General features: G+C 42.7%; 3 protein-coding genes across 7 annotated transcripts; 1 reads left to right on the forward strand and 2 right to left on the reverse strand.

Moving 5' to 3' along the window:
* Nucleotides 1–3,241: 3,241 nt before the first annotated feature.
* LOC142015568 (caspase-7-like) lies at nt 3,242–15,262 on the reverse strand. Its single transcript, XM_074999129.1, is given in 6 exon segments — nt 3,242–3,465; nt 5,050–5,185; nt 7,981–8,156; nt 8,497–8,625; nt 9,858–10,006; nt 15,216–15,262. Coding segments are annotated over 5 exon segments (729 nt in total). The 5' UTR covers nt 9,922–10,006; nt 15,216–15,262.
* Nucleotides 15,263–20,890: 5,628 nt separating this feature from the next.
* NRAP (nebulin related anchoring protein) lies at nt 20,891–94,082 on the forward strand. 5 transcript variants are annotated; one of them, XM_074999131.1, is made up of 42 exons: nt 20,892–21,171; nt 21,535–21,629; nt 22,321–22,408; nt 28,063–28,167; nt 29,896–30,000; nt 31,270–31,377; nt 32,482–32,586; nt 33,397–33,504; nt 35,365–35,469; nt 37,535–37,639; nt 40,795–40,911; nt 42,992–43,096; nt 44,966–45,073; nt 46,052–46,156; nt 48,311–48,409; nt 48,901–49,005; nt 49,988–50,095; nt 51,281–51,382; nt 52,199–52,396; nt 52,613–52,717; nt 57,363–57,461; nt 59,469–59,573; nt 61,448–61,555; nt 62,574–62,885; nt 64,573–64,677; nt 67,618–67,716; nt 69,677–69,781; nt 70,274–70,381; nt 71,259–71,372; nt 75,767–75,964; nt 78,169–78,273; nt 79,248–79,346; nt 80,079–80,183; nt 80,563–80,670; nt 82,074–82,385; nt 85,428–85,532; nt 86,155–86,253; nt 86,375–86,479; nt 89,973–90,080; nt 90,805–91,116; nt 91,726–91,878; nt 93,604–94,082. In XM_074999131.1, exons 1-42 carry the CDS (start codon nt 21,100–21,102, stop codon nt 93,703–93,705), a joined length of 5,214 nt encoding a protein of 1,737 aa, XP_074855232.1. In that variant the 5' UTR covers nt 20,892–21,099; the 3' UTR covers nt 93,706–94,082. The 5 variants fall into 5 exon arrangements, with proteins under 5 accessions (XP_074855235.1, XP_074855232.1, XP_074855233.1 ...); XM_074999134.1 differs by lacking the exon at nt 78,169–78,273 and having other exon boundaries at nt 20,891–21,171; XM_074999132.1 differs by lacking the exon at nt 64,573–64,677.
* A 502-nt stretch (nt 94,083–94,584) lies between these two features.
* HABP2 (hyaluronan binding protein 2) lies at nt 94,585–106,716 on the reverse strand. Its single transcript, XM_074999680.1, has 8 exons — nt 106,419–106,716; nt 104,138–104,245; nt 103,768–103,914; nt 101,313–101,568; nt 99,359–99,501; nt 98,838–98,972; nt 96,523–96,668; nt 94,585–95,675 (listed from the first exon to the last, which is right to left on the reverse strand). The coding sequence occupies exons 1-8, from the start codon at nt 106,714–106,716 to the stop codon at nt 95,502–95,504; spliced, it is 1,407 nt and encodes a 468-aa protein (XP_074855781.1). The 3' UTR covers nt 94,585–95,501.
* Nucleotides 106,717–144,179: the final 37,463 nt, after the last annotated feature.

Consider the following 144,179-nt stretch of genomic DNA (forward strand, 5'->3'; position numbering starts at 1 on the left):
GCTTACAAATGGCCAGCTTTCTGGGAACGAGCAGTGCAGGCGTAACCATCAGCAGGCAGACTCAAACCTCGGTCCTCTAGGGCGGAGCGTGGGGGGGCACCTGCCCTTTGCACGAAAAGACAACTCTCCTAAGGCTATTGAGGAGATTCGTTATTTCTCTCTGTAAGTGGTGTGGGCAGCGCTCCATAGGACAAGAAGGCAGCCTGGGGCACCTTATAGACTAACAGCTATTTTGGCGCACAAGGTATTGTGGGCAAATGTATCTAAGGAAGCGGGTCTTTGCGCAGGAAAGCTTATGCTCCGAAGTAGCTGTTAGTCTATAAGATGCCCTGGGCCTTGTTTTTGAGGATACAGACTAACTCAGCTACCCCGCTGATTCATAAAACGGTGGACCCACTCCATAGGTAGCCCTTTGAAAACTAAGAAAATCATTTTGTTAGTCTTAAAAGTGCTATGCTTCTGCTGCCTTGTTTTGTTGAAGTACAGACTAACACAGCTACCTTTCTGTTACACCACCCCAAAGGTGTGTGGTTTTCAAAGGGAACAGGGGAAAAATCTCCTGGGCAGAATTTGCTGCAAAGCATGCCAGTGGATCCATCTGAACCTGAGAGTTTGCAACCCTGAAAAAGGAAAACATGGGCAGCTAACCTGCAACCTCAAGGAGGCACAGGTGGTGTGAGTATAGGTCAGAGCAATAGAGGGCAGCTGCTGCACTGTCAGCCAGAGAGACGTGGTGCTTTGAAGGAGAAACATTATGTCAGTGACAATCTCTGACACTTGTAAGACCCCCAATATAATCAGTACTGCATTTAGGTCAGGTTTTTAAGGTTTTCTCCACAACTCCAAAGGCTGCTTATAAAGAAATATCTGTATATAAAATTTAGAATGTCTGTAAGTCTACCCATCTGTGCATCTGCTTATTCAAGAACTGCTCCTAAATGATAAGAGCTAGGGCCACCAAAGTTGGTAGCCAACTTCCTCTTTTCCTAACAAGGTGAGGTCAGGGTTTTGTTGTGCCAGGAAAATGGGATGTGCTTGGAATGCAAAAGTCTTCCATAACAGGGAAAAGGAGGGGATAGATAGGGGGCACAGTTATACCGCAGAGACCACTAGGGGCAGCAAGTGCTGAGGACAGCTAAGCTGCAGTGACCACACCAGGATGGTCGCACCACGAGCTAGCCAGGGTAGGTCTTTCCATATTGCTGGCCACTGGATTGGATAAGTGGCCCTCCTTCCTCAAATCCTTTCCCCCAGGCCCTGGGCCTGCCAGCCACTGGTTCCCCTTCTCCAGAGATTCTGGAGGGGAGATGCCACAGCCAGGAACTGGGGCCACTCCCCTCATTGCTGAGGAGACCCTGGATCTGGCCAACACAGCCCACCCACTCCTCCCAGACCAGCACCTCCTTCACCACCGCAGATGACACAGCTATGGCCCCATGAGCTCCTAGCCCCCTGTCCTGAGTCCCCTTCACTTACCCCTATGTACCCTGCCCTGAGCACTCCAAATCCTGCCCTGACTCCTCCAGCCCCTGTCCTGAGTCCTCTTACGTACCAAACTCCTTAGCCTGAGCTCTTCACTCCCTGCTGTCACTCCAGCACCCTCCATCTCCCAATCCTTTCAACCCCTGCACTCACTCCTGTACCCTCACGTCCTGGCCAGAGGCTGCCCCCCACATCCAAACCTGTGCCCTGACTCCTGCTACCGGGCCCTGAACTCCCCCACTTCACCTCCAGCCCCTTGTCCTGACATCTGTAATCTCCATCCCTGCCCTGAGCACTCACCAAGATACTCGTGTGTGTGTGTGTGTGTGTGTGTAAAAATACTCAGATAACATAAGACTTGAGATTTAAAAAAAAAACAAAACACAACAACAACAAACCACAATAGTTAGTAACAACTTTTAAAAACAATGCCATTGTTCCTAGGAAACAGGTTTTACTCAAAAAGAGCACAATTTTTGTTTCTAATAAGCATGGTTTTTGGTCCAAAAATTTTTTTTCATTTGACAAAATTCACATAACTAAGCAATTTTTTCCCACCCTTAAGGACCCATTTCAAGATGATTACAAAGTAAAATGCACACCTTGCAGAATGATTCACAGTGGTAAAATAATTTCAGAGCCTTGTGACATGCATAGATCTGCAAGTGCACACCAAATTACAACATCAAACCATAAATGGTTAAAAATTGATTATCTAAGTCAAAAGTCCAGATGTACAGCATAATCTGTCACCTGATTTTAATGTGCAGGTGTGGAAAAATGGTGGCTTTGCACCAAAAATGCAGGGCAATGAAGCCAACAGAGAGAGCAGGCACAATGCACTCCAACAAGAACTGGAAACAGAAATGGATGCAGTCCTGTTAAACTGACTCTGTCAGTTCTAGGCCACAGTTTAAAAGTAGTTAAAACATTGTTTTTAGTTATTCTTATAATTTTTTACTTAAGCCACATCCATGGGTCTGATTCCTTTCATAGTCATTAAAAATCTATAATATGAATATCATCATCACCACCACTGCTGCAATGGCTACTGTCTCGTGCTCTCCTGAGCAGAACCTCAAGTGAGTTACTTAATATAATATCAGACTTGCTAGCTGTGATGTAACTAGCATCATTATTTTGGTTCTAGTGGCATTTCCTCACCATTCCACCCTACCATATGCAGCAACATAGGTGGTTATGGCCTTTTACTGTGCTACTGCATTATAACCCAACAGAGCCAATGCAAAATCCTTAGCTTTTTGTGTACTTGGTATACTCTGCATCAGTCCTTGATGTGAGTGGGAGCAGTATTGAGATGTAAAGGCTCAATCCTGTTAATATTTAGTGCCAGACATAGGCCCCTAATCCTGAAAAGATTTATGCAGCCTCAGGAACACCAGCCATGGGGTTGGGGGACCCCACAGCTGGGAGCCGGCTGGGGCACAGAGCCCTGCCGACAGCCTCTGCCAGGGGATCCCCAGTTGGGAGTAAAAAAGGTGCCAGAACTCTGCTCAGGTGTGCTCTGCCAGAAAAAAAGCCCTGCACATAGTAAACAGGACTACTCACAGTGCTTAAAATTACCCAATAAACCTTGATTAGGACTCAGAAATCATATACATCAGCTTTTGCAATTATAAGAAAATAGGAAATATCTGTATGTGCTTTGCATGAGATATGCAAGGAATGTACAATCAAAACTCCCAGGGCAGGGTAAGGGGCAGAAATATGCCTTGCCATCACTCCTTTGAATATGCTTTCAGAAACAAAGCTCTTTAGTGAGCATGGAGACCACACAGGGTATCTGTTTCATCCCGCTGTAGCATCGGTTGTTTGACTGTGATTCAAAGTATGTGGCAATCCTGTAGTTAACCATGGTGAGGATCTGCATTATCTCAAGTTGTTTCCCATACCTATTTAGTACATGGCACAGAGACTGCATAAACCATTAGCCTCTCTCTTAGTTCCTCCAGGAATAATAATCTAAAGGAGAAAGAGATAAGAAAGCACATAGATTATCTTTCCTCCCTTATTGGTATAGAGGGCACAAGCGGACTCTGGGTTAAAAAAAAGAATTAAATAAATTCATGGAGAATAGCTCCAACAATGATTATTAGCCCAGATGATTAGGGATGAAACCTAATGCTCTGACTGTACCTAAACATTTGACTATCAGGAGCTGGCACTGCACGACAGAGGATGCATCACTCGATAAATTACTCTGTTCTGCTCATTCCCTCTGAAGAACTTGGCACCAGCCACTGTTGGAAGACAGGATGCTGAGCTAGATGGATGACTGATCTGACCTACAGGCACTTCTATGTTCTTATGTTATTATCCATTTTTAAGCAATTTCTAAATAAACTGATAATTTTTAGCTCTTATACAGCACATTCTACATCATGAGAGTAGTGTAAGTCTAACAATACCCAGATGAGGTATCACTATTACCATTTCACCAATAAGGAAACTGACATAAGAGTTTAAATTCTGTGCTGTGCATCTCAGCATATGCTACATACTGCAGCCTTACCAGTGCATGACCACTATGCCAGGACATGCAGTGTCCTTAGAACATAGCCTTTCAGTTGTCTTCCAGGCTACGGATGCCAGAGAATTTTCTTGGATGAACCTTGAGCTTTCAAGGCCCCGTTTGTGATATGCCAGCCCTTTTATCCCATGTAAATGGGGCAGTTTATAACACGAGAAGCTTACCATTTGCTCAGTGTTCCACAGTACATCATCAACAAAGCTTAGTTTAGAATTCAGGAGTTACTGACTGCTGTGCATGTTCAGTGCATTAGACTACTCTGTATTTAAGACCATTCTGATCAGCTGCTTGGTCTCAGGCTCATCCACCTCATTAAAAATGTTGAAAAGTTACTGTATTTATGTATGAGTATTCCGATTTTTGTAACAATTCATGAAGTTTTTATATTCTAACATACTTATTTTCATACACGTGCTGATAGGTTTTTTTAAAATATGCAAGTAACCAAAATTTCCATCAGTTTGGATTATCAGTTGAGGGGCCCTGCTAATTGCAGCGAGGAAAAGTGGGGCCCGAAGTAAAAAGTTTGTCACTTCTGATTTAAGGCACCTTATTTCTGTTCCTTAAAAGAAATTTTCACAGCCAGAACTTCATTTCTACCTTCGTATTATTTATTCTTTGTATTTTATATTAAACTCCCACGTCCAGGAAACATCACACTTTGTATTCCCAGATCACTAGGATTGTACAGAATATTTTTTTCTTTAGTAACAGTTACTTTTTGTTAAAAATGAAGATTAGGACAGCAGAGATATGTGAAATACTAAATGACAAAGGAAAGCTAGGCTGGCATTTCTGTTTATTATCCTTTCCACAACAGGATGTATAAAATGTCACTCAGTAAAATTCCAAGAAAATACACTTAAAACAGGCAAATAATTTTGTCCCCAGATGTTCAATTTATTTTATATTACGCATATTTAGGGACTGAATTTCTAGCGCTCAGGTGCAATAATGCATACGTAACTGCCAACGCAATTGCATATTGAAGTCAGCCTGTCTTTCTCATTACTTACGTGGCACTGTGGAATATGCAAACAGAAAATCTGGTTCTTGTATCTCGTAACTGGGATTGGCATCTGTTACCAAGGTGTCCTCCTCAGGTCCAGAATCTGTCATTATCCCATCATCAAATTCAGTTCCTCTGCATGCCTGAAAATACGGCAAAGAGAAGAAGAGCTTTTCTACAATGGAAAAATAGGTCAAGTTTTAAAAACTGTTGGTTAGTGTAATTTCACAATGTTTCAAACAGGACTTTACATCCAGTGGGCAGGGAGAATACTGTTGGAAAATGTTTTAGCTGATAATACTGACCCTTTATGGGGGCCTTGGGTTAACTAAAACTAATGATGCATTTTTAAATACGATCTATTGCTACCTAGACAAAGGGAAAAATTCTGTTTACAAATGTGTTAAAATGTGTTTACTAACATTTTTAACCGTGATCAGTTTTGCTAGTCTACCAGTTTGAGTGAATGATCAATTATGTCCATAAATTACACTGCACAAGAACACTTAAATTTCTTTTAACAAAGTCAGTCATTGCCATGCCACAGTAGTAAGGTACTTTACATGGTTAGCATTTTACAGTTTCACCCCAATCTTTTCTTTTTAAATATTGTTCTCCATTCATCATCATCATCATCATCATCATCATCAAGTGCAGAGTGACTTATTTTCTGTAGATTAGCTCCACACCCATCTACTATATCATCTACCCATTCTCTGTGGGGTCTGTCTCTCCTATTTGAACCATCCATTATGCTGAATACCAGGGTCATCATTTTTTGATCATTGTTCATTCTGCAAATATGCCCAAATAACTGTAACTTCCATTGCATAACCTTCTGCAGTAGGTTTTCTTTCGGCTGTGTCTTCCTATATAATTCCTTGTTGGTGACCTTCTGCATCCATCCTATTCTCAGGATCTTTCTATAACAACTCCTCAAGAATGCCAATATTCTCTTCAAATCTTTCGTTACCACTCATCTCGCATCCGTACTACATGCTGCTGAATACACGTTTTCAAGATGCTCAGCTTCATTCTTAAGCTAATCACTTTGCGTTTCCAGATCTTATCCGTTGCCTTCAAACTTGCTCTTGCTTTCCTTATTCTAGTTGCTGTTTCCTTCTTACAATCTAGATCATATGTATTGTTGCTCCACAGATATGTGAACTTCTCTACATTCTCTAGTTCAATCCCATCTACACTGATCTTCCTTCCTATTTCCTTATCTCCAAATACCATTATTTCTGCCGTAACTCTGCCATGAAGCCTCTAGGGGTTCCATGCCAGTTTCAAGCCTGGATAAAAGAGAAGCATTGGTCAGATGAGTGGTGATATTCTGACCATGAGACAACAATACGAATGAAATCTGATGCCAGTATGACTAAATGATAAAAGATGCTGGCTTGGATGTCACCCGGGTAAACAAGGTCCGCGACACCAACCGAGCGATCAGGGATGAGTTGATAAGCTGGCTACTGAAAGAAAATTACAGCTAACACATATGCTATCAATTGGAACATGCAACATGCAAATACTGTGGGTGACTGGAAAATTAGAGCTGCTTCGAAAGGAGATGGAGAGATACCAATGTGATATACATGGACTGTTGGAGCTGCATTGGGTGGCATTGGGAGAGATGTGCAGTTGCGAAGTAATTTGGTCAGGGAACGAAACAAAGCATGATAGAACATGATAGATATGATTTTGGTAAGAAGAAGATGGGTAATATCACTACAGCACTGCCAAACTTTCCAAGGAGTGGATATAGACTCGGACCACAGTCTTGTGATCGTAAACATCAAGATAAAACTCCAGAGAAAGTGTAAGACACAGTTTAAGAAGAGAAGAGACGTAGCTAGGAAGAAATAGGAAATGCGTACACAGCAGTGCTCAAAGAGAAGATAACGAATGGGGCTACAGAGAAAGACCTAGATAAGAGAATTGAAGGGATGGCCACTGCAATAGAAGAGGTAATTTAGCATACTGTTCCGGAAGAAGAGAAGATCAATAAAAAGTGGATTACTCAGCAGACATTGAAGTTGGTCCAAGAGAAGAGCATGTAATTAAGGAATTCATCTGCAAACACCTGGAGGAAAATAAGGTGATAGGTAACGGCCAGGAGGGATTTATAAAGAACAAATCATGCCAAATTAATCTGATAGCTTTCTTTGGCAGGATAAGCCTTGTGGATAAGGGAGAAGAAGTGGATGTGATATAGCTAGACTTTAGTAAGGCATTTGAATAGTCTCATATGATACAGGTTTAGACGTATCTGATGAAGCAGGTCTTTGCCCACAAAATCTGATGCTCCAAAATATCTGTTAGTCTATATGGTACTACAGGACTTCTTGTTCTCAAATGATTTCATGGTCACTTTCTCCCAAGCTGCCTTCCCCTTTCAAAATTCTCAACCAACTCCTTCCTATTTGTAAAAATCAAATATAGAACAGCTTCTCCCCAATATCTTTTCCTACCTTCTGAAATAAAAAAAAAATTGTTTTCAGTGTGGTCCAAGAACTTACTGGATACATTATAATAATTTCATGCACATACGTCTCCTTACAGAATGCAACAGATTAGAAAGATTGCTCACGGTAATTTGGACAATAACTTTGGTATTTGGGTACCATCCACAATGTGCTCAGTTCTGCCTACAAGATTATCCTTCCACTGGAAGAGTGTGTGTTATTATCCAGGAAGAAAAGCAGCATACAAGAGTGGGAGGAAAGAGTTACAATGAAAATATGTAATTTTTACAAATTTGTGTTATATACATTGGACTCAATGTCAAATACTCAATATCTATAGACCACTACTCTCTAATTGAAAATTGGCATCTTTGTAAAAATCAGTAAGTTAAACTACGGCGTCACCATATAACAGGAAGCCACTGGTAACATTTTTCCCCTAAGGAGAATCTACATTGCAAGATTGTTACCTGGATGAAAAATAATTTGGGTTTTCCTACCAGAGTCTTACACTTGTCTCTTCTGAAAAGTGCAGTCAGGTCATTGATCTCCAAAACTCCATCACTGCCATAAATTTTGCCCTCTTTCCCGTGGCTTAAAAAGGTACAGGCAAAGCAAGTAGCATCACTGCGGTTCTCATCTGCAGCTGCAAATAAAACATTTTCTTAAATCAAAGGAAACCCTATTAAACTTCATATAAATGAAAGAACTATAAAGAGTACTAGATATATAGTGGGACCCAGTATGTGCTCCAACAGGAGAAGCAGAACTTACTCAGAAAAGTGGGGATTTTTTCAGTGCAACAGGTTGCAGGTAAGCACAGACATCAACCACTTTCTGTTTACTGGGAGAGTATCCAGTGATAGGAACTGAGCTCTGTATAAGACCCAAGATCCAGGAAGGCAGAGCAATTGGATAATTCTGAGCAATTGGATAATTCTTCCGTTATGCGGAAAAGTACATCAATGAGAAACATGATCTGTTACCTTGTCTGAGTAATTTCTGCATATCCACACACCATTGATCATTGTATACACTGACGTCAAATCCTAAGCTTTTAAAACATTTATGAAGCTCTTCAGCATCTCTTTCAGTGCCAACGCGTGTACCCATATCTGGCAGAAAATGAGGAACAATACTGTTGGCTACACACAAAGTAATGCAAGTAACCCGAATGTTCACAGATGACGTTTTAGGTTTGCAATTTACTGGTTAGCTTAGAAAATAATACGGTTATATGACTGGAAAACAAACAGCACAAGTAGCCCCATTACCTTCAAATCAAGTTGTAAACTTTTTGGCTCTCATTTAAAATAATGCAAGATTTAATTTTAAAATGGGTCTGACGCTGCAAAGTGCTTAATACCCTCAGCATCTTGCAGAGTATGGTCCTGTGGCCTCATCAACTCTTTTGTGGGTAGGCAGTAGAACTCATGTGTACAGGTTTCCAAAATAAGAACAATGAATGTGTGCTGAGAATCTATAAATATAACAAGGTGTTTTTTTAAATCACAAAGAAAACCACAAACTGCAAAATTATTTAACATCAGACAAAATTGTTGTTAAGGTTTCAATCTTAATTCAGGCCTGTCTCCTCAACTTCCCTCCTTTACACGCACAAAATTCCCCAACAATTCCCACACAAAGGAAATGGATATGTGTTCTCTGAAGCAGGCATTTTTTATTTACTATGTTTGCAAAGTGCTCGGGGAAAAGTTTTTTTGGAGGAAGTTACTAATCACTAGCCCAATACAAAGGTTATATAATATCACTGATTCACTTGTGTACATGATTAAGGGAATTTGGCTTTGTTCGTCAAGATATAGCACCCGCTCTGCAGCATAAACCAGGTAAGGGGAGCAGAAATGTCCAGATTGCATTGGAATGTTCGTACTGCTCAGTCTGGATTTGTATCCTATGATAGCCCAGGCCCATGGATCAGCTTGGGAAAGTTATAATTCAGTTATAATTTGGAGGTCATGAGGAAATTTCAAATTTTAGCATCATAACATGGAAGTCAGTTGCATAAGATAACTTGGTAAAGCTGAACAACTGTCCCCAGCAAAATTGGCCCTCTGGGTACTGCTGTAATGCATAAATGTTAAAATGGCAATGAAGTTAGGCAGAGAAATGGTTAGAGCAATTTTCCAAGCAAGAAAATAATATTTATCACATTTTGTGTCTGAAAAAAAAGCACGTGTGTGTGTGTGTGTGAGAGAGAGAGACAGAGAGAGAGAGAGAAAAAGAGAAGCAGGTTTTATGATTAACTGACATTAAAGCCATTGTAAGGAATATTAACAAAGAGCACAGGGAACAAATTAAACTATGAGACAAGCACAAGAAATACCTCTTGAGACCTCGAAATGTTTGTTGTTTATAATAATACATTTGCCAACATTCTTGTAGTTCATATTATATTTGAATGTTGGGTCAACAAGTCTGTCCTGGCTACTGAGGGAGGGCTCTGGCTGCTGTTCCTGTCCATTCTTCTCTTTTCTGTCAAAACAAAATCAGAGGAGATGTTGAATGACAGTGATCACAGGTTCTGTAGCTACTCATATTATTTCGCAATCACTGCCACTTTTCCTTTTTTCTCCTTCTTTACCTACAGAGTCCTCTATCTTCTAGCTACACCTGTAAAGATCATCTCATATTTCTCAATATAAATACTCTGACTCTTTGCATCGTGATCATAGTTCTTTACTTTGGATGGACCTACAACTCTACAGTCCAAGGTTCCAGTCACAACCCACCAGCCTTCTTCAGTGCAAACAATTCAAGGAAGAATGGATGAACATTTCTTTGGAACTATCCAGGGCTGTTCCCAAAATCCACCTGGGGGTTTTGAGATGACTTCATGACCTCGCAGGAGCCAGTGTATTCACCTAACATGATGAAAACACTGCCACTCCTAAAAGTAACATATGACCCAGTGATGACAGCGCTCTTTCTACAACTTTCTTATAATACAAAATTTTGCACAGAAATACGGTACACTTCTTTCACGTAATTTCATACTATGCTTCCTCCTGCATAATTTACTGTAAGTCAAATTTTAAACAAAACTGCTGCAGTAATGTTGTACCTCTAGGTAACTTTAGGTGACGGAAGCCTATGGGAAGTTAACTGCTATTTCAGTCCCTGGTTTTGCCGCAGGTAGGGCCTGATCAGTCTGCTGACAAGTTCCTGGCAGGGAGCATCTGGCGCTGGCAAGGCCTACACAGAAACTGCAGCAATGCAAACCAGCTATAGCCTCTGCGCTACTTACACACTGAAAGTCAGACAGTAAGAATCTGAGGGCCTGGTTTAAATCCCTTTGAGGTCCACTGGAGTCTCTTCAGTGACATCTGTGGGCTTTGGATAACATTTGACATCAACATTGATGGTCAGGGATGGGGTAGAGGACCTGACTCAGCAGATCTCTTGGGTTGATAAGTCTGGTCTCCAACAGTGTCTGTTGTTGCAGGCCCCAGAGGAAGGCATAACTCCTGTATGCCATTACTTGTGGTGGGGATGACTATATTATAGGGGGAAATTTACTTTTAATACAAGTGGATGATGGGCCCATAACCTTGCAATTTTAACGTAATAAACCCGTCTACTATTGCTACTCTTATTACTCTATCTAAGCCTTTGTAGAAAATTACCACACTATTTGCTTCAACCATCCTCTGCAGCAGTAAGAACTCAAATTAACTGTGGTCTTTAAAAATGGATTTGCCCTCAATTTAAAAATTGTTGCTTTTTAACTTTTATCTTTCCCCTCAGTAAGCTGGTCTTCCAGCAGTAGATAAGATTTGGCAATGATGCAAGGAAAGATCATTTCAAAATAATAATAGCACTTACCAACTACTATCTGGGTAAAGGCATGGTATGCAGTTTCCCCAACTTATGATGGTTTCAGGTGTGTGTACAACTTGTGGTTTTAGCAGAAAAATATTTTCCTCTGGTTTCTCAAGCAAACAAAAATGGTTACTGCACACAGCATAATGTCCTGAAGTCACACACAATTATTATTCATTTACAAGATGCACCCATCCCATGAACGTTGCCTGACACACTTTCCCAGAGCATCCAGCAACCAGTTTTCCCAACTGTATATATAAAAACCTGTAATCTTTCTGAAACCCCTGGTAAATATCTTCCATGATCATTATCCCAGTGCAAGATCTTCTCCAGGAATGCAAAGATCCATTTAATTTCTCTGTACTTCCTATGTGACATGTAAGGCACAATTCTGAAAAGAGCAGAGGACGTGAAAATCCTGCAGGCTTCAATGGAAGCTGCAGATACAAGACAGCCACCCAGTACCTCTCAGGAGCAGGACCACAGTATACTTACTGGCAGTCAACAGAGGAATTTTGGGAAATTTCTCCTGGTGATTATCCAACCCAATGCCTGACAAATCACTGAGGAAGCAAATTTGTGGTGCATGTACATACTGGATCTTCAATCATATAGCATGCAATCTGTTATTTGACTCTAACTTTTGGATTGGGCTATGTCTCCAAATTTGCAAAGATAGGAACATACAAACGGCCATACTGGACTGGATATGGCCTTTCTAGTTGCAGAAGATAAAAATCTACTGTCTGAGGCTACTTCTCCACTACAGCGATTTTTGGAAAGAAGTCCTTCCTGAAGATCTCTTCTGAAAAACTTCTTTCAAAAGAGTGCGTCCACACACAAAAAAGTGGATCAAAAGAGTGCTCTGCTCCTTCGAAAGAAAGCATCTACACAGCCTCTGCTCTTTCGAAAGAATGGGCCAGGGATCAAAAAATTGGGCAACAAGAGGATTGCTCTTTCAAAAACGGCCCGTGGAGCATCTACACGTGTTTTTTTTTTATTAAAGAAGCTTTTGAAAGAAGGTGCTCTTCCTGAAACCAGAGTGGAAGAGCACTTTTGAAAGGAGCACTGCGTTCTTTCAATTTAATTTCGAAAGAATGCTTTTTGTGTGTAAACACTCCGCTGGATATTGCAAAAGACACCCTTCTTACGAAAAAATTTTTAAAAGAACTTGCCAGCATAAATGTGGCCTGAGAATGCCTAGTACCAGATATACAGATGAAAAGGGGGAAGAAAACGCATAATGGACAATTATGCAATAATTTGCCCAAAGGGGAATTTCCTTTCTAACACTAGTGAGAAGTTGGCTTAGGACTGGAAGTATGAAGTTTTATATCCATTGTGTATTTTTATCATTCTCATTAGCCAAATAAATATCCTTTTTGTTGTTTGTTTTATTAGCTTCCCTGGTCACAATAATTTATTGTGTCAGGAGTTCAGAAGGTTAATTATGTGTTGAGTAAATACATATTTCCTTTTACTACTTTTATATTATTTGTCTGTCAATTTCAATGCTGCTGCCTCATTTTCCTATGAGAAGAAAGACTGAATAGCAACACTCAGTTTCAGTTTCTATTTTCCTATTGGATTACTGACATCCAAAGGCTGCAATTTCCCCATTTTTTTATTCCACTTTGCCTCAGTTGAAAGCTAGCTGGTATTTTATGGTTATGGCCTCTCAGCTTTTACATCTAAATTATGCCATAATTCTTTTGTGGCATGCCACCATCGACCATTCTCCACTGGTAAGTCAGCCTAGCCCCTCTCTATCCTCTAGGGCACTGCACTTCTGCTTTTGGTCAGATACAAGAGAGCAGCAAAACTTAATTCCCCTTTGCCAACATCAAAGGCAGAATGAAAACCAGAATGTGTTCATTAAGTCCTGGTTTAGGCTTGACAGTAGTATTGGGTCTGAAAGACCTACCTTACAAAGGCTGGACTTCCTCTATATCTCTTCTGAGATAATACCTACTCCTGTATATTTAAAACTTGTGGTCCACATTTACAAAAAAAAAAAAAGCACCCCTTCCCTCAAAATTCCTACCTATGGGCATGGCAAGTCATTTATGTCCTACAATCTATATTGTAGGCTTGATTCTACAAGCCCCCTATGTACTGAACTGGGGACTGGAGCTGGCTCTGGAATTCCATGCTCAGAAGGTGTTAGATTTCACTCTGAAGCTTCCAGCAATATTGAACGCTGCCTGATATAAGGCCAGAGCCTTCCATAACACTTTACTCAGAGAAAATTGTCATACTCCTATTCAATTGCTCACCCTGGACGATCTTTATAAGGGAGACGTGAGACTGCATCAACAGTATGGAAAGATTTGCTCTGGGAAAGCCAAAATTACTTCTGCCTAGATTGGAAACAAATTATGCTGTGGTCTACATCATATGTTTTACTGCACTTAGTACAATACAGTAGACCCCCAACTTACATGATTTCAACCTGCGTGATTCTTGGAATAAGGCAAGTCAAAATCAACAAGCCCTGCTGTGCTGGTCAGCTTCCTGGTTCCCCTGAGCAGTGGGCAGATGGGAGACAAGTACAGCATCGCTGGTCAGTTTCCTGGCTCCCCACCACACATGGGAGCCACGAAACTGACCACTGCTGCTGGACCTGGCTTTGGGCTCCCCACCACTCACGGGAGCATGGAGCCAGGCACAGCCTGGACCACTGGATCCAAAGGGGGCAGGGCTCCTTCCCTGACCCAGTCCCAATTTAGGTCAAATTGACTTATGTGTGTTTGCCCAGGAATGCAACCGTGCATGAGTTAGGGGTCTTCTGTACACTATACTGGTGCAAATCTTCAACTACTTCCCTTCTCTGTTCTAGGGCTCCCTGGACCTGACTCCCCAAATTGCAGCCACAAAGGGGCTAACAGAAGTTGCAAAGTTCTTTTCCCATCTGTGTGGTTCGCAATTCATTTTCATTTTAAATGACTAAACCTTTTAAAAAAAGGTTTGTCCAGTTCTGGAAGAGAAATGTTGCATCCTCCATTTTACATCTGCAGAAAATGTGAGGTTGTGATTATAATAATAAAATACTCTAAATATTTATTGAACATTTTAAATATTGAATATAATATTTGCCTTTCTATTGTGCCTTCCAACAGAGAACCTCAAAGGCTGCGACCACACTTGGCTAAAGCTTCGAAATGGTCAGGATAATGGCCAAATCAGAGGATATTAATGAGGCGCTGAAATGAATTTCCTTTTCGAAAGGATCCTGCAAACATCAAATCCCCTTATTCCTATCAGCCTCACAAAGCACTCATTTTAGAAATAAGGAAATGGAGGCAGAGAAATTAAGTGACTTACCTAATATTGCACTCTGTGTCCAGAAAACTTAGATCATCTGACTCTTAGACCTGTACTTTAACGCTGTGATCAGACTGTGCTCAGGAAAGAATGATCAAACTCCAAGCCACTGAATTAGATGACTAAATATGGATTTGAAAAGAACACTATAAGCACCCACTTTTGAAAAAAAAATATGATTATACAATGTTAAAATCTGAAACTGAGCCAATTAGAAATTTCCAGGATTTCCATGGTTGAAATCATGGGAGTACAGTAAAAGTGAAGAACAAGCATTATGGTCTATGTTTTTCATTCCCAATAGTCATGTGCACTGTCTGGATAGAGGTATGCTTTCCATGGACATGGAGTGTATAAATTCATAAGCTGCATTAATTGAATTTAATTTTTCAAAACCTGAGATGGCTTTTATGGCTATTTAACATTTTTGTTAGCACTATTAGTTCACTTTTGGGGCATAGATGGTCTGGGATTCATTCCACTGCATACAGGTGAAACTGTAAAATAACATTATATAAAATAAAACTAAGATTACTTTCCAAAGAATGAGGGTCTGTCACTTCTGTCTGGCCTTGCATCTACAGTGTCACCTTGATCTTATCATAGTCTTCATCTTTCTGTGTGGGCACAGGACTGGGTTGATCTCCTTCCACCTATGCAAACAGAGTGAACAGAAAACTGGAATATGAGTAACCCTCAAGGAGAGGTGTAAGTTTTTCTAATCACTCCCCCAGACATTACATCAAATACATTTGGGGTTAATTAGCAACCTGCTATACTACATGATATTTCACAGGCTAGGAACGGCTATAGTTTTCTGGATCTTGCATCAATCTAATACTACACGTATCCAACCACTGCCTTACACCTTACACATTACAAAGACGACTTCCCCATCTTTTAATATTCGTAGTGATCTCAGACAAGTCACTTAACTTAACAAACACCTGAAGTAAGTAATTTTCTCCCTCCTCCACCTTCCCTCCTTCACCCCCTTTCTGTCCTATGTACCTGACTTGTCAGTTTTCATTCAATTTTTTTGTTTGTATCTCTCTGTTATATATTGGTCATGCAAATTCACTTTCAGCAGTTTTTCCAGTATAGCACTATTTCAAGATCTGAAGAAGTGGGTCTGCCCCACAAAAACTCATAACCTAATAATTTATTAGGGAACTTCAAAATCCCCTTATTCTTATCTGCTGGTAGGAATAAGGGCATTTCGAAGTTCCCGGGGTCCTTTCGAAAAGGGCCCCTGTATGGACAAGGAGCGCAGCAGCAAAACATGGCAATTTCGAAGAGCTGCAGCTGGCGGCATGCTAATGAGGTGCTCAATATGTATTTCAGCACCTCATTAGTAATCTTCAAAATGACCATTTGAATTTGCATGCCATTTCGAAGATCTGGGCGAGTGTAGACACGGCCCCTGAGACCAACATGGCTACCACATCTAATCATGGAAGATTTCAGTTTTGCTCCGACACATATACTAAATATAAAAATGTATTTGGTGGGAAACTACAATGATACAACTTATGGATAATGACTCAGATTTCTTTATGATTTTCACTGCTTCAATTTAACACACTGTTATGAGATACCTGTTTTCCTGAGATTACTGCTTTTTTTAAAAAATAAATTATGCTAAGTCAGCTATTAAAAGCATATTATGCTTCTAAGATATTGGAACAGCCCCTTGTGCAAATTATGGCACTTGATATAAATTATGGCATGCTGCAACAGATGGGCTGCCTTCCTCCAGTCCTAGCAGGGCAGGCTGGGGGCCAGATTAAAAGGCTTGGAGAGGGGTATCTGGCCCATGGGCATATTTTGCTCATCCCTGATTTTGAGTGTCAGGCAGAGGGTGGACAAATGGGGTTAGGGCTTGGGTCAGGGGAGGGCAAGGAGGGATGATTTAAGGGGCTGTGACAGGAGGGAGAACCTGGGGTAAAGCCAGTAGGGACAGATCTGGGGGCCCAGGGGACAGGACTGAGAAGGGTGGAAGGACACGGTGACAGAGGATCAGGCAGGAAGGGAAAGAGGGGAGGGCCAGGAACGAGTAGTCAGAATAGGGTTACCATATTTGAACCTTCAAAAAAAGGACACCCCCAGAAGGACTGTATCTATATCAGTGCACTATTTACCAACTCACCGCGTATGAGTGTATTATAGTACATACAGTACATTAATAAAAGGGGAGTTGCTAGATCCTGGTACAGATACACCCCCGCTCAGGGGGTGTCCACCTTTTTTGAAGGTTGGCCTATGGTAACCCTAAGGCAGAATGGGTCGGAGGGTCCGGCGGGGGGCGCAGTACTTGGCCCGAGAGTCAGGGCTGGCGGGAGGGGCGCAAAGGGGAGGGCGAGACAAAGGTGGAGGGACACCTGAGAGCGGCGGGGGCCGGAGGAAGGAGGGGCTCAGCCGCGGCAGCCGGGCGGAAGGAGGTGGCGGGGGATCGGCAAGGTGGCAGGCCCTGTGGGGGATGGACGCTGACCTGGTGCCGCCTCTGCTCTGTCTGCCCGGCCGGGTCCAGTCAGCGCCGCGCGGGGAAAGGGAAAGGGAAAGGGAAAGCGAAAGCGCTGCCCGCCCCCTGCAGCCGGTCCCCTTCCGAACCGCGCCTAGACATCTTCTGTACGCGCTCGTGCTTCACACGCTCCACTTCCCCACCCTCGTGTCCCGCCCCGATCACAAGTGGCGGGACCTCTTGCCGCCATCGGAGGGTGGGGAGCCCCGGTGGGCCAGCCTCTATTCCACCCTGGTCCCACGGCCCGCCGGGGACATCAGCTGGAGAATCCTCCATGGAGCGGTGAGCATGGGTGTGTACCTGGCGCGGTTCACCCCCATCCCAGACACCTGCACCTTCTGCGGCATGAGGGAGAACCTGGCGCACATCTACGTTGAGTGCGCCAGGCTGCAGCCCCTCTTCCGGCTCCTCCAGAACCTCCTCTTGAGGTTCTGGCTGCACTTTTCCCCGCACCTCCTTATCTTGTCACACCCCATCCGCGGCCCCACAAAGTCACGGGACCTCCTCGTCTGCCTCCTCCTGGCCATGGCCAAAATGGCCATCTACAAAACCAGGGAGAGGAGGCTGGCAGAGGGGGTGACCTGCGACTGTGGGGCCTACTTCCGTTCCTCCCTTCGCTCACGAATCCGAGCAGAGTTCCTCTGGGCGGCGTCCACCAACTCCCTGGATACCTTCGAGGAGCGGTGGGCGCTGTCCGGGGTCCTCTGCTCGGTATCCCCTTCTGGCTCCCTCATTCTAAACCTTTGACCCTCACTCCCGTCCCTGTTTTTTCTTTTGTTGTCCCCCGTATTCATTTGGTGACTGGGCGTTTTTAGTGGGCCCCCCCTCACTGTGAGAGGGGCCTTTTAGCCGTGGGCAGGCCATGCCTGCCCACCCCCACCCCCCCAGTAACACCAATATGAGCCGGGCCACGGCGACCCGCGCCACTCCCCCGGCTGCGGGGTGGGACAGACACGGCTGTTGCCCCCATCCCACCACAAGGCCGCTCGGGCAGACTGCGGAGCTCCCCAGAACTGCCCCGAGCCAGCCTCCTGCGTGCACCGTACGCTGTCCTGAACTCCGCCCCCACGTCCCGACTTCTACATCCCCTTCCCTGGCTCCTGCAACCTCCGCCCCCTGCCTTCACACGGGCGCGCACGGAGGCGAGCGCTCTCTCTCTCGCTTCCTCTCCATGTTTCAGAAATACTCCAGATAACACAAAAATTGTGATAAAATCACAAAGGTTAGTGACAGCTTCAAAGCAAGGCCATTGTTGCTAGGAAACTTGGAACAGCTTAATTTTTGTTTTTAGTAAGCATAGTTTTTGGTCCAAAAACCCTCTATTGTTTGATAAAATTCACATAGCTAAGCAATTTTTTTCTCACTGAAGACCTATTTCTGGATCATTGCAAAGTAGAATGCACACTCTGCAGAAAGAATTACAGTGATGAAATAATTTCAGACCCTTGTGACATACACAGATCTGCAGGTGCAGGTCACGTTGCAAGATCAAAGCCATAAATGGTTAAAAATTGATTATCTAAGTCAGAAGTCCTTGATGTACAGCATAATATGTCACCTGAATTTAACAACAGGTGTGAAAAATTGGTGGTTTTGCACCAAAAATGAAGGGCAAAGAAGTCAACGAATAGTACCATCTTTTTAAGGCTCTGACACAGGAATGAAGACAGAATGGATTCAGTTCTGTTTCACTGACTTTGCCAGTTCTAGGCCACAGTTTAAAAGTAGTTAAAACATTTTTTTAATTTATTCTTATTTTTTTCCTGAAGCCATATACATGGTTTTAGTTCCTTTCACAATCATCAAAAATCCATAATATGAATACCATCAACATTCCTGCAATTGCCACCCTCATCGCTCCTGAGCAGAAGAACCTCAAATGAGTTACTTAATAATAATATTATATCAGCTGTGCTGCAACTAGCATCATTGTTTTGGCTTTAGTGGCCTTTGCTCATCATTCCAGTATATCCAGCATATTTGCCACCCTCCAGAATTATAACCTAATAGAGCCAATGCAAAATCTAGTGCCCTTTTGTATATTGTGCTGTATATACTCTGTATATAAGAACTCAATTCTCAATCCTTGACTTCAGTGGGAGCGGTATTGAGATGTAAAGGCTCAATCCTGTTAATATTTAGTACCAGACATAGGCCCTAATGCTGCAAAGATTCACACTTAGTCAACAACACTATTCACAGTGCTTAAAATTACCCACTTAAGTAATTATTCATACATTTGGGGCCATAGTACTGTGTCTCTTCAGAGCGGGGACTTTGTTACCACCGTTTTCTGAATAGCAGTAATACACTGCTGGCATTCAGTATAGCTGTGTCTACACTAGCCCCCAATTCGAAAAGGGCATGTTAATTAGGGTGTTGGGAGAGTACTAATGAAGTGCTGCGGTGCGTATGCAGCACTTCATTAGGCTAAATCTCAGGAGTAAAGGGACTTCAAAGTAACACAGGCACTTCAAAGTACCCGCGACACAGCTACACACAAGCTGGCACTTCGAAGTTTGACACTTTGAAGTTGCTGCGGGGGAGATTTAGCCTGAAGAAGTGCTGCATATGCACGGCAACACTTGATTAGTAATCTCCCAACACGCTAATTAACATGTCCCCTTCGAAGTTAGGGGCTTGTCTAGACACAGCCTATAGGTAGTAAGTGAAGCAGAGTTGGGTATCAACAGGCATAGGATAGATGGATTCAATAGACTGTAGTTTATTCTGGAGGAAAGTACCTAGCAATGGCCTATTGTTATGGGAAACTGCTGTTGGAGGTTCTGTAGTTCAGGTGAGATTTAAAACTTCGGTCCTGGCTACTTCCAGTTGTGAAAAATTCCATGGTACATTTTGTTGAGAGTAGAACTGGTTATTTCCAGTGTTGGGAGTAACTCTACCTATTCACATTCTTCCACAGTTTCATTTAGATGAGGCATTTTTTACTTTCTGATCTACACTCTCCACTGATGTGATACGTTATTAAATAGCTGCTTTGTGACTGCATAGCAGCTTTGTGACTGCTCTTTTGTGTTTGGTAGGCCAAGTGTCCCATTCGTTATCTAGCCCCATTATGTTTGTTAATGCTTGGAATTCTGTTAAATAAAAGGTTTTACTTCATTCCCAGGTGTAGCTTTCCCATTGCTAAACTCTAGATGCAATAGGAGGGGGAGAGGGTCAGAGAATGAGTTTGCTATCTGCTCTACTCACACCATAGCACATCAAATGCAGGTGAGTTGGGATACTGGGAAGTAATTTGCTTTGGTAGCGATCACTTCCCCAGGAGCAAATGAGGATCAGGAAGGATATTGTGAATCTCTGAGTTAAGTTACTTCCCTGAACTCCTTCTGCAGTGGCACAGCTACCTTGTGCAGGGTTGCTCCTAAAGGCATAGGTCAGCCCATAATGAGCTCATACATCACCGGTGGAAGTGACCAGCTACTAATTTAATAATCTGATGATGGCAATGTTGATACCCTTAGCTCCATCCTGGGGTTATGACAACTAGCATTACACTGCAAAGCTTAGAAAGTGAATGACCAGTTTCTATCATTCACATGAACATGACTCTTTTCTATGAGTTCACTCTTCTATTTAGAGAAAGATGTCAGTCAGAGCTCCCTGCCTGTATGTACTTACCCAGTTGCCAAAATAACCCCTCTTAATAACTGGCAGCTTTAAAAGACAGCTAGCAAGTGACTTCTAAGCAGAAGGTCAGCAAAAGGGAGAGAGAAACTTTGATTCAGAACTTTAATGTGATCCTTGACTGCAGAGCAAAAGGACTTGACTGGGCTGGCTGGAGTGTGGTACATACAGACTGGAAAGACACCTGCATAGGCTTTGAACCCTTTATGTGTATATAGACATATATATTCTTCACTCTGTTGACCTCAAGATGAATATGCAGTCTTGTGCTAGATGTGGCTTTGGGGTTTACCCTGCTGAGAAGATTAACTGTATAGATCAGGTTAGTAGACACTCTCTTTCTGGGTCATTTTGGAGGTTAATAATTATGTGTATTTGTACTGTACTTGTTAATACTGGACTTATCCAGCTTCCATTGAAGACACTGGCAAAATGCCTCATATGGTAAATTCCTTAGTCATACTGGATTCAAGAACTGGGATGAACTTCATATAAAAGTTTGTTCGAACAAAATAAAAACATTGAAATGACAATAGGTCTATTTAGTGTGTATTCAATCACACAGTGAAAAATGGTTATTAATTATGTGGACAGAAGGGATCAACACTGGTGTACAGAAATGCTTAGAATATGCAATATGAAATGCAAGTAACTTTCGCTGTATTTTTATCTTCACTATTTCTAGACATGGCACAAAGCCTGTTTTCACTGTGAAGTCTGCAAGATGATGCTAACTGTAAATAACTTTATCAGCTATCAGAAAAAGCCTTACTGTCAAGTGTAAGTGTGCTTATTTTTCAAATATAGCCATGTTGTCAAATTTAAGTTACCATAATTTATTAGAAGACTATGTTTGGGACGGATTCTGGTCTCACATATTGAACTGTGTGAAACCAGAATAACTCTACTGATGTAGAGTTAATCTGGATTAGTAAAAGTGGCAGATGAGACCAAAATCTGATCCCTATGTAATATTTCCACATTTGTCATGTCTTCTTGTAACTTAAAAGATAGCAAAACAAGTACCATTTGAAGTATTTAGAAACATAAACTATCGTGATTGTAGTATGATTTCTATATTAGTGATTAAGAGTGAACACGATGTGAATTCACTCATTGGTCAGAAAAATATGGAGAACAGATGCTGGAGGGAGGTTTTTTTCTGAAAGTTTTTTATTTCATAATGATCCATTCTTGTCAAGTTTGTCGTTTGAAAGGAAAAGATGACAGTTGTTTTTTATTCTATTATTCTCTTTTGTTATTAGAAACACAACATTGATATTATGATCATTAAAATTAATTTACTTGTTGGCACCTACTCCATGAAACTGTAACTTGTGTATAACCCAGTACTCCAGTTAGGAGAGATTTTGTTCAGTGTTTTTAATAAGTTTTCTTTTTTAGTTTTATACTTATCTTTCTGGTGGTCAGTTGCATACATGTATAATTTCTCATTACACTTCTTTTATAGACATAACCCAAAAAACAACACGTTTACAAGTGTATATGAGACACCAGTAAATATAAATGTGAAGAAGCAATCAGAAGCAGTAAGTGAGGTAAGATGCTTTAGTGGCAGGTGTGTTTAATATTTAGCTGTTTATTATGCTTCAAAAAGTCACCTAAGTAGTCCCACAGTCTGTTCTAGAAATGTTCTAAAACATAAAGTCCACAGAGAAACACCTTCTCCTCTTCCTGAGTCTCTTTAAAAGTATTCAAAGTTTGCAGCCAGATTTCGATCAGAATTTTGCAAATGGGCTTATAATGGCCCACAAAAATCAAATATTCCCGTACATAGGGGCTTTGAAATCCAGATCAGGATGTAAATTTCCCAGACTGATCCCATCTCTTAGTTTGGTTATGCTGCTGCCTAGTTGTGTTGCAGGTTTTCCTTAGAAATATATCAATTTTATGTAGAATAAGACTCATTTTGTAATATTTGCTATAAGTATTTCACTGAATTCTAGGACTGGCTGGAAATTTTTTGAAATGTAGATAAAATGGGGGGAAATGTCTAAAATTTTGTATGCAGTGTTGTAGACATGTTGATCCCAGGATATTAGAGAGGCAAGGTGAATAAGGTAGTTTCAAGGGTTATTTTTTTCAACAGCAAAAAAATTGTTACCTCTGGTGAATTTATGTTTTATACATTCACTATTCATTTTGAAAAGAGGGTTAATACATTGTGCCTCTTCAGCTCTACATTAGAGAGACAAAGTGGGTATGATAACATCTTTTATGGGATAAACTTCTGTTGGTGGGTCAGACATGCTTTAGAGCTTATGCTCAGGTCTTCTTCATGGCAGAGAAATGTACTCAGGGTGTCACAATTAAAAACAAAGTGGAACAGATGGTTTAGCATAAGTGACTTACTTAAACCCTGGTACTCCATGTGGAGCATAAGTCATTTACAAGTCTCCTCCACTTCACTCTCTCTTGGGACAAAATTTCTAGCTGACTCCAGGAGTACCCCCATTGTTGTCCTTCAGTCCCAATAGATATTCTCCAGGTTGTCCAAGGTCTTCCTCTTTTGCATTTTCCTTGGGGTTTCAATTTGAGAGCTTGACAGACAATGCAGGATGATGGTTTTCTGAGAGTATGGCCTAGCCATCCCCACTTTGTTCTCTTGATTTGAATGTCAAGTGGTTCTTGTCCTGCTCTATTACAAAACTCCTCATTTGTGACAGAGTCTTGCCATTTGGTGCAAAGGATGAACCTCAGACATCTGTTTATAAATGTCTGCAGCTTGTGATTTGAAGACGTTTTAGTGTGCCAGGTCTCACAGGCCTGCAAGAGGGCACTCTTCACATTTGTGCTGAAGAGCCATCGTTTTGTCTTTGCAGATATTTTTTGTTAACTCCATATGGGACAGAGTCTTAAATGCAGCTGTTGTTTTCCCTATTGCGGCATTGATATCCTTGTGTCTGCCTCCATCTCTGCCCATAATACTCCCCGATTATCTGAACTGCTCCACATCTTCCAGGTCATCCCCACCCAGCGTGATGGTATTGTTGTTGGTCTGGTTGATCCTCATTGGCTTGGTCTTTCCATTGTTGATGCTCAGTCCAGTCACTGAGGCAATTTTGTCTAGCGTTGTGATCTTTTCTTCCATGCTTTTATGTTGGTGTGAAAAGAGGGTGACATCGTCAGCAAAATCATTGTTCTCCAGCTGTTTGAAAAATGTCTACTGAATGCTCTGTTGGTGGCCAGCTGCTGTCCTGCTCATAATCCAGTCCACTGTGATCAAGAACAGGAAAGGTGACAATAGGCAGCTTTGTCACACTCCTGAGAGTATGCTGAAGGATTTTGTCAAGACACTGTTGTGAACAATTTGGCATGTTGAGGGTTCATACATTGAATGGATCAAGTCAATAATGTGGGATGGGATGCCACGGTGTTGCAACAGTTTCCACAAAGCGTCTTTATCAATGCTGCCGAAGGCTTTTTCGGTCTATGGAGGTCATTAGTATAAGTAGTTGACATGTATTACACATATCACAGATCTGAAGAAGAGCTCTGGAGAGATTTAGTTGGGGTTGGTCCTGCTGTGAGCAGAGGGTTAGACTAGATGACCTGTGGTCTTTTCCAGCTAGGGGTCTGATAGCCTTGCTGGGTCCATGGGGAAGGTGGGAGGGGTGGAGGGGCTGTCTCTGTGTTCCCATAAGGGGTGGGGCCTAAGACAGAAGGGGCAGGGCTGGGGGAAGCATGTACTCATCAAGTCAGCACGGCCCAGAGTGCCCGCATCACACCCTCCCGCCCCCCGCCACCACCTTCCCAGGCAGCCCTTGGAACCACCTGCAGTTCAAAGTGTGGCACTACAGTGGCAATTTTAACATTAGCAGAGATGGCTAGCAGCACCAGGCCCTTTTGAATCATCTGGCCCTGGGGCAATTGTCTCCTCCTTCTCCTCCCCCCCGGCCCCTCCCTATCAGCAGGCCTGTGTCCAACTCTTATCTTCTGTGATTCTGTGTTCTGTTCTAGAGATGTTCTCAAACAGAAAGTCCAAACAGAAACTTCTTTTTCTGTCTCTTTAAAAGTATAGAGACCTCAGGAGGTCATCTAGTCCAACCTCCTACTCACAGCAGGACCAACCCCAACTAAATTTCTCCAAAGCTCTTCTTCAGGCCTGGAATGCATGTAATGTGCATCAGCTAATTATGCTAAACAAGCAGTTCCACCTTGTGTTTAGTTGTGACAGGCTGAGTACATTTCCCAGACATGAAAAAGAGCACCGTATAAGCTTGTGTCTCTCACCAGCAGTAATTGGGCCAATGAAAAATATTACCTTGATCTATCTTGCCACTTTAATAGCCTGTGACCAACTCTGTATATGACTCTGTATATTACAAAACCATTGAATTACATTATAAAGAGAGCAAAACAGTAGCTTTGTGAGTATCATTAGCAACGTCCACAGTAGAATAATACCTTTACTTCCCAAACATTTGGGGCCTCATCTTACAGTCCTATCTGAAGCAACAAATATATTAATATTAATGGGAATCTTCCTGATTGAGAAATGCAGTCTCGGTGTGTCAAAGATTCTTAGTGGAAGTCAGTAGCAATGCTCACAGAAAATTGCTAGGAATGCTGCACAAAGCTATGCAAATTAGATAGTTTCCGTCATATGCGTTCATGAGGATATTTTCTTACATTTTCTATCACTTGCTTTGAATTTTTTGCTCAGATGAACCTGAAAACTTCATGCTAACCATGACTGAAATTCCCAAGTCTTTGGCACTAAGCCATCAAATAGCTTCAGTATCATTAGAATCTGTACCCAGAGGTTTTTCAAACATCTGATGAAGCTGAGCTGAAATTTATAACCTACCCAACCCCGAAAAATCAGGTTTTCATGGTTATGTTGAGAACATTTTTACTGAAATATTATAGATGCTTGAGGTTTTCCTGTACCAGTACCCATATGAAAATCCCGTGGAAGGCTCCTGAGATTTTGATAAACACTGAGGGAACTCAAAGTCTTTTTGGCACTTTATAGACTAACAGATATTTTGGAGCATAAGCTTTTGTGGTCCAAGACCCGCATTTGACAAAGAAGGTCTTTGCCCACAAAAGGTTATGCTCCAAAATATCTGTTAGTCTATAAGGGGCCACAGGACTTTGTTGTTTTTGAAGATACAGACTAAACTCTCTGCCGTTCTGATACAAAGCCTTTTTGTTTTATGTCATTATTTCCCATCTTGTGCTGGGTTTTTTTCCTCCAAAGACATTTGTTTCAATTTTGTATTTTTGATAACTTTAAAGTTAGAAAAATACATAATAATATTTCAAATAATCCATGATAACTGGCCCATGTCCCTGTGTAATATTGCTTTATTGATTTTAGTGCCCTTTGATGCTATAAAAACTACTACTACATATGGGAATAACATGTTTGTTATATGATTTGGCATCTTACTAAAAATTCCCTGTAAAACAAGGGAAGGAGGTTGTATTATTTAAATTATTGCTCACACACACTTCATATTTTCTCTGTTTGCTAGACAATGCTGGCATCATATTTTTAACAGCATTTATATGTTACACTTTTTCTGCTATCATTCTGGCACACTGTTCTTATGCATCAGGTTTTTGCAGTAACTCGGATATTGTTACAACAACAACAACCAATGCTCTTCCTTTAAATTGTGTGTGACAGAGCTGGCCTGGTATGAGTCTGGGATTATTGCCAATTCTATTTCTGTTTCCAGGCTGTTTTATGATACGCCATTACTTTCAGTGTGGTGCGTGTATACATACATACACACATACACTCACGCACACACACAAGGCAAAATATAGTTCAGAGATCACTTTCCCTTCCTTTTGCACCTAATGCAGCTGCTGTCCCTTTCAATCACAGAGGGAATTTTGAGCTCCAGAGAGGGGGTGGCTAAGTGTATTTAGGGGCATGAATCTGCAAGCCTAATTTACAGAAAGTCCCCATTACTTACGTGGCAGTTTTGGGTCTTGAAATATATATGCTAAATTTATTTAATTTTTTTATCAAATAAGAAGAGCTGAAATATTAAATGTAACTGATAAAACAGAATATGCTTGTACTTGACGACATTGTACTACAGCAGAGAAGAAGATACACAAGATATGAGTACAATTCCTTTCTCTGCAACTGACTTCCTTTGAGACATTGGGCAAGTCATTTAATATGTCTGTGCTGCTTCTCTTCATGTGTAAAGGGGAGATGATACACACTTTCAGCATTCTTCTGCCTTGTCTCTTTAAATTGTAAACTCTTCAAGGCAGCAACTGTTTCTTATGTGTGGGTACAGTGCTAGCACAGATAGTACTTGTGTGTCTGTTGGGGCCCTTAGGTTCTATTGCAAAATAAATATTAAATTGTAATAAAGTAAAAACATGGAGCTAAATTTTGCCATTAATTATATTTGCGCAACCTCACTGTTCTCACGGAGGTTGCTTAGAATAATGGAAGTATTGCCTGCTGACTGATACACATGATCAGTGTTTCATACTAACACTTGAACTGCATGTTCCGTACAGATTTCTCTCTTGATTTCATTTATTGTTATATTACTAGTTTTTCAGATTTTCATAGTAGGTTGCAACTAAGTGTGCTGCTCCTCTAAATACCTGTGTCTCCTGGTCAGCAGAATATCTTAGTCAGAAGCCACTATGTAGATCAGAGAAGAGTTGTTCCCACTACGGGATAAATTTAACTTCCTTCTCCACAGACACCTGTGGCAGTGGTGGGAGGCTCACAGTAGGCAGGTCTGTGCCCTTTGTGGTCTGCCTGCCTGGCAATGGGAAGGTGGTGTTAAACAAAAGGAACAAAGTAGTTCACCAGGAAAAGGGGACACTGGTTGGGTGGAAAGGAAGAAGAGTGTCCGGGAAGTAACATGTTCTCAAAGACTGCAAAGTTTGGTTCTCAAAGGTTGTCTAGGCCTGCATTTGTTTCATAGGGCCCAGCATAAAATGGCTTCTCTCTGTATCTGTTTATCTTTAAAAATATATGGCTGGATCCTAACTGATGTAAAGTGGCCTAGTTTTCAATGCCAGTCCACAGCAGTTATGGATCTCTCTCTGTCTCTCTCTCTCTCGGACACACTCTCTGTCTCTCTCTCTCTCACACACACACACACACAAAATGACCTACACATTTCCAGCACCTTAAAACAATGGCCTCTTGCATCCATGATGTGAGGAAAAAAACTATTGATGCCATTATTTTTTGCAGATTAAATATCGAGAAGAGGGAGAAAGGTTCAAATCATGTTTTCACTGGGATATGAGATCCAGAGATAAGGCAGCTGTCCATAGCATTCAACAGCTGGCCAGTCAGGTAAGAGACATTTCTCTTGTATGCATGTTCATATAAGCAGCTAGGATGCAACCCACAGCCATCAGCTGGGCTGAGCTACTGCCCCATACTAAATGGGATGATTATTGCTATGCTTTTTCCCCACCATATTTCAGTCATTAGAGTCCATTTATTATTATTTCTTTAATAGCTTGTTTAACTTTCAGTTGCTTTTCCAGGTAGCATAGTTTAGTTATTAAAAATAGCAGAGCAAGATTCAGGAGATTTGAGATTCTATTTCTGACTCAGCCATAGAGTCGTGCGTGAGCTTGGTCAAATATCCAGCCTTCACTGGGCCTATATTTCCCCTTCTGTAAAGTGGGTACAATCAGACTTGCTCATAGCACTAAAACTTTCAGAGCTCCTCAGATGAAAGGAGCCGTGTAAATGCTAAGTATTATAATCCATCTTTTTTCTTGTCACTATTTCTATTTCCAGCAAATATTAAAAGAAATCCTAATTGATGTCAGTGGTAAAACTCCCATTATTTTTTCTGGGGCCAGGATTTCACCTGTTGTGTTTTGCTAGTGTATTTTTCTGCCTACCCCAGTTTCTCCTCTGACTTGATCCTGAAGTAGATCCATGTAACAGTATTAATTTTTGAGGTGACTGCCACAAACACAGGATCCTGGACAGCAAGAAATTGGGCAGGAAGCTGGAAATCCCTGATTAAACTCACCCCTGTGAGATAATAAGAAAAGGAAAACAGGAAATGACTGCCCAAGAGAACTATTATTTTTTAAAAAAGATGTTTTAAAAAATAAATCTCCCTTAACATAGAGACTGGAGCAATAATAGACAATACATAGGCCTAGTTGGGTGATTTATTGAGTTATAGAACCATTCATTTTATTTTGGTGGATCAGCTGCATCCCACGCCAGCAATAACTAAAACATGCTCCTTTTTGAAATGGTCTTAGCCCATTATGCTCCTTGGCAGTCTCAGCAGACAGTCCAAATACTCAGAAATCTGTGAATTACTGTCCTCTTGAGAAGCTGTCTCCCTTGGCTGGGCAATGTGGCTGTTGCCTATGCAGGAAAAATGGAGGGCTTCACTTTTGAGAGCTCTCAACCCAGCACTTTTCACACTATCTGAATTGTTCTGAAGAAAAGTCTGACAAAAAGAGAAAATCTATCCATCAGTTTGATGAATTTTCATTCTTCACATTTGTCTGCACAATGCCTTCCAGAGAGTTAGCACAAATAGTAATGCTGGTCTAATGAATTCATTGCGCTTTGCATGATGTTCAGAGTTACTCAGCAAGTGCTCTATGGGAGAGTTTTGAGAAATGGGCCCTAATTTCATATCACTTTAAACAAATCTTACGAACTATGCTCTGGGGTGAAAGGAACTGCCCTGTTGGAACATGGGTCCCTGCCAGCTCGACAAATAGCTCGTCCTGGCTTTTGCCACAGCCCAGCCAGCTGGTGCTGGAGCCATGCACCATGGCGCACCTGCATACTTTCACTTCTAAATGTGATTAGACGTACTCTGTAACGTGGAAAGGGTCAGCACAAAGTCCAGATCACCTCAGATCCGCCTACGTTCTCAAAATGAAACTGAAGCAGAGCACAGCCTCATGCTTTCCCTCTGCATTCAAGCACATTTCACCCACAATGAATGATGGTTTTCTTTTACCCTGGCAGATTAACTATTTGGGTTTGAAAATGAGCATACACATTTCCACCATCTTAATCTTTCCTTTTTAGAATGCCTACCAAGCTGCATATGAGGAAAGCAAATCCTGGTATTCAGGAAACATCCCAGATCCTGGAATGGTCAGGATGGCTCAGGCACAGAAGACTCCCTGTGATGTATGTGGTCTGACTTATGGAATACCTTTATTTGTCTGAGTTATAGTGTTCTAAGGACCTTTCAGTTTAGAGCAGCCAAACTGTCAATAACACATTACAAAAGGAGAGGGTGACATGCGTTGACTGCTATGTTGAGCCGCAGCGTTTAGCCTTATGAACACTGTCTATATATACAGTCAAGATCATCTAACAGTGTTGCTGCCAAGCTTAAAAATTATATGCAAGTGAAAATACTGTGAACTCCTGCAAATTACATACACAATCTAGGGGACAGTAACATCTTAAATAACTTTGACTGTATACTGTGTCCAACATTTTCCAGTGTTGCTACTAGTTATGGGCTTAATTTTTGTAGCCTAGGCAAGTCATGTCTCAATTTTTGTAGCCTAGGCAAGGATCTGTTGTCTTTCCGTCAACCTGAAGTGAGTGTTGGTCAAGCCTGTTTTAAAATTTGGACAGTTGTACCTACACGAGGGGATGCTAGTCTCAACTAAACTAGTGACTACAGGTTGCTCCTCCCTCATCTGGCGCCCTCTGGACCTGACCAGTCCCGAATGAGGCAATTTGCCAGATGAAGGGAGGTCTCCTGCCTGTGGCCTCCCTCCTCAGCCTGCTGCATCTCCCTGCCACTAGCTCCACACCCCACTGGCCCACTGCTGCCTCACCTCCAGACCTGGTGGCCCCCATATTGGCAGCCTGGCCACTGGTCCCTGCTGTGCTGATACTGGCCTGGCTGTGGATGCAGCCAGACTGCCAGAGGCCAGCTCCAGCCCTGGCTGAGCTGCTGACACAAGACACCTGGTCTCCGGCCCCCCCATCACTGGGCTCCCGTCAGGCAGGTCTCCCAGTCGCCAGCCCTCCTCCTAGTATCTTCTATGCCAGGGCTCTCTGGTTCAGTAACATCCATGGTCCTTCCAGACCATGGCTGTTGCTGGACTAGAGAATTCCAGTTTTGGTAGTTGAAACCTGTAACAGTAAATCTTTGTTCACAAAAATATTGAAGGGGAAGATTGTAAGCAGCTTCTTCCCACTTTGCACAGGAAATGTTCCTAAATTTTGAACTTATGAAATACATTTTATGTGTCAATTATTTTAAAATCCTTTAACCATGTCTAGCCATGCTGATGGGACCTGTGATTTCCACTTTGGTTTTTAAAAACCGTCAGAGTAATATAACCCATAACAATTAAAAATGTATATGTTAAAAGAGGTATCACATTAGTGGACTGAGGTTTCTTTAACAAAATAAAACTTATATTCTTTTTCTAGTTGAAATACGTGGAAGAATATGAACAACAGAAAGGCAAAGGTAGTTTTCCAGCTATGATTACTCCAGCTTACGAAATAGCTAAGAAAGCCACACAGCTAAGCAGTGATGTAAGTCCCAAATTACGTCTGTGTCAAACTTACTGAAGTTCAGTGAAACTTGGTTTTAAAACAGTTCACAATACATTCCATGGCCAACACTAATTGTAAAATAAATCCTGAAAAAGTGGAAAAATCTCAGATATGATACACTGACACAGAAGATTAGTAAACTAGCTAGCCTTGGAAGACTATCACATATAACAAGTGGAGCTTGAAACTTGTCTCTTTCACCAATATACGTTGCTTCAGTAAAAGACATTAGCTCCCCCACCGTGTCTTTCATGCGTAACAAGTGAAAGTATGGGCATTTTCTAAGACACTTAATCACATAATTCCCATGTTAAACTGACCATTTACTTTTACTTTTCTGTGCATGTAGTGCACCATATTATAAAATAGCAATTGAATCCAAAGAGATCTAGTGAAAATAAGAACCATAGAAATCACTTGAAAGATATTGTATTAGTTTCCAAGTACAGCATCCACCATTGCTGTAATACAATTGTAAGCTATAGGGTTTGGGATCATTACTGAATAATCTGGGAGTGTTTTTATTGAAGAATGTTGTTCACCCAAAACAAACACTTTAACCATATCCCACTCCCAGTGAGCGTGGAGTCTTTCCACTGACTTTAACAGGAGTTGCACAGGGATCATAATAGGAAGACAGTTTACTGTGATGTAGATAGCTACATAATCACAGGGGTTTTTTTTCTGTTTGCCAGTATTAATACAGAGATAAGGCTGTATGAAATACCAGAAAATAATTGTTTTTCCCATAGTACAGTTGTCTTTAATTGCTGTAATATTAACACCTTTGGCACTTGATAGATCCAGAGGGGATGAGTGAAACAATAGAACTGCTTAGCCAATGAATGTAATATGATGAGTAAAATCAGAACACACTATGACAGTCCATTTTAGTCAGCAAAACGGGCACCTGCCTTTGTGTTTACAGCCAAGGGACTTCTAAGGATAGAAAACTGTGATTAATTCAGTAGCTGAAACAAAGGTCAGTTCTTCTATTGCCTTTTCAAGCCTTATGGAAGGAGATACCCAGATATTTGCCAGTAAATAGTGTTAAAATGTCCTTTATATCTTCTCTCCCACCAGGTGGCATATAAGCGAGGACATGAAGACAGGATTTCCAGTTACAGCACTGTGATAGACACTCCGGAACTACTGCATGCAAAGGCTGGAGGGCAGCTTACAAGTGATGTAAGTGTAACAGGAGAAGAACAGGCAACCTATTTCAGTCTTGAATAATGCCCAGACCAGGTCGGTCGTGTGTACAAAACGAGTAGGGGTCTTTGGGGAAAAATAATGTGTGATCATGTAATTAAAGATTGTACAGGTTATACCTCTAAAAAGTGGCACTCTCTGGTCTGGCAACATCCATGGTCTGGCATCTCTGGACCAGACCTGGGCTGGAGCCTGTGGCAATGGGCTTCAGGGGGTTGCTGGAGACCTCAGTGGGATTTGGGGGCCAGTGGCCAGAAGCTGCAGCTGGAACTGGAGACCTCAGCAAGGGTGTGGGAATCGTGGCCGGGGCCTGAGCCCTCTGTGGCAGTAGAGGTATATGCGGCCAGAGGCCTCAGTGAGGGAACGGGCAATGTGGCCGGGCCAAAGTCCTCAGTGGATGCCAGGGCTGAAGCCCTCAGCAGCAGAAACACAGCTGGGGCCAGAGCCTGTGGCTGGCAGCAGTGGGGCTGGAGAAGGGGCTGGTGGGAGAAGGCTGCACCACCAGCATTGAGGCCAAAGGTCTGGAAGTAGGCCAGAGGCAGGCTGATGGCTGGAGGCATGGGACCTCCCATGGTCCAGCATATCCCTTCGTTCAGGACCAGTCAGGTCCCAAGGGTGCAGACCTGTACAGACAAGGAGTGTGGTGAATGAAGATTGCATAGGCAACCTTAAATCTGACATTTACCAATATCTGCAGCCTCAGTAGTGCACTCTTAATATTGCTTTTTTTAATAGATATAAATGTGCTTGCAATACCTGGTCCTAAAGCATCTTGCTATTTTGCAGCTGAAATACACAGAAGAGTATGAACACCAGCGAGGGAAAGGCAGCTTTCCTGCTATGATCACCCCAGCTTATCAGATAGCCAAGAGAGCTAATGAACTAGCCAGTGATGTAAGTGACAAAAACAATGTTGCTTTTGAGAGAGAGAGAGAAAAAAAGAGAGACTTAGAGCCTAATGCTTTTGACAAAATTGTGGCAGAGAATGTGACCTGTAGGATTTATGCCAGCCCAGCATGAGACCCGGAAGATTTCCAGCAATTACTTTTTGTGCAGACAGGAAAGTGCACAAGGAAGAATAAGGCCCTTCTATTATGAAAGCAACACTGTCAGCCTCTGGGGGCAGAAGCTCTCCCAAGCTGGACTTGGGCACAGAGGAATGAGAGAAGGGGCCCTAAGGCTCCACTTGTGCCTGTCTGATCTCACTCGGCTCTGCGTTGGCATACATGAGGCTTGCTGAAGAGTACAAGGTCCCTATTACAGGATGATTGGTTTGAGCAGAGCTCTAACCCTGCCCAAGCTCATGCTTGATTCCCCATTCCTTCCACTTATGCTGATAACTGAGTGGCACGAAGTGGGCCAGAGAGACCAATCTTTTGAGCATTAGGTTTATATGTATAAATCAAATGAAATATTCAGGACTGGCAACAGACTGCTGAACCCTGAGCAACATGGGGAGGGGGGCTAGGCTCTGGGGCCCTCCCTGAGGAAGGGGCAGGGCTTGGGTGGAAGGGATATGGCTAGGGGCTAGCCTCCCCCAGCCAGCCTTCATCACTGCCTGGACTGTGCTGTTCAGGACTCTGTCAGAGATTTTAAAGGGCCGGGGCCTTGCTGCTGCAGGACCTTTTAAATCACCGAGCCCAGTGGCAACTGCTCCGTTGTCCCTCCCCTTCCACCCCTCAGCAGACCTGGCAATATGGAAAGCCTGGCAAATATTTCTGTTGGCTCAGGGCCGGTAAGATTTCAGAATCACCCCCTCTCTCACCATTCTCTTGGGGTGTTATTAGGCATTGTATTGAGCACTGTTGTGAGGGGCTGAAAGCCCCTGCATTCCTACTGAAGTCCTTTGGAGCTGAAGTCATGCAGCAGCTCTCAGGAGTGCTCAGCACCTTTCAGGATTGACCCGCCGGGCAGCCAGTGTGGGCCGGGAAGTTTTAGCAAATGCAATTTGTCTGCCTTTGCCTCAGTGCCAAAATTATAATGTTTCTTAAATGTGTACCAGCCCCTCTGCCAGAAACAGCAATGATTTTAAAAAGAAGTTTCAAGGAAAGATAACATTAGCAGCCTCTTTTGAGGCTAAATTAAATCATGTGTCTTTCAACTGACTCATTAGTATCAATTTTGACACAGGCGGTGAAAGGAAAAATATATAGCATAGTGTGCTAGCTGCATGCAAAATGACTTTAGAACCAAAATGCAGAACGTTCTGGTTGTTAACTCATCAGTGAAAGTCACGGGGGATGCTTTAGTGTTGAAGTCAAAGGCAGATGAGTTCCAAACATTGAAATTTTGTTCATAACCCTTGATCTGTGGAGGAACTGAGCTGCCTTTGGGCCTAGTGGACATGCTAGTGGTCAGCAATTTTCAGAACTAGAAATAATTATTGGCAGACAAATGACCTGCCATAGAGCATTCCAAATTCAAGGAGATCAGCTAGGATGAAAGGTATTACACAGTGACACAGTACTTAGGTAAATTAGTGTTACCTTGTTTAACCTTCCAGTGCATCAGATGTTAGTCACTGCCAGAGGCAGCATGCTAGATATGACAATCTGATGATCTGAACTGATATGGCAAGTCCTAAGTTCTTAAAATATTATTAAATACAAGTAGAAAACTTAGCTTCTGAAGACTGGTTGCTGTGAAAAATGTTGGCAATCCTTTATTATTAACGTATGCATGTGATTTGATAATACAGCATACATGTAACAGGTTGAACTCATTTGGCTTGTTTTTCTTAATTTTTCCCCTTAGGTCAGGTATCATCAAAGGTATGAAAAAGAGATGAAGGGAAAAGCCAGCCATACAACTGGAGCAGCTGGCGCTTTTCCAAAAGATAATGTAGATCACTTTGATCAGGTATGCAACAACTAAGAACTACCCAGGCTACAGCTAGCTGTTAATACTACCAGATGCATTACACTTTTCTAATGGCAATGAGCTTTGCTGTCCCATATTGTAAACTTTGTTTCCCCACAAGACAAATCAAGGAGAGCAGCATGATAATATTGTAGTTATATGTAAATGAGCGTGTACCATTGGAAGTGTTTAAGAGATTAGAGTGTTAGTGGTGCAAAGATCAGTCAGTTTTACTGCATTATCCTTACTCTAAGTCATGCACAAGAGCTAAGTCTTATCTCATTAGCTGTATCCTGTTCATAGGTACAGTAAACTCTTGAGATACACGCAACTAAATTGCGTGTATCTTGGGTTAATGCGACTGCCACCCCTGACAGGAGCGTGAAACCGCTCCTGTCAGGGGCAGCAGCTATGAATCAGACTGCTGTCCCTGACAGGAGCGGAGAAACTGCTCCTGTCAGGGGCAGCAGCCTGACTCTTGCCACCCCTGACAGGAGTAGTTTTCTGGTCCTCGGAGTGGTGGGGAGGTGGGAACCAAGCAGCAGCCTGGCTCCCAGCTTCCCTCCGCTTGGAGAGTCAGGAAACTGAGTAGGGCAACATCTCTGGCTAATTTCCTGGCTCCAAGGAGTGGAGGGGAGCCAGGATCCAGGTTGTTCCTGGTTTCTGGCTCCCCTCCACTGGCTGCAGCCAGGAAACTGACCAAGGCTGCTGCCCTGGTCAGTTTCCCTTCTCTGCAAGCAGAAGAGAGATGGTAGCCAGGATGCTGCCTGATTCCCAGCTCCCTGCCACTTGCAGGGCCCAGGAAACTGACCAGCTGGTCAGTTTTCTGGGTTCTGCAAGCGGCGAGGAGACAGGAACCAGTCTGCCCCCTGGTTCCTAGCTCCCTGCCACTCTGGGAGCCAAGAAACTGCTTGGGCTGTTTACTGGCTCCTGCAAGCCTTGGGGAGCCAGAAATCAGGCTGCAGCCTGGTTCCTGTCTCCCATTGGCTTGCACGAAAATTCGACTTGCGCATGGGTTGCAGAAACACAGCCCTCACGTAACTTGAGGGTTTACTGTACATGCGTTTGTATTATGGTACCATTTCTCTGCTGTCCTCGAACATAATGCTTATTTTGGGAGACTTTCCAGGTTCTCCAGGAGAGAGGCGCATGTTCAAATGGGAAAAAATGTGAAAAGAGAATGAAGGGGTAGAAAGAAGAGAGTTAGGCAGGTTCTCAATGCCAGCATGTCAGAAAATCGGAGACACTTTGTAGATTTAAATATCTGCAAGTGGTACTTAAGATCCTACAAGGTCTCTCAGACCTTGGCTGTAACAGGAATGGTATTTTTACCCCAATGAGCTATATCTGTTGTGTAATGAGAACAAACAGGCTTTCTTTCAATCATAGTCTTAACTGTATGTCTTGAACCAGATAGCCTAAGTGTCTTAACCATGAGAAAGAGGATGGATCACTTGCTAATTGCCTGGTCAATTCATTTCCTCTGGGGCACCTGTCATTGGCCACTGTCAGAAGACAGGATGCTGGGCTATGTGGACATTTGATCTGACTCAGTATGGCTGTACTTATGTTTTTATGTGACTCAGTCTTCTTTTGTTTTGTTTTTTGGCCTCAAAAAGTTGGGGTGAAATTTGGAAGGTCTATTCATCTTCTCTGTACTGGAGACCTACTATCTTGAGAATATCTAATAATTACTTGCACTTACTTCCATTGCAGCACAAATAAAGAGGCCATAGAGAAAGTTTACATTGTGGCAAGTATCAGAGAGGTGGCTGAGTTCAAAAACAATAAGAAGGTCTTGGGCACCATATAGTCTAACAGATAATTTGGAGCATAAGCTTCTGTGGGCAAAGACCTGCTTCGTCAGTCTATTAGTCTATACGGTACCCCAGGCCTTCTTGTTGTTTTTACATTGTGGGTGATTAAATATCTCTATTCTAGTATGAAATGAACAATCTTTACAAAGAAATGGTAGTTGTGAACTGTCCATGCATGCTGCAGAGATTGGGAATCTCAGAAAAGTCATTAATAATCCACTTGAATAAACTGCCTGAATTTGCTGCAGGATTATATGGATGAATATGAAGAGCATAGAGGGAAAGGAAGTTTTCCTGCTATGATCACTCCAGCTTATCAAAACGCCAAGAAAGCAAATGACCTGGCAAGTGATGTAAGTAAGAAGCATGAAAAATCAATACAACACATAAACAATTAAAAATGTCAGTTTGTCGAAGTAGCAATTGGAAGTAGAATGCTACAATTAAATTAGAAAAACAAATACAATTTAATCAGAGAAGACCAGGTGGCTCTGGGAGGTAGATGATGTATGTTATCACCAATGCAAACTGTGTCATTAGTACAGGTTGAACCTTTCTAGTCTGGCACCCTTGGGCCCTGACTGATGCTGAACCACAGGATGTCAATATCATCTAGCAGCATTACCAACACCCCCACTGCTTATTGGGCTCTTAGGAGACATTTAAGGGTAAGCTAGAAATAAATACGAGCACAGAACACTGAGAGCTAGAACTGGTGGCTGTAACAAACTTATGGGACCATAGTAAACTTGACCACACCGTGGTAAGTGGCCATGTGACTAACTAAAATCATGTTGGATTATGGATGTTACTGGACCAGAGAGTGCTGGATTAAAGAGGTTCAACCTGTTGTTATAGTTGTGATATTCTTAACAATAACATCCATAGTCAGCAAATATATCTTAAATCACCTGAACAATATTTGGTTATTTTGATTATATTGTATCATATCTTTAGTACAGAGTAATTCAGACTGAGGCAAGAAAACAAAGGATGTGACACTGGCATATCTTGAGGACTGAATTCCTTATCTAAAGTATAGTGGTTTATTTGGTTTTGTATTTTAGTTGTAAGCTACAGAACAGGAACAGACTGAGATATAGCAGCATATAATTCTTCCATACAATCCATCACCAGTGAACCTCATCTCAGGTCTGAAAGGACCACCTCGAGTAGTCACAAAATGTGTCCATTGGCATGCCCATCCTTTCTTGTTCTGTCTTGTGTGACAGCCCAAAAGGGCTCTGCTTGGTGGCACACCTGTCCAGTAGGGAATAGACTGAACCCATGAACTCATGCAGACCCTTAAAAGCCAACAGATGGCAAAATCTTTCTGTCAATACCAAGCCGGGCCAAGCACAAGCAGCAGCCTAAAAGTGAAAGGTTCCATAGTATCCTATTACTTGAACTAATGCCTGGGAGAATATAAAAAGACTAAGACCTTCTATGCAGTGTAGTTATACTCATGTCAGTCCCAGGATATTAGAGAGACAAGGTGGAAGAGTTAATACTTTTTATTGGCTCAACTTCTGTTGGTGAGATAAACAGAGTTCTTTTCTTTCCTGAGCCTGAAAAGGGTTCTGTGTGGCTCAAAAGCTTGTTTCTCTTGCCCACAGAAGTTGGTCCAATGACAACTATTACTTCACCCACCTGTGTCTCTAAGACTGCCTGTGACAAGTGACAAATCCAGTCATGTCTAAGTCAAAAAATGACTATTCAACCTTCCCCGATTAAAGATGTCATTTTCATAGGCCTCCAAAATGTCCAAAATCAAAATTATATTTCCTTTCTGGTAATTGTTCTGGGGTTGCTTTTTGGTTGAGGTTGGTGTGTTTGATTTGCTTGCTTTGGTGTGCAGGGGTGTGTGGAAAGGGGAGCAAACATATTGTAGTAAAAAGCAACTTTTTTTAAAGTCAGAAAAACTGAACATGGATTCCAAAATCAAATATGAATAATCATAACATTTCAGTACACTGGAAAATATCTTGTTTCATAACTTGTGGGGCAGAATGTCAAAGTTAGGCATATGCAATTGCATGAGGTAAGGAGCCTGCCTGTGTCCATGTGAAAATAATGGATTTGTACGCAGAAATTAGGCAAAACACAGATATAAACATCCAGCCCCATTTGTGTCAATGGTAGAACTCTGAATCCAAATTGGCGCCGCCTCTGCCTCTTCCCTTTTTAAAATATCTCTTGCCACTACCTTACTGCAGGAAATCATCATCTCAAAACAGAATCCCTAAGAGTGAAAAATAAAAAATACTGTGCATGCAATAAACTGGTTTCTGAAGGAACACTCTAGTCAGTGGATACCCAGTAACTGTATAATTCTCTGGTAAACTTACATTATGCAGCTGAGAGTTGAATTCTTTAATGGACTAGCATATAAGCCTCAGTCAATTGCTAGGCAAGAGTCTGCTAGTGCTTATTAATATGAAGGTGTCAGTTCATGTAACTGAGAACCAGTGCTGTCTAACCAATGGAAGTAGTTTTGAAGAAAATACGTAATTGTGGAGAGGTACCACATGAACCAGATTACATAATCCAGGGGTGAGCAACCTGCAGCTCTGGAGCCGCATGCAACTCCATAAGGACTTCTTTTGGGCTCCCAACACTATAATTGCCAAGTATTAAAAAACAAATGAACAAAAAAAAACCCCCTCCTGATTATTTTTATAAATGGCAAATGTCTAAAAGCCCCAAAAATGAACAACTCTTATCTAAATAGCAAAAGATATGTGATCTCAAAACATTGGATAACTCCCTCTTTTATATGTGCAGTGCACTGTGGGATATGATATCGTATCTGTGTTTTGATTGTGTTGCTGATAGTCTTGATTTTGAAAAGGAAACTTGCGGCATTCCTTCTGGGAAGGGCAACAAGCATTTTAAGAAAGAAACCGGAAATTAAATGTGAAATAAAATTCGCGTAATCAAAGTGGAGTTGGAATGGCTTGAAAATTGGAAAATTGAAGATGAAGACACAATTTCAAACTGAGTAGACCCAATCCTTCCCATTTATATAGAGTTCTTCTAAACTCCCTTTATCTCTCACTTGCAAGGAGAAATTTGCCAAAAATAAAAAATGCAGATTTGGGAGAATAAGTAGAAAGTTTGTGAACATCCTTCAGTAAACATGTATCACATTACAAATCATTGTGTGTGCGCTGTTCCTAAAATACGGGTTACAAAAAGCATGGTTTGGCATTTATTGAGGACCGTCTCATATTCACATGCGTGCTCTTGAATGATTTTTTCTGAGTTTGAAAAAAATGGCTCTTCTTGCTATTTTGGTTGCCAACTCCTGACATAATCTGTGATTTCCTGTGGAGGTGATGTTAAGAAGTAACAGCCTATTATTAATTTACCTTTCCAATTTATTTAGCCTTTTGTTAAAGAACATTGAAACTAATAGAAATTAAGGAAAGCTCTTACTCTAACTCTTCAAGTGAATGGAAATGACAACAATGTACAAATATCTTTGATTATTTCTCCCTTTCATTAGATAAAATACAAAAAGGATCTTTCAAAGATGAAAGGGGCTGCCCACTTTCATTCTCTGTCAGCCGAAGAAAACTTAGTTCTTAAACAAGCCCAGAATGTCAACAAGCTTGTCAGTGAGGTAAGGAGTCAAAAAGAATTGTGGAGTGATAGGGGACGATCCCATACTCTGTACAGCTATATATGTGCATGTTTGGCAGGTGAGTTTCTCTGGCTAGGAAAGTAAAAATGTTGTTGTCCTTATTGACTAGCAGTGTACATGAAAGCAATGTGTGTGTAGTGCCCCTATGGAGAGAAAAATTCAGGGACAGATACTCAGCTGATAAAACTTGTCATAGTTCTACTGAAGTCAGTGAAGCTACGAAAAATGGCACAAGCTGAGGATCTACCCCTTGTCCTTCTACATTTTGAAAGCATCTCCAGATGAACCAAATAATTTTTCTGTGGCTTGAGCCACACTTTTTACGGCATGTGGGTTTTTTCCACACAATTCCTTTCTCCACGATACATCTTTCCTCCTTCTCCTTTTTATCTGTAAGGAGAAGAAACCAAGGATATACATATTATAGACAAAGGAGATTCAAGGAAGCTGAATTTTGTTTCAGATGAAGTTTTCCAAAATGTTTTAACTGAGATTTAGTGGATAGATTGTTGGACCGGTAGTCCAAGGACCTAAATTCTAATCTTACCTGTGCCACTCATGTGCTGTGTCATCTTGGGAGTCTGTTCATCTCAGTTCTCCCAGCTATAAAATGGGAATAATGATACTTGCCTTCTGTTATCAATAGGAAATCTACATGTGAATTAAAGAGAAGAATTAAACCCTCAGCATCAGTGCGGCATGTATGAATTGCTGCTGTCATATAAAAAAATCTCATTTTAACATATAAAATCACGTCACTCTTATAAGGAAAGAGAAAGCAGCATATTTCTGATTCTGGCAAACCAGATTATAAGAACCTAACAAAGTTCTGTGCATGCTGCCCTCAGGGCTTTCTTTCCCTTTCCTGCATTTCTAAATATAAATAACTTAGTATAATTCAGAAGGGTGTGTTATGGTGTTTCAAAGAGTTTTCTAAAGATTAGTGGCAAAATTAACCTTTGAAAAATATATGTAGACTGGGCTCAAACCCGATTTCCACTATCCCTGTGCATCTCTGTTAATGTACAGAGAATAAAATCAAACATCCTGTGAAAGACTGTATCTTATAAATAATACAATAACGTACCCATGTGATAGAGAACAGTATACAGGAATTCTCAAACTATTCTGAGTTAAGGCATGTTAGTTAATCCAGCTAACGGATGCAGTGTTTCAGGAATACTTTCCAGCTGCCCATAACTGTTTAGTATCAGTTGAAGTATGAGGACATAGCCACTCATATTCTGGTACTCCTCAGATACCAAGTGTAAACCTTCTTAGAACAAACTTCCCAAATATACCTTGCAGCGGTATAAATGAAATAATGTGTACGTCTGTGGGGGGATGAAACTCCATGCTGTATTTGCAAGGCACATTAGCATGCATTTATTTGTTTATAGAATTCTGCTGTGATAGTTATAGAGAATAAGGATTTTTTTTTTCCAAAATTGATGTGTTTTATTTTGGGTCCCTCTTTTTTGGGATCCCCACTTGAAAGGTTGCCAAGGGTACGTCTTCATTCCAGATGGGGGTGAACCTCCCAACCTAGGTAGACAGACTTGCAAGAGTGGAGCTCAAGCTAGCGGGCTAAAAATAGCATCAAGGGCTTGATCTCAGGCACTCAAGCGTAGGAGGGTTTGAGAACTCAAGCCTCAATGTCCACAGTGTTATTTTTTAGTATGCTAGCTTGTTTTCTGCTAGCACAAGTCTGGCTGCCGGAGCAGAGCTATTGAATGAAAAGTAGGTGTACAAAAGGGGTCCCATATTTATGTGCCGTCCAGTCAGCACTTCCTTTAAAAGCCTCCCATACTAGGCACCCAAAACTGAGACATCTAAAATCACTGGTCACTTTTGGAAAACTTAAACCCAAAATATCACCCAGAAGGAAACAGGGTCACTATTGTGAAGAGTAGAATCAGCGTATAGAATCTCCATTTTACTGGGTGCCATATAATAAAATCCTTACATTAACTTATCTGGCTATGGGGTATGCATAGATATTTGATGCAGTGAATTCAGATTTTTGCCACAGCTCAGCTGGTACTTTTTGGCTTCTAAGGTGAAGTACAAGAAGGATCTGGAAAACACCAAAGGCCACAGTATAAACTACTGTGAGACTCCCCAGTTCAAGAATGTGAGCAAGATCTCAAAATACACCAGTGATGTAAGTTCTCAGAACCTAGCATGCAGTGCAGTGGAAGTTTAACTTAGCAGCTGCTGGAATTAGAGTTCAAATGTGTGTGTTCTGTATAAGCCTTGAGTAAAACCTGTGCTGGCAGCTTAACTAGAAGAGTAATTTTTCTGCATTTGTACAGCATTTGGCATGATGGAAGCCTGGCCCATCAGTTGGGCTCTCAGGCACTACAGTACTCTTGCCACCACTTCTACTACAGGTTGAACCTCTCTCATCTGACACCCCTGTGATCTGACCAGTGCTGGATGAGAGAATTTGCCAGACCATAGGAGGTCAATATTCTCTAGCACTTTACCAACACTTCCACTGCTTACTGGGCTCTTAGAAGACATTTTGGGGTAAATTACAGCTAAATAACAGCACAGAACACTGAGAGCCAGGAGCGGTGGCTATAAACAAACTTTATGGGCCCATGGGAAACTTGGCCACACCTATGGTAAGTGATCACGCCAGATTACAGATGTTGCTGGACGAGAGTGTTCCGGATGAAATAGGTTCAGCCTGTACTTGTTTGTCTCTTTTGCCTGCATTATTTACAACAGTGCATTGCTAAGTCAATCAAAGTGACTATTAATATTATGTGTTCTGCTATCATTTATTTGATCATGTATGTCATTTTTAATTGCAGCAAAATACATGCAGAATACATACATAAACTCAGTAGCCATTTTGAGATGTAAATTACTGAGCAGAACATGTTTAAATATCTGTAAAAACCAGTGTTTGTTATCATTAGTGTAGCAATGACTCATTTAAAAACATATTTAACTCAAATACGTTCATAAGATGATCTCCAACAGTTATCTGCACAAAGGTAGGACACAAGGTAAAGAGGTACCAGAATCAAATGATGATGATCCTAAATGAGGAAACACAAAGATTATTTGTGCAGAAATCTTAAAGTATTATGGGGTTAATTTAACTCTATAAGAGCATCTTAATGATTATTTCTGAGGTAAATGAGTGTCAGCAATGAAGAGGGCACCAAATTTGTGTGGCACATAGGTCGTTTTGGGAATAGAGGAAATGACAGCCATTGAAATGAAGGACTAGAAGAGGTGGGCCAATACATGCACAACAAGGACAAGTGCGGAGTCCTGCATTGAGGATGAAGGAAATCCATGCACTGCTACAGGCTGGGAACCAACTGGCTAAACAGCAGTTCTGTAGAAAAGAACCTGGTGATTACAGTGGATGAGAAGCTGGATATGAGCCAACAGTGCGCCCTTGTAGCCAAGAAGGCTAATTGCATACTGGGGTGCATTAGTCGGAGCATTGCTAGCAGATCTAGGGAGGTGATTATTTCCCTTTATTCAGCATTGGTGAGGCTGTATGTGGAGTATTGCATCCAATTCTGGGCGCCCATTACAGAAAGGGTATGGATTCACTGGAGAGAGTCCAGAAGAGGGTGACAAAAATGATTAGCAGGTGTAAGCACACAATTTATGACAAGAAGCTGAGGAATGTGGGCTTATTTAGTGTACAGAAGAGAAGAGTGAGGGGTGGGATTTGATAGCTGCCTTCAACTACCTGAAGGAGGTGCCAAAGAGGATGGAGAGAGGCTGTTCTCAGTGCCCACAGATGACTGATTAAGAAGTAATAGTTTCAAGTTGCAGTGAGGAAGGTCTATGTTGGATATGAAAAAACTATTTCACTCAGAGTGGTGAAGATCTGGAATGCGTTACCTAGGGAGGTGATAGAATCTCCTTCCCTAGAGGTCTTTTGAGTCCTGGCTTGACAAAACCCTGGCTGGGATGAATTAGTTGGGACTGGTCCTGCTCTCTGCTGTAACAAAGAAATGAATACATTTTCTGAGATGATGTTTGCTTTTGTGCACAGCTTAAATACAAAGAAAACTACCAGAATCAAATGAAAGGTCATTATGAAGGCATCGGCATGGACAGGCGCACTCTGCATGCTATGAAGGTTGGCAGCTTGGCAAGCAATGTAAGATATGTGCACTCTTACTGTGGCAGTATTCACTTATGTCAGGACTGGGGAAGCTCTCTTCTGTCAGGGGCCACACACAGGTTAAAAAACAAACAAAAAAAGCCAAAACCCTTCGCTCAACTTGCCTATATTGGGAACACTCAGGGAACCAGCACTTGGACTCCAGCCTCACTAGGGGGCGCCAATGCTTGTCACTTCCAGCCTATGGCATGAAATCTTCCCGTGGGCCAGATCAAGTTAAGCAGGAGACTGGATCTAGCCGTCAGATTGGAGGCTCACCATCCCTGACTTACAAGTTATCTTATTCTTTTTTTTCTGGTCTTTATTACTAGCCTTCAACTGACAAGAAACATTAGTTTGAATTATGTTGGGAGGTCCAAAGGAAGGATGTGCTAAGAAGAATATAAATCTTGGGAGCCCTTCTGCCCTGGTTTATACATTTTTTTTTTGTTTATTGTGTAGGACAAGTTAAAATAATTTGTAAACCATCCAAACCTGCAAAATACTGAGCACCCTCAATTCCCTTTGAAGTCAGTGGAAGTTGAGGTTGGTCAGTACCCGGTAGTGTCAGGTGAAAAAACAATCTTTAATGAAGGTTTTTGAACTCTGTTTTAATTTATTGGATTAGTTGCAAACCTATTTTGTTACATACCCCTTCTTCAAGTATATTATTTACGAACCTGTAAGAACTCTAGAACTAAGCAGAAAGATAAAAGCAATATGTGATAGGTGGAAGTTAAGTTAATGCTCTCACTGTTGGCATTGGATTAATTGTATAGTTGAAAAAGAATCAATTAGTGGCTAAACTATGCAAATAATTTCATTTTCTTTGTCATTGATGACATTGAACTTACTTTGTTTGTTTCTTATGTTTAATATTAATATTATTGTTCCTCCTTTCCTCTTGACTGATAATTATTCAAACAAATGACAGCTTTAAAAAAGACTGATTTTTTTTTGTACTCTTTGTTTCAGATAGCCTATAAAGCTGATTACAAGCATGACAATGTTGACTACAATTATCCAGCGACACTCACTCCTTCATATCAGACAACAAGGAAGTTGGTTCCTTTGAAAGATGTAAATAATCCTATGAGTTTTCATCCTGTTTCTTGTCAAACTCATCATCTCCAGGGGGAGAGAATGAGAAGCTAGCAACAAAAAGTAAAATTTAAAAAAGGCTCAGTGTGGTCAGGGAGGGTGTTAGGATTGGGAATAAGTATCAGAGGAGTCGCCGAGTTAGTTTGTATCTTCAAAAACAGCAAGAAGTCCTGTGGCACCTTATAGACTAACATATATTTCAGAACATAAATTTTCATGGGCACAATAGCTAACGAAAGCTTATGCTGCAATATATCCGTTAGTGTTTAAGGTGCCGCAGGACTTGTTGTGTTTTAGGATTGGGAATGGGATACAGAGCTTGCCAGCCCCAAGTCACTAGTTTCAGTTCAGTCCAGGTTGTTAGTAACCTAAAGGAGAATTTGTGTGGGGAAGTTTGCACTAATATTGCCAATCTTCTCTATGGATAAATAGAGGACTTGAGTCTATGGGGTGTCATTCTTTCACCTTCCAAGTACTAAATTCCCCAACCCCCAAAATATTCCCTGAACAGCCAATGAGGACTTAAGCTCCTCTGTGGGTTCCTCCATGTGAAATATCGTAACTGCTAATGGGTATTATATTGCTGCTTCTTCAGCAATAGTCCCATTTTGTCCAAGGAAAGGGCTAGTGAAAGGGGAATTTAATTAACTCTTCTCTTCCTCTTTCCATATGGAAGATTTACATCACCCAAGAGATGAAGCAAGAATGTCAAGGGGAGGGATCACAGAGGCAGCAGTATTTGACTTGTCTGAAAGCAGACTAGGCTTGGAGCACTTTAGTAACTGTTTGCCTTGACTTCAGGCAGGACTTGTGCATGAGTGGCCTTGCTGACTCAGTGTGGCAAATTGACTTTTATGCTCCAAAGACAGAAACAGTAATCAAATACAGCATTGGGCCAAAGCTGGCCGGAGCCTGTTGCTCACTGGGGCCATTTGGATCAGAGTTCTCTGGCTTACCATACAGCCAACATTACCAGTTCTCAGATCATCATCAGCAATTAGTACGTGTGGGGAAGAAAGAAAGAGAGACTGCTGAAGAAAGCCCTAGATTTCTATATACAAAGTGTGAATGAACTCTTTTAAGTATGCTTATTGCTTTTGGCTTTGTGAGATGAGTCATGCAATTCTTCTAATCTGAGTTAGTATGGTAGGTAATAAAAGTGCTTATATGAGCAGGTGTCTCAAAAAAAAGGAATAGGATTATATGGATTCATAACTTTAAATGCCTTTAAAATTACACTTCACTTAATGGTAAAATGTGCTTAAAGAGCTTGTTATGAGCAATGTACATTTTGCAATGTTTGGTGATAGACCTTAATTAATATATAGCTTACAGAGAATAATTGTCTCCTGTAATGTAACTTTGGCAGGAAGAGGTTTCAAGGAAAGCTTCTGCATGACATTTTACTTTCTAAAACAACAAGAAGTCCAGTGGCACCTTATAGAGTAAGAGATGCTTTGAAGCATAAGCTTTCATTGGCAAAGGCCTGCTTCATCAGATGCTTCTGTCATTTGGGGATTTAATATATCTTTAGATGCTTACTGCTGCAACTACATTCATCTGTTAGGAATTAGCATGCTCTAATCCTAGTGATATCTGAGACTGAAATGCCCTTTTCCCCACACTCTATATATTTTTTGCCTTCCATACCAAACTCTTACCGTACAAGAAACTTTTATTATCAGTTATTGTATTATTGAAACTCCTTTAAGACAAAATCATAATGAAATCAATTGGAATACAATTTGTTCTATATAACTATAAGGCAAGACAGACCACTGCTTAAGCTCCTGATTACTGAAGAATGCCCTGCATTATTTGTTTGAATCCTGTCTAATTCAATAGGAGAGTTATGTAGAGACCAACTGAAATTGTATCTCATTAATAAAAATCCACACATTGTATTATGAGCTAAGTTTGTTTTCAAATAATGTAGAAGCAACAGGAATATTCTGGGGATTAATTATTGGCTGTTCTTAATTTCACCTACATCTCCAATCTTTGGGAATTGTTCTGCATCTCAGTCACTTCAGTGGTAGCTTTATCCCAAAATTACAGCTGCACAAAACTCCTCTACCATACCTGTCACATGTCAGTCTGAACATTTCCTTCTTTTTCCTCTGTTTAATTTAGGTAAACTACAGACAAAGCATAGACAAGCTGAAGTACAGCTCTGTTACCGGCACACCCCAAATCATTCAAGCCAAAATAAACTCGCAACAGTTCAGTGATGTAAGTCCTGCTGTCATGGACTATCTCTGTTTATTAGTGATAAAAACATAATTTATTTCTTAATGTTCTCACCGCATAAGTTTGTTTTTCTTATTTGGCAATAACTGATAAGTAGGTTTACAGCTAACACAAACCATAGAAAATGTATGAAATTAATTTCAAAGCAAAGTGACAACATCAGTAGATGAAGAAATACGAATTTTTCCTGGAACTTTGAGAAGTTGTTATATGACTTCAATTTCTGACCATCTGATTTATTAATATTCATGTACTGGACTGCTCCTACAGGCTCATTTACATTATACCATTTCCTGAGAATTTTCTTTGAATCACTGGAAAAAAGTTATATTTGCCTTTTTCTTATATTCCCGATTGTATTTAGTTACTACAGACTTATATTATGGCACTTAACGCATAAAAACAAATCATAATCACTTAAACAGAATTGCGCTTGGTACACTGAAAGTAATTTGTTTCAATGTCTGTGGCAGTTGACTTACCGAGCCCAGTATGAGAAGAACAAAATGAATTACACGCTACCGCAGGATATTCCGCATTTAGTCAAGGCGAAAGCCAATGCTGAGCTGTACAGTGAGGTAAGCAAAGCAACTTGCAAGTGTATTCTCCTCAGACATGAGCAGTGATGAACACCAGGGTGCTGGGACTGTTCAGGAAGAGCTAGATATCTCTGTTCCGCCTTTATGCAAGAATCTGAGATACAGTTATCTGAATTAGTAGGGCTAAAATGTGAAGCACAATCTAGGAACTGAACTTTCATTGGCTTTTAATTGAGATGAGCTCCAAGCTCCTTTAGGCAATTTGAAAATTGCACCCTCTCTATGAGAGGAGCTGGCAGTCTCACTGGGGAATGTGTGTGTGTGAGGGGCATTTCCACACTCCTGGAAGGGGCAGAGCCCCAGGAAGAAGGAGCGGGGCCGGGGGCAGCCAGACCCTGGCGCCACCCAGACACCAGCGTGCTCACTCTGCTCTCAGTGCTGCTTGGAGCATGCTGCACAGTGCTACTGCAATGATTTAGAGGACCAAGGACCACCAGGCCCTTTTGAATCACTGGAACCCGGGACAGTTGCCCCCATTCACCACCCCCCACCGGTCAGTGGGCCTGCATACAATCCAATAACTGCTGCCCCCTGCTGTGTGAATAAATAGAGGATCACAAGTTCTTGGAATGTTAAACCTCACCTGTTCAATCAAAACAAAAAAGCAGTCCAGTCGCACTTCAGAGACTAGCAAAATAATTTATTAGGTGGTGAGCTTTCGTGGGACAGAGCCACTTCTTCTATCCCAGGAAAGCTCAGCACCTAATAAATTATTTTGTTAGTCTCTAAAGTGCTACTTGACTGCTTTTTTTGTTCTGATAGAATAGAGACTAACACGGCTGTCTCTCTGTCACTACTCACCTCTTCAAGAAGTTATTGTTTAGCATAAAATAATAATAAAACAGTATATTTTAGTTAACTGTGGATCTTATACTTTGGTTTTGTTCCTCTCCATTTTCCATGGCTGCTTTTAGAAAGGTATATTCGTGTTAGTGACATGGTATTGTATTTCCTTCCTCAGATTAAGTACAAAGAAGACTGGGAGAAGACCAAGGGTCAGGGCTTTGAAATGAACCTGGATTCCATGTCTTTACTCACTGCCAAAGCCTCAAGGGATCTTGCCAGTGATGTAGGTTATATCTAATTAATCATGAATTGTTTCTAACTGAAGTCAGCTATAGAAGAGGGAAATATGTATGTTGTTTCATATGAGTTTTTAAGCTCTGAATGTTACTGTTGTGCATTCATCTTTCTCAGAGGCTGACGAACTCTAGAAAAATTTGTTCAGAATAATTTCTACAGGTAACCAGCCCCACTCTCTGAAAATTGCTTCAGAAATAAAATTAGAAAAAGAACAGTTGCTCCCCATGCTGTGAAATTCAGCATTTTGAATGAATCAGGCTTCCACAAACCTCATGACTTCCAGTGCAAATACAAGACATGCTTCTTTGATTTTTCTTCTTTAGCATAAACATATGCAGCATGTATGTTTAAAAAATCTGAAAAACAAAACCCTACCAAAACAAACCACTCTACTTCATGCAACATTCTCTCCCTGTGGACATTAGTTGAATGAGTTGTTTAATTAATTATTGGAAGGCACCTTGATAGTACGCTGGTGAGGGTGATATAACAACCTACAAAACAGAATAGAAGTTGTTTATGTTAAAAAAAGGTCAAACCCTGACAACCTTCACAAAACAAAGCAAACAGTCCTGTAGCACCTTAAAGACTAACAATTCTGTTGATTAGGTAATGAGCTTTCGTAGGAATGCTGGAATCTGAAGAAGTGGGCCTTTCCCATGAAAGCTCATTACTTAATCAGCAAAATTGTTGGCCTACCAGGTGCTACAGGACTGTTTGCTTTGTTTCGCGAAGATACAGACTAACACGGTTACCCCTCAGGAGATTATTTACCTGAGAACCTTGCTTAGTTTTTACTTAGAATCCCATGAAAAACTTGCCTCAGTAGGAACATTAGGATGTAGTCCAATATGTTTTTTCTTAAAAACAAAAGAACAATCTATAAAAACATCCATGTGAGCTGTTCTCATTGGTTAAAGAATTCACAATTAAGAGCAACTGCTTGCCTTTCAGAATTCATAAGCGTATTAGTCTATAAGGTGCCACAGGACTTCTTGTTGTTTTTGCAGATACAGACTAACATGTCTGCCCCTCTAATAAGCATATTTGAGAGCTCTGAACTGGCAACCAGGCCTTGCATCCAAAAGACCAGTCCCTAAAAACACTGCACAGCTATGTGGCAATTGGAAAATGATCTATTATTTACAGTAAACTATTTTCCTCTTCAAAGATTAAATACAAAGAAGAATATGAGAAGACAAAAGGCAAAGCAATTGGAACCAAAGATTCAAGACTTCTGCACTCTTTGCAAGTGGCCAAGATGAGCAGTGAGGTAATTATTGGCTCTCTTCAAAATATATTTTTTTATCATTATACTATTTAGGTATTTTAGGGCTTGGACTATTAGATGCTACATTATTGGCATTGAGCTTATTTTCAGAAGAGGAGAGCACATTGAATCATGTCTTGAAAAACCAAACTAAACAAAAACAAGCAAAAAACACCCATAGATTTTGCAGATAGAGGTAAGATAAAAGAACAGAGTGAAGTGACCCATATTGTGTATGGATCCACAAGATGCATTGCCAGTTAAAACCACAAAACCATGTTCAAATGTGGGGGTTCACAATGTGACCCCTACAAATCTTTGCCTAATATGCAGCAGGGGGTTACGTTTATTTCACTTTGCAGTGAATGATGAAGGAAGGTAAGAATGGGTTTCATGGATAAATAATGCCTGGTTTTATAGTAGTATCAAATGATTTACTTATAAGTTATTACAGGTTGAATCTCTCTAGTTCAACTTCGTCGGGACCTGACCAATGCTGGACCAGAGAATTTGTCAAACCACATGAGGTCAATTTTGTTTTGCAGCATTACCAACACTTCCACTGCTACAGGGCTCTTAGAAGACATTTAGGAGTAAATTAGAGTTAAACAACAGCACAGAACTCAGGATTGGTGTCCGTAAACAAACCTTAAGGGACTGCTTGAAACTTGGCCATGCATGATAGGCATTTGGCTAACTAAAATCATGCCACGCCATGGATGTTGCCATTCCAGACAGTGCTAAACTAGAGAAGGTCAACCTGTACTTTCTTGTTTCTTTTGAAGTAATGATGAATGTACTTTTTTCTTTATATTGTAGCTTGCTTATAAAAAAGGTTTTGAGGAGAGTAAGAGGCATTTCCATTTGCCCATGGACATGATAAACCTGAAGCATGCCAAGAAAGCCCAGGCTTTGGCTAGTGACCTTGAATATAGGAAGAAACTCCATGAGTACACAGTGGTTCCAGAAGATGTGAAGACAAAGTGGGCCAAGAAAGCCTATGGACTTCAGAGTGAGGTAAGACCAGACACACCGATTTTAAATGCTACTTCGAGTTGGGGGTTGATGAATCACCAGGCTACATTAAGTGATCAAAATGACTTCATAATATTCCTTAGCACATATACCTGTTTTCATCTTCAAAACATCTTTGTGTATGCACAACCAGTAGGTGGGCATACTTTTAACTGACAGACTTGTATCTCAGTTTATAAACATTTGTTCCCTCTGTAGCTTCAGTACAAGTCAGATCTGACCTGGATGAAAGGAGTTGGATGGATGGCAGAAGGGAGTCTTAATATAGAACAAGCCAAAAAAGCTGGAGGTCTTATTAGTGAGGTAAGCTCTCACTTTCTGTTTTCCTTATTGGGAGGTTGAAGCTTGGTTGGCTGGGAATAGAGATGCTGTATGTGGAACAGACTGAGAGACTCTGGAAAATCGGCAGATTGAGGTATATCTGAGATGATGGGGTGATATATTGTGTTGCAAGGTGGCTTGGTAGATTTTTAAATTATAGTTTGTGAGATATTTGTCCATCATGCAATTGTTCTCTTCTTCCGTGGAGATTAGTATTTGCGTAACAGGACTCTTGGACTCTGGGCTCTCAGACACAGGGCTCTGTGTAATCTTATTTCCTCCCTCCCACTCCTCCCTATCTGCCTGCATCATTAGTAAAAGCAGCACTGAGAATGAATGTGATTTGCTGTTTTACTTTATTTAGGCTGTTTTCTCAGATCTTACTAAAAGTAGCAGCTAAAAGAGGACACACAGATTTTTAAGTGACGTAAATGAAAAAGTAGGTGTTTGACGATGCTGTTCAAAAATTTGTTGCTCTCTGGCCACTCTGGGCTGGACTTGCTAGTAGTCTTTGCTGGTAGCACTAGTTTACAGTTCTCTTCATTCCTTTTCCTTGGTTCATTCATGGCCTACCACTATCATTAATCTCAGTATACTTTCTCAACATTCTAGCTACAGTGTAACTCAGGGGTGTCCAACCTGTGGCCCATGGGCCAGAATCCAGCCCATGGAGCCTTTTCATCCAGTCGGTGATGCTGGGGCAGTGCCACCATTTTTAAAAGGCAGCTGGGCAGCTCTGAGCTGCAAGTAGCTTTTAAAGAAGCCATTTGCAGCTCACATCACTGCCGCCTGACTCCTCCTGCCATGCTGAAAGTATGGCACTTTTATTTAAAAGTTTAATGGCCGTTACACCAATTAAATGAAGCCCTTTTGCTTCAGCGTGGCAGGGCACTGAGAGCTACCCCTGCCATGCGGCTCTTAGAGCAATAAAATGCTCAGAGCTCTGGGAACAAGGGGCACCGCTCTGTGCACACATCCCTCCCAGCACTTGGAGGGAGAAGCATGGGCAGTGATGATGGCGGAGAAAGCAGCGGCAGCTCCAGTGAGTTACCGGCATTGGATTATAGCAGGAGGCGGTGCCTGGCTCTGGAGGAGGGGAGGTGGGTTTGGGGATTTTTCATGTCTGAACATTGTGGGCACTGGGCTACTTACCGCTTTTTTTTTTTTTTTTTTTTTTAGAAAAAGGGGCACTTTATTAAAGGTGGAGAAACACTGGAGTAGAACTCAGTTTGATTGGTTTAATGGCCGGCAGGAGGGATCTGGCCATTAAATCGAGTCCTATTCTTTAAGCGCAGCAGGAAGCTGCCCGTGCTGCAATGTTCAGAAGGTGGCTTGGGGTTGCGGGGGTTTAAGGCTGGGGTGGCTCAGGGCTGCAGGGGTCTGTGGCTGGAGGCTGGGGGTTGGTTTGGGGCTAATTTTGTTTGGCCCCCAGAACATATGAAAAATTACTGTGCAACTCCCAGTGAAAAAAGGTTGGACAGTCCTGGTCTAATTATAGCATTGGTGACAGGAAAGCAGAACAGAAACAATTAGGAGAACTCTGACTTTTGACTTAGAGGAAAATGAAAGCCAAGCATGTTTGAGTTACTGGAAATCACACTTGCCTTTGGCCTTTGACATGCAACTCACTACTCCCACAAATGAAAAACAAATCTCTGAAACAAAGGAAGAAGTAAAAGTGCCCAGGTCTAGTATCTTGCTAGAGATGGATTGACATCTGCTAGCTGTGGCTTGCAATTCTAGCAGTCACTGCCACAAACATTTAATCTGTGATGATCTGATTCTTTATTTCAGCACAGTCTAAGACCTACTAACTTCCTCAGCTGAAAACCACTGTGTATTATTTTAAATGTTTCTGTTTCCAGCCAGAAGCTGGCATTTTGTCACTGACTTGCAGGATTTTATGTTTCATACACTTGTGACAAAAACACACTGTTGTTAATCTGCTTCCCTCTCCTCCAGGTTCTAAATATAAGACCATGAGCATCTCTTTGAAGTGGAGCACGCATTTTTAACTTCTGTTTTGTGCACAGCCTGGAAAGTCATAGTGTGAACTGATCTGTTCACCTATCATTTAAAAAAGGTGGCTTTCACAGGTGAAATGTGCTGCAAGAGAAACACGTGCCTATACCCATCAGACTTGGTCTTGAAATCATTATGATACATTTTCTTATCCTGTTTCAAAATCTGTCAGAGATTTGTTGTTTGCTCTGAAAGGAACAATACAACAGGCTTAATTGTTGAAATGAGTTCAGAAGATGCTTGATCCAAAACCTACTGAAATCAATAGAAGTCTTCTGTGTGCAGGCCCATCAATGGGGAGGGGAAAGGGGAGATAAAGGGGGAGTTGCCCCCAGACCTGGCATTTCAAAGGGGCCTGGAACTACAGGAACCACTGCTGCCAAAGTAGCAGCTACAGTAGCCTCGGCTGAAGCTCCGGACCCCTTTGAAATACCATGGGGCTCTGTGCTGCCACTCCATGTGCAGCTCTGAGGGTTGGGGTGCGGGTTCCCAGGACCGATTGTCCTAAGCCCTGCCCCTTCTACTCTTGGCTCCGCCCCTTCCAGGGATGGGGAGCTGCCTACGGACCCATGGCGGCTGTAGGCGCTGCAGTCTGTATGGCGTCAGTGGAGGAAGCTGCTAAGGAGCGTTATGGAATGCTGGTCAGAAGGACACTCTTATTTGTGTAAGGTCAGATTGTGGTCTCCTGCGCAAAGGCTAGCTGTTGGATACTAATGCACTGGGGGGGACAGAGTAGAGTGCTCTTTCTGACTCACAAACCTCTAGCCTGGGCACCTTGAGTTTTGGGAGTGGCATCATTGTCGACTACCCAGTTGTTGATATAGAAAAGTGGCACAAATAGTACCTTGAATTGTGACAACATTCAATAGCTGTGTCTACACGTGCACGCTACTTTGAAGTAGCGGCACTAACTTCGAAATAGCGCCCGTCATGGCTACACGCGTCGGGTGCTATTTCGAAGTTAACTTCGATGTTAGGCGGCGAGACGTCGAAGTCGCTAACCTCATGAGGGGATCGGAATAGCGCCCTACTTCGACGTTCAACGTCGAAGTAGGGACCGTGTAGACGATCCGCGTCCCGCAACGTCGAAATTGTGGGGTCCTCCATGGCAGCCATCAGCTGGGGGGTTGAGAGACGCTGTCTCTCCAGCCCGTGCGGGGCTCTATGGTCACCGTGGGCAGCAGCCCTTAGCCCAGGGCTTCTGGCTGCTGCTGCTGCAGCGGGGGATTCATGCTGCATGCACAGGGTCTGCAACTCGTTGTCGGCTCTGTGTATCTTGTGCTGTTTAGTGCAAGTGTGTCTGGGAGGGGCTCTTTAAGGGAGCGGCTGGCTGTTGAGTCCTCCCTGTGACCCTGTCTGCAGCTGTGCCTGGCACCCTTATTTCGATGTGTGCTACTGTGGCGTGTAGACGTTCCCTCGCAGCGCCTATTTCGATGTGGTGCTGCGCAACGTCGATGTTGAACATCGACGTTGCCAGCCCTGGAGGACGTGTAGACGTTATTCATCGAAATAGCCTATTTCGATGTCGCCACATCGAAATAGGCTACTTCGATGTAGGCTTCACGTGTAGACGTAGCCAATATGACATAGAGGGAAAAGTGTGTATCAAGAGGGCTAAAAGATGTCCTTTGGTGCTTGGAGATCTCTTGACTGTTACATAGTACAGCAGCAATAAGCTCTTCTACAATCTAACAAACTTTAAGAGCAGTAACAGAGACTTGTGTTTGAAAAGGTTCATATAGTAAAATGTGTGGTGAAAAAGCAAGTGGTTGGCTCAGGCAATTTGGTAATGGAAAAAAGAAGCCTTTTAATGTCTTACTTATTGGTTGCAACCAGGGCAGGTAGCTAGGAGTGGTCATCGGTCAGTGTGAAACAGAGAAGGGGTCTGGGTCCTCATGCAGTGGGCATGTCTGGCTCTAATTAGCATGCATGTTTGCAGCCTCGGCAGAGAGAACATTGACTGGGTATGCATAGGACCCTGCTTTCAGCACTAGCAGTGATCTGCCCAGTTCAGAGTGGTACAGGAAGGACAGAACATGGAAGCTGATACCCACACTCTAGGGCTGTGGCTACACTAGCCCTTGCCTTTTGAAAGGGGCATGCTAATGAGCCACTTCAGCAGATGCTAATGAGATGCTGTTATGAGTATGCAGCACCTCATTAGCATAATGGCGGCCGTGCGCATTTTCGAAGTGCTGCTTTCGAAATGCACGCTGCTTATGTAGACAGGGGTCTTTTGAAAGGACCCCCTTTCTTCCCATTTGGTTTTGGGAAGAAGGGGCTTTTGAAATCCGGGATCCTCTAGAAAGGCCCCTGTCTACACGAGCAGCGTGTGTTTCGAAAGCAGCACTTTCAAAACACGTGTGGCCACCATTATGCTAATGAGGCACTGCATATTCATGGAAGCACCTCATTAGCATCTATGAAGTGGCTCAGTAACATACAGCTTTTGAAAGGCAGGGGCTAGTGTAGCTACGGCTTAGATGTTCAGGAGATAAATAGCAGGTGTCAGTTTCTGGAACTCTCATTCTTCCACTTTTGAAAAGCACTGAATTCACTTGGGAAGATAAATGCGATAACAATTTTTCATTTTTTTTTAAACTAGAAAAAGTACAGACAGAAAGCCGATGCACTAAAGTTCACCAGTGTGGCCGACAGTTCCCAGATCAAACACGCGAAGAAAAGCCAGGAACTGCAGAGTGATGTGAGTCCTCACTGATGCTTTATCATTACCTTGGTAATTCTTGGGGGCAGATGGGAACCATTAAAAAAGAAATTGATTGCCGTCGTGAATCTTGCCATTGCTTTAAATAAGTTTGAGCTTTACTTCTAAAACCTTTTTAAAAAAATCTTTTCACTGCTTCAGAGCTTGAAACCTTTAAACCTATTAGGGGACAGATATATGCTAAGCATAGATACTATCAGAATCAACCTATCAGAATCAACTTTCTGCCCTAGTGCAGATCGGGGCTTTTCAGGCTCACGCTGATGTCCCTTACCCCACATGATAACGTGGAGTCCCAGGCTCGATGGCCAAGCCCAGAGAGATCGATTTTTTTGCTGCATTTTCACACACATGGCAAAATCAAACTCTGGTGGCTCAATCACAGTGTTTGTTGGTTGCGCTGATAAGTATAGACATACCCTGAGATTATTTTGTCTGTCTCACTCAGATCCTTAATGGCACCTTGTGTATTTAACACTGCATCTTTGAGAGCACAGAGGCTTAAGCTATTTTTAGGGAAATAAAGTTTTTCTCAAGGTGGCTATTTTTTTTTGGCAATCCCTTTTCCTTCCTTTGAGCTAAGAAAGATAGAGCAATAAGCCTATCATCTGATGTCTGTAAACTCCTTGTGTCATGAAGGCCTTGTCAGATCACAAACAGCATGTAATTTTTCAAAACAAGGGACACCTATTGTTGAATTTTCTGATCACCTAATTTAGTGAGCATGGTAACTTCTGAGAGAGAGTATGATATGTTCCTCCTTTGTGGCTTGAACTGAGGACACCAGCAGTTGTCCATGTATTACATGATCAACAGTTCATCTTCAGAGATTGGTCTTTCCTAGACAGCTGCCTTCCTCTTTTGTCCATCTGTGTTTTTATACATGGTGCTTCCCTGTTTTCATCTGTATAGCTCAAACCTATCTAAAAAGGTAGTTTTCACAGTGAATTAGAAAAACATCTAGGTCTTCGGATTCCCTCCTCCTTTGTCTTCTTCACGGGATTATTCTGCCTCCAGTGCCAGATGACTGGTCAGAGAGCCTGAGCCTGAGATCTGTCAAGGTAGCCCCACCTAAGAGGGTAATGGGAGCAGGCTGAGCCAACCCAGTCCTGATGGCTGGCAGCTGTGAGGCCCCGGAACGTACGTGTGTGTGTGTGTGTGAGAGAGAGAGAGAGAGAGAGAGAGAGAGAGAGAGAGAGATAAAGCAGCTGATACAGTGCCTGAGGCCCAGGTGTGTGAGATGCCCTGCTACACTCTTTGTAGATTATAAAGAATGTGTTTTGAGGCAAGTGTGGTAGCCCTGGGATGAGGGTTCTGTGCTGCTTTGTGGGAAATGCAACTCCTCCCACCCCCAGTCTCTGTGAGGTGCAGGATGTTGAGCCCTTAAGCAAAACAAAGCTCTGCCTGAAGTAATCTTCTAGTGATATTCGGTGGGGTCTGAAGCAGTGTGTATCAGTCTGGTGTGTACACACTGTTAGAAATCACTCCATAGAAAAGGCAGCTGCATTTCGACGATAGATGAAGTAATTTTTTGTGCAAATTTTGTACAGAGCATGGGTTTCTATTATCTCTACTGAAATAAAATACTTTGTGAGAATAGTAGTGTATATACCTATTATTCTCACTCCCCCTTTGGCTAAGGAAGATCAATGAGACACAGAGAAGTGGAGAGAAGTGGGGAAAAGTAGGGTAGATCGGGTAAAATAGAGCATCCCAATAGAAGGAAGTTTAATGCTTTATCAAATGTGCACTTTTGGTTGTCACGTGACTGACAATTAATGATAAATGAATTAGCTAAACTGGAATTGGCTTCTGCTTTGTGGGAGAGCCTCCCAATTTAGGCTTGGGAAAAAAAGGATCCTGTCTTTAAAGAGTAAATCATCAAATTAAATATTCCTGCTTGTTTCCTTCAGTAGACTCAATTGTCATTTGAAATTGAACATAACCTGATGCTCCTGATTTTGGTGTTTTGTTTTCTATGAACAGGTTGCATACAAGTCAGGAAAAGAGCAGTTTCTTCATCATTATACCATCAGCAAAGATGACCCGCTCTTCATACAGGCCAGAACAAATGCTGCAAATATTAGCGAGGTGCCTTATGGTTGGGGCTGGGTACTATCCCTTTAAACTATCAACTGGCGTTTGCTGCTGTTGAAGTAATTGCGGCATAGTCAATAGAAGGATGTTCCCATAAAGTTGGTCTAACTGTATAGGTTCAAAAACTTCAGACCTAAGTAATTTGTTTGTGCTTGAGTACCTGGCCAATCCCTTTGCTTCTCTGAAGGCTCCGATTCTTCAAAATCTTTAATGCTTTCTCAGCTTACTCATGTGCATAGTCTCACCAGTCGTAGTGGCACATGAGTAGTTCCTTTCAAATCAATGAAGTAACATGTGGAGGGAAGTACGTGTACAGAAAAGTATCAGAGAGGTAGCTGTGTTAGTCTGTAGCTTCAAGAACAACAAGAAGTCTTGTGGCACCTTATAGACTAACAGATATTTTGGAGCATAAGCTTTCGTGGGCAAAGACCCGCTTCATCAGATGCACGAAGTGTGCATCTGATGAAGCGGGTCTTTGTCCACGAAAGCTTATGCTCCAAAATATCTGTTAGTCTATAAGGTGCCACAAGACTTCTTGTTGTATACAGAAAAGTTATTTCAGAACAACGGCTGCTATTCCAAAATAACTTTGTGAGCATCTACACAACAGCTATTTTGAAATAATTTTGAAATAGCGAGTGGCTTATTTGAGTTTGGTAAACCTCATATTACAAGGAATAGTGCCTATTTCAAATAGATAATTTGGAATAGGGGCTGTGCAGACAAGGAATAGGGGCTGTTTCGAAATAAGCTATAGTGTGTCCAAAGGCTCTAGTTCAAAATAGGCTTTGTTGTGTCTGGACACTCTGCTTTGAAATAGTGGCTATTTCGATATGCATTTTGTATTCAGATGTACTATTTTGAAATAAGATATTCTGGAAAATCTCATCTGGAATATCTTATTTTGAAATAACACTGCTGTGTAGATGTAGTCTGTGAGCCCAGACCTTAAACTGAAAGCACAGTAGGCCCTGCTTTACACAAGTTTGACATACTCATTAATTATATTAACGCAAAAGTCAAAACCCCCGGCTCCAGCTGCCTGCCCAGGGGGAAGCTGCATAACTGCTTCTATCAGTGCTCCGCCGCTGGGTCCAAGCTCTGGAGCCGGCAGTGAAGTGCTGAAAGGAGCAGCCCCACAGCTTCCCCCAACTTTCCCCAGCTGGGGGAAGCCAGGGGCATGCCACTGCTGGGAGGAGCAGGGGGAAGCCTCACAGCCCCAGGGAGCCAGTAGCCAGGCGCAGCAGCGCCTGGTCAGTTTCCTGGCTCATGCAAACAGCAGGGAGCTGGGGAAACTGACCAGGTGCTGCTGCACCTGGCTCCCTGCTCCCCAGCACTGAGGGACTTCCCCCCACACCTCTCTTCTCTTGCCTCCCTCCTCCTCAGAGCTCCCAGGGAGCCAGGAGCCAGGCACAGCAGTGCCTGGCTCCCAGGAGCTCGGAGGACAAGGAAGTGGGGAGGTGGAAGGGAGAGAGAAGCCCCTCAGCCCCAGGGAGACAGAAGAAGGTGCAGCAGTGCCTGGTCAGTTTCCTGGCTCCTGCAAGCAGCAGAGAGCCAGGAAACTGACAAGGCATGCTATGCTGGGCTTCTGGACCTGCAGCTGAGTAGGAGCCTGGAAAGTGACCAGACGCTGCTGTGCCTGCCTCCAGGCTCCCAGGGACTTGGAGGAGGGAGGGTTCCCCCTTCCCCGATTTACATGTAATTTGAGTTACACAGAGATTTTACTGTATTTTGGGAGAGGGCTGTCTGCAACTATGTACAATTACCATAATGAAACTCCAGACTTATTTGGATCAAACTGTGTTACTATAATGCGAATTATTTGTGTTATTGATAATAAAGTAGTTTTGTTCCTCTCGTCTTCCTAGAAACTGTACAAGAGTAGCTGGGAGAAGCAGAAGGAAAAAGGGTTTGAGCTTCGTCTTGATGCACTGTCTTTGTTGACAGCTAAGGCAAAGAGGGATCTGGCAAGTGATGTAAGTTTAGATTCACAGATAATAATGCATGTAATTTTTTCCCCCAAGGACAGGGTTCTGCCACCAAAATAGCAAGAAGAGCCATTTTTTTTCAAATTCAGTTACAAAATCAATACTTTAAGAGCTGCAATGCACGTGAATACAAGACAGTCCTTAATAAATACCATCAAACCATACTTTTTGTAATCCCTATTTTAAGAACAGTGCCCACACAATGATTTGTACCAGTTAAAAAGTTTGTTACTTTCACCCTTGGACTGGAGAGCAAATGAGGAAATGGAAAATGCTGCACCTGGGAGTAGGTTCTTAACCAGGAAGGAGCAATGATCACAGCAATCCTCCACGCCAGTGTTTCTCGACCTTTTTTTTTTTTTCATAAGTACCCCTAGTCCCACCCCTTGCTCTAACCCAATCCCTCGTCCCCTCCTCCAGAGCCAGGCACCTCCAGTACCCTCCCCACCTCTGTTATCCAATGCCAGCGGCCCACTTGAGCTGCCATCACCTCTGCCACATGCTTCTCCCTTGAAGTGCTGTGGCAGAACATGTGAGTACATCAGTGCATAGCACTCCTGCAGCTCTGAGCATTTTATTGCTCAAAGAGCCACATGCAGCTCAGATGTACCTAACCTCCAGACTTCTCTCACATCTTGGGGTCAGCAACCTTCCAATGGAGTGGGGAGCCTACCTGAGGTGAGCTCTGTGGCCAGGTCTTGTCACGGGGGGGGGGAGGGGCATAGTAGAAGCCACAGAGGAGTCAGGGGTGGCAGTATCCAGAGCTGCAAATGACTCCTTAAAGAGCTGTAATTTACCCCAAAATATCTTCTAAGAGCCCAGTAAGCAGTGGAAGTAAGTTGGTAATATACTAGACAATATTGACCTTCCATGGTCCAGCAAATCCTCTTGTTCAGCAATGGTCAGTCTCCAGGGTTCTGGACTAGAGAAGTTCAACCTGTACTGCTACATGGCTGTAACTCAGCTGCAATTCTTTGTACTGGGATCCATTTTTTCTTCTTCACAGATAAAGTACAAGGAAAGTTACGAGAAGACCAAGGGTCAATTGATTGGGGTGAAAGATGTGAAGGAGGACTCGCAGATAGCGCATTCTCTTCAAATGTCCAAGTTACAGAGTGACCTGGAGTATAAGAAGGCATCTGAAGAGACAAAGTCTCAGTATCATATCTCCATGGACATGATAAACCTTGTCCATGCCAAAAAGGCTCAGAATTTGGTTACAGACAGAGGATATAAGACAACCCTGCATTGTTACACTGCTCTGCCTACTGACATGAAAGTGGAATGGGCCAAGAAGGCCTATGGTTTGCAAAGTGATGTAAGTTCAAAGCTTATACATTGCATAACTGTGTAATTCAGCTCTCACAGACTGCTAGGACTTAAATGAACTTCTATATCTGACTAGGTTTATGCATGGAAGACCAGAAATACATATCTTATACATTCACAAAATCCATTTAGCTCATAAGCACTCTTGAATCAATGGAACCTTTTTGTCATGGACAAATGTGTTTTGGATCTGAAAGTGCAGTCCATAAGAATCAGTACTTATTTGCCATGTTCAGCATGTCCAGTGTTTATGCTTCCATAGCAGCTTTCAGATATTAATCAGTCTCCAGACTTGCCCAAGTGGTAGGTTTATTATTCACCTTTTGTAAACAGGTAAACAGAGGTAGAAAGAGGCTAAATACTTTTGCCCAAGATTATGACAAAGGCCAAGAGTCTGGAGTCCCATCCCTCTCCTTAACCATGTGATGGGGTGGACTAAGCGCCGTGTCCCACAGGGGGCCAGGGGCCTTCCCACACACTAACCCTGTGAGAGAAGCCGCAAAGAGGTCCTACAGTCAGGATAGAGTGTCTGTCTCTGCAGCAGCCAGTTAGGACCCAGCAGGCCAGTATAAAAGCAGCTGCTGGGCTAGGGCCTGGCAGTTCCTCACCGGGGCTCAACATGGCCGATCTATACACTGACCAGGAGATCAGCAGCACTACAGACAGCTCCGAGTGAACTTAGACCTGTGTAAGGCCCAGATCCAGTGGCCAAAGACTGCCCACAAGCCTAATACAAAAACGAACAGCACCGTGGACAGAGCTAATCAGATCCTAACCCCAGAACTTTGCCAGATGACCAGGCAAAGACCTTATGTGACACCCTTTAGCCATGGAGGGGTGCTCACAAGTATGTTGACCCTCTTAGAAACCACAAGAGACAATGCCTCCTGTATGTGAAGATATGTTTGCTGTAAAACAGACTTGCCTTGTTAATGAGATAGGCTGGGATTTTTCAGATGTGCCTAAGGGAATTAAGTGCCCCATTATCCTTGCAATTAGCTGTGAATAGTGTGTCTCAGTTCCTGAGGCTCCTTTGAAAATTCTGGCTTTTGTAACTGTCTTTTTTTGTTGTTTTTGGGGTTTTTTGTTTTGTTTTGGAGTTTGGGGTGGGATGGTCATGGTGAGGAGGAAGAGACGGTTCTTCATTTTATTTACTGAGTAGAAAAATTCCACCAGTATTCCAGGACAATCTTCATTTAAATGCCCTCCATGATCCTTGGACAATATTGTCCGAGACCATTTCCCCTCATTCTGACATATTGGAAAGAATCCAAAAGTGTTAAGTATACCATCAAATCCTCCAAATCAGACCTATGCCATCAGAATCCCCATTGTCTCTGCCACGTCCCTTTAAACAAAGCATATGCAGAAAGCCACTGCGTACAATGTAACAAACCTGCTTTTTCTATTCAGAGTAAGAATTTAAGGTGACAGTGAGGGAACAGGCCAGTCTTTTTGAAAGACTGCCTTGCAAAGCAGGCAGCAGAACTGATAATAGATGGTGATACTACCTTCTTTCTCTGTAATTTTTTGTTATTCCTGCAACTGCACAGACGTGTATAAAACAAAAGCAGGCACTAATTTGACTCAGTTGGTGTTCCTGATATGTCTGAATCCTCTAATGGCACTTTAAATGTATGAGCAGCGACAATGGGGCATTTCTTTTCCTTTGTCAGAACCAATATAGAGCAGATTTGAACTGGATGAAAGGAGTTGGATGGATAGCTACTGGGTCATTAAATGCGGAGCAGGCTAAGAAGGCAGGAGAACTCATTAGCGAGGTGAGATTTCATGACAGCATGTAACAGAAGTTGCTGCATAATGTTTGCAAAATGTCTGTATAAAATTAAAATAATTTCCACTCAAAGGGGAAAGAAAAAGGCATGCCGCATGAAAGCCCTCAAAACTAGGAATACGACTGGTAATTAGAGGGAAACCAGATACCAAACACACACCAGTAGGAGTCCATCTAGCCTTTGCAAAAACAAAGCAGGTGACAAATGATATTATGAATAATAATGGCAATCAAACAGTGCTCAATTGCTGTCTACTAGCCTACCTTTTAAATGAAGCAAAACAGGAGAGATGCTGAAAAGATGTACTTAATGCACCCAGAGCCTCTTTTCATACAAGTTCTTTCTTGCTCTCCCTTTTCTATATATTCACATTGGACATTGGCATCCATGTGGTGCTCTCCTACAGCCCATATGTCTCGGAGGGGGTTGTGGGGTTCGTAGCTGTTATGCCAATGATTCCCACCCCAAAAGGATGTTCTTTTAGATGAACTCAAGAATCTTTCTGCCTGGTTTTTTGGGGTTCTTCAAAGGCATAATCAGTTCAAGAGTCTGTGGTATGCAGACTTCTGAAGGAGGGGCAGTTGATGAAAATCTTCATCAGAAGACAACTGTAGGACTTTAAACATTAGAGAACCAACGGTGAAGCCTAGGAGTCACCTATCCACACACGGGCTACATCTCCACTTGAAGCATCTGTCTACGGAAGTTACTGTCAGAAGAGACGCTCCAACAAAACTTCAGGCAACAGATTGCATCTGCACCTAAGAGTGGATTGATCTTTTGATCCTCTCTGTCGACAAGAGGGCCCCCTGGAGTGTTTGCATGATTTTTTGTGGACAGTTTCCATCGACAAAATGCATTTTGTGTGTAGACATTTCGTGAGTTTTGTCTATAAAACCCCACTTTTGTCTACAAAACTCTGTAGAGTAGATGTAACCATTGAGAATAAAGATCTTTTTCGGTTATCCTTTGTCATGCATCTCAGTGCTGGCAGGATTGATATACTTCCATATAGTAGTAGTAGGCATTCTTCAGTCTGCATAGACTATGGATCGCGCCCTTTGAAATTTCAATTGAGGACTTCATTTACAGCGTCTATTGTGACTATGAAGACCCACAGGAGAGTGACAGTCCTTGCTGCATCTCTTGCAGATGTAGTGGGTGTCTGGCAAGTCCTTATTGTGCTTTCTGTGCGCTTGCTTCTCCTCTGCTAGCTGTCTGATCTTCATCTCGCCCTTCTGAAGGCCCTTGTGTAACCCCTGCCTCCATCTGCCGCGGTCGTCTGCTAGTTCTTCCCAGTTATCCAGCTCGATGTCTACCTCTCTGAGGTCTCTCTTGCAGACATCTTTGTAGCGCAGCTAAGGGCGTACGGGAGGTCTTTTGCCAGAGGCTAGCTCACCATACAGGATGTCTTTTGGAATCCTTCCATCATTCATCCTGTGGACGTGGCCAAGCCAGCCGAGTTGACGCTGCCTGAGGAGGGTGTGCATGGTTGGGATTCCAGCTTGCTCGAGGATGGCGGTGTTGGTCACTCTGTCCTTCCATGATATTCCAAGGATGCAATAAGCGAAAATAAGATGTTTCAAAGACAGTTGATCGGATGATCCTCTGGCTCCTCCAAACCCATTGGAAACTCTGCCTCCTTATGCTAGCTGTGAATCTGACGAACATGCCAGAAAAATCTACGTTTCATTGTCACCAAGTGGGGCAGCACTGTTAGTGGTTCGGTAGGGTATGAAATAGATGGGTGAATTCCTTGAAGCGATCCCTCTAGTTGACGTTTGACCCACTTTGATGGGATAGCATAGCAAAACTGCATTGCAATTGCCTGTGTTGTGTCTCTTCCGTCTTCAAATACAAAATGTCAGACTCCAAGACTGTTAATTTCATAAGCATTGTATAATTTTGTTTGCTTATTTAAAAGTCTAAATGCATTGGCAAGATGGGATTAAAAAGCACCTACAAGCACAGCATCTTTGGGCATTTAATTAAATGAATTTCTTGATCATCTTTTTTGTCACTTTGGGACAAATTCTGAGAGGTCCAAAAATGTGTTCATCTCCATTTAAAGTCTGTAGGTCTTTCATCACTTAAAAAATTGGCCCTGTAACCTAAATATTGTGTTTAAAGTATGTAATTGGGACAGGGAGTTAGATGCGGATACTGAAGAGGGGTTTCTAAAAGAGCCACAAATGCCCATCTGAGGCAGTGGGACTTTATGTGGAGTGGCGATAAGAGTGAATATAGGAGTAATGCAGGAAGAGTGGCTGCTGATTTGACTGATAAGGGTGTGGCCTTTAAAGGTTGGGCCATAGGGACAAATTGTTAGTTGGACAATATACAACCTTCATTTAAATTTTGTATATTTCAAGACTGCTCAGAAGATCCACTGGGCCCTTTTCATACAGGTGGAATTAATCTTAGCACCCATCTAATATGCAGCATGAATTAAACGCAATACTCATGACCACAGTGCTTTTGGCCATGCTCAGGTATTGGCATGAAATATAAAACTTCTGACAATAAGCGTAATCACTGCCATTTTTAGCGCAGTGTTAAGTGGCTACCACTTCTTGCTTAAAGGAACTATAAATAAAAAATGTAATCAATTGTACTGTGTTTGAAGCCGTTCTAAAAATGCTTTCTTACCATGGGTCCCAGAGTATCATGGTAGGCATAATCTGATTTTGAGATGTCTCCTTTGTATTTGGGTAGAAATGCTTTAATATTAGTTGGCAAAAGATTATTGTTAAATTGAAACAAATATTAATCTGAAAGTATTTAGGACATAAAGATGAGGAAAGAGGAATTATAATTATGTTCACAAATTCACTGTAATCTCAAGCAACCTATGATTTTTTCTCTTTCAAATAGCATGAAAGAGCAGCACAAAATTCACAGCTTTGATCTTTTTGTGCTCAACAGAAGAAGTACCGTCAGCATCCATGTGCTTTGAAGTTCACCAGTATTAAAGACACTCCTGAGATGATCCAGGCTAGAATTAGTTATAACCAGGCTGTGGATGTAAGTTGTAATGTATATGCATTATGATTATAAGAGTGGTACCCTCTTTGAACGGACTGATTGAAGAACTGGTTTTTTTTCTTTCTAAGATTATTCTTGGGAACCATGAAGCCAATGAGGTGCACCTTACAAAAGGGCATGATTTTTACTTAGTATGGAAGTCTTATACCTACAGAGCTCCCATTGAAGTCAATGGGACTTTCACATGCAGAGGGCTTTCTATATAAAATATTTTGCAGGAATATGATTTGGAAGTGGGACTGACCTGCCTTCCCTATTTAGAAACTTTTGACCTTTTGAGGTCAAGCAAAGAAAAAAAATTGGGCACTTGCCATTTTCAAACCAAGATGTTTTAAATTTTTGTTTCTGTTGAGACTTTAGAAATGTGAAGTGACATGAGAAGGAGGAAAAACAAAGGAATAATTTTAAGCTGTCACCGTGGTGAGAGAAAAATCCAGAACAAGAACCTAAAAATGAAGAATAGAAGCTGTATAATCTTTAAACTTGTTTGTTTTTAATAGAAGGACTAATGGAAACTGTTGTAGACTTAACTGAGATAACATGGAAGCAAATTGTAAAGTCACCCAACAAAACCACGTTTCAGCCAAGAGAGAATGTTTTATTGGTGGGAAAAAGAAACCACTTGTGGAAAATAAGTACTTTTAAATCACGAAAAAGATGACAGACCTAAACGGTGCTTGGTCCTGCAATGAGAGCAGGGGACTGGACTTGGTGACCTCTCAGGGTGGCTTTCTATTTCTATAGTAACAGAGAGGAAGCCGTGCTAGTCTATACACTATCAAAACAAAAAGAAGTCAAGTAGCACTTTAAAGACTAACAAAATAATTTATTAGGTGAGCTTTCGTGGGATAGACCCACTTCTTCAGACCATAGCCAGACCAGAACAGACTCAATATTTAAGGTTCTCTGTGCCTTAAATATTGAGTCTATTCTGGGCTGGCTATGGTCTGAAGAAGTGGGTCTGTCCCACGAAAGCTCACCTAATAAACTATTTTGCTAGTCTTTAAAGTGCTACTTGACTGCTTTTTTCTATTTCTATGATTCTATGACCTGAATGTAATGCGACTGCTAATGTGATATTCTAGCATACCTACATGGTCAGCATACTTAATAAGATTCAAAGTTCTTAATACTAAAGAAAGGTAAATATGAATTAGTGCTCAGTGTGTTATAATAAGTCCATATAATTAGTGCCCACCCTATGTTATAATTACTCTATGTTTAGAGTTCTCACTGGTTCTCCACTCAGGGGAACAGTCACAGAAATGGTCCCTCTACATCAGTGACAACAGCAGTATTGTGTATTTGAGAAGCTTAGAGGTGCAGTCTGGTTCCATGGGTCTCAAATTGTGGATGACTGTCTCTACATGTATTTACTCAAAATTGGCAGTCATTTTAAAGAGGCACGCCCATGGATCCATAACTCCCATTGATTTCAATGGGAATTGAAGGTGGCTCAGCACATCTCAGAATCAGGCCTTTCATAGTTTCAAGTCTTAACTGAATGCCTTGTTCATGATTCATCATCTTTTTGTTCACATGAAACTGATAAAACTTTTTTTAGATTCAGAAATCTAGCATCTAACGCTGGTTTTATGCACAGTGCTTTTTTTGTGCCGGTATTTGCCGATACTAAGTATTGGGATCTCGGTAGCCCCTGCCACGGGATTGACTGCAGGCAGGAGGTGGAAAGCCAGCTGCATATATTTATGCCCAGGTGACTTTGGTTGACTTACACCCTGTTTATCCTGTTTAAGAGATGTATTGGGCACCAAGCCTCTTCTAGATCTCACAATGAATACAATTGCTTGTGTTTATTAGCACTGCTGTCGCTTTTCTGTACTCTTTGGTTTTCATAAACTCGTACCTTATTGTTTTTATCTAACCCTGTGATCACATGAGCAGTGAGTGTTTTCTCTGAAATTCTTCTGTATTTCAGAGGCTGTACAAGGAGCATGGAGAGAACATGAAGCACCATTATACACAAAGAGCAGATCTTCCTGAAATCCTTCAGGCTAAATTAAATGCTTTGAATATCAGCGAGGTAAGGGTCTCAGAATCTGGCCTTTAGTAGTTCAGAGGAAAAGTGAAAAACGTCCTTACAGTATCCTGTGCTATGTACTTCAATGGCCTGATTATCCTCTTAGTTAAGTAAGAAATCAAATGTGACTGGGTAGTTTTATAGAATATATGCTCTAGGAATTACTTTGGGGAAATTCTCTGGCCTGTGTTATAGATGTTATAAATCAGTCTAAATAATCACAGTAGTCCTTTCTGGCCCTGGAATCTATGAATCTATAAATCAGACACTAAGCAAATTAGGAATGAACAACAGAGAAAGCGCGTTACAGCCTCATTACTGAGACTTGTGTTCTGTTGTACATCTGTCTTGTATTGATAGCTTTATTTATACCAGCCCCATCTATTGGAATAAAATGAAGCAAACACAATGATGCTTTTATTATAAAAACAAAGATGCAATGTCAACTTGCTGTGTAGTAAATGCATTTAAATGCTGTTCAATATTTCCAAACAGACTCACTACAAGGAATCCTGGAGAAAGATGAGAGGTGGTGGATACAAACTGAAATTGGATGCCATTCCCTTCCAGGCAGCAAAGGCTACAAGTAAAATCATAAGTGATGTAAGTGAAATTGCTGCTAATTTTGTCCAATATACCAATGTTTCTCTTTATAGTGCATCAGTGTTATGGAAATAGTATTTGCATCCTACATGCTGAGAGAAATCTGCCTTGTGCTCCATTCAACTATTATGAGACTGCAGACCCAGTTAGGTGCCATTGGTGATCGAGGACTTTTTGTATGTAAAACTGTTCACAAGGAATTGTACTGAGATGACCAACTCATTTCATATATACACTAAACACCTTTAACGGTTGTTAACAGCATTCTGTCCTAGACTACCTACTACAACCTAGACTACATTTGAACCAGAAATCTAGAAGTGAAAGAGAGTGAGATTTCAGAACAAGACTGTAATTTCATGTCACTAAATTTTTACAAAAAATAAAGGTATGCAGGCTTTGTGTATAGAAGACTATGAGAACTTGTAACCAGAGAGGTATTAGGAAAGAATGTCCTATCCAACGTTAGTTAAAACATATGGTGTGGCCCATGTTGCTGTGTCAATATATGTATTTATATATTCTTCTAAATAAATCAAAATACCAAAAGGTGTGTACTGGTAGAGTTCTCTTAGCTTCCATTCAAGATTTATTAAGGGTCTATCTCTTAACACTTGGCACAACATAACACATCTTAGTAGATGTAACTAGAATTCATAGTCCAAAGGTTTCCATTTGTTCCAACAGAGAACTGTTTATACCCTCTCTGACTTGTGTCTGAAAGGGGAATTGATTTCTTGACTGTTTTAACAGCTTTTTGTTTTGTTCAGTTCGTTTGCTCTATAACTGCTTTTTGAAGCAAGACCCAATTTTGGCTAAAACCTCACCTCTCTCATTACCGGACCCTTATCAGACTTCTGTTATTTTTCTCCTTCAGTATAAATATAAGGAGGCATTTGAGAAGATGAAAGGACGGATGGTTGGCTCTCAGGGGTTGGAAGATGATCTTAACATTGCTCACTCAGTGCATGCAGCTTTGCTACAAAGTAATGTAAGTACAAGGATGATGAGAATGAACATGCAGAAACACTTTTGTAATGACAGTTCCCTTTGGAAAACAGACTTTGTTATGAATGGGTTCTTTGGCAAACTACATAAGACTCAAGTCTTCCTTTGTACTGGCTAAATACGTTATTTGCATTATTATTCTTTTACATTTCAAACTTCAAACACTTCAAACTTGCGCCGGTCCCGTCCACCTGATCAGCACTTATGCTCCAACCCTGTATGCCACACCAGAAGTAAAAGACAAATTCTATGACATGCTTAGTGCTGCTGTAGTGCAAATACCTGCTCGTGAACAACTGTACATCTTGGCTGACTTCAATGCAAGAGTTGGAGCTGATTGGGCCTCATGGCCTTCCTGCTTAGGACACTTCGGTGTGGGGAAAAATGAATGACAATGGACAGCGTCTCCTTGAACTGTGCACGTACCACAATCTGTGCATCACAAACACATTCTTCCAAACGAAGCCACAGCGCACAGTGTCGTGGAGACACCCACGCTCGAAGCACTGGCATCAACTAGACGTGGTCACCACTAGGCATAATAACCTCAAAAACGTCCTTCTGACACGCAGCTATCATAGTGCTGACTGTGATACAGATTGCTCGCTAGTTTGCTCCAAGCTCAAGCTGAGACCCAAGAAGCTGTACCGCTCTAAACCTGCTGGAAGGCCCTGCATTGATGCCAGAAAGACGGCAAACTCAGAGAAAGCTGAAAAGTTCAGAGAGACCCTCCAGGAAAATCTGCACAGCGGCCCTGGGGGCACCGATGTCACATCCAAATGGCAACATCTGAGGGATACAGTTTACAACATGGCCTTGTCGGTGTTTGGAAGTAGAGCTAGAAACACGAACGACTGGTTCAAAGCTAACTCCGATGAGATGATTCCAGTCATTGAAAAGAAGCGCGCTGCACTCCTGGAGACAAACGCTTACCGAGCCAGAGTACCCAGCAAGCGACTTAGAGCAGCCAGAAGAACAGTACAGCAGACAGCCAGGTGCTGTGCCAACAACCACTGGCTCCAGCTGTGCAGCAGCATCCAGACCTGTGCTGACTTTGGTAATCTCAGAGGAATGTACGAGGGTGTGAAGAAGGCATTAGGACCCACACAGAACAAGATGGCACCTCTGAAATCCAAATCTGGTGAAGTCATCGCTGACAAAGCCAAACAGATGGAGCTCTGGGTTGAGCACTACTCCGAGCTGTACTCACGCGAGAACATTGTGGTTGACGCAGCCCTCGATGCCGTCGAGCTCCTACCAGTAATGGACGAACTGGATCAGGAACCAACTGTGGATGAACTGAAGAGAGCCATCGACAGCATTGCAGCAGGAAAGGCCCCTGGCCAGGATGGTATACCACCAGAGGTAATCAAGTGTGCCGCGGACACACTCCTGGAACCCCTACATGAGCTACTATGCCTGTGCTGGAAAGAGGGTGAGGTTCCACAGGATATGCGTGACGCTAACATTGTAACGTTGTATAAGAACAAAGGAGACAGAAGCGACTGCAACAACTACCGTGGAATCTCCCTCCTAAGCGTCACTGGTAAACTGTTTGCTCGCATCATTCTTGGCAGACTCCAGAAGATTGCTGAGAGGGTGTACCCCAAATCGCAGTGTGGATTCCGCGCAGAGAGGTCTACCGTTGACATGGTCTTCTCTCTAAGGCAGCTGCAGGAGAAATGCAGGGAGCAGAGGAAGCCACTCTACATAGCCTTCATCGACCTGACGAAGGCCTTTGACTTGGTCATCAGGGATGGTCTGTTCAAACGGCTCCACAAGATAGGCTGTCCTCCACGGTTACTCAAGATGATCCTGTCATTCCACGAAGACATGAGAGGAACCATCCAATATGATGGCGCTTTATTGGATGCTTTCAGAATCAGGAGCGGCGTCAAACAAGGATGCGTGCTTGCTCCGACATTGTTTGGGATCTTCTTCGCACTCCTCCTGAAGCATGCCTTTGGATCTTCAACAGAGGGCATCTTGCTGCACACAAGATCTGATGGGAAACTGTTTAATCTTGCAAGGCTGAAAGCTAAGTCTAAGGTGCAGGAAGTCCTCATCAGAGACATGCTGTTTGCAGACGATGCTGCTGTAGTGTCTCACACAGAAGACCAGCTTGAAAAAGTGCTGGATCAGTTCTCCAAAGCGTGCAAGGACTTTGGGCTTACCATCAGCCTAAAGAAAACAAACGTACTCGGTCAGGATGTTGCTGAATCCCCATCAATCAGCATTGACAACTATACGTTAGAGGTTGTTCACGAGTTCGTTTACCTCGGGTCCACCATCACTGACACCCTGTCGTTGGACACTGAGCTAAATAGGAGGATCGGAAAAGCGGCCACAACTCTGTCCAGACTCAGCAAGAGAGTGTGAAATAACAACAAGCTGTACACTCACACCAAAATGCAAGTCTACAGAGCCTGCATCCTGAGCACCCTCCTTTATGGCAGTGAGACTTGGACCCTGTATGCCCGCCAGGAAAAGAGGCTGAACGTCTTCCACTTGCGCTGCCTCAGGCACATCCTTGGAATATCATGGAAGGACAGAGTGACCAACATCGCCGTCCTCAAGCAGACTGGAATCCCAACCATGCACACCCTCCTCAGGCAGCGTCGGCTCTACTGGCTTGGCCACGTCCACAGGGTGAATGATGGAAGAATTCCAAAAGACATCCTGTATGGTGAGTTAGCCTCTGGCAAAAGACCTCCCGGACGCCCCCAGTTGTGCTACAAAGATGTCTGCAAGAGAGACCTCAGAGAGGTAGTCATCGAGTTGGACAACTGGGAAGAACTAGCAGACGACCGCAGCAGATGGAGGCAGGGGTTACACAAGGGCCTTCAGAAGGGCGAGATGAGGATCAGACAGCTAGCAGAGGAGAAGCGAGTGCACAGAAAGCACACTAAGGACTTGCCAGACACCCACCACATCTGCAAGAGATGCAGCAAGGACTGTCACTCTCGTGTGGGTCTTCATAGTCACAGTAGACGCTGTAAATGAAGCCCTCAGTTGAAACTATAAAGGGCGCAATCCATAGTCTATGCAGACTGAAGGATGCCTACTACTACTAAATATCTTTTACATTTAATGCATTACTATTAATGCATTACTATTAATTGGAGTGTAAAATAGTCCTGTACTATATTCCACCAGCCTCTTAATCCATTTAACTGTTCCCAGATAGGCAGTAACTTATTCTCCACTGTATTCGTACTGTACTCTGTAGAGTCTGTATGTCAAACAATCATATCAAATTGATTCTTTTCCCATATATTCAGTATATTGTCCTTGTCTTGAGAGGTACTGAGCACCACAACTCTCATTAACTTCATATGGAAATGATGGCTATCCGGTGCCACTCAGGATTAGACCCTATGGCACAGATCCATCAAAAACCTTAAGTACTTGCATAAGTTTAAGCACATGAGTAATCTTATTGAAGTCAATAGGACTAGTCACATGTTTAAAAGTTTTATTCCTGAGCAGTAATCAATGCAACCATCACTCATTGAAGTAGATAGAAATGTTTCCAGGAACTTCAATGACTGCTGGATTGAGTTTCTATGGGAATGCTGGGTTGTATCAAGGCATGTGAGAATATAATTTTTAAAATTTCTTGTAAGACCAGCAATGAATATTAGTTCTAATAATCTGAAAATCTAAAAAAGAGTCAGTTTGAACTTGTTGATAATGTAATAATTATTGTATAGATAACAATCTATATCACCATCCAATTTGTTAAACCATTTTGATTAGCACCAAAAACTGTTTGTTTGAACCTGCTGAGTCATCATAAGTCATCTGGAAATTTCATGAGCATAAGATTTCTCAAATTTTCTATTATTTCATCATCTTTTTCTGACTGGGTCTTAGTAGTCCAAAGACTCCTGTGAGAATAATTTTAAACATTTATAAAAAGTTACCTACATTGTTTGGAACTTTAAAATTATTTTGGGGTAACAGGCTGCGCTAATTCTGATTTTCTCTAAAAAAAGTTCAGATATAGTTCTTTGGGTTTATTATCAAGAAATATTTTTAGGTTTTATTAGTGCTTTGAAAAAATATAATTTCCAAAAATCAAGTGTGAGATTTGTAATTTTACTGATAACTTTACTTCAATTAAGCCTCAGAAGGAATCCAAATTAAGATAACATTGCAGTTTTAAAAAAAATAATGTAGATAACTACTCTTTTTGGTTCTGAAGTTGACTGCCAGATAATCTAATTTCATACATACTTACATTGGGCTAGGGAAGTTATTTTAAAAAAAGAGAATCATTTTATGTAAAATTGGAGAAATATGGAGACTACCCCTTTAATCAGAGCTTGGTTTTTAAACCATACCTATACAAAATGATCTATTTATTTTTAACAGGTGAAGTACAAAAAAGGTTTTGAGCATATGAAGACTCAGTTCCATCTGCCGCTGGATATGATAAACTTAGCACATGCCCGGCAAGCCCAGTCATTGGTCAGCGATCAGGAATACAGGAAACTACTTCACCAGTACACCTGTGTGACAGATGATGTGAGATTGCAGTGTGCCAGGAAAGCTTATAAACTCCAGAGTGAGGTAAATGAAAGTCATCTCAGTACTATTATACCATCGAGTCTGACGTGCAATAGTTATTTTTCAGACCATTGCATATTTGAGCAGCAATTGTGGAATAAACATGGACTATTCTTGATTGAATTGAAAAATGAGCTATATATCTGTCTGGTACTTGGGCAGTGAAGGGTTGCAAGTGGAAGCAATTCAGCCATGAATGAAATGGCTTTTTAAAGGCTCTGTTGATTGTGTGAACTGTTTGCCCTTTGACCTGATATGCACCTGAATGTAATTGGTGCGTATAGCCAGAATAAGGCTTCATTCAGTTTAAACATATCTGATTCATTAAAGACCTGTAAACTGTAGCCTTTGACTAAGTCTACATAATCAGTGAAGTTCTAATAAGGACAAATTTGTCCCAATATGTGATCTTATTTAACTCAGAAAAGCTGACAGTAGGTGGGATTGAACCTGAGACCTTTGGGGTTAAAGCCTTGCACACATGACCTGCCACTTAGCTAAGACTGTAGCAGACTTCACTCTCCCTAGTGGTATTGGAGATTCTGGGTCACACTTGAATGCAATGAACTAGAGGGTTCTTGACAAACCCAGGCAGAGGGGACTGGTGTAGGTGGAGCCATCGGGCCACTGGAGATGTATTTTACCCCCACAGCTTGGGGAAGGTTTGGGACAACCCCCTTCTGCCCCTGCCCTGCCCCCTACCCATTCTGGTTCCGCCTCTTTACAGCCCTTGCTCCACCCTCTCTCTGCCTTTTCCGCACCCTGCCTCTTCCCCCAACCAAGGTGACCAGGGGAGTAGGGTTGGGGGGAGGGGGCAGCACCACCAGTTGGGGTCCATGCCTCCCTCCCCCCCACACTCCTTGGCAGCAGTGGGGAAAGCAGAGCAAGGCAGCCACAACTCGCTTAGCTCCCCCAGCCACCTCACTCTGCTTCCTGTTGGGCAGTGCAGGGGCAGTCCTGTCCCCTCCCCCACAGTGGTGCACTGGGGAGCAGTGGGAGCTGGGGCTCATTGCTCTGCTTTCCCTCTCGGTGAGTGTGAGGAGGGAGAGGCTGCACAGACCCCTGCTGCCGGCACCGGCCCTCCATCCTCACTAGTCCCCCAGTCCGCTGCTAGTTGCGCCTCCTCCATGGCATATGTGGGGACACACACGACCCCTCTTATTTCACCCCTGAACCCAGGACTAGAACTGGGCCTACACCACCACAGGTGGTACTGTGCCTCAGAAGCACACCTCTGTATGCTCCTGCAGATCAGTTTAGCGCCCTTAGCATTTCAGCTGTCTTGTGGAGGCTAAGCTTCCCAGCTCAGGTACGTTGTCAAGTGTTAGCTCATGGCAACCTGACTGCTGAGAGGGGATCTCAATGGAGCAAAGTGAACCTGAGTGGAAAATGCATGGGCAGCCTTTTGAGGCAAAATTCTACCCAGGCCTCCCCTCTTCTGCTGTGAGGGGGAGGAACCTGTTACAGCCTTTTACAGGTTACAGCAGACTCCCATCCTGACTGGACAGCTGTACTAGCTGCCTACAGGGTAAGGGCAGAGCCATAACTCTCACCCTTCCTCACCCATCCCTCATATGAGCAGATGGGAATAAGGGGACTTCGAAGTAGGCGGGGTCCTTTCGAAAAGGAGTCCCGTCTGGATGAGCCACGCGGTGGCAAGCCGCGTCAATTTCGAAGTGCTGCGGCCGCCCACATGCTGAATATGTATTTCAGCACTTCATTAGTAAACTTCGAAATGGCCGTTTGCATGGCCATTTCGAAGTTTGGGGCTAGTGTAGACAAGGCCAACATGTTGTTAAAAATTATGATAGAAAAAAGTCTCAATTTTCTAGAAAATGTTTTGCACAAAATTGATGACAAGCTGTAATTTTGTGTCTCCATATGCTTTATATATTAGGGACACGTTTACAATGGCATAGATGAAAGTTACGTGCCCAAATACCATTAACTTCCAAAGTGATTTAGGCTCCTAATTCTTTTAGGCTTCTTTCAGAGTACCACGGTGTGTTGTATAAACACGCACAACCCATAAACAAATGTGTATGCACAGACTCAGTATAATGTGAGAATGACATCATTGTAGCAAACATTACTTCTAATCCCTAATGAATTTATTTCAATAATTGCCTTGTGTAATTTCTGGGTAAAGAAATACAGTGCATCTCAAATAGAAGTGTGAAATAGAAACTTTTCCTCGGTTTCCATAGAATTTATACAGGTCTGACATGAACTTTATGAGAGGAGTTGGCTGCATTACTCCAGGGGCCCTAGAGATTGAAGGAAAGAAGAAAGCTTCTGAACTCATCAGTGAGGTAACAAAAATGGGTTTTGCTTTCTCCACTACAAACAGGAATTTGCCAGATGTCTATTAAACTGGGTTGGCAAAGTGACTGATTGGATTAATAATAGACTCTTTCCCCTTCCCCACCCCTTATTTGATCACTCCATTCATATCCTGATTTCAGATGGGTGAAGCTGGTGGAGGCTTTGCAGACCTCATTAACTATATTCCCAATCTCTTCCTTTTGCGCTATGAACTCCTGCTTGGGATTGGTATGATTAAGATACATCGTTTTATACAAAAACATGTTTTTTCAGCCAAGAAGAAACCTGTGTCCTCTCTTACACATACAGTAACATTCTCCCAAAGCTAGGATGACATACTGGAGTGACCTATATATTGAATTGTCCCCACTTTGCTTCTTTTCCACACTTCCTCTGTTTTTCTCATTGTGCCAGCTCAAAATTCTGTTTTTTGCCCTATTCTACTGGATTTTTCCTTCTCTGCACTTTCCCTGCTGTTCCTTTGGTTAGTTTCTCCAAACCAAAAGATAAACCCAGCGACCATGATCAAATAGGTTTGGAACTAGGCAAAATAAGTTTGCACATCTCCAGCCCTACCCCGATGAATGGATCAGGTGTTTTGATCCTTGTGATGAGCTCTATCTACTGTTCATAACTCTCTCTTACCTCCGAACAGTAAGCAAAACCTTAACTTTTCCAAGGGCTTGAAAGTGGAAGTTTCAGTAGCAGTATCCAGGGATTGAGCCCCTGGCAAGGAAATTCTCATTTCACTAGTTGGTGCTAGGGACATAATGTAATTTCCACATGAAGATGAACAGCACACTGATTTAACTCTTACAATATTCCCTATCTGTTTTTCATTGTCACTAATGAAACATAAGTAAAAGAAGTAAAACCAAAGTGCCAGTGTTACAGAGACAAATCCCTTATCTGACAAGACAATTTAGTGCTTCTGTTCGTTTTTCCTTGTGTGTGAATTCAGAGTAAATATCGTCAGCAGCCGCATTCCTTCAAGTACACATCGGTGACAGACTCTCCTGGCCTCCTTCATGCAAAATTCAGCAACATGATTGCTAATGAGGTAGGCTCTAGTAATGTGAATCAGAAAGTGTGCTTTTAAAATGCAATGTGCTGAGGAAAAAGGAGTGGGAGGGAGAGACCCTCATTCTGAGAAGCATAATACATCAAAAAGAAAGAAGGCATCATTGATTTGTGCTTTTGCACAGTTAGATCATATTTTATTATTCCCGGACAAACATTTAGTATCATTTTGTCAATCAGATCTCTTTTAAAACTTCATGGATAATCTCCATTTCACACAAAGTCCTGTAATCAGGTATTTCTAGTTGAAAGCAAACAAAATGCAAAGAAGGTAAATACTAGTACATTTTTTTAGGTGGTGAATTTGCATGGGACTGAATAAGCAATGTTAGAGCCCACCAAATGCTATCTGAGAACAAGAATTTCCTTTTACTAATTCACCATGACCTGTCAAACATCCCAATTTAAGAAAAAAAAATCCGACTCTCCCAAAATCTGCACCTCATGAAAACTCTTACCTTAAATCTATTCGTGGAATTTCTGATCAAACTAAAATAATTTCTTGATATTTAGAACAATACCTTCTCTTCCACCCCAAAAATCCTCCACAAAACCAACCCTTCATTCTAAGATGATAAAACAACCCACATCAGACCTAGACATTTGCAGTAGCTTTGGGCTATTTATTGTATATTTTATTCTTGCAAAATCTTTAAGGCTGTTCACATTATAGAAAATAAGTATCAGTGACCTTCTGCAATCTCTTTCCTAGCGCCTATATAAAGCAGCGGGAGAAGACATTCTACATCACTACACACTAACCCTAGGTCTGCCTGAATTTTCACGGGCAAGAATAAATGCAGCTAATCTCAGTGATGTAAGTCTTTTTGCTTTGGCTTGTTTTAACATGCACCTGTTTGGATTTAGCTTAAGGAAGATTTCTACACTGTCTGAGGCTTAGGACTAGATGTCCTATTGGATCAATTCCGTTTCTGTTTTCTCCAATTTGATTGTATATACACCTTGTGGCCATAAGCACATACATAGATATGAGTAAAATAAAGCCACATAAAGAATAAGATGCATGTATCTGAGGTAAGAAAATCTTCTCTAGATAATGAAAAATCCTTTGGGAGTGAGAAATTGACTAACTGTACAACAAATGCAAGAGGGTTTCTTCGTTCAGGTTTTTTTTTTTTGTGTGTGTGCGTTTAAAAATGAAACAGAGAAATCTACATGTGCCTTTTCCACTTTAGGTAAAGTACAGAGAGTCTTGGCATAATCTGTGTGCTCAAGGCTACAAGCTGACAATGGAAGCAATCCCTTTCCAGACTGCTAAGGCCTCCAGAGAAATTGCCAGTGATGTGAGTTGAATGATTCAACCTTCCATCTTGCCTAATTTCTGTTAACTTGATGTAAAACAACATCTAAGTCAAATTTTACTGAATTAAAGCAACTCCATAACCATGTGAGATGAGTGTTAAACAGAAGATATTACTTATGAATGAGCTTCTTTGTGTGGTGGTTTTTTTTTTTTTGTTTTTTTTTTACAAAAAGAATCGCAGCTAATCAGACACCAAACCCAGTCAGAGATCTAGGAAATATTCCGTGACTTTATGTACGGTGCAAGTGAGGCAAACTCTTCCTCTCTCCGATCTATCTAGGTCTTCAGCCCCAAAATTGCAAAGCATCCACTAATTATTGGTGTCTGCTTGTTTTTGGACACCAACCTGCAGCCTGATTTTCTGAAGTGCAGAGCACTTACAATCCATACTGAAGCTGTGGGTTCAGATCCTCCAGCAATCAGGTTATAGATCTTTGAAATTTGGCACTGAAAATTAGCGGACTCGCCTGCAAATGTATGCCCCAGTAAATTCCCAGGGAAGGAATACGTATGTCCCTGCTCCTTTTCACATTTTCTCTAGTTTGGGTTATCATTTGCAGAACACATTAGCATATGGTGCATTTGACTGGCAGGTAGATTTTAAGTCCTTTACCTTCCCATGAGGGATTTTGTAAACAAATTATAGGAATCACCTATAACTAAAAACAAAATAAAAATATTTGATTTTGCGTAGCATTGAGTTGCATATTTTGTTAACGGCCAAGACCACAAAATATGAATGCTTTAATCATGTATATACATTTCACAAAGTAGCTATATTTAGCTATTATGTAGTGCTTGTGGCTGCTGCCTCAGATCTGCAATTCCATGATAAAATTGCATTCACTTACAATAGCTCTGAATTTGGCTCTTCATCTTCACAGCACTTTATACACATTAGCTACTGGCATTTAAACTCATCAGTTTCTCTGTTTCATAGATAAGTGTTTATGATTCCATTTAGACTATGTTATAACCTCTTCAGGCCAGGCCTGGCCCTTCTCTTTAAAGCTCCCTGCACACTGTTTATGCTATATAAATAACAACAGCAATAGTCTTTGCCATTTCACAGAGAGAATAAATGCTCGATCATAGAGGGAGTCCTAGTCAGAGCAACAATGAAAATTTACTCGTTTCTGGTGTTTATTCCTATGCTCAGACTGTACCTTACACTCTTCTGTCATATCAGTTGGTCTCAAAACCTGGATGGAGGCTGGGAAGCTGGAGGATACAGCGTGCACAGTGTTTCTTTTTGGATAGATTTTGCTTGCGCTTTGGATTTTGCATGCATTCCTTTAAAATGGGATTTCATGGGATTTAAAATAACAATGCATGATCTGAAGTTAAGCATGCTTGTCAACCAACTTATCCTTTTATTTCCAGTGTCAATACAAGCACACCTTTGTGAAGGAAAGAGGAAAACACATTGGTGCCAGAAGCATTGTGGATGACACCAAATTGCTACACTGCTTGCATGCTGGGAAGTTGCAAAGCGAACAGGAGTATAAGAAAGGGTCCCAGGAGATCTGGGCTCAGTACCATCTGCCAATGGACATGGTGAATCTAGTACATGCGAGGAAGGCCCAGGCCTTAGTGAGTGAGCAAGATTATAGGAAAAGACTCCATGCATACACAGTGCTCCCTGAAGATTTGAAGATGCAGTGGGCAAAGAGAGCCCACATGCTACAGAGCGAGGTAAAGACAGAATCCTCTTGCTACTTGCAAACAGATTTAGACCAGCAAAACATACAACTGACGCCACCATAAGTTGCTGCCAAACACTCAGAAAATGTGCCTGCAAACTCCTGAATTTGCACACAAAATGCTTGATGACATGCTCAGTTAGAGCCACATTTTTCTCCTGTGCAAATATGCGCTGGGAAGGAGGTTGGATGTTCAGAGATTAATTTGAATGTGTCAGTTGTGGAGCCTGTTTTGCAGATGGAGATAATTAATATCAATGGCCAAATTTTCAAACAGGAGTCAGTTCAACTTTCAACCATGTATGTATCAACTTACACACAGAGATGACTTGTTTCATGCAGATTTTGCACACGCGCTCCGTTTCAATTTTCAGAAGTACCAATACCAAAATACGCAAAACTTATGCACACTGATGCCTGCTCATATCAAGTTGCATGCAAGCAAAAAGCCACCTTTTGATGGTTTGGCCAGAAAGGTTTTCTTTTATCGATAACTACATCATAAAGCTCCTTTGACTGTCATTTTGTTGCAGGGGAAAAGAGAGGCTGAATAACACTGTATAAGAATGAAGCTTGTGATGTTGAACTAACTCTTAATGCATCTTCAGGGAACTGAATGTTTGCTGGTCTCAAGATTTTATTGAGGTCAAATGATAGGATATTTGTTAGTCAGTTGAGGTGTATGAAGAAATATAAGTAGGCAGTCCATTTATGAGAGAGTATGAGCAGCAATCAAAGCTCTGGAGAGCCTGCATCTTGCTTTCTTACGTAGTGTACAATATAACATCCAAACCATATTTTTCTGTGCAACAAAAGGCACCTTGAAAGAGCCTTATGCACTTCATCCCTTCAGATGAAAGCTGATGATCTGATTGAAGGATCCTGGTTGGATTTGCCTCTCTTTCTGTGTTATAAATCCAATTGTCTTTGTTCTTTGTCTGAGTGAAAAGAAAGTAAAAGATTTGCCAATGTAAAAAGACAGCCATTAGTAGGGGGCTTAGTTTTCTTTTGGGGAGGAATCTTAGATTTCTTTCCTCTCTTGTTTTGTCAGTAGCACCAGGTTTATACACAGATATTAACCACAGGAGAGTACATTGGGGGAAAAACAGATTTTGCCAACTTATTTTGCATCAGTATTCTGTTGCTGAAAGTTTCAACAGGAGTCCCTCAAAATGTCCCCATTCAGCCAGCTACATATGATATTTTTTCATAAAAGAGTCTTCCATTTCTGCTTAAACTGTCTATCAATTCCATATGAGTCCTGTTTTCTATCACCCAAAAAACTCAAGTTTCTTCTGCTCCCCTTTCCAATTCCATCGGTCCTTCCATCCCTGCCTGGTGATGTATTGTGCTTACCAACCCCCCTCAGTGTATCACCAGGACTTCTGTTGGTGGCTCCTTCTGACACCTGGTCCTCACGTCTTGCAGTGGTGATGGTGACTGGGCCAACTGGGGAGGGGCTGGAAGATTAGACAAAGTCCCTTTTAGTTCTAGAGACGTGCGTAGCCTATGTAGAGAAGTCATGCAGTGGAGCGGTGCTGAGACCTGCAAGGTTTTCAAAAGCTTGGCTGGAGTACTCTTGTGCTCTGATGCTTCCCTGCCATGAGAGGGCAACCAGGAACTGTTGCAGAGTGCCTGACTTAACATTTCCATTGGCCTAACCACAGGGTCCACAACCTGCAACTCCGGAGCCGCATGCAGTTGTTTAAGGACTTCTTTGTGGCTCCCAATGCTATAATTGGTGAACACCTAAAAGCCAAAAAAAAGAACAACTCCGATCTAAATAGCCAATGATATGTGATCTTGAAAGGTTAGATAACTCCCACTCGTGTCCTCCAGAGAGAGAGAAGGTTTAGGAGTGAAAGTCAGGAAGACAGTGGTACAAACACATACGTAAAGTGTCAGGAAATAGAATATGTAGGAAGTTTGTGACTGTCCTGCAGTAAACATGTTTCGATTACAAATCATTGTGTGTGCACTGTCCTTAAAATAAGGGTAACAAAAACTATGGTTTGATGTTATTTGTTAAGGACTGTTTCATATTCACATGCAGTGCAGCTCTTTATTATTGAATTTTTTCTACCAAATTGGAAACAAATGGCTCTCTTGCTTTCTTAGTTGCCAACCCCTGGCCTAAACCCTTAAATCTTTACAAAGCAAACTGCCACTGAAATGCATAAGACTTTCTCTGGTAGGGACTGAGCAAAGAATTGAAAAGGATCTTGGTCTTTGGCCCTATGTCATTAGAAACGTTATGAGTAAACCACAAAAATAATCCAAGTGATTTGATAAGAGAAGGCCAAAAACCCAGAGCATCTAGGAGCTTATCAGGTGAGACAACAGATTTTACTGTCCCATCTACCATTCAGTAGGACTAATATTCTGCACTTATACAACACCTGTTGCCTGAAGAGCCAAAAGAAGTTTGGTAGCTTTGCAGCACTCCTTTGAAATAAGTAATTGTTGTTTTTCTCCATTTTTTTCATCCGGCGATCTTGCAGCATGGAAATTTCAACAATTGGTTAAAATCATACAATGGGTCACTTGCCGAGTCTAGAGGAGACTCTCAAGGTTTTTTGTTCATCTTTCCCTTGCTTTAACCCTGGCACTATTTATCCAATTCTCTTTGTAGATTGGGCTCTAAAACATGAGAAGCAGAGAACTGCTGTCCTCTTACAAAGTCAGGCTAATTAGAAAGCATGCACTGGATACAATAATTAGTATTGCTGAGCTGAACTTACTTCAGATAATTATTTTAAAAAGGGATCTTTTACATCCCATGCAAACAAGTTATTTCTGCTTTGAGTCATGCTAATTCACTTGTGAGGTCTCCTCTTATGACTTGCATATGATACATTATTTAATTCCTGGTGGAATGAACAAATGCAAACAGTTTAGTTTTATGATGTGAGATCTGCATGGAAAATGGAAAGGTTGAAAAGTTTAGTATGAATCTGGGAGTACTTTTTATAAGAAAAACTAGATAGCTGTGGATGCCAAACTGAGAAAAGCTAACCATTGTCATTGTTAACAGTCTCGCTATAAATCAGACCTGAACTTCATGAAGGGGGTCGGCTGGGTGGCTGTCAGATCTCCAGAGATAGAAAATGTAAAGAAGGCTGGAGAACTCATCAGTGAGGTACTGATACATTTTTCATGGGATGGCACGTCTGTAGGAATTGTTTACCATCAAGGCTGCTCATTACATGACACTTACGCATGTAGCTTATCATCTTCTTTTGATGTGGGAGCCTGTTTATACAAAGCATAAGTTACCAAAGAGTAGTATGGGAGATGAGAGTCCAGTTGTGACACTCATGACATATTTTCTATTCCAAAGGAAAAGCTAGTCTATACACAAAATACGTAAACAAATAAAGGCAGTAAACTCCACTATGAAATGCTGAGCAGATGAGCTGAATGCTACTGTGCATAACAGGAGGATGTTTTAGTTTAATGAGCATCATTTATTACTGCAGGAACTCTGTATACCTTTCCTAACTTGAGTTTATAAGCTCTGTATATAACAAGTGAATTCGTTAGAGCAAGCTCCTTTTTGCAAAAGGAAAACAAACTTTTTATTTGTACACTTTAGAACCACACTAGCCAGCCTTAAAATAAGGGCTGGCACTAAAGCAAAATCCCTTTGTGGCATCACCGTTTCAGGATAGTGATTGTTTTTATTTTGTTCCTATCGTCACATATACAAAATTCTCATTTATTCCTGTTTAGTAGAAGCCACTTTTTTTTTTCTCTTGCAGACAAAGTATCGTCAGAAGCCAGGGACTATGAAGTTCACCACTGTGGTTGACTCTCCGGACCTGATCCATGCTAAGCATAGCTACATCCAGTGCAGTGACGTATGTTTCATTTTACCATAATGGAACTTTACTTTTTATTGTATTGCAGTGCACGAACTAGTTTCCCTCAGCGCTGCTGCTGGAGCCAGATTCGTCATGCTGAATTTTTCTCATTTTGCAGAGGTTGTACAGGTCTGGAGACTCTGATGCAATGCACAGATATGCCCTGCCGCCGGACCACCCTGATTTTATAAGAGCTCGCCTGAATGCGCTTCATATCAGCGATGTAAGTGACAGATCATTTCACTGCAAGCAGTAGTCTTTGTAATAAACTGAACAGTTTCATTAAGGCAAACAGGCTTCCATGGGGATTTACAAAGCGATCCTCTAGACACAGAAGTTATGGTGCCTGTTGGGAAACCTGACTGAAAAGGAAAAGGCCAGAGGACAACAGACACAAGCCTGAGTCCAGATGGCACTGGAAGGCTTTGTGGTTTTATTGACCGGTGAAAGATTCTCCTTGTCTCCTTTGAGAAATAATTCTGTTTGATAGAGTGGAAGACTATCAAGAATTTCTGCCTCTCAATCCAGTTGTGCTTATTGGGCAAATTAGGACCCATTCAGTCAACTTTGGGAAAATATTCTGTGCCCTGAAACATGTAATTTGTGTGCATGGGAAGTCGGGGGGAAAACCTTTTGGTCTGATCTGATCCTTTTAACACAGTGGCTACGTCTACACGTGAAGCCTACATCGAAATAGCTTATTTCGATGTAGCAACATCGAAATAGGCTATTTCGATGAATAACGTCTACACGTCCTCCAGGGCTGGCAATGTCGATGTTCAACTTCGACGTTGCGCGGCACCACATCGAAATAGGCGCTGCGAGGGAACATCTACACGCCAAAGTAGCACACATCGAAATAAGGGTGCCAGGCACAGCTGCAGACAGGGTCACAGGGCGGACTCAACAGCAAGCCGCTCCCTTAAAGGGCCCCTCCCAGACACAGTTGCACTACACAACACAAGATACACAGAGCCTACAACTGGTTGCAGACCCTGTGCCTGCAGCATGGATCCCCAGCTGCCGCAGCAGCAGCCAGAAGCCCTGGGCTAAGGGCTGCTGCCCACGGTGACCATAGAGCCCCGCAGGGGCTGGAGAGAGAGCATCTCTCAACCCCCCAGCTGATGGCCGCCATGGAGGACCCAGCAATTTCGACATTGCGGGACGCGGATCGTCTACGCGGTCCCTACTTCGACGTTGAACGTCGAAGTAGGGCGCTATTCTGATCCCCTCATGAGGTTAGCGACTTCGACGTCTCGCCGCCTAACGTCGAAGTTAACTTTGAAATAGCGCCCGATGCGTGTAGCCGCGACGGGCGCTATTTCGAAGTTAGTGCCGCTACTTCGAAGTAGCGTGCACGTGTAGACGCAGCTAGTAGCTGCCAGTGTGTTTTCAACAGTGCCAGCCAAGCAGAGCTGAGTTCAGGGATCCTGTCTCCATGGTTCAGGTACAGGCAGTATTTCTGTCCCTCACCTATTGTACTCTGGTGCAATGCGGTGTTAACCAGCTGGCCTCTTGAGGGCCTCATTTCAGTGATGGGCAGAGAGATCCCTGGATCTATATGCAATATGTGTGGGGTTCCTTCTGGGTGATGAAGCGCTATATAAATATATAATTTTATTGTATAATTTGAAGCCTCAATGTGGATGAAAGACCAGCTATGGAGATACGAGCGAGGTCTAAAAATACAGTTCTCTTGGATACTGGAGAGGAGAAATTGGTGGTTTGCAAACTGCCTCACTCACGTCTGAGGAAAAGAATAGAGTAGCTCTGCTTCTCATGTAGCTAAATCGGCATTGTCACATCCTGACAAATCTCCTAACTGTCAGACCTGCAGGCAATGTGTCTTCTCAAGACAGCCGTATATTTGAGCTAAAATTATCAGAGGATGAATGGGGATATGGAGATCTTTGTAGACTTTTATTAACCATCAAACTGTGTGTGGTATTTACAGAATTGGATGAAGTACTGTTCATGGAAGGTTATGCAGGGAGAGGGACTACATTTCACACAAAGCCCGAGAGTGCACAAAACCCATTGCTATTTTAACACTGGGGAGAGAACTACAAATTAAATGGCTGTAGTGTGTGAGGATGAGGACAAAACTGTGTACACTGTGATAAAGGAAATGATGCATGGGGTTCCAGAGCAAAGGATCCATGTCCTTTCAAGAGTCATGTTGACAATGCAAAAGCCAGACAGGAAATGACTAAGAGCACGTCTACACTAGACCTGAAAGTCGATCCTAGATACGCAATTCCAGCTATGGCAATTGCGTCGCTGGAACTGACGAATGTATGACTTATCTGGCCATCCTCACGGAGGGAGGTTGATGGGGGAGTTTCTACTCCTCATGAGAATGGGGAGTACAGGGGTTGACTGTTGAGCCCTGAGAGTTCAATGTTGTGCATCCCCACCAGGCACACAAAATCAAACCCTGGAAGATTGACCCTGAGCAGGTCGATCTCCTGGCAAGTGTAGACGTACCCTCAGATGTAGGAAACAGCGTGCGCCCAGCAGTTACTAAATATAAGGGGGTATGTTGGGTACAAGTTCAGAATCTGGGCAAATGTCATTGTTGGGGAGAGAAGGATCGTCACATTCCCATTTCAGCACTCTGCAGCAGGTAGTTTTATAAAACCCGGGCTAATAACAACCAAAAAGTTTCATGCCATCCCTTGTAATTCTAGGGAAACAGGTGTGCACCCCTGAAAAACAACTCTGTTTGCACTTGTTCACTTCCTGGTTGGAATTCTCAGCAGAGAAACAAAGGGCTGGTTGAGTCTGGCGACTGAACCAGGACCGGGACACCTTAGTGGACCTTGCAGTGCTGATTCGCATGCTGTCACTGTTCAGAACAGCCACTGTCTCCAGCTGCCATTTTTTACAAACACCGCCCTCATTTATAAAAAATAAGAAAATAGGTTAATATACTTCAGAACCTGAAATGTATATTGATGATGTGCTCCGATGTGAACACACACCAGAAAAAAAAAACTAGGCAACGGTCTCAGAGGGAACAGGTGAATAAAATTAGAAAGGGAAAAAAATAGAGGAGTCAGCTGAGACATAAAAAACCAAACAAACAAACAAAAAAAACCCCGCATTTTATGTAGCCAGCACATAATATTTGCATTAGCTTATGCAGGGGATATGATGCCAATGCTTTGAAAAGACCCAGAACTAGAGCACTTTCAGTTTGAGAATGCATTTCACAGCCTCAAAGTCATATCCAATGTGTTACAGACAGATGTTATTCTGGATGAGTTAATGAAACAGCATGTAACATGGGACCGAGACAGAACATTAGAAAAGCTTGAAGTAACTGGTTATGGAAACTCTCGTATTGAAAAAAACCTGGTCACAAAACCCAAGATGCTACAAAAGTGGATGCACCAAAAGACAGAATCAGGGCAATATTGATGTGGCAGATGCATCGAAGTCACTAATAGAAACTAAATAAAATCAAAACCAATCAATGTTCAAATGTTAAAAACAGAAATCCTGATGGTTGTCTTTAAACACAGGAGATTTTATCATTCTGTTTAATAGGAATGAACGTGATATGCTGCAGAATCTGAGCTCAGATCTTTGGAGATTATCATGATATCTCGATAGCAAGGAATCCTTTAGAATAAAACATTTATTGATACAGCTACAAAAAGAAATAAAAAAGCTTAATAAACTGACCGTTTCCCCCTCTTCTTTTAACACAGAAAATGTATAAAACAGCTTGGGAACAGACAAGGGCAGCTGGCTATGATTTCAGGTTGGATGCCATCCCATTTCAAACAGCCAAAGCTTCAAGAGAAATTGCCAGTGATGTAAGAAGGCGCGCTTACTTTACCAAATACATTCTTACAAAACCATTAAACCCTGACAGAAAAAAGTGGATCTCGTAGGCCAGGGTGGGTGAGGTGATTTTGTAGTCAAACCAGATGTTTGGGCAAAACTAAGTTCAAAGTTGTCCACTAGGAATGCCTGGACAGGGGTACTTTTGAAGGCCTAGGAATGGGGAGTAGGTCTCTGATATAGTACTGTAATTTGGGCACCAGATTTTGATTTGTCAAAAGAGTGGACTTACTTCAGCCATTTGCTAGGTTGAGTGTGAACACCCAAGACATTGGGTCAACTTTTGAACACATAGACAAAGAAGTTGCCGTGATAGCAGCTATATTGCTTGAGTTGTTTACAAATGGACTAGCCAGCTCAAGGAAAATATACAGCTTTCTAAGAGATGGTCCTACACTGGCAGGGAGCAGTGTCTTCATAAGCATTTCCTGTTCCCTTAACAATTACCAAGGAGTTTATTCTAATGGGGGGGAGTCCACAGTTGTACTATAAATAATTACTTTGTTACAAAACAAAAAACAAACAAACAAAAAAAGATGCACCCGCATCTGATTCCTCTTGGTTGAAGTGCTCAGAGTGCTCCCACATGTGCTTACTGACGAGAGCATTTGATGGGGCATGGGCAATCCAATTATTAAGGCAGATATACACTAATGTGTGCATGCGAATGAGATTTCCTTGTCCAATGTCCTGCAGTTCAGGTACAAAGAGGCCTTCCTGAAGGAGAAGGGCCAACAGATTGGATTCCGTAACATAAATGACGATCCCAAAATGAGGCACTTTATCAGGGTGGGAAAACTCCAGAGCGACAACCAATACAAGAAGGAGTTTGCCCAGAACAGGGCACAGTTCACCAGTCACATTAATCAGCTCCGATTCACCCATGCTAAGAAGAGCCAGCAGCTAGTCAGCAATGTTAACTACAAACAGCCCCTGCACCAGTACACGTGCGATCCGGAGCAGCTGAATTTGAAGCATGCCAAACAGGCTTACCAACTCCAGAGTGATGTAAGTGTACGTGTTCTGTAGCAGCCATTGTCCAACTGTGGGTCAGGATCCCATTTTAATGGGGTTGCCAGGGCTGGCTGAGGTTTGCTTGGGGCTCAGGGTTCAAGCCTGCACCCTGCTGCTTGGGGCCAAAGGTGAAACCTGAGAGATTCTGCCCTCGGTCATGTGGCTCAGGTTTCAGATCCCCTTGTCTGGGGCTGAAGCCCTTAGCTTCAGTTTTGACCTCTTGTCCTTCTGGAGTGGTGAGTTTTGGCCTTGACCCCCTGATCCAGGGCAGTGGGACTCCCTGCAAGCTCAGGCTTCAGTCCCTCTTCCTGGAATAACGTTATTTTCGTTGCCAGAAAGCGTTGTGATGTGCTGAAGGCTGTATCTACAGCACTGACTCCAAGTGTGCAAAGCTAGTCTTGATGAACCTTGTCAACCACTCCCTGATTACCGTACTTGATGATTAAAAACATCCTACTGGAAGAGAAAAAAGGAGCCTCTGTTTTCTTAGAATAAGTAGCTTTGTTTGATTCTTGATCCTGTAGCACCTAGCTTGTGTCCTGTCTAACCGCTAACAGGTGGTGGCCTCCCGAGAGCCTAAGCTCTCTATTTCATTTTTTCCAGGTCAAATATAAGTCTGACTTGAAATGGAGTAGAGGCGTTGGCTGGACTCCCCCAGGATCTTACAAAGTAGAAATGTTGAGAAGGGCTGCTGAGCTGGCATGTGCTCAGGGAGCAGCACCTCAGGATACTTATGCTACATGCAAACATGGAGTGGTAAGTGGAATAGACCACACTCTTCACAAAATCTCTAATACAATACAACTCCTGAGGCAGCATCTGAGCTGTCACGTCATTGAGAGCTTGGGAAAGCTACCTGACTGAGGCCCGAGTGACAGCAGCCTCCCCATTATTTAGCCACAGAACACGAACACCTGGGCAGTGTCAATGTATGCTTTTCCCATGCAGCCCTACCATGGTGCCTCAGCCCTGCTCCAGGCAGGCCCACTGATGGGACAAGTGGGGGAAATGCACAGGGACCGACTATTCCAAAGGGCCCTGGAGCTCCTAGCCACCACCGCTGCTACTGTGGCAGCAGCCAGGGCCCTGGGCCCCTTTGGAATGCCACAGAAGCACCACTCTGTGTGGCTCTGAGGGCTGGAGGAGGGCCCAGCTGTGGTACAGTCTGAGTGCCCTGAGCCTTGCCCCTTTTTCCCAAGGCTCCGCCCCTTCAGGGGCACAGAGCAGCCCCCTCCCCACACCTTGCCCCTCGACCCCACTGGATTTAGGGATCTCTAGGGAGGAGAGGACAGGTCATATTCCATGAAGTTCGTCCCCAGGTGGGGGCTAAGACACTCCATAGAGTGGATAGGATTTGGTTCCCCTGTGCAACCCACAGTGTTTTGTCCTGTGGATGGCCCATGTTCCAGAGGGAGTTTGGTATATTCGTGGGGAGCAGGTGGCCGAGTCCCTGCATGGCTCCACTAGTCTCCCCTTTCCCTAAGATCAGCAAGATACCTTTAGCAACTGCTCTGCCCTTGAATCTCCTCTGACAGCGTGGTTGAAAGCTGCTTTGGGTAGGCTCACAGCAGGGTCATGGCAATTACTTAAGATCTGTTTAGAGATCTTACTGGACCTGCGGGGGGCCGGGGCAACACGCAGCACATTGCAGCTCTGGAGGCAACAGGCGTTTAAAGCCCAATGCAAGGAGTGGGAGGGTGGAGATTCTCCAGCATTTCCCTTCTCCCTGTTCTCACATTTGGCTCCCACCACTGCTTATGCTCCTCTGCTATGGCTCTGGTAGCATCTCAGATCCCCAGACCTCTCTAGCACCAGTAAAATGGCAGCATTCCATTTTCAGCTGTTTGCTGCTTTCCAGCTTTATCTTTTGCAACAAGAAAATGGACCATTCCAAGCAAAATATAAAACACACTTCTTACACTCCCCCCTCTGCAACATGGTCTGGGGGAGTAATTACAACTGGATCATTTTGAATAAGACAGCTACCATAAATTCCATACAATGTCAACTTGAGTCCCACATATAGGACTTGTCTGACCTTCCCCGAGAAACCCACTGGTACCTCATCACTCTTGATTGTTACGTAACTGCCCCCAGGCAGACTGGAACCTCTGGAGCTCAATGCATGAGCTGCTGTAGCTTGAGCTTAAAGCTAGCTTGTGCTCAGATAAGGTTGTAGAGGAAATGGTAAGTGGTATAAATGCTACTACATGGGACACTGAATCACACACAGTAGGTGTTTGGGTGACACCCACTCCTTATTTAGGATGTAAATTAGAAATGGGGACCTATTAGCAAATTCTGTCCTTAGCTGCATAACTGTGTTAACTATTTTCACATATCTTTGTGCAGAAGTTTAGCCTAAGTGCGGTAACCCTTATTTTGCTCATCTTTGTGCCAGATGGTTCCTATGCAACAGGATAATGAAACACTTCTTTTATATTGGCTTGTTCCCACAATGGAATTTGTTTGGTTTTGCAGGAGCAGGCAGAGGCAGAAGGATCCCAGCAGGTCAATATCCACCCTGATGCTTCAGAAATTCTGCAAGTCAAGCGGAGGAAAATGCAGCTATTTAAGAAATGAATAGAAAGATGACATAGTACAGCAGATTACATGAAAACATCTATGATTTTTCAGCTTGCCCTGTAGCTTTCCTAACTGAGGAGCACAGTAGATGGCATCTAAGAACTGTTTTTGTGTCATTCAGTTTCTTTTAAAAAAAGTAACAACCATCCAAATCCTACAATTTAATAGTGATCTTTATATTTTTGTGTGGCTACTTTAAGGCAAGTGATTTATAATTGTATGTAATACAAAGAATTCTATTTATTTATGGCTGTCAATGAAATTAGTACTAGATGACTGGCAGGCTCAGGTTTGTACTAAAGATGAAAAAGCCCCGATTTGTAGAATGTAAAATCATTTTTATTGAATAAATCAAATGCATTTGTTTCCATAAATGATGTTTTTTGATCTTTTAGGGATTGATTCTTGGTTTAACAGCACCGTGTCTTTAAAGGACACAAGATAAGACTTTAAATCCCTCGGCAGGTGAATACAGTAAACTCTTTTATATCTGGCGGCCCCAAGTTGCTGGATATTCAGATATTCTGGATAATAGAGGTATAACTAGCAATGCATAACACTAAAGAAAATCAAGTTTAGCTATTAAACAAACAAATGTATGCAGAGTACTTTAGTTACCAACAACAGTAGTATTGTACACTTAAATGTACACTGTATTTGCTGTATTTATTTGTATTTACTGTCACTATACTGTATTTATGGAAAACCTAACTAAAGTTTACTTATGGTTAAAATTCTGGTTGTTTGAGAGTTCTGGGTAATAAAATGCCAGATAAGAAAGATCTTACTGTATGTATAAGGCAGGGGCTCATGGAAGCTAAATTGGCATTGACTAATTGAGTCGTATTCTGCAAGGAACTTCTCTGAAGTCCATTGCTGCTTGATAGAGATCACAATTAGTTTGCATCTTCTGATGCAAACAGCTGAAGGTTGCTAGAAATTATTGAAATAGGAATAATTTCAGAGGGATTATGTAGCTTTTTATAGACCATCCCAATGGCACGCAGTTTAAAAAAGTCAACCATAAAAAGGCAAAAGTACCTAAACGAGAGGCAGTTGTTACACTTTGCAGATTAACTCTTCATATAAGCCAGTGGGCATGTTTCCAGCTCCAAATTAATGTTAATTCCATATTTTCCAAATTTTCCTTAAAGGCCACAGAATAACAACTTCACAGAAATATGTAAAATGAAATTCCAGTTGTGTGCCTAACAGTTTAGAGATTATAATCAAGGTTTAATAAATAATCCAGCTATCAGATACAAAGAAGAAAAGTGGGAAAAAATAGAAAAAATCATTAGCATTTTAGATATTTTTAAAATAATTTGGATTTACACAATAGAAAGATTTGTTATTTTTTGACAGCCTTAGATGCACGAATTGGGCCCTAAACCTGCAAACACATGTATATGAGTAACTTTATGCATCTGCATAGTGTCACCAAGATCAAAGGGTCTGCTTAGTGGTGGAAAGCTGCTCACATGCATAAGTGTTTTGCAAAATCAGATGCCCAGACTTAAAAGAAGCAAATGGCTGCCAGAATGAAAAGCCATTAAAAGAATCTTTAGGATTTCTAATTTTTAGCTAAATATTACATACATAATAGTTTGTTACTGTTCACCAGAGACTCAAATCTGTGGTTGACACATGAAGGGCAAAGTAGAAGCTGTTGCTATTTTCTCTTTTTCTGTATAGCCACCACCACCATCTTGGATATGTTGCCATGGCGAGGAGGGATTGAGACTATTAAATTTGTCAAGTTTACGATTTGCCTTTCCCGAAGGTATCTGTTACTAGTGTGAACGTGACTCCAGCTGAATTTTTGATTTAATCCAATTGAGGAATCTTGTCACTTGGGTATAAACTCCTGGTTTATCCTTCAGCCCGCATTGTTCACCCCAGCTCACAATTCCATAGACATAGTAAGAACCATTTTGTACACAGGTTAGAGGACCTCCAGAATCTCCCTGGCAAAAGAAGCAAACAAAGAGAATCATTCTTTGCATTCTAAAATAACACAAAATGTTGACCAACACAGAATTTCTCTCTCAAGCACAAAGACGGAGGTTTTGAATGATTTTTTTTTTATACAGCTATTCTAAGGAGGTGTTGTTGAGATCCCGATTAGGCTTAGGATACTGCTTTGGATTCTGGTAAAATTACAACGAAAACTCAAACTGTTCTTGTGAAATTTTGGCTCAGACTGGCAGAAATCTCAAGTTCACATGACATTTTCACGGTCACAAATGGAAGCCATTTGGCATTCTGGTCAAGACCTGAATTCATAACTATACAGGCAGATTCAGATTGTGTATCACATGTCTGTCAAACTCAGCTGGGCCCATCTTTAGTTTTGTTATTTTAATTGAAAAGTTTTATGGAAAATCCCCAAAGGAATGGGACAAGTTTTGCTGTGTTACATTCATGGGGGAAGTCCGGATTTGCACAATTGTAAAAGCGGTTCAGAAAGATTAAGTTGGAGGTGTGTGGGGACTGGTGCTCATAGCAAAGAAGAATCTGGTAGATCTGAGAAGAGAGAGAAGGTATATGAAGGTAAAAAGAGGTCTGGGTAAGTATCTGAAGTTTTGGACTTATCCAATAGAACCTCTAAGCGTTCCCTGTAATTGTTAGTGATGACATTGGTCTAGGAATATTTCTCTCAAATCACATTGAAGAAAGAAGGTGGCTGTTGTAATGTGTTAGGACAAACAGATACATATGTAGTACCCTGCAAAAGCCATTACTGTGCACAACCTGACTATTCATGATCTTTTTGAGTGAAATTAATGTCCAAATACAAAGAAAGCAACCAACCTGACAGGTGTCGACTCCAGGTGTCTGAAGATTTCCTGCACAAAGCATGCTTTCATCCAGTTTGTTATCATATGCACTCCGGGCATTGCAGCGGGTCTTGGAGATCAGCTTCACTCTAGCATCTAACAGCTGACGAGATTCTTCACCTATAAAGTGTGTGCCAGGAAGAGGAGGAAAGTCACCTTCCCCTTCCCCACTTCATGGTATGTTTTTAATATACGAGTATGTCTGAAGTTATATAAATGTAGCTACAGCCCATGCCTGGGACCTTCTCTCAGAACATTGAAGTAATTGGGAGATTTGCCTGACTAGAGGCAGAAGAAGGTCTACAGCATATGGTCATAGCGTCTACACTAGTGGCACCCCATGGTCTCATATTCAAAGGTGCTGATCGCCTGGGCTGCACTGACTTCAATCAAGATGCTATATATTTTTCCAACACACAAAATTAGGAAACAGATAAACAAAGGTAAAAAGTATACAATATTTAAAGGAGATAATTAATTTCAGGGAATCAAAAGACAGCGTATCATTTAAAGGTGATAGACAGTTCCAAAACACTATGTCTGCAGCTGCTTACAGGTACTTTAAATGTACATTTGATTTCACTCCACAGTGCCAGGAAACATTTCCTAAAATGCTAACTATATCACTGTTCCAACAGAGAGCCAGACTGAACACTTATAAAGTAACCAGTTTTCTAAATAACATTTTTTTAAAAAATTAAAAAATCTGCTCAGTTTAGAATTTTAGAATGATAGCCATTAAATTTTGTTTGGCATAGTCTGATCAAATGGGTACACTTTCCTACTGTTGACTTCAGTGGGGCCATATCTACACTAGAAAGTTCTTCTGAAATATTTTTCAAAAGCAGGGGCTCTTTCAAAATATCCAGTGCGCATCTATGCACAAAAAGTGTTCTTTCAAAATTAAATCAAAAGAACACAGCACTCCTTTTGAAAGTGCATTTCCACTCCCCTTTCAGGAAGAGCACCCCCTTTCAGAAGCTTCTTTTGAAAGCAAATGTGTGTAGACACTCTGCAGGCCCCCCTTTCTCTCCCCCCCGCCCCCCCCCGAAAAAGCAGTCCTCATGGCTCGTGATTTTTCAACCCCGGCCTGTTCTTTTACAAGAGTGGGGGCTGTGTGGACGCTCTCTTTTGAAAGAGCGGATCACTCTTTCAATCTGCTTTTTTGTGTGTTGATGCACTCTTGCAAAAGAAGCTCTTTTGGAAGAGATCTTCCAGAAGGACTTCTTTCAAAAGATCACTGTAGTGTAGATGTAGCCAGGGAGCTATATCAGCAGGTAAAATTTGTCCCGGTGTGTCATATCAGCCCATCAATCGCAAAGTACTAAGATACCTAAAGCATTATAAACAACACATTGTCCTGCTGCTGCTTTATGGCAACACGTCAATTGAGAAATTTTTCAGAAAACTCCCATTATATTTTTTTTTTTGAAAAAGAATAATTCCTATTTACAGTTCCTCACTGCAATAAAGTTTTGGGTAGAAATTGATTGAACTCAAAATTATTTGGATGTTTGATTTGTATAACCATCAGGTTCAAACTGTATCTAGCTTCGGTTGTCTCCTCAGCCACCCTCAGGACCTGACTCGTGCTGAACTAGAGAACTTGCTGGACCATGGGTGGTCAATATTGTCTAACAGCATTACTAACACTTCCACTACTCATTGGGCTCTTAGAAGACATTTAGGGATAAATTACAGCTAACTAACAGCACAGAACACCGAAAGCCAGGACTGGTGGCTGGAAACAAATGTATGGAACTGTGAGAAACTTGGCCACACCCATGATGTGGTCATCTGGCTAACTAAAATCATTCTGGGTTATGGATGTTTTTGGATGAGAGAGTACCAGATTAGAGAGGTTCAATCTGTACTTCCTATAGCAAGCCTAATAAGTGAGAAAAACTTGCAAGAGTTCCAGTACCTGACCCTGGCTGGTAATTCTGTAAGTAAAGCATAGTGTCTTTCATGGTAACTTGTGGCTTCTATTTTTTTGGCTCTGAATGAAGCCAAGAAGCAGAGTGTCATGTAGAAAGAAAATGCTTTATGGTTTTTTTTTTTCAGATTTCCCAGAAAGGTTTGGTTACTGGATAAAAGTTCAAGTCGAGACCTATTTTACCTAGCCAGGTTAACACATGCTTAGTTTTTGGTTGTTTCTTGGCTTAATCTGAATTTTAGGATCCGTGATCTAGAATTCTCATCCAAGGAATTGCAAAGCAACTGAGATGAGAGAGTTGCGCTGTGCTTACACTGATATAACTGACGTCAGCCAACTAGCAAATCCCTTACCTGTGTCAGTAACTCCCCAACCTGAGATGTAGCATTCAGTCCCCTCGGGAAATGGAGCACTGGGCAAACACACTGTTTTTACATACTTTGTTTCTAGAGCACAATGACCATCAACTGGTTTGAGCTTAAGCAAAGCTGTAGACAAGGTAACAAAGAATATGTCAATTAATTTTAATCCCCTTTCATTTCTATTAGTCTCTAATATGCACTATGCAAATGCCTGAGATTTCCTATTTTTACCTGTTGCTGGATCCTACCCTCTTCTATTGTGTACCCACATGTTTATGCAACTATCCTGAAGATCTAGAGTGTCTAAACTGTACACAATCATTCACTGGCTTAATCTTTTCTAGAATCTGTCCTTGCACTACTGAAGTCATCAGGGGTTTTGCCATTGATTCTGGCAGAGCAGGATCAGCCCCATAAGAACTGCCCCTCAATTTAATCAGTAAAAAAGGCCCATCCAAGGATGCCTTACCAAAGAGTTTGCCATGTATTGTTACAAAGCTGTGGGAACATACCAATATCATTGAATGGAACATCATTCCTTTCTTTGTAGCGTCCGTGCCGAATTATCTTCTCCACATCAAATTTTTGTTCATGGTACTCTTTCCGCTCCAGGTCTTGCTTTCCCAGGGACACTTGCAGGTTGTCTGCTTGAAGTCTAAGAAGGAGAAAATAAAGCAAATTATCTGCTGACCTGCTTAGGTCTGGTGCTCAGAATGCAGGCAGTCGATATGTTGACCAAGTCAGCAATGCTGGAATGATCTCTTGCGTTCTGTAATTTACCAATCTCCAAACCTTCCTTACCTGGAGATTTTCTGATTTTCTATACATCTGAGAGGCATAAGCACCTTAGAAAATGAAATCTAGTACTCCAGGCAGAGGCTAATTGCTATTTAGCAACAGGAGGCAAAAATCACAGACTAGCTGTTTTAGAGCTCTCATTCCTTTCTTCCTTATGCCATGGAGTGTGGTGTTACGTGTTGTGTGGTCAACAATCCCAGGTCTTCAGACTTTCCTTTCAACCATCACAGAGCTATGCTATATTTAATCTTCCTTCCTCTAGCAGACACCGAAACTCCTCAGAGAGGGGATCCTTCAGATACTCACGTTTTCCTAAGGAGTTAATTGAAGGCTTGACTCAGTCCTATGGCAAGGTGTGATAAAACATATTAACCAACGGCCTGATCTATACTACACAGGAATAAGAGAAGGGAGGAGAGTATTTCATAGGTAACACCCTTTTTGGAGGTGGGGAAGGACTTATTTTTATAACATCGCTTTAACTTTCTGTACTTAGCTACTCTAGTATGTGATCTTAATAGAAATACCAACAGTGACAGCTATATGTAACAGAAACTAAATCCGTCGACTTTAATCCAATTCAAGAAGAGTCAATATACGTAGTTAACGAGCTTCCGGAAGACTCACAGTGGGAGGTACCTAGACTGGGTGATTTAAAAGTCATTTTTAACCTACATTTTCTGTGATTTTTTAAAAAATTATCTGGTAGGAACATTCCTTTAATGTTTTATGGTTCTTTCCCAAAATGTGTTCTGGGTAACTTCTTAGATGTTATTGGCCAGATTATTAACTGGCAAAGTGATGTCGCTACATTGAATTTAATGCTGATTTACGCTAGCTGGGGATGTGACTCCATCTGACGGAGAGAGAGAGAGAGAGAGAGAGAGAGAGAGAGAGAGAGAGAGAGAGAAGGTGGGTAAGGTAATATCTTCCATTGAACTTCTGCTGGAGAAAGAGAAAAGCTTTTGAATTTCCCAGACCTGAAGATGAGCTCTGTGTAAAGCTATGCAACACTTATATAAGCATTTATTACAACAATCTATACCAAAGTGGGCAACAATTTTTGATGGAGGGGGCCACTCCAAGAACTTAATAAGTGTTCAAGTGCCTCACTGTTCTACAATATTAATGGAGGGGATGCAGTGTTTGGGAAGGAAGATGGGTACAGGAGGAAGCTCAGGGTAGGGGTATTGAAGGGGGTGGCAGTCTGGAAGAGAGTATGGGTGAAGAAGGGGGTTATGATCTGGGGCAGAGGATTGAAGTGCAGGGATAGGGAGGGGTTGGGTACAGAGCTGTGCAGAACAGAGAAATTCCCTCCTGATATTATGACTTTTCCCACATTGAAAAAGAACGAAAAAAAAAAAATCAAGCGATGAAACATTTTCATGGAACAAAATGCTCAGAAAAAATTGTGCAAAACTGTAAATATGTTGATGCTCTCAATTAAAATGCTTTGGAATTTTCACTTGAAGAACCCCACTCAGAAAATGTTGTCTATATGGACATTTTTGAGCAAAAAAACCCAAAAAACACAAACAAAAAACCCAAAACAAAACAAAGCATCCCACCTAGCATTTTCTTAGCACTGTTTCCAGTGGATTAATTTCAATCAAATAACCATTATGTGATTTACCCCATCTTCCCCCAGGATACAGGCTATGCACTTACTGGATGCAGTGTCCAGCCGTCAGAACCCAGCATGGTTCAATGAGAGCTCCTCCACAGAAGTGTCCCTTTGGCACGGAAGGCCACAGTGGAACCTTGCTCTGCAAAGATGCCATCCAGGGATGTTTGCCAGATGTGGTCTTGGCCCCACCATAAATCCTTTTGAGCATTCTCTGTGCCTCTGGCTGTCCACACGTGTGGAATGTTTTACTTGCGACACGAAGAACAGCTGGACTGACTGCAGTGGTGGGAGGCTTTTCTGCAGGGGAAGACAGAAGACAACTTGCTACAGGCATAGGCAGAACTTGCTCTAGTGATCATAGATCTCAGGAAGGGCCAAGTCAGTGCATGTTGGGAATGTCCAGTTATAAGATTGGCAGTGTTACGACACGCTAAAGGGGAGACCTCGGTTTGGGAGCAACTATGATAGCCTATCAGATGTTCTGTGTACCAGCCACTTGGAGGATCATTTACATCCCTGTTCAGCAGTACTGACTGGCTGTCAGAGCTTCATGGATGCTTATTCGTGTGTCCACATTGGCTTCACGGTGACGACAGGGAGTGGGAAGAATATACTTAGTGGTGTGGAGAAATGAAGGGTGTATCTGAAGCATAGGATTCTACAAAGAATAGATAAAACCCATTAACCGGGTTCAGACAAGACCTAGCCATGGCTCTGAAGGAGCAGCAACAGCACCTGGCCACCATAAAATCCAGTGGAATAAGGAATACGGTTGAATTGCTTCATACCCGGCTGAACATTTCCTAACCAACCAGTGGCTATCGCTGGAATGCTCATGGGACTGAGCATTTCCATTTTCAGAGCCAGCCAAAATGAGGCAGAATTAAGACAGAGCTGCAAGGTGGAAACAAACAAAATCTTAAACCAGAAGGTTAATGTCAGTTCTGATGTTTTTCTCCTTGTACTATGTTAATCGGATCATTCACCCCTCATTCTTAGTTTCCCATATGGACTCATCCCATCACAGCCCTGAAATTTCCAGTATCAAAATACAATCTGGATGATCTTCAGTGGTTGTTTCACATTTCATTGCACTGATACCCTCCAAGGGGGATTCACAAAGTTCGTAGAAACCCAATTCCCCTTGAAGTCCAGGCATCTAGAAGTATAAATATCTTTACGAGTCTCATTTTCAGTGCCTACAGTCAGCCTATCAGCTCCTGTTGTTCATTTTCCTACCTTGTGACATAGAAAAGTATCTTGGACAAACCTTATGGAATAATGTTTAGTACTACTGGGGCCCTACCTCTGAAGGAAGAAGTGAAGGAGGCCTACTAAGGTAAAATTTTCCTTTTTTTTTTTCATAAAACTAGAATAACATGATGAAGACAGGAAACTGTTAAGGCTTCAAATACCCTGGTCAGCTAGGAGAGATACATGGCTTTCCACCCAAGCATGTAGATGGCTGAAGTCTGAAACTGGATCCCCTTGACAGACCACTGAGGAGAGAGACAGGCTCAACTGTTAGAGTCACTACAGCATGGTGACTTGTATTCTCAAAGCTCTTGCTAGTTGCCATCAGTTCCATACCTATTGTTAGACGCGCCAGTGGTGACAATATAGTATTCAGGCTCAATTTCCTGAGACTGAATTTTGTGCCTTCTTGAAACAGAATTTTGTGTCGTTTGCCAATTTAACTTTTGATATTTTTATATTCCTACTAATATGTATGAACAAAGAACAAAAACATGGTTTGTTACATCTGCCCTCAAACTGATGTGATGAAAAGAAATAAGAAATAAGAATTTAAAGTGTTGCTGCATGAACAGTGAATTTCATAATGAATACACACTTGAAGAACAGTCCTGCCTCAACTCCTCTCTGAAGATAAGGTCAAGCAACCAGTTGGGGGTAGGAGGTCAATGACTATGGGAGAGGAAAGTTATAAGAAAACACCAAAAGCCAAAGAAATGTCTGTCTGACCAAACCACAACCTCACTTTTTACCAGCGTTCCCTCTAATCTTTTCCATCCATATGAGGATTTTTCCATCTATGTGCAAAATAATTTTATGTGCACACAGGTATGTGGGAATGTGCACCACCAATAGGCATAAAACCCAGCTGCAGGTGATCTGCAAATCAACTGGGCAGCATCTGAATTTCTCTTGAATGCCCCACAAGTGCACAGCTTACAGGGAACACTGTTCCTTACCCCTCCTGTGGGATACAAAAGAGGTGATACTAAGGCCCCCAGACTCAAGACCTCCAAGATGAAACACCACCATACATTATAAAGGGTGGGATCAAGGGCATGCAGCCTACAGAGCTATGGCTATACTTGCTTGATTTACTCCAATAAACATCTCATTACCTGCACTTTGGACTTCTGGTCTTCTGCCTTCTGTTTGCATGACAAAAACCAAGGGAAAGGAAAAGGGAAAGCACTTAACCCCATAAGCCTTATTGAGCAGGTTCAGGGTTATTCTCCACTCTACCTGTTGCTGAACAGGGTGAAACATCACAGGGTTCCCATTCCACCTTGTTATCTTTTCTGATGAAGCACCAGGGTCTCACATCACCATCTGGATTCCTGGAGGGAAGAAATTCCAACATCCAGCAATCAGAGGCTGTTTCTACACTTTCTCTGAAAGTGGCATGTTAACAAACAGCCCAAAATATGCTAATGAGGTGGTTTTGTAAATTCCTGGCACCTCATTAGCATAAGGTCACATGATTTGGAGTCTGGAAGACACTCTTCCAGGCTTTGACACTGGGCACTGGGCAAAGACAATGTATTTTTCTAGAGCTTTGGGTCAGAGTTTTTTTTAAATCCCTTTACTAGAAATGAAATGTAGCAGCACCTACCTTTTTCACACCTTGTCCCAGAATATGGCATAGGGCAGAGGCAGGTGTGGCGATCTCGGTTTCTTTTGCACACACCATTATTCTTGCAAGGCTTGGATGAGCATGGATCTACCAGGAGAGCAAAGAGACTTTTTATCTTCCCCCTAAAGGAATGACTTCTTGCTAGGTTCTTAGCTTCTGGATTGTGCTCATCTGAGATTAACACAGTTTCAGGTGGAACCTCTGGTCAGATCACCCACCAGATGTGACCTAGATCTAAAGCTGACAGGTTCTTCCTCCCAGAGCTATCTGATGCCAAGCCATGGGAGGGAAATAGATGGCCCATGGGCCAGATCTAGACCACTAAGCTGCTAGATGTGACCCGTAGCACAGCAGGAGCTTCAGCCAGACTCCTTAACTGCCCTGCCCCTGTACACTGCTCAGAGAATCTGGCTGTGATAGCCATGTGCTTCTGTGAGCGCTGTAAGCTCAGGGTGGGGTGAAGCATATTCACACAGCCCCTTCCCCTAGCACAGTCTTGCAGCCCCCTTTGACTACTTTCCAGCCAACAGGAGCTGCCAGTTGGCAGGACAGGCAGCATGCAGAGTACTCCCTCCCCGCCCCAGGCCTGCAGCATTCAGAGCAGCATATGGCACTGCTGGCTGCTCTGAGCAGCCTGTGGGGTAAGAAAGGCAGGGAGCCTGTCTGAGAAACCTGCTGGGTATGGCTGTTGACTGGGTATGGCTGTTGACTGGGAGCCATCCAGGTAAGTGCCTCCTGGCCAAATCTACCTCCAGCCCCTCTCTTCTCCCAGCTCTCTGCCACCCCACATACTCCCTCCATGACTCTGCACCCCAATCCCATGCACCCCTCCTGCATACCTGCCCCAGGTCACAACCCCCTCCTTCACCCAAAATCCCTCCCAGATCTCACACCCCCTCCTGTACCCAAGTCCCTTACTCCAAGCTCCCTTCTGCACCCCACCTCCAACCCAGACTCCGCCCCTCCTCCATTAATACCATGGAAGGGTGTGGCCCTTGACCACTCACCAAATTCTTGGAGAGGTCCCCCATCAAAAATTATTGCCCACTACTATGCTAAGCACAGAAGCAGGTTGAACAACAGTTAGGCTGTCAACGCAGATGAACCAAGTTCTGCATAGCTCACACAGGAGACACCTCCACTGAACTCCATGGAGGAACCATTAGGAACGAGAGATGGTCCCAAGCTAATGAGTTCGCCTCCAGAGATGAAAGACTTCACTAATGCATTTGGCCCCATCTCTCCAAGGAGCAATTTAATAGTTAGCTTCCCCTGCAGGTACATCTCTCTCATTATTATTTACTATTTACACCAAGGTAGCGTGCAGAGCAACCCCACTGAGAGAGGCCCTGTGTAAACTTATTCTCGCTTAAATCAGCCATCACTACAGGAAGTAAAGGGTGAGATATAAAGGAGCACTAGACTTCTTTGCAGCGCATCTGCAGGTGGAATGGGTGAAGTTGCTTAGATCCCTCAATGATGTAAGTTGCTATCTTTCTGCCCTCTGACCCTGAGGGTAGCTGGGAGCTGTTTAGGTTTCTAGTATAGGCCACAGTGCTGCTTTACACCTGGCTGGCTATAGGTTCCATGGGGCTATCCACCAGCAGAGGATCACTAGAATGTAGTTTGCTATAGCCATCTCCCCTGCACCACCTGGGCAAACCAACAGCACATGGCAGAAAACTAGCAAACCCAGCTCTACCCATGTACTTTTCTCCTGTGCAAGGAGAATCCCTGCCTGGATCTTTAAGTTGGCTTCCTGTTCCCTTTCTACTAAGGAAATTGTACCAAGCACTTGGCCCAAGGCGCTTTCTTGCTATCCCGAAGTGTTTCGTGAAATAGAAAATAACACGTTACTAAGAAAAACCATCTGCTCTACATTTGGTTACAGAACATACATCCCCTGAAAGCAGCAATTACATCTCCCAGTGTCTATAAACAACTAAGCCAGGGGTTTTTGTAACAGCAGTCAGAGGTGTTCTGCATGATCCGAATCTGTTCTGCGCAACCCAGAGATAAAACGCGGGCTCCTTACAAGAGGAATACAAAGGAGAACATTGCAGACGAATCCGCCTAACTAATTCCTTTGATGCAGACAGTTTGAGAGGATGCTGGCAAATAAAGTGAGATGGGGAGTGAGACAATGAGATCTGCCACACTTAGAACTGGAATATCGGCATTGGGGTTTTCTATCCCCCAGCAAATACCCCTCCAACGCACACTTTGACAAATGTTGAGTGGCTAACACCTATTTTCTTACCATTGTAGCCAAAGTATTCATAGAACCAGTCGGGATACGAGGGATAGTCACTGTCTGGGGTGGTGGCATTCTCTTCTGGTGGGACATTTTCCTCATCATATTCATAGTAATCAGTCCTGTCTACTGGAGAGTGGAAGGAAAGAGGAGAAAACAATATTAAAGAAAAGACAGCGTCATAAACAATCCATTCTCCAGGGCTGCCACTCTGCTGCTGACTGCGGCCATTTGGAATGTCATGAATGCTCTGGGCATTGCACAGAGATTTTTCTGGTCCTATAAAAGGACCAACGTTCTTCATTAGCCTTGTAAGACCCATAACACACAACTGAACTGTCCAATAGACAAAAGCGGTGCTCCTGCATATGCATTAGTGTAACTGACACAGCTGTGGGGTGTGGTTCACTGTCTCATGTAGAGGCACCTACACCACTTACACAAAGAATGAGTCTCCTCCACAGGCCTAGCTGAGAGGTTAGCACTAAGCACTAACACTAAGCTCCAGAGGTCCCAGATTTATATGTGCATGTGGGTGGTTACATGTATGTGCACTCACGCTAACATATTCATAACTACATTCTGGTTTCTTTTCTTTCACTGCTGCACCTGCGAGGCCTGGAGTGAATCAGAAATCTGGGTCAGTCATCAGTGCTGTCCCTCAGGTTGCTAGAATTGGATGCCACTTCATGCCATGGTGCTGCAGAGAGGACTTTGTCCAGGATATTGCGATTCCATCCATTCTCAGCAGTGAACATTTCCTGTGCCCCAGTATAATTTGATTATCCTATCCTAGTAAGGGAATGGAAAAAATAGATGTCAGGGATGGTGTTTGGTCCTGCCAAGAGGGCAGGGAACTGGACTAGATGACCTCCCAAGGTCCCTTCCAGCTCTAGGAGATGTGTATCTCCAATTATCCCTCTCTCTCTCCTGTTAAATGGCTGTTTCATATTTTGTTGCACTATTTTATACTCTCCGGGTGGGATCCACAAAGTACTAAGGTGCCCGTGTCCCACTGAAGTCAATGGATTGAGATGTCTACATAGCTTTGTGAATCACACCCTCACAGTGCGTTCAGAAAACATCTCTGCTCCTGTTGCTCATTTGGCTCCTCCTGGCAAGATATGACAATATCCTGGACAAACCTTATTGAATTATGTTTAAGTTTTTAGAGAATATTGGATTAAAATGCAATTGTTTATGTGTTATTGTAAGATGGCTGTGAGTTCAGAGGACGGGCTGTCTCTTACGATTTGTACACACAGCACTCATCACATTAGGCCCTGGTCTTACTCAGGGCCTTTGGTCACTAATGGAAGACAAATAATTATTGTTCCAATTTTAGAGGGCAGTAAGAAAGAAAATTCAGAATCCTAAAGGTTGCACATAAGGGAATCTTATTTGCTCTAAAATTTATTGTTTGTATTGTTGCAATGCCTAGAACACCAGTAATGGACCAGAAGGACCTCACTTTTCTAGGTCCTAAGGACAAAACAAAACAACAGTCTCTGCCCGTGGGTTTCCAGCATTAATTTTAAGTTACAGTCTGTAAGTTAACATTGTGCTGCTGCAAACAGCCACATTACACAAGAAGCAACCTATAGAGCACCCAAATTCAGCCAGAACTCACACTGCACCAGGCATGTGTTTTGCATAGGGGAAGCTGATTAACTTGGGCTGCTCCATGTTTCCAGCAGGTGTCACTGCAGCCAAGTTGGAGCCATTCCAATGCGTTTCAAAGGGAAGGTATGCTAATAAGTGGAGTGAAAATGCATTAATGGAAACTTTTAAAAAAGCTCTCTCCCCTAGGGCTGGCCCTGCGGTATCTTTTCTGCCTTGAACTGATTATCGACTACATTATCTTACTTTCCTCTCCTTATTCATTCTCTTGTAGCCTTTATCCTTACTCTTTCTTTGCTTCTGAAAAAAAATCCCACTTTTTGCACAATGGATGTTTTATATTTCATATTTAAATAGAATCATCTCTCTCCCCCCTTCTTTTTTCTATGCACCAATTCTGGTTTCTCGCCAAAAAAAAGTTACACCTCATTTATCTTTATCATGTCAAGTCCAGACTCCTTTTTCCAGGCTCATTATTTCTCGGGAATAGTCTCCATAATACGAAAGTGCGTCAGGAGAGCACACCTGGCTGAGGAATAGGAGGAGGTGGCTGGAAGATAAAGCTATTGTCTTCAGAGAGCAAATAAAGTTTAATACAAAGATGTTAAAAAGTGAAAACAAGTACATCTGTCCAGACTTCGGCCTTCAAGCTGACATTGTGCAGGAAGGGAGATATTGCCAGAGTTAGATGCTTCCCTGCCCTCCCCTCCCACCTTTAATTGTTAAATGCTTTTTTATGGGGAAGATGATTTTATTTTAATAGGCATCCTCAGTAACTGCAGCAAAGGTCTGAATATGTAGATTATTGCACATACTTTATAGAAAATAAATGTATAAAAAGTCTCTGAAGGGTTAATAAATGGTTCACAGACATCATATCCTTCCATCATCTCTTGTTTTATACATCTTGCACTGCAGAAAACTGGGTCTGGAATCATCTTTTTCTATGTGTTTGTGCAGCACCTAGCACAGTGAGGGCCTGTGACTTAACCAGGGTACAATTCACACTGAGAAGCAACTGTCGTCCCTGCCCTATAACCTTTAGTGCCTCACAATGCCTTGGCACAAGATGATCCCACACAGGCTGCTCAGGAGCAGCCAAGACACTCCCTGAGCTTCTGTGTGTATCACAATTGGGTTACAAATTGGCTCTCACCAGCCTTGACTATATTGCCGGATCACCCTACATATCCCCAGTCCTAAATTTTCCCTGAGAAATGTGTATCCTGCAATGCCCTATCCTAGATTAACTTATTTAAAGTCTGTCATTTATTAATAGAAATAATACAAATTAATCCTGTGATCCCCCAATGGAATTTCCCAAATGCTTCCATTCAAACACATGCGCTAAGATAAAAAAGAAAATCAAGTTTATTAACTACAAAGAGATAGATTTTAAGTGACTACAAATAATAAGACAGAGAAGTCAGAAATGGTCACAAGAAATATAAGATAAAATACAAGCAGTGCCTAACCTAACAAACAATATTAGATTCAAGCACATTTTTTTCTCACCACATGCTCTCAGCAGTCTTACTGACCAGATTTCCTAGGTCAGGGCCCTGTTTTTTTCTGTTTAGTGCTCACTTGCTTTGTTTCTACTCACGTAGTGAACCATTGGACAGAAAGAGAGGAAGGAGAAAGGATGCCTGGGTTGCTCTGCCCCTTCTTTTATAGTGCTGGACCCAATGGGAAGCAAGGTGATATCACTGACTGCCTAAGATTTCTTTTTCTCATTCCCCCATTTCCTGCCAAAGAATGGTCAATTAACAAGGAATGGCCCATCAGTGGTGTTTACATCCAGTGCTTTTTTGTGCTATTACTGAGTACAGGCATCTCGGCAGCCCCAACAATGGGATTGGCTGGGTGTGGGAGAAAGGGAGCTGGCTGAGTACTGACACCACTTTTTCGTTTTAAGACATGAGAGGAACCATCCAATATGACGGCGCATTATCGGATGCTTTCAGAATCAGGAGCGGCGTCAAACAAGGATGCGTGCTTGCTCCGACATTCTTCGGGATCTTCTTCGCACTCCTCCTGAAGCATGCCTTTGGATCTTCAACAGAGGGCATCTTGCTGCACACAAGATCTGATGGGAAACTGTTTAACCTTGCAAGGCTGAAAGCTAAGACTAAGGTACGAGAAGTCCTCATCAGAGACATGCTGTTCGCAGACGATGCTGCTGTAGTGTCTCACACAGAAGACCAGCTTCAAAAACTGCTGGATCGGTTCTCCAAAGCGTGCAAGGACTTTGGGCTTACCATCAGCCTAAAGAAGACGAACGTACTCGGTCAGGATGTTGCTGAATCCCCATCAATCAGCATTGACAACTATACGTTAGAGGTTGTCCACGAGTTCGTTTACCTCGGGTCTACCATCACTGACACCCTGTCGTTGGACACTGAGCTAAATAGGAGGATAGGAAAAGCGGCCACAACTCTGTCCAGACTCAGCAAGAGAGTGTGGAATAACAACAAGCTGTACACTCGCACCAAAATGCAAGTCTACAGAGCCTGCATCCTGAGCACCCTCCTTTATGGCAGCGAGACTTGGACCCTGTATGCCCGCCAGGAAAAGAGGCTGAACGTCTTCCACTTACGCTGCCTCAGGTACATCCTTGGAATATCATGGAAGGACAGAGTGACCAACACCGCCGTCCTCGAGCAAGCTGGAATCCGAACCATGCACACCCTCCTCAGGCAGCGTCGGCTCCGCTGGCTTGGCCACGTCCACAGGATGAATCATGGAAGGATTCCAAAAGACATCCTGTATGGTGAGCTAGCCTCTGGCAAAAGACCCCCCCGGACGCCCCCAGTTGCATTACAAAGATGTCTGCAAGAGATACCTCAGAGAGGTAGACATCGAGCTGGACAACTGGGAAGAACTAGCAGATGACCGCAGCAGATGGAGGCAGGGGTTACACAAGGGCCTTCAGAAGGGCGAGTTGAAGATCAGACAGCTAGCAGAGGAGAAGCGAGCGCACAGAAAGCACACTAAGGACTTGCCAGACACCCACTACATCTGCAAGAGATGCAGCAACGACTGTCACTCTCTTGTGGGTCTTTATAGTCACAATAGACGCTGTAAATGAAGTCTTCAATTGAAACTTTTAAGGGCGCGATCCATAGTCTATGCAGACTGAAGGATGCCTACTACTACGAAAAAGGGACTGTTTACATCGAAGTGAGGCATCAGCTTGCCCTTTGTCGCTGATGTTCTGGACTCCCTAGACATTTCCAGAAAATACATTTTTAGTCCTGATCTCAGTTTATGCTTGCCATAGATAATAAATGTAAAAGGATGTAGATCAGAATAAATAATGAACACGCCAGTTCATCTGACCCAGGGCTTCTCAGCTTTTTTCTTTCTGAAGCTCTGCCAACATGCTATAACAGCGGTTCTCATCCTTTTCCAGACGGGGACCCATTTTGACAATTCAGGAAGACTTGGTGATCCACAGCAATTCAAAAACAAGAGGGGTGGGGGAGAGTGGTGCCATAACTAGCTAATTTGCCTCTTGAGGCAAGAATATAAAAAAATTACACCCCCTCATGTTTATATATTCATAGTAGTTATTTCATAGAAAAAGGGGAAATACATTAATAATAAAACAATACAACATTTATTATAGTTAATTATCATTATAGTTGATCTGAGTTGTGGTGGGGGAAAGACCCTCATCCCCAAAGCATTCCCCCAACTCCTCCAGCTTAAACCACACACTCAGAGGCTGGAGGGGTTGGGGGGATTCACACTCAGGGTATGGGAGGTGATACAAACAAAAACAAACAAACAAACAAAAAAACCCAAAAACTGACAGATCAGCTACATAGAACAGAAGGGAGGCAAAAAATATTGCAAGTCTATTAAGTGGCTTGCCTGGGTTCACTATGAATATCAAACATGGAGAAGTTGTCTTTGTAATGTGCAATTGCTGCTCTATTGACAGAGATAGCTGCTGAATGTTCCTTTAAGCTCCACATACATGCAGCTCTGAGCTGCTGGTGACCTTAACAAATCTAATCGTGACCAGTGCTTCGATCCTGACCCATAGCTTGAGAATCCCTGTGCTATAAGATTGCCACAGGCCCCCTGGGCCACCACTACTGTTTTTCTGCATATAAAAGCCAGGATGAGCATTGGCAGATAACAAGACTAGCACTTGTCCAGGGCCCCGACCACAGGGAGCCCCACAAAGCTAAATTGCTCAGGCTTTGGATTCAGCCCCAGTTGGTGGGGCTTCATTTTTCAGTTCTGAGCTCCAACGAGTTTCATGCCAGCCTTGTTTGTCCATCTCTGAAACCTGCTTGTTACCCTCAAGGGAGCTTCAGACTCCTAGCTGAGAACTGGTGCTCTGACCAACTTGAATGAATTCAAATCAGTGGGGCATGATGCTATTCATCCAGGATACTGAAGGAATTAGCTGAAGAATCTCAGAGCAAACTCATGGATGACAGGAAAAGTTCTGGAAGAGTGGAGAAGGGCTAACAGAAAGGTGGGGAAAGGAAGAGCTAAAAAACTGTAGACCAATCAGTCTGACTTTGATACCTGGGAGCTATTAGAGAAATGCATAAAACATTCTGTTTGCAAATATCTGGAGGAAGGAGTAATCACTAGCAGTCAGCACAAATTTTCCCAAGAGCACATCATGCCATTTCCTTCTCTATCATGGTAATTGGGTTCATAGATAGGAGGAATGTGGTGGGCATAGTATATCTGGATTTCAGCAAGGTTTTTGACACAGTCGCCCATAACATTTGGATAAGTAAACTGGAGAAATGCATCCTTGGTGGAACTAAATGGACACATAAGTGGTTAAACAACCACAAACAAAGCCTGTGTCTACACTTGCATTCCTCTTTCGAAAGAGAAAGGCAAATAAGGGAAATCAAACATGCAAATGAGGCACTGATTTGCATAGCATACTTCATTTGCATAAACTCTGTTAGAAAGAGATTCTTTTGAAAGAAAAAAAGCAGTGTAGATGGGGCTCTTTCGAAAATAAACCCCATCTTCAAAAGAACCCTTTTTCCTGAAGCAAAATAGGAATGCAAAACAGGAATAGTAAGCACATCATGGAAGGTGATGATAGTGCTCTACTTGACATTGGTTAGGACTCAACAAGAGTACTGGGTCCAGTTCTGGTCAATAATTTCTAGAAAGGTTGTAGAGAAACACGAAAGAATCCAGAGGCCAATGACAAAGACGATCAAAGGGATTGGATGCAAGCCGCGTGAGCAAAGGCTTGCTTAGCCTGGGAAAGAGGAGATTAAGGGGGAACATAAGAACATAAGAACATAAGAATGGCCATACTGGGTCAGACCAAAGGTCCATCAAGCCCAGCATCCCATCTGCCGACGGTGGCCAATGCCAGGTGCCCCAGAGAAGGAGAACAGAAGACAAGTGATTTATCTCCTGCCATCCATCTCCTGCCCTTGTTATGAAGGCTAGGGCACCATACTTTATCCCTGGCTAATAGCCATTTATGGACCTGACCTGCAAAAATTTATCAAGCTCTTTTTTAAACCCTAATAGAGTCCTGGCCTTCACAGCCTCCTCGGGCAAGGAGTTCCACAGGTTGACTGTGCGCTGTGTGAAGAAAAATTTCCTTTTATTAGTTTTGAACCTACTACCCATCAATTTCATTTGGTGTCCCCTAGTTCTTGTATTATGGGAAAAGGTAAATAATTTTTCTATATTCACTTTCTCCACACCATTCATGATTTTATATACCTCTATCATATCGCCCCTCAATCGCCTCTTTTCCAAACTGAAAAGTCCCAGTCTCTCTAGCCTCTCCCCATATGGGACCCTTTCCAAGCCCCTAATCATCTTAGTCGCCCTTTTCTGAACCTTTTCTAATGCCAATATATCTTTTTTGAGGTGAGGAGACCACATCTGCACGCAGTACTCGAGATGTGGGCGTACCATAGTTTTATATAGGGGAAGTATGATATCTTTTGTCTTATTATCGATCCCTTTTTTAATAATTCCTAACATCCTATTTGCCTTACTAACTGCCGCTGCACACTGCGTGGATGTCTTCAGAGAACTATCCACTATAACTCCAAGATCCTTTTCCTGATCTGTCGTAGCTAAATTTGACCCCATCATGTAGTACGTGTAATTTGGGTTATTTTTTCCAACATGCATTACCTTACACTTACCCACATTAAATTTCATTTGCCATTTTGCTGCCCAATCACTCAGTTTGCTGAGATCTTTTTGTAGTTCTTCACAATCCCTTTTGCTTTTGACTGTCCTGAACAACTTGGTGTCGTCTGCAAACTTTGCCACCTCACTGCTTACCTCATTTTCTAGATCATTGATGAACAAGTTGAACAGGATCGGTCCCAGGACTGAGCCCTGGGGAACACCACTAGTTACCCCCCTCCATTGTGAAAATTTACCATTTATTCCAACCAACACAACAGCAATCTTCAGTTACTTGAAAGGCTGCCACAAAAAAGAGGAAGAAAATTTACTCTCTTTTGCTACAGGGGGCAGGACAAGAGGCAATGGGTTCAAACCATGGCAGAGCACATTGAGATTAAATTAAACTTCCTAACTGTAACACTGCAAGGACAATGGAACAGACAGCATACAGAGCCTGTGGAAGCTCCTTCTCTGAAGGTTTCAACAGGAGGATGGAAACCATCTGTCTTGGATAGCTTAGACACAATAAAAAAATCTGCCTTTTGGCAGGGAGTTAGACTAGATAACCTCTGACGTCCCTTCTATGAGTCTACAGTTTCACACAGTATGCTGCATTTTGTCATCATATTGTAGATCACCAGAACCGTGAGTTTTTACATGGTATCTCACAAAGCAGACCTTCTACAATGATTATTGCAATAGTGTGCAGGGAGTGGACACAGCATACAGTCTGTCGCAAAGCCTCGTCCATGCAAGGGCTGCAAGATGCTACTCCAATGCAAACAACAGCAATATGCAATATTGTGTCAGAGAGGCTTAGAAGCACCTACCAACCTGTTGCACAGCACAAATCCATAACCTGATGGACCCCGAATGCTGAAGTTCATCTCTTTTGCTTTTTAAATGGCCCTTAACAGGTGGCAATATCATCTTGTCTGATATTAAACTCTTTATACACATTATTGCCACTCAATAACAGCTGACTAATCACTTACTGCCCCTTTATGAACTATTTATAGATGTGCCCACTGTCATCGGGTCAGGCCACAGGGCTAGCATACAAAGGGAAAGAGGCAGCTCTCAAAAGCAGCCACCGCCCTGGCTCATCAGGAGTTATCACAGGCAGAGTGGGAGCAGTGAGGCTATAAATCAGTTAGAGACAGCTGATCCCACTTAAGGCTGCCACAGGCCTTCTAAAAAAAGGAAGCCTTCTCCCAGTATAGGGCTGGGGGGGGGATGGAAGAGGAGGTTAAGGAGAGGTGAGGAGAGAGTTAGAGCATAGCAAAGGAGAATGTGAACAGTATCAAGAGACAGCAGGGGAGGTGAGGAGCTCCAGCAGGGAGTGATTGGGCTCCATGCCCCTGCTAACCTCAGAGCTCAGCTGGAGGCTGGGGAACCCAGCCAGACCAGGGAGCTCTACCCGCTGCCTTTCTAGCCAAGGGATCTAAATCTGATCCTGGCAAGGGCTAGTGGGCCCCAGACTGTGGGACTGCAGACTGAACAGAGGTCTGGGGCTCAGCAGTGGTACTGACCCTGCCACTCAAATCATGGGCCTCTTTGAAATGCTGCAGAGTGCTGTGCATGGCTCTGTGTGCAGTTCAGGGGAAGCATTGGAGAGGGGCCCAGGGCTGACTGCCCCAAGCCCTGTCCCTTCTACCCTTGGCCCTGCCCCTTCCAGGGGCAGAGAGCTGCCCCCTTTCCTTCCACCTTGCTTCTGGGCCCAATATCCTGCCAGGCCAGGGGACAGAGGGCTTAGCCCCCTTGGTACTGGCCAGCAGACAGGTTTGGGGCACCTCCTAAATGTTACAGAAGGAACCTCTGTGAGACAGGGCAGAACCCTACCCATTTGATACAAGAAGAGTGACATTAAGAGCTCGTTTGCCAGAAAGGCTCAGCACCTACAGCTGCAGACAGGACCATCTGAGAACCCCTCCCCACATAGAGAGCAATGAGAGCTGCTGGATACTAGGCTCCTGAAAATCTGACCCCATCCACGGGTGCAGAGCATGTTGGAATGCCTGATGATGCACTTGTGGTAACCTGCCCCTGTTGGGCTAACTTGTCCACCACCACCAAAGTAGGCTGGCAGATGAACTCAGTTCACCTGGGTCCCAGGCCTGTGCCTTACCTACAAGTTCATTACATTGAAGTAGCTGCCACAGAATCCCAGGCTGTCCCTCACCTCACTCTTTTACCCCACACTCTGCCAGCTCCTCTGGTCAGTATCCCTGAATCAAAACAAATCTTGTTTTCCCCCCTCTCATTGCCTCAACCTTAAATAACTGCTTGGCTTCCATGTCTCTTATTTAAGAAGTGTTCCCATTCCATTTTTTAAATTATTCATAACAAGCCATAGGTTTAGTAAAGCAAAAACAACATTTTTTTTTTATCTGAGCACATAATTAACGCACAAAGTGTGATCACTGGCTGATTTAAACATATTATTGAATCAGAGTGCTCATTCTTTGTAAGTGCGGGGAAACCTTAACTCACTTTAAAAAGCAGTGATCTGACATTTGTCACTGAAATGTGACGATTACATGAAATTAATTTAGACATCCTGCATGCAAATTTTCAAAGAATAACTTTCCTCTGTGTAGTAACAACCCTTCCCCCAACCCCTGCCTATAACTGATAGGCAGAGATTGACTTTAAAAACTTAAATCTGCTTTGAGGTTTGGATGATCTGTTAAACTGCTCGTGCTTTCATCTCCAGGCTTTTGTTGTTGTTGCTGAGAACTGTCACTCAATTAGCGGATTTCTGATCAATAACCTTTTATTCATTAGCATACCTGGGCTCCGTACTGAGAGAATAGCTGTCTCAACACTGGCAGTCATGCTATTTTGATCACTGGATCCAGTCATGATTAATGCTTGAAATATGCTGCATTAGAATGCCACTTGAATGACATGAACGCCAGGTACCAAACTCTCATAGATTTCCTTCACCACGTCATCAACAGCCAACCATCCATGAAACGCTCTCTGGAGCACTGCTACTTCAGTATCTCCCTCCTGGACATCAAAAGCAGCTTCAGCAATGGAACTGTACACACGATGACACACAAGAAACCCACTACACTGGTACTCTCATAAGCCGCATCTACATGCGCCAGGCCCTATTTTGAAGTTGAAATCGACGTAAAATGAAATTGCTATCAGAAGATGGGAATAGCGCCCTACTTCAACATCCAATGTCGGAGTAGGGCATGTGTAGATGATCTGTGTCCCGCTACATCGAAATAGCTGGGTCCTCCAGGCAACCATCAGCTGAGGGATTGAGTGACGCTCTGTCCAGCCCCTGGGCTGTATGGTAGCCGTGTGCAGCAGCTCCTTAAAGTTCCATGCCCCCTGATTTCCTGTGTCAGGAAGCTGAGAGCGTGCAGACAGCAGCACAGATGTGCATAGCCTGCACTCCCTCCAGGCACCCCAATCCCCCACCCAGCACCCATGGCAGCCAGCCAGCCCCCCAAGCTCCCCCAGGGCCCCCCCCCCAAGGGGACCCAGGGCTCCCATCTGTCCAGCCGGGGAGGAAAAGGTGGCAGGGCCCCTCCTGGTTGGACGCCGAGATCCGGGACCTGCTGGGGCTTTGGGGCGAGGAGGAGGTGCTCCAGGTAATGGGGAGCAAGCGGCGGAACACAGATGCATTTGCCCGGCTGGCTGAGGGCATGGCTGCCCGGGGTCTCCCTGTCCACGCTCCTGACCATGTCAGGAGTAATGTCAAGGAGCTGCAGCAGGGTTACGCCTGGGCCCGGGACATGGCCAGCTGGTCCGGGGCTGCCTCAACCGCTTGCCCCTTTTACAGGGAGCTCAGGGAGATCCTGGGCCCCTGGTACACCTCCTGCCCCCAGCCACCCTCAATACCTTGGCCAATGAGCCCCAGCATGCCCTGGAGTCACAGTCCGGCCCAAAGGCCAGCCCTGCACCCCAGGGACCCCCAGAGGAGCCCATCCATGGGACAGGGAGGAGGTGGAAGGGGGCTCCAGTGAGGGGGGCTCCTGATTGACCTCCCCTCCCACAGCTCCAGCAGGGCGTCCGCTCACCGGGTGTCCCCTGACTATGGGAGTGGACCATCAGGTATGTACCCCGGGTGCACACCCCTGGGTTAAGGGGTGGGGCAAGGTACATGACCAGGGCCCTCCATGCACCCAGCTAACCACGGCCCACCATGGCCCAGCCAGACCACAGCCCCGAGGACAGCAGTGGCATGTCCCTCAGAGCCTGTCAGCACCTGCCCCCCCATCCCTGGGGATAGGGGGAAGCAGAACCCCCCAAGAGGGTCACCAATGTGGGGGGACATCACACCCATCATCATCTTGGGGGACAGGGGATGGGGACCCAGCAGAGGAGGGGTGGAGGGCGTGGGCCATGGGTCAGGGCCCACACTAATGGCTGTCTTTGCTCCTTCCCACTCTACTCCTCAGCCGCACCATCTGAGGGCCATGACAGTACGGGTGCTGCATTCGTCGTGCCAGACAGCACAGCGGGGACATTGCACCATGGCAGCCAGGCAGCAGTGCAGGGACTGGCCCCAGGATGAGCCCGCCACCACCCAAGCCAGCCATGAGCCACCGCTGACTCCCAGCTCCTCACCACCCTCTGGCCCCAGGTGGAGGTGTCAGAGCGCTGCCTGCAAGTGGAGGAGCGCTGGCTCCGCTTTCAGGAGAGAGAGCTGGCCTGGCACCAGGAGGCTTGGGGGTCCCTCATGAGTACGTTCAAGTGCATTGCTGAGCAGATGGCACCCCCTGCCACTCCGGCCATCGTCCCACCCAGACGCCCTCCATCTGCCCTGGAGCCTGCTGAAGAGGAGGACCGCTGGGCTCAGGGACCAGCCTGGCCATATCTTCCAGTCCTTCTGGCCCCCCACCCAGCCTCAACGGGGCCTCTGGCCCAGCCATGGGTCGTGCCCCCCCACTCCAGGTGCTGGACAGTAGGGGGAGAAGGGGGCCAAGGACCAGGCCCGCCCTTTGCACATAGTACACCCCATTATTGTAAATAGTTGCCTTGTCCCACCCACCTTTAGTAGCTGTCCCCCCCAATGTACATAGTTCTCCTTCAGTTTAGAAAGTTCGTTGTTTTTGTTGTTTCAAAAACGTTCAGTTTATTTAAAACAAAACAAATGTGTGTCATGTGCTCTCAGGGTGCGTAGTGTGGGTGTGGGGACAGCGTAGTGTGTTGTGGATGATGGGGGTCAGTGGGTGGCCCACTTGGCTGGCCCCGTCAGTGCTCACCCTGCAGCCTGGTCAAAATGGGCCCACAGGGCCTCCCGGACCCGGATCCCCTCGTAGTTGGCTTGTCAGCTCGGGGCGGTGGCTGGCTGGGGGTAGGCCGTGACAACCTCCACAGCCCAGCCCTGCACATATGCCTCCCCCTTGCTTTCCACCAGGTTGTGGAGTGTGCAGCATGCACCCACAACCTGGGAGATGTTGGGGAGCCCCACATCCAGGTGGGTGAGGAGGCACCTCCAGCAGCCTTTGAGGCAGCTGAAAGTCCGCTTGACCACCCGACAGTGGCCTTGCCCACACTAAACTGCTGTCCTATGGATCGGTAGCTGTCTGGAGTGTCCAGCTTCCAGACAGCGATGCCAACCCGTTTCTCGATGGTGAGGGCACGCCACATGGGGGTGTCCTGGTGCCGCACGGCAGGGGTGAGCCACTGGCAGAGCTCGAGGAAAGTCTGCTGGCTGATCCAGAAATTCCAGAGCCAGCGGTTGTTGTCCCACTCCTCAAGCACCAGCCGCTCCCACCACTCTGTGCTGGTGGGGTACCTCCATAGCCAGCAGCACTCCTGGCAGACCGCAGGAGGCCGGGAGGGCTACATGATGGTCTGGTGTGTCTCCTTCATCCCCTGAGGAGGACAGCTCATATTCCAGGAGGTTCTGGGTGGCCTCCTCCACGGTGTCGAGCAGAGCGGCCACTGCCTCGGAGGCGGCTGTGTGGGCTTCTGGCTGCTGCTGCTGCTGGGGGTCCATGCTGCGCGCATGGGATCTGCAAGCAGTTGTCGGCTCTGCGGACCTGTGCTGTGCAGGCCGTGTCCGCCTCGGAGGGGCCCTTTAAGGGAGCGGCTTCCTGTTGCCCCGGAAGGGCTAGTCCTCCCTGTGACCCTGTCTGCAGGCTCTCCTAGCCCCCTTATTCCAACTGGGGCTGCTTTTGTATGTAGATGCTCCCCTGTGGAGCCCATTTCCATTTAGTGCTTTCCTACGTTGACACTGAACGTTGACAGCACCAGCCCTGGAGGATGTGTGGATGCTATGCGTCAAAATAGCTTATTTCGATTTCACTACGTCGAAATAAGCTATTTTGATGTAGCGTCCCAGTGTAGACGTAGCCATAGAGCCAGAAACTGTATCAAACACACCAAGAAATCTGTTATGAACAGCTGGGCATTCAAATACCACGAAACAGACTTTGAGGAGAAAGTCCCCTTCAACTGCACACTCCTAGTTCTCACCTTCCAAGCCACACTGGAACCCATATGTGGTGCCATCAAACAACTACAACCTATACATAGTGGGGACCCTGTACTGAAGGCAATCTTTTCTCACGTTCCTCTTTTGGCTTTTCAACTACCCCCCAACCTCACCAAGTTCACCATGAAAAGCAAGTTCCTCATAGTCCAGAACACACCAGCTTGAAGTGAAACCAGGGCCTGCCACAACAGATCAAAACCCACAGACATTTCTCCACTGCTAGTGATCTACATCTCCACAACATACCCTTCAAGATCCATAGGTCCTACACATGCCTACCACAGCATCTCACCTCATCCAGTGTACAAAATGCCTCAATAACAATGATGTGGGTGAAATCAGACAATTCCTATGCTTCCAGATGAGCTCACATAGGAAAACGACAGAAGACAAAAACACCACGTCGCTTGTGGGAGAACACTTTTCACAAAACAATTGCTCTACACATGACCTTTCACTCGTCATCCACAAAGGAAACCTATTCAACACTTTCAAAGATGAGCCTAGGAGCTGAAAGTTATAACTTTTCTAGACACTAAAAATTAGGGAGTGAAAAGAAACATTTGATTGATAGGCTATTACAATAATTTTTAACCTGTTAATACCCACTCCAACATCTTCCTTCCCCTCCACTTCCTCCCTCGTCATTGGAGGGATGTGTGCAAGGCAATTTAATCTTGAATGGTTCCTTGAAACATGTGTTAACTGCTTACACTAAACAATCTGTTCCATCTTTCGTTTACCTGTGACACTGAACATATTTCCCAGACCAGAAGAAAAGCCCTGTATAAGTATTAAACCTTGTCTCTCTCACCAGCAGAAATCAGACAATAAAAGATATCACCTCACCCACCTTGTCTTGCTAATGAATTGCATTCTAGTTTTTCTGGGCTTTAGGTAGCCACATACTTATCCAAACAATATTCAAGTTCTCAGAAACTCTTGGGATTGCATATTTGGACCATTGGATAGGCTTTTTTTCAATGTTTCTAGCACTTCCTGTTTCCAGTTCATTTGCAAATAACATGGAAATATCTATTTTCATAGGGTAAAACTCTGTCCCCATTTTAGCCACTGGCAAACCTGCCATGGAGCCTAGACTTGTACTTTGATATTTTGAGTCTTAGGTATCCAATCCTGATTGGAAGTTGCTGCAACCTTGATGAGCAATTGCAAAAGAGAGCAAAATAATAAAATTATCCACACTTTAAAATAACTTTATCATTGTGTCTGAATTTGAGTTTAAGATACAGGCTTTTGGGAAAGTGGGGAGTTCTGCTATTGAGATCAATCCTGAAAACATTTATTGTGGGGCCTAGTGATTAATATGGTGAATCTAGTTCCACTGGAGTTAATGTTAATTTGCTATGGGAAGCCCCACACCCAGCATAGGTTGCATGATTGGATCTATCAGCTCTGCTTAGCACCATACAACAGGATAGGTTTATTATTCTTTCACCTTGCGACCAACCACAAAGATCATGCTCCAATCAGAGACATGGGTATGGGAAGACAGAAGTGGCTATAGCACCATCTAGTTAATTCCCACGTAATTCCCATGACTAAGCATTGTTATTCCTCTGAGACCAGTTCCTCTAATTTCCACCTCTGGTCTGGGGTAATATTAAAATCCTAGAGTTTAAAACCAGAAGGAACCATCAGATCATCTAATCTGATTTCCTGTACATTGCAAGTCACCAAAATGACCCAGTCCCAGCACTCTAAACCCAACAACCAAAATGAGATTTAAGTTTTATAGCCTACAGTGAACTAGACCATTATATGCCACAGGGGGAGAATAGGAGGGATGGAGGTACCCCAACATATGAAGCTCCTGTAGTGACAGAGAAATAGCTAAGTGATATATACCCAAGTAAACCTGGCAAGTGATCTACATCCACATGCCACAGAAGAAAGCCATGCGTCTCTCCCCAGCCTCACCTCAGAGATCTGGCCCATCTCATCGAGTGTCTCATCGCCCAACGTGGTTATTCCATTAAGTTGGTTGTCTCTCAAATTCCCTAGTGTCAGGCTGTTCAGAGCCTCACCCCTCTGATGCTTAGAAACATTCTTCTGATTTCCAGCCAGTGCATGGCCAGTTTGTTCTTGCGCCAACACAGTTCTTAAGCTGAAACAGCCTTGACTAATGTATCCAAGGATCACATTCTGCACAGCTGCATTGCATTGGCAGCTCAGAGTCATGTTGTGATCAACCCACATGCCCAGGTCTCTCTCCTCAGCTGTGTCTACACGTGCACGCTACTTCGAAGTAGAGGCACTAACTTCGAAATAGCGCCCGTCGCGGCTACACGCGTCGGGCGCTACTTCGAAGTTAACTTCGATGTTAGGTGGCGAGACGTCGAAGTCGCTAACCTCATGAGGGGATCGGAATAGCGCCCTACTTCGACGTTCAATGTCGAAGTAGGGACCGTGTAGACGATCCGCGTCCCGCAACGTCGAAATTGCCGGGTCCTCCATGGCGGCCATCAGCTGGGGGGTTGAGAGATGCTCTCTCTCCAGCCCCTGCGGGGCTCTATGGTCACCGTGGGCAGCAGCCCTTAGCCCAGGGCTTCTGGCTGCTGCTGCGGCAGCTGGGGATCCATGCTGCAGGCACAGGGTCTGCAACCAGTTGTAGGCTCTGTGTATCTTGTGTTGTATAGTGCAACTGTGTCTGGGAGGGGCCCTTTAAGGGAGCGGCTTGCTGTTGAGTCCGCCCTGTGATCCTGTCTGCAGCTGTGCCTGGCACCCTTATTTCGATGTGTGCTACTTTGGCGTGTAGACGTTCCCTCGCAGCGCCTATTTCGATGCGGTGCCGCGCAACGTCGAAGTTGAACATCGACGTTGCCAGCCCTGGAGGACGTGTAGACGTTATTCATCGAAATAGCCTATTTTGATGTTGCTACATCGAAATAAGCTATTTCGATGTAGGCTTCACGTGTAGACGTAGCCCTCCTGTGCTGCTTTCAATGGATAAGCCCACAGCTGGTAGCAGAAATTCTTATTAAACCCTAAGCGCTTGACCTGGCAGTTTGTACCATGAATTTCATTCCATTTCTATCACTCCAGGCTTCACGTTCATGCAGATCTCCCTGAATAATATCCCGATCCTCCTCTGTATTGTCCACACCTCCTAATTTGGTATTACTAGCATATTTCATTAGCACACACCTTCTTTCTGTGCAAGGTCATCAGTAAAATATTGAATAAGATTGGTCCCAAGACAGAACCTAGAGTTAAATACATTGGAATTAGTTTTATAATAATTTGCTTACCCCACAATAGCTGAATTATTTGGTAGCTCATGTGATATTGATAAGTCGCTCTCAGGTCATGACTTTTTCTCAAGGAGTAATGCCATTAAACTAAAATGATTGTTATTATTGCAGGGGGGTGAGAGGTGTATGACGAGAACTTATGATGAGTCTGTTTTTATTCTAAATACTAGAATGTTAAGCTTGTACCCAACTTTTCAGGGAAGGCCCCTGTTATCATGAACAACTCACAGATTCATAGATATTAGTGGTGGAAAATATCAGTTTGATCACATAGGTTACAATGTGTTTTACACGGTCTACCATACCAGTGGTACAGGATGTAAATCTGGACAAGATTTGATGTAACATAATGTACCCTATTGTCAAATCCCTGAGTTGTATGAAATTATATGGCCAAATGCTCCCATAAACTAAATTATGGGCTCAAATGTTCTCATAAAATGACAATTAAATCTGTGTTCTTGGAATGCTCGGAACAGAGACTACACTTGCATCGTATGCAGCTAAAATAATACAGACCTGCGTGAACAGTCCCACTGAAGTAAGTAGGACCTGAATTCAGGCATGTGTTAAGTATCTTGCTGACTGAGGTCCAGAATCTCAACACACTGTACATAGATCAATTTATGAAAGAAATCAGAACAACTTACCATTCTGCAAGTCAATCAGTGAAGAGAAGTGGCTGGAAAGCTGCAAGTAAGACAAAGAATGGTGGGTTAGTAAGTTTTTGATTCCAAAACCCAACAGGAGCCTTATTTGAATGCATTTGCTGTTTCAGTTTTCCCAGAATTCTAATGAATGAAGCTGCTGCATTTTCAAAAGCCCTCAGGACCCATCAGGTCCTAGGTTCTCAAGTGGACTTTAGAAAATTCACACAATTTGCTGAAGTGACTAACAAGGAACTGAGCTGTGAAAGTCCAGGTACTATTATGGATCTTCAGTAGAGCTTGGAGTCAACAAGAGATTTTTTTGGTTTGCTGGTAATTCTGCAAAAAAATGAACATGCACAAAAGTGCATGGCTACATCTACACTAGCCCAAATCTTTGAAATGGCCATTTCGAAGATTACTAATGAGGCGCTCAAATGCATATTCAGTGCCTCATTAGCATGCCGCCCGCTGTGGCTCTTTGAAATTGCCGCTTTGCGATGCCGCGTGGCTCGTCCAGACAGGCGTTCTTTCCAAAAGGACCCCGCCTACTTCAAAATCTCCTTATTCCTATATGCTGATAGGAATAAGGGGATTTCAAAGTTCCTGGGGTCCTTTCAAAAAGGACCCCTATTTGGACGAGCGACGTGGCAGCGAAAAGTGGCAATTTTGAAGAGCTGTGGCTGGCGGCATGCTAATGGGGAGCTGAATATGCATTTCAGCATCTCATTAGTAATCTTTGAAATGGCCATTTGCATGGCTAGTGTATTTGTATTTGAATATTTGGGCTAATGTAGACAAGGCCTATAAGTGTAGACACACTAATATTTTGGTTAAAACCAAAAATGACTTTTTAGAATTTTTCAGCTAATCCAAAATCAGGAAAATTTATTTGGGGTCATATGAAACAATTTATATTTTAAGCATTTTAAAAATGTTTAAATTTTCTAAACAAATTATATTAAAAGGAAATTTTACAATAAAATTTTGATTTTTTTTCATATTTTGAATGTTGTTTTGACAAAAACAATTTAGCAAATTCAACACAAATTTAGGAGATGTGTCAGTCAACCCAGAGCTGCATTTTTCAGAGAAATAAAAGGGCTTGGGTGAAAAAAAAATCACTTTTGTCCTTTGGACTTCAGAAAATCTTGGCTGAATTATTCAAACTACTGGTTCCCCCATTAAGTAACTCTGTTTTGTTGGTTTAACTTAACATTGCCTTTTAGAGTTACAGTTGGTACAGATGTTTGCCTTGGACTTGATTCAGTAACCTCCAAATTCAATCTAACGTTGATCAATGAGAGAAGTTATAGGAAATTTGAATCATTGGGACCTGAAAATCTGGTCTGGAAGACTTACCACTAGAGGTACACATCTCAGAGAGCTGAAGAGGACCTCAGGAGGGTCACTGAGTCCAGTCCCCATCCTCTTGGCAAGACCAAGCACCATCCTTTTTTAGGAAAAACATCTATTTGCTCCAGAACCTTAAATGGCACCCTCAAGGATGGAGCTCACAACCCTTGGTTTAGCAGGTTAATGTTCAAACCACTGAGCTGTCCCTCTCCTCCGCAAGGGCTAATCCTGTTCAATTAGCTATATGGTTAAATGCAAACTTTACATAATTAACTGATTAAACAGGTGAGGGGCAGCTGGAGAGGCTGCTCCAGCTCTGAAGCAGCCCACACTCCTAGTAATGAGACACTTAATTGGCTTTACCCTGGCAGTGCTTCTTGTGTTAAGACACATACTCTTAGGGTTGGTCTACACTAGGCAGGCAAGCTGTTTGAAGAAACACAGTTATAGCTTCAGCAATTGTGTAGCTAGAATCAACTTATTTGCAATCAACTTACCTGGCCTTTCTCACAGAGGGAGGTCAATGGGAGAGTTTCTCCCATCAACCCCCTGTCACTCCTCATGATAGCGACACCTGATAGGTTGCTCATGCGCCCCTATGAGGCATGCAAAACTGAACCCCAGAGGATCAACCCTGAGGAGGTCAATCTTCTGGGTAATGTAGACATGGTCTTACGTTGTATACATGGGTTTATGGATGAGGTGTATGGGTATACAAGAGTGAGTGATCTAGAGAAGGTAAATCTCTATTTCACAGCACAGAAGGGGTATAAATACACACCAGACAATCTTGTGTATTATTTTGGTTTTTCATTATTTACTCAGCTCACTGGCTTGCCCAGAATTCAACCTGGGGCATTAAAGGCTTAAGCCATGAGCCTTGATCATGTCAGCTGAAAGCTGTAGAACAGCCTTCATTCTCCTTTTCAGCACTCTCGTCAGTGTCTCTGGGTCACTATGCTTGATTGCCAATGAACTCGTTAAATAATGCAGAATGCAAATTTGAATATGTAAACAAGTTTGTTGGTGGTGTGTTTGTGTCCCTCTTAGGTTTCCGACAGGAAGAAGAGACGCTCCAGATACACCCATTCCACTGACCACAACGGGAGCCTTTGCAGAGCAGAGTCCCTCAGACCTCTCAGCAGAGCCTCCATACAGCTGCAGTTAAATGAGCCATCTATATTTCTAACCAAATCGTTTTCAACTAGGATAAAACACACTGACACAATTTCTTCAGGTCAGTGGCTGAGGTGATGACAGTAAATTATAGGGCCATAAATGCAATGCACTTGGTACATGCTCACTGACTGCAAAGATAGTTTTCCCCAAGTCCCTTGCCAGAGACCAGGTAAAAGACCAATTGGATAAGCAGCATGCACCTGAGTGCATTGTTTGCAAGATAAGGCAATGTACAAAACTGGTGTTAAGTGATATAGCAGATATGAGTCTAACTCAGAACCCTGAAATAGAACTTAATCCATGTTGGCTGAATGCACTAGACAAAAAGAAACAAACAAGTAGCATGGAGCAGTACAAAGCAACACTACATTTACAATCTTCTCTCAAAACCAGAAATCCATCCCATTCGCTACAGACGTCTCTCTGGAATGAATTAAAATTGCCTGCCTTTTTGGTTGCCATCATTCACTACATTACCAGCCCAGCTGGGACCGCAGAGCACTTTTTGCTTGTCCGCTTATAGACCCTGATGCAGCAAAGATTTGAAGCAGATACTTAACTTTAAGCCTTGATTCTGAACTAAGATGTATGCACTCTAGATATTGCTGCTATGACTAAATAATTAATTTCTAGAGAGCTATATGGATTTCTACATGGCTCCTTCATAAGAGGTGGGGTGGAGGGGCCAGCTCACGTCTAAAGCTTTTTTCAAATTAGGAAGGGTTTCAGTAGTCTCCCTCTTGGCAGTTACTCGATAACAAGTAGGATGTCTTCATGTCACCCTGCTTGTGAGTCCCTTGATGGCTCTCCAGCCCGATTCTGGAGCTGCATGTCTTATCACAGAAGGTGCAGGTGTTGGTAACTTTTGGAAGGGCACAGGGCAATTTTTGCCACTCTTTTCTCCTTCTCCACTTCTCCTCACCTTGTGGTACGACCTCTCAAATTGTGCCACCCCCTCGGGGATTACCGCTCGCCACTGGGGACGGTCCAAGGCAATACTCTTCCAAGAACTGACACCTCCACCATGGGACAGCTGCCCCATTTCCTGCCCCTGCCCACCCTGGGAGGTTGTGGAGCCCCTATCCCAATGCCTCACCACGGGACAGCAGGCCCCATTGCCAAGGAGTTCTGACATGGGACAGCAGCCCCCCATCTCTGGAGGCTGGTGTCCTGTATTTGCCATAGGGCAATGTGGTCACCCTAGCTAGAGATGGCAATTCCACTACCTCTCTCAATCACCCTTTCAAATGCTTCTCTGGCCCAAACTTGCAGGAGGTTTCATTTGTTACATTTGAGAACTCACTAAACCAGACTGGCTTAAAGGAACAGAGTTGTAGATCTCTTCTTTGCTCATGGCACAGAAAGGTCTAGCTCTTGCTCTTCCATTAGCACCTTGAGCCTTGTGTGCAGTGGGAAAGCAGCAGGTTAAACAAAATTCCAAGATTCACAGCAGGGCACAGTGGACATCAAAGACGAGGACCGAGCTCTCTGTTTTCCCTATGCTAGCACCTGACGTGCTGCTATATTTCACAAGGCCACCAGAGGGGGCACTCGTTCTTCAGTGAAAGTATCCGACAACAAGTCAGAGGCAGAATTCAAACAAAAGAAGTTGAAAAAAAAAAGATTCTGGGGGCCTCTTTCACCAAACGTTATCATTTCTGCAGCTCGCCACGAATACTTTCTGTCCTCCAGAGAGACAAAAATTGCTGAATGCCTGAATCCTGTTTGCATCAGGGCATTAGAGAGACAAAAGATGAAGCTCGAAGTTATAAATTTTAATTCTTTCATCTCATAAAAATACAAAAGCCCTACAAAGCATTTAAGATACATTTTATCTAACTAATTTACTGAGCCTAGAGTCACCTAGATCCAGACTTTGGCAGTGCATTGGAAAACTGCTGAAATGCAAAACTGCTGAAATTAGACTAGACTTTATGGTAATAAGAATAAAATAGGCACTTCTCCAAAGTTTCATTTCTCCAAAGCACTGACAAACATTAGCCTATTACTTAAGTTTAGAATGCAAAAGCCAGACATTGCCAATGTTTGGCACTATATATTTCTTCATTTGAGGGTTTTATCATCCATGTTCTAACTTCATGGACAGCACAGGATTTAGACAGTGAAATGTAACAGACTGGGCTTTGTAATGTCTGAATTTGCACTTTATATACTACAGACCAAACCCTACAACCTCTTTGCTGGCAAAACTCCTATTTATGACCACAACAATTTTGTCTGAGTAAAATCTTCAGGGTATAGCCTAATTGTAAGTGGGAATTGCTGGCAAGCATCTGTCTGTTTGTAAGTTTGTTTTCATGAAGCCTCAAATACTGAATCAGATGGAAGAAATACAATAAGGAATTGTTTAAATATGTCAGGACCAAATAAAGTATTTTGTCTGATTTTTGTTCCTGTTTACCTGGATGATAACATTATCTACACAGAAAAACACCACTAATTCTGTTCTGTGTTAGAAAAGAAGCCAAACAGTGTAATCACACTTCACAGTAATAATGAAGTAGTTTGTATCCCATCAGCAACTGGGGATGGTATTCTACATTAACTACTGAAGTTAAAAATGTTTCAAGTTGTAGATTGTAATAACTTGCATCAAGTGTATTAATAAAAGTGCTTAGGCACTCTCTGAAGCAATAATGATGATTTTTAGGATATCTTGAAATACCAGGGAAGGTCCAGAGGATGCGAAAATGCCAATGTTGTGCAAATATTTAAAAAGAATAAATTGGATGATCTGAGAAACCTTAGGTGTCAATCTCAGGGAAAATCATGGATAGGCTGCTATGGATGCAATGAGTAAATAATTAAAAATGGGAACCTACATCAAGGTGATCTACATGATTTTTTCGAAAACAGATCTTTTCAAAGAAGCTTGATACTGTTTTTTAATAAGATCACAAATTTGATTGATAAAGGTAACTGCATTGACATAATAAACTTAGACTACTATATGACACTTAACTTTGTTCTGTATAACATTGTGATAAAAATTTGATCTATAGAACATTACTGCAGCCCATATTCAGTTAATTAAAAGTTAGATAATAAGTGATAGATCTTCAACAGCAAATGTAAAGAGATCCTTGTTTTCTAGTGGGAGTGTTTATAAAAGGATCCCATAGTAATCTGTTCTCAGACCAATATTGTTCATTATCATGACCAACGTGGAAGAAAATACAAAATCACTGATAGTAAAATTTTCAGGTCACAATAATTGTAAAGGTAAATAATGAAGGCGATGGGCCAGTTACATGGACCAACTTTGGTAATAAGATTGGCTCACTTGAAGAACATGCATTTTAACACAGATAACTATACATTCCTATGAGTACCAATAAAAGAATGTAAGGCATAATTATAGGATAGGGGACTGTGTTCTGGAAAGCAGGAATGCAGAAAAGGAGTTTTGAACTCTGGTACAGCACCAGTTGAACACGAGTTTCCAGTGCGATGCTGTAGCTACGAAGGTGAACATTATCAGATGCTTTCAGAATCAGGAGCAGCGTCAAACAAGGATGTGTGCTTGCTCCGACATTGTTCGGGATCTTCTTCGCACTCCTCCTGAAGCATGCCTTTGGATCTTCAACAGAGGGTATCTTGCTGCACACAAGATCTGATGGGAAACTATTTAACCTTGCAAGGCTAAAAGCTAAGTCTAAGGTGCAAGAAGTCCTCATCAGAGACATGCTGTTCGCAGACGATGCTGCTGTAGTGTCTCACACAGAAGACCAGCTTCAAAAACTGCTGGATCAGTTCTCCAAAGCGTGCAAGGACTTTGGGCTTACCATCAGCCTAAAGAAGACGAACGTACTCAGTCAGGATGTTGCTGAATCCCCATCAATCAGCATTGACAACTATACGTTAGAGGTTGTCCACGAGTTCATTTACCTCGGGTCTACCATCACTGACTCCCTGTCGTTGGACACTGAGCTAAATAGGAGGATCGGAAAAGTGGCCACAACTCTGTCCAGACTCAGCAAGAGAGTGTGGAACAACAACAAGCTGTACACTCACACCAAAATGCAAGTCTACAGAGCCTGCATCCTGAGCACCCTCCTTTATGGCAGCGAGACTTGGACCCTGTATGCCCGCCAGGAAAAGAGGCTGAACGTCTTCCACTTGCGCTGCCTCAGGCGCATCCTTGGAATATCATGGAAAGATAGAGTGACCAACATCGCCGTCCTCAAGCAAGCTGGAATCCCAACCATGCACACCCTCCTCAGGCAGCGTTGGCTCCGCTGGCTTGGCCACGTCCACGGGATGAATCATAGAAGGATTCCAAAAGACATCCTGTATGGTGAGCTAGCCTCTGGCAAAAGACCTCCCAGACACCCCCAGTTGCGCTACAAAGATGTCTGCAAGAGAGACCTCAGAGAGGTAGACATCGAGCTGGACAACTGGGAAGAACTAGCAGACGACCGCAGCAGATGGAGGCAGGGGTTACACAAGGGCCTTCAGAAGGGCGAGATGAAGATCAGACAGCTAGCAGAGGAGAAGCGAGCGCACAGAAAGTACAATAAGGACTTGCCAGACACCCACTACATCTGCAAGAGATGCAGCAAGGACTGTCACTCTCTTGTGGGTCTTTATAGTCACAATAGACGCTGTAAATGAAGTCCTCAATTGAAACTTTAAAGGGTGCGATCCATAGTCTATGCAGACTGAAGGATGCCTACTATGGTCTTTGAATGTACAAGCGGGGGGATGTCAAGTAGAGTTAGGGAGTAATCTAGGCTCCATATACAGTATCAGTGAGACCACTATGGGGAATATTGGTTGAATTTCTCTCATCAGGAACTCTGTCATTCGGCAACATCTGTAATCTGGCATGATTTTAGTTAGCTGGACGACTACTTATCATGGGTGAGGCCAAGTTTCCCATGGGCCCATGAAGTTTGATTATAGCCACCAGTCCTGGTTCTTAGTGTTCTGTGCTTGTTATTTAGCTGTAATTTACCCCTAAATGTCTTTCAAGAGCCCACTAAGAAGTAGAAGTATTGGTGATGCTGCTAGACAATATTGGCCTCCTGTGGTCCAGCAAATTCTCTCATCTGGCACCAGTGAGGTCCTGACAGCGCCAAACTAGAGAGTTTCAACCTGTGCCATGTCCAGTTTTGGTGTCAGCATTTCTGAATAATGTTGGCACATGTGGAAAGGTTGAGAAAAGAGCTACCAGAATGTGTTGAGATCTGGAGAAATGTCTGATATTGAAAGACCTGAGATGTGCCATCTCTTTAATTTATCTGAGAGAAGTTTTAAGAAGTGAATTGATCATGGCTTCGGGTAACTACTTTGGGAAGAGACCATGATAGTAGAGCACTCTTTTATTTAGCAGAAAAGGGAACACAGTGCAAAATGCCAAAAATGCAGAAGATGCAGAAGATCAAAAGGTTGGAGCTAAAATGAGACAAATTTGGACCATCTGGCCTTAAAATATACGAACATTTGAAAATACGAACAAAAACAAAACATGAATTAAGCTAGTTAGTCTTTTTGTGATTTTTTTCCCTGTGCCTTGAAGCGATCTGGTCTTAGCCACAGTAAGATAAATATAGTACTGACTTTTTGTTTGTCACCCTGTATACAGTACAGCAGCAGAAGTATTTTTAAATATCTTATGCTTCTTGCTTTGAGAAAAATCTCTACCTGATTGTGATAATGGTAAAATTCTCAAGAAAAGCATGATGGAGCCTATGCTTGTCAGTGGGTTTAGGCTCCTAAGCCTCTTTTGGACGTGGGATTTATGAGCCTAAGTCACTTAGGTGCTTCTGAGATTATATATCATATACTATATATCAACCTCTCATCTCTAAAGCTCCCTGTGACAATTGTGACTATTTCTGCATGACACTTGGAGCCAGAAGTCTGTCCTTGGACCCATAAAAACTCAAAGTGAGAAATAAATCCATAGAAATATCCTGAGTGAGACTCATAAAGAGACAGACTGGTGAAAGAGTGAAACTTCAAAGGGCAGGAGACTCTTAAAGAATGGCCCTTTGCTATGCAGATCATGACAAAAGAGCCTTCAGAGAAAGAGGCAAAGGATGGGAAAGACCAGGCAGCTGCTGGAAATGACCATGGGGCATCCAGCCAACTAGCCACAATGCTTAGTGCTTCAGAAGAAGTGGAAGATTCCCTACACATTGCTGCCTACAGGCCTGTACAGTTCCTTCCGACCCACAAACCCAGAGATTACATATTGCAGTTCCTCATTACAAACAGATACAGAATGGAGACTGGTTGTAAGACGTGGAGACAAACGTGTGCAAATTCTGTTAGTCACTGACAGTCGGTCTGGAAGATCAATAGCCATGGCCACGACTGCCTGTCCATGGTGACTCTCTTGTCTACTCTAACAGCTTTGAGAGGGATCTCTTGTCTGGGCTTTTGCCAGACCAGAAGGGAACCAGATGTTGTGACACTAATAAACTCCCAGACTGTTGGGTAGTCTTATGTTGAATGGCAGCATTCCTAGAACTTTGACAGGGCGGGGCTTTCCCCAGTAATGACATTACATTACAAAAGTAATGTAACTGGATTATAATGGGAGCAGGGTGTGGTCTCACATGGAGCATAGGGGGAACATAGACACGTTATGCTTGGAGTGAAAAAAGTTCTACTTCAAAGGATTTCATCATGGGTTACTGAGTTCTTTCCCATACCCTTGCCTTTTCCAATTTAGGATTACCCAAGTTGTCTGTCTCTTGACTCCATTACAAGCCCTGGAGTCTCAAGGAGAAAAGACAGCTGAATATATTCCAGTGGGATATTTATGCTTCAATATATTTACTTGTTTCAGCAGATCAGATGACAAACATCAAATGTGCCCGGCTTAATGTCTCTATTTTTGTAATTGTTCCATTGAAACCGTTTCTTGTTTTCTTTTCTTGTTTCCTGTTTTAGCATCTCATACAGGAGTCCTTGAGGCCCAGGGGCTTGGCTACTGAAGATGCTGCTATAACCAGTTTCAGAGTCTCTGGCTACTGAATTGCAAGACCTTAGCATCTGGAAGGGAATCCCTGCACCATTAGCACCTTTCTGGTGTTTGCAAACTAGCTCAGTTGTTGAGCTTATGTACTTATGCTCATGGGGAAAATAAACCCGGTTTCAGGTGCAAAAATAAAGGGATGGCAAACTCTGTTTCAACAGGGCTGAAAGAGCAGATTCAATCACTCTTTTCAAAATATTGGGTATCCTCAAACATTCTGCAATCTGTGCTGCTAAAGCAAGTTATGCTGTCAGACTTAAAGCTCATGCAAAACCATTAAGTCCCTTTAGTTGCAAGGGATATCAGCCCTCCTGCTGCAGGGCATAAGATGATTGCCTTCCAGGGTCAGAAAGGAATATTTTCCTTTATGTTTTAACACTTTTCAATTAGAGAGGGGCATTATGAAGGCTATTTGTTTTCCTGGAGCATCAAGCAAACTTAGGGCACTGCTGGCGAGGCAGGATATTGGCCTTGATGGACTAATGCTGCTTTGACTACTCTTGTTCCTCTGTATAGAGAATTTGTTCAGGACACAATAGCACATGCTGCCCCTATGTGAATACCACAGACCTATGAGGAGAATATGCATAGCACAGTATCACTGATTTATTTCATCAGTGCACGCTGTTGATAAACACAGCAGCCAGTGTGATGAGCTGTCGCCTGAGACTGACTTCCAGACCTCCAGGTCTACATGATGGGCATCTAGCACTTGAGGTGAAGAAACAGCTCTTTTAGCTGGTAGCTATAGGAGATTCATATCCCCTGTGACCCAGCCCCTGCAGTGGGATGCATGACACATGCTGATTTTGCTGAGCATTTTTACAGTCTTAATGATCACTTTTAATAATTCATGCTTCATAAGCAAATAGACTGTAGGTAAAGAGAGTGGACATGCTGGTGGCTTCAAAACATTCTCCATTATAACCTGGACTTTCTGAAATGTCCACATCAATGGGCAGAGGTAAGGGCTTGACATCAGTGAGAGGTTTGAGCATTAAGAGAGAGGGATGAGCATTAAGATGTCTATTCAACAAATTGCTTAGGCACATGCTTAATGTTAAGCACATAGGTAAGTCCCACGAACACCTAGCACATGCACAAGGGCTTTGCTAAATCAGGGCCTCAGCTTCTTATCAGAACTTTTCTAAATTCACCCATCATCCTGGAATGCGAGCACAGACATAGGTTTCACATTTACTTACCTTCAAAGCCCTGACTCAGAAAAATATTTAAGCCCATGTTGGAATCTAGCTGTATTTGGCAAACCACTTAAACACAAGCTTCAGCACAGTTTGAAACTCTCTCGACCAGAACCCTCAGAACTTGACAGGTGCTGAGTGAAAGAATTTGCCAAACCAAGGAAGGCCAATATTGTCTAGCAGCACAACTAATACTTTCACTGCATAATGGGCTCTTAGAAGACATTTGGGGTAAATTATAGCTAAATAACAGCATAGGACACTGAGAGCCAGGACTGGTGGCTGTAACCACAGGAAACTTGGCCATGCCCATGATGAATGGCTATCTGGCTAACTAATATCTCGTTGGACTACAGATGTTGCCGTATGAGAGAGTGCTGGATTAGAGAGTTTCAACCTGTACTTTGCAGTGAAAGGTAACAGAGAGATAGCTGTGTTAGTCTATATACTATCAGAACAAAAAAGCAGTCCAGTAACACTTTAACTATCCATCAACTACATGAAAAAACTCACCCAGATCCAGACAGACATTTATTTGTTAGTCTTTAAAGTGCTACTGGACTGCTTTTTTGATTTGCTGGGAAAAGATGCTTTGCTGAGGTAATGACTGAGTGCTGAACTCTGCATCTCCAGTTTCAATAACTCAGTCTTTGGTTCTACCTTTGCAAAATTCACAAATCTTCAACAATATCAGATGTCAGTCCAAGAATGTTACTGAATATATGCTTCTAAATACTTGGTAAGAAGTTGAGACAGTCATTAAAAACACAAAGCAAAGCTTAGCTTCCCATAACAGTGATGTGATAACTATTGAATTGCTACTGAAATTGTAAACAAAATAAACATTTTTAACAATATAAATGTAAAAGATCTTTCACCACTAAAGCAAAACTTGAACATAGTTTAAATATGGCCAAATTCTGCACTCAGACTCACCATTTTCGTAATTCCATGGCCATCAAATGGATTACCCCATCTTCTGACATTGGTAATTGGTTTCTTTGCAGATTGTATTGCATTGAACTGACATGAGAATTTTCCCTTAGACCCTGTACTGGTGTTTCCCAATCAGCTCTGACTGGCTGGAAGAACTAATGCATGAAATGTTGTTTAGCTTCTGCACTATTATAGCAATATGCCTTTAAGAATTATATTGCTGCTTATAAAAACTCCTAAAACCCAAGTCCCAAGTCTAATAAACAAATAAAACGAAGAGGTTGATGATGAAAATTTAATTTTTCCATAGAACTTGGCAAAGTCTTTTTTTTTTTTTGACAGACTGCTTTCTGTGCAACTTCTTTGGAGCAAATCAGCAAATCATTAAGCCAAAAATGTCCTCTTGTAACATGTTTGCCATGTCATGGTCACGTCACAGCAACTGGGCCTTTTTTTTTTCCCTGGGACTCATGCCAAGTGCTAAGCCAGAAAGCCTTGTTATATTAATTATGAATAAAAAAGCATGTTTTATTAAAAACCAGCCTGCTGAATATTCTGTCATGCTGCTTTTCGGGGACAGCAAAATCGCTTTCGCATTTTAGCAATGTTAATGAAATTTTGGAGGGCCAGTGTGGGGGGAATATATACTCCATTTTCCTCTGCAATATGTACAGAAAAGTCACATTAAAACCATCAAAGCTAACTAATCGGATCTAGAGAAGTAGTTATTCCTTTTTATTTGGCACTGGTGAGGCCACATCTGGAATATTGTGTCCAGTTTTGGGCCCCCCAGTACAAAAAGGATGTGGATTTGCTGGAGCAGGTTCAGCGAAGGGCAACAAAAATGATTAAGGGTCTGGAGCACAAGACCTATGAGGATAGGCTGAGAGATTTGGGCTTGTTTAGTTTACAGAAGAGAAGACTTAGAGGTGATTTAATAGCAACCTTCAACTTCCTGAAGGGGAGCTCTAAAAAGGAGGGTGAGAAACTCCTTCTCAGTGGTGTCAGATGGGAGAACAAGAAGTAATGGTCTGAAGTTGAAGACGGAGAGATGTAGGTTAGATATTAGGAAAAACTACTTCACCAGGTGGGTGGTGAAGCATTGGAATGCATTGCCTAGAGAGGTGGTGGATTCTCCATCCCTTGAGGTTTTTAAGTCCTGGCTGGACAAGGTCCTGGCTGAGATGACTTAGTAGGGGTTGATCCTCCTTGAAGCAGGGGGCTGGACTAGATGACCTCTTGATGTCCCTTCCAGCCCTGTGATTCTGTGATTCTGTAATTGATCTAACATTTCAGATTAGTCAGGAAAATCTGTACAAGATTTGGGGGCAGGATCCCAGATTTGGCCGTGGATGTGCATTAAGGGAGCATATTCATTCTGGATTTGTTTAGATGTGGTTGGTCTCGCACAAAAACTATAAAACTGACAATGAAGTACAGGTTGAACCACTCTTATCTGGCATCCTTGGGAGCTGACTGGTGCCAAACAAGAGAACTTGCCAAACCACAGGAGGTCGGTATTGTCTAGCAGCATTACCAACACTTCCACCGCTTACTGGTTTCTTAGAAGAAGTTTAGGGGTAAATCATAGCTAAACAACAGCACAGGGCACCGAGAAGCAGGACTGGTGGTTGTAAACAAAATTTATGGGACCACGGGAGACTTGGCTACACCCATGATAAATGGTTGTATGGCTAACTAAAATCGTGACGGATTATGGATGTTGCCAGAAGAGAGAATGACAAATTAGAGAGGTTCAACCTGTACCACAGTATTGAGTCCCCCAATGAGATGCCATATATATCACCAGAGTAAGTGTGTGGTATCCTTTGTTGTCTGTGGGTGGATAGCCCTAACAATACACTATTTAATAGAAATTCCAGTTGTGTTGTGAAAATCACTGACCATGTATTCACCAGCAAGTTCTAAACCTCCATCTCTCTCTCCCTTTCTTCCAATGGACTAATTTAAGCACACCAACATTTAGAATTTCAGAATGAATTTCAGTAAACATGAAATGTCGTGAACTGGGATACTCATTAAAGGAAAAAGTAAGCACTCCTCTACTTTTGTGAGAAAATCTGAAAGGAAGGAATAAAGGAACGTTTTTGAAGTGATTTTTAGTTTCTCTTGGGTTATCAGCCAATCTTTTATTCTTCTTTAGCCATGGATGCACCTTGAAAAGTGTTTCTCTAGCTCTGATAGTGCTAGGGTTTGGACTTCTCAGGCTGTGCTGAATGTTCTGCTATTAACCTTTCTCTCCTAATAGTCAGAGATGTGATTATTTGGGTGATTTTTTTTGTTACAGAGGCATCTCTGGTTATCAGGCAGATTGTTCGCATGCTTAGCACTCTATTCTGATGTCCTTGCAGCCAGTGAAAAGCACAGTACTGTGTGAGAAGCCCTTCTGAAATCAATGGGGCCACTTGTCTAGTGAGGTTCTACTGAACCTGAGGAAGGCTGTCAGCATCTGGCCCTAAAGCATGAAGATCATATTAATCTACTGTGCATTCTGGCTGAAATTCACCTTTATGCTACAAGTCCCAGCAAATCCCAGGCCTCACTTAAGTTTAGCCATTGGGTGCAATTTCAGTTGAATAGGCCATCTGGGCAGGAGTGAATTTCTTTCTTTTTGAATAAGTCTGAAAAATGAACACACATATTTATTGCAAAACCACATATGGACCCCATTACAATATGGTATTACAGAGAGAAGAATTCCTGTGGGAGCCTTGCTGATCATTTTATTCCATGAAACATAGAGAATGAGAGCCCCTATTGTTATCACAGTGACTGAAAGTCTGCTTCAGATTCAGAGTCATTAAGGACCTAACCAGCTCTAACAGTATTTAATGTGAATCTTTCCGTTGACTATAGCAAAAGCTTGTTAAAATCTTTGCCTTAATAAATCATGTGGCAGCCTGTTCCACAGATTAACAAGATGTAATATATACCAACTTTATTGACTATAAACATAATGCTTCCTAGTCTCATAGTTCCCTTTCTTGTGGGACTGTGAAAGAAGAAGCATGCTCCTGATTTTGTCAGTAATTCTCTCCTCACACAAATTGGCTAAATAGTACCTTTTCATTTATCCTCTTTTGGAAGCCATCTTTACTGAGCAAAGACTGGAATGTGTCAGCATTTGTATGGAAACACTATAGAGATGTCAGCTTGACTCTGTCCAGTGCCACTCCACTAACTTCACATTTATTAACATTCTAAAATTCACCAGAATTACCTGTGCAAACTCTAACTTTTATTTTAATATACATACACATGCAATCCCATTCCACACAATCCACCTCATTCACGTTGAATGTTCTCCTCCAAAAATTATAGAAAGCCTACTTGAACCATGAAGCTTTCTAGCTCTAAGAATGACACACCACTTTCTGCATGTGTTTTGCTTTGAAATGCTCAGGTCTTCTGAGCAGGGTACAATTAAAGGTTTCATGCCATTCATGTATTGCACAGCTCCATGTATACCTTGACACTATCCAGATAATGAATAATATAGGTGGAGTCAAAACTAGTTCATTTGGGTCCAGTTGTTCAGGGTAATTGGGAGCTGGGGATAGCTTAAAAAGCTGAGTTTGAAATTGTGTGGCTCAGAAGACAATAACATATTCGGGCTCTCCTAACTGTGGTGAAATCAGTCCTGGGTATTGGAGCACGGTCTTCTCCCTGTTCACTCCCCAGAGAACATTCTTCAGTCCCTTTGTTAATATCATCATTTTTTCTTTCTATGGCAGTCACACCGAGTAACCTCTGTCATGGACTTCCCGGTGCTAGGCACTGTACAAGCAGAGAACAAAGTCCCTACTTCAAAAAGCTGACAACTGAATGATAAGAAGACATCAGACCGATGGAGCCAGATAGGCAGGTGAGCACAAGGAAACAATATGGGTCAGTATACCAGGTAGGGGTCTCAACATACCAGCTGCCTAACTCTTGTCAAAGAAAAGCCATGCATATTACAGATGTAAAGGCAGATTCTTAAAGGCGCTTTGCTAATTTATTTTTTCCATTAGCGGCTGTGTCTCCCATCTGCTTCTTTACTCTCTCTCTCTCTCTCTCTCTCTCTTTCTCTGTGCTTGTTTTATCCTGCACCATCCTTCAACCTATCTTTTTCATTGGATGGGATTTTCCTTCCCTGTCTCAGTTTGGGCTGCTCTCCCACGGGGGGCTCTCTTACCCACCAGAAATGGCATTTCAGGAGAGGCATCCCATAGGTAATCACGTATATGGAATTTTTGCGTAAATGGCATAGTCTTTAAAATGTTATTTCAACTCCAATCGGTATAAAGTAATTTGTGTTGAAGCAATTTGTTACTCTCATATCACACACTAGAACACCTACTGATCAGGCGGCTTCATGGTCCTCTGACATTCCGTGGGTGACATCGTTACAACTACCACATGCCTATACAAAAGAGCCTATTCAATAATGATTGGGTGTCTACCTTTTTAGGCTCATTGAATTCCAGTGGGTTTGAATCTAGGCTAAATCGGTACCTCTAATCTGTCAGACAGTGCTGAATGTGTATAAGAGCTGAGCCTCAGCACCTCTAGGCTTAGCATTGCACAGCCCTAGCACCTCTGGGCTTGCACCATCATGAATGACTGTAAAAAAAAATCACTTGAGCCCCAGTGCATAATTTTTTGAACCCTGACACCTCTTTCATTACAAATTAAACCCGGTTCTGATTCATAGCTTAGTTTCATAGTTGCTAGGTAAAGGTTCCTCTGTAAATAACTGCACGAGCAATAACTATCTTAAAAAGATACTTACACAAAAAGGTGCATTCCCCAGCAATAAGATCAGAGGAAGAACCCAAAGGGACACCACGCCTTTGACCATCCTTGCACATTATTATTAATATATATATATATATGTTTTACAAATAATGTTGTATTGTTGACTATGGCTTTTTTCCTGTCAAATCAAACTGCAGTGGTTAAAGAGCAAGTTTGTGCCATGCAAATTATTAACCATTCCTCAAAAACAGTTTAATGTTTAATGTTTTGTCAACAGACTATCCTGATCAAATATGTGTTACTGGTGAATCCGGTTGCTTATTGTCTTGATCTTTGAGGAACATGTCAAAACAGCAAATTACAAAAGTTTAACAACCTAGTGTATAATAAATAAAAGTAGTATGTGCTTATTATCAATGTTATTAACTCTAGACATTGAAAGTTATGAGTCAGACTCAACCCCACAGCAAAAGAAAAACATGAAAATTGGCTTAAAAATGCAAGATATTTTTAACATAATAATTTTGTAGTTCTTTTCATTAGCTCTGGTTCTTGACTCTTTAGGGGCCATGTTTCCATGCTTCTTCCCCACAACCAGGAAAGGTAGAAATTTACTTCTTTTTAAAATGAAAGCAGAGGTTCTCATGTGATCACATGACTCCAGAAGCAGAAGCTTTAAGAGAAATACCAAATGCCATGAGATTCATTAAAACAATGGAAAAGTTAACAAATCTATGCTACTACATCTCCTAGAAGACCCTACAGATATCAGGGTTCCAAAGTGCAAGGCAATGGAAAGACTCAGAACCAGACCCTTGTCCCAAATGCTTGCAGTCTAAGTAGAAACACAGAAAATGGTAGGGAAAGGGAAGTAGAGAGGGACCTGCTCAAGGTCATTCAGGAAGTACTATTAGCACATTCCATGTATGTTTGTGAAGAACTCAGAGCACGATATCACTAATGGGTAGTAAATAAAACACAAGACCATGAGGTGAAAAGAAAACATAAAAAACCGCTCATTAAAGGAGCATTGTCCATCCTGTACACTGATTGAAGCAGCCATCCTGTGGAAAAAAATAGCATGCAATCACGTAATTAAAGACCATACCATCATGCATATAAACAAGAGGACTGAAAGTAGGTTGCACATATGACTTTAATTGTGGGATTTCCTAGATTTTGAGGGTTTGACTTTGCATATCATGTATTCTTCCAAGGAATCCTTGGAGTGTGTAATATATGATTTAGATTTTATATTGGTGTAATAGAAGTATATAATTTACAGCCAGAGAGCACAATAGTGGTGTTTGTTCCTATGTTTGGGGTCACACAAAGAAGTTTAAGACAACAACTCAAGATTCTTTAACAAGTTAGGAAGATAGCAAGATAAAAGAAATTAGATAATGCATAGTTTTAGCGAATGTGTCCTTGAATGAGCTGATTTGCACTGAATTTTAATAGACTCCTGATTCATCATCTCTCAAACAGAATTAAGGTATGGACTGGATCCTAATAACATCATGCTTTATATCCATCAAAGATAAATTAAAGGATGCAAAACTGCTATTGACAAACATTGATTATATATCCTTTGAAGCTGTGCCAGATGTGTCTTGTCAGCCTCCAAACTTTTCTTTTAAATCTCATTGCGTAAGGCTTTTACTTTTTAATTATTTTTTTCCTCCACAGCCTCTTTGATCAACCAAAACGTAGCTCATATTTGGGTGATGCTATTTCCTATGCATTTTATTTAGCTGTGCCCTTGTGCATAGCTCAAGCTACATGAAAAGGGTGTATGGTACATTGTCATTTCCACCGATTACCCTGGATGCTGTTTAACTCTTCAAGGAGCTGCTCACACTCTTGGGTGAACTTTACTCCTGTGCTGAAGGCCAGCACTTAAACCCCTGGTGAGGCTTCTATACCAGACTTAATTTATAGACCTTCTGCTGGCCCTCTGCCCAGGGGACATTTTTTCTCATTGTGAATGCTCCTCCACTCAGTTTTATGCTTCCCAGCGAATCCATGGCAAGGGTGCCCTCCTGTCACATTTGGCTCTATTGAAAGTCAAGCCTTCTAATGCAAAGAGATGGATTATGGTTCTGAAAAATGAGGACCCCCTACATTCCTTCTGACATGTGAAAATGTATGTCTACTAGGGGACTTAAATAACCTTAAGAGAAAGTTTAGGTTTGATAAACAGGATGAGGCCTGCATAAACAAGCTTGGGCTGAAAAAATCAGAACCTCAACTGCAATCTGCCAGGCACGGTCCTTGCTGCAAGTGCGATGCCAACAGGCAAAACTGAACCTGGGAGCTCTGGAGCTTAGTGCATGCCCCTCTGTCACAAGGATTAGCAATGTTTCCAAGCTGGAGTGCCGAAACTTGACAGTTTAGACCTCTATGTATAGTCTGAGTGCTGGTGATACTTTTTAAAGTCACTAATAGTCCTACTTACAACAGCTTCATTAATAAATAAGCATTAAAGCTCTGCATCTAAAGTTATGTGGTGGTTTTGTTAATCTACAGACAGCTTGGCTTTGTGCAAGCTCCTGGCAGCTGGGGGGAAGAGGGGTGGGCCTGAGCTACCGCTTTGCGTGCCAAAGAAAATTGGCTCAGGTGCCGCTGGGGTTGATGACCCCTGCTCTATAGTTTGAGCTAAAAGCCACCTGGCTCTCAGCTGAGGCTGTGGAGGAAACTCAGTCGTTTTCACTGGAAGTTGTCTAAGTGCCACTGAATGGGACAGTGAACCACACCCAGGAGGGTGTGGGTTACACACAGCTTGGGAAGGAGCCTCAAGCCTCTGGCACTGCTTGTCTCTGTGCAAGGTTTTGGGCCAGCAGATCAGTTTTGTGAACGGAACCCTTCTCCTCCCCCAGTCCACCCTGCATTGAGCTGATGTGAAGCTCTGCTGTGCTGTAGACTGGAAGATGTGAAGTTCTCTTATACAGATTCTTGAAACTTGCCCCTGCGACACACACACACCAGGCTGGGGCGTGCAGTTCTGTTCTATCAGCACATGGAGCTACTGGAAAGGATTTAGCCCATAGGGGCATTGTCAGAGGCCTCTTCCTACCTGTTACTTTTGGGACTGTAGCGTTATGAGCACAGTCATTTGCACCTGCAAACCACAAGCATTTGTGCATGCAAATCATCT

This window comes from Carettochelys insculpta, chromosome 7, assembly GCF_033958435.1.
Source record: "Carettochelys insculpta isolate YL-2023 chromosome 7, ASM3395843v1, whole genome shotgun sequence".
Taxonomy (NCBI): Eukaryota; Metazoa; Chordata; order Testudines; family Carettochelyidae; genus Carettochelys; species Carettochelys insculpta.

Bases quoted from the DNA above. Each gene is read 5' to 3' on its own strand.
- HABP2 (XM_074999680.1), bottom strand. From the start codon at position 106,716: ATGAAGAACGTTGGTCCTTTTATAGGACCAGAAAAATCTCTGTGCAAT. The intron at 104,246-106,418 runs GTAAGAAAATAG...CTCTCCTGGTAG, and splicing joins TGAATACTTTGGCTACAATG to ATCCATGCTCATCCAAGCCT. The intron at 96,669-98,837 runs GTAAGGGATTTG...CACACTTTATAG, and splicing joins TTGGGGAGTTACTGACACAG to GTGAAGAATCTCGTCAGCTG.
- NRAP (XM_074999131.1), top strand. From the start codon at position 21,100: ATGAATATGCAGTCTTGTGCTAGATGTGGCTTTGGGGTTTACCCTGCT. The intron at 57,462-59,468 runs GTGAGTCCTCAC...TTCTATGAACAG, and splicing joins GCCAGGAACTGCAGAGTGAT to GTTGCATACAAGTCAGGAAA. The intron at 78,274-79,247 runs GTAACAAAAATG...GTGTGAATTCAG, and splicing joins CTTCTGAACTCATCAGTGAG to AGTAAATATCGTCAGCAGCC.